This window comes from Hydractinia symbiolongicarpus, chromosome 9, assembly GCF_029227915.1.
Source record: "Hydractinia symbiolongicarpus strain clone_291-10 chromosome 9, HSymV2.1, whole genome shotgun sequence".
Classification (NCBI taxonomy): domain Eukaryota; kingdom Metazoa; phylum Cnidaria; class Hydrozoa; order Anthoathecata; family Hydractiniidae; genus Hydractinia; species Hydractinia symbiolongicarpus.
Window position 1 is genome coordinate 19,502,429 of NC_079883.1, and position 144,179 is coordinate 19,646,607.

The 144,179-nt window shown below is 36.0% G+C and overlaps 5 protein-coding genes across 7 annotated transcripts; 1 reads left to right on the forward strand and 4 right to left on the reverse strand.

Moving 5' to 3' along the window:
- Window positions 1-11,675: 11,675 nt before the first annotated feature.
- On the reverse strand, window positions 11,676-12,914 carry LOC130657812 (uncharacterized). The gene has a single exon (XM_057460808.1). The coding sequence runs from the start codon at window positions 12,912-12,914 to the stop codon at window positions 11,676-11,678; it is 1,239 nt and encodes a 412-aa protein (XP_057316791.1).
- An 8,060-nt stretch (window positions 12,915-20,974) lies between these two features.
- Window positions 20,975-23,604, reverse strand: LOC130656833 (neutral and basic amino acid transport protein rBAT-like). The gene is made up of 3 exons (XM_057459771.1): window positions 22,732-23,604; window positions 22,080-22,526; window positions 20,975-21,450 (listed from the first exon to the last, which is right to left on the reverse strand). The coding sequence occupies exons 1-3, from the start codon at window positions 23,558-23,560 to the stop codon at window positions 21,140-21,142; spliced, it is 1,587 nt and encodes a 528-aa protein (XP_057315754.1). The 5' UTR covers window positions 23,561-23,604; the 3' UTR covers window positions 20,975-21,139.
- Window positions 23,605-25,202: 1,598 nt separating this feature from the next.
- Window positions 25,203-60,317, reverse strand: LOC130656832 (transcription factor IIIB 90 kDa subunit-like). Of its 2 annotated transcripts, none has more exons than XM_057459769.1 (15): window positions 60,134-60,317; window positions 50,634-50,821; window positions 50,417-50,491; window positions 33,819-33,992; window positions 31,556-31,587; window positions 31,280-31,352; window positions 30,536-30,685; window positions 29,850-30,428; window positions 28,078-28,145; window positions 27,921-28,002; window positions 27,529-27,587; window positions 26,842-27,155; window positions 26,712-26,766; window positions 26,262-26,463; window positions 25,203-25,392 (listed from the first exon to the last, which is right to left on the reverse strand). In XM_057459769.1, the coding sequence occupies exons 2-15, from the start codon at window positions 50,818-50,820 to the stop codon at window positions 25,349-25,351; spliced, it is 2,094 nt and encodes a 697-aa protein (XP_057315752.1). In that variant the 5' UTR covers window position 50,821; window positions 60,134-60,317; the 3' UTR covers window positions 25,203-25,348. The 2 variants fall into 2 exon arrangements, with proteins under 2 accessions (XP_057315752.1, XP_057315753.1); XM_057459770.1 differs by having other exon boundaries at window positions 26,866-27,155; window positions 60,134-60,316.
- Window positions 60,318-60,465: 148 nt separating this feature from the next.
- Window positions 60,466-86,694, forward strand: LOC130656831 (serine/threonine-protein phosphatase 4 regulatory subunit 3-B-like). The gene is made up of 16 exons (XM_057459768.1): window positions 60,466-60,771; window positions 71,972-72,027; window positions 72,155-72,250; window positions 77,882-78,499; window positions 78,610-78,687; window positions 80,033-80,104; window positions 80,199-80,243; window positions 82,054-82,170; window positions 82,456-82,510; window positions 82,629-82,699; window positions 82,783-82,888; window positions 82,970-83,128; window positions 83,396-83,565; window positions 83,839-83,981; window positions 84,875-85,463; window positions 85,843-86,694. The coding sequence occupies exons 1-16, from the start codon at window positions 60,621-60,623 to the stop codon at window positions 85,945-85,947; spliced, it is 2,631 nt and encodes an 876-aa protein (XP_057315751.1). The 5' UTR covers window positions 60,466-60,620; the 3' UTR covers window positions 85,948-86,694.
- Window positions 86,695-120,018: 33,324 nt separating this feature from the next.
- Window positions 120,019-123,127, reverse strand: LOC130656526 (glycoprotein 3-alpha-L-fucosyltransferase A-like). 2 transcript variants are annotated; one of them, XM_057459402.1, is made up of 3 exons: window positions 123,044-123,127; window positions 121,746-122,908; window positions 120,019-121,018 (listed from the first exon to the last, which is right to left on the reverse strand). In XM_057459402.1, exons 2-3 carry the CDS (start codon window positions 122,876-122,878, stop codon window positions 120,622-120,624), a joined length of 1,530 nt encoding a protein of 509 aa, XP_057315385.1. In that variant the 5' UTR covers window positions 122,879-122,908; window positions 123,044-123,127; the 3' UTR covers window positions 120,019-120,621. The 2 variants fall into 2 exon arrangements, with proteins under 2 accessions (XP_057315385.1, XP_057315386.1); XM_057459403.1 differs by having other exon boundaries at window positions 123,070-123,093.
- Window positions 123,128-144,179: the final 21,052 nt, after the last annotated feature.

Below are 144,179 nucleotides of genomic sequence, written 5' to 3' on the forward strand. Positions count from 1 at the left end.
TCCGCGCAAAAATGAAGATGTTAGAAAAACAATGATGGCAGAATGTGTTCCACATGTAACACAACTAAGTGGTTTAGAAAGAAACAGGTTTTTGCCATTGAATGAAATCGGGCAGAAAATTTACAACATTCAGTTTGACGAAATTGTATGAAATTTAGCATCAATATAATTAGAGTACTTCAAAGTGCCTGATATAAGTGATCGTATACCAGAAGTTATTAGGTCACTACAAAATTCTTATGAAGAACTACTAAAACATCGTTGTCGAGGTGGTCATAAAAGCAATGATTACATTAGTCCTAAAGCTGTGACTGGTGAGGTTGGATTAAAGTGGTTTTTAAATATGTATCTGACCTGTTGATTGAAATTTTTTGTTTGTTCGCTGTTGCTGCATGAATTGTACAAATATCAACCAATTTCTTCATCACAAATTCTGTACTGCAACCAAGCTTTTTTTCTGATTGTTTAAGATCCTTTGATGAACTTTGATCTGATGACTCAATTTTGCCTGATGTCGAAGTATCGTTATTAACATCTTTAATTAATCCAAACACTGGCTTTATTAGTAATACACCGTCACTGTCAGATTCATCATCATAACAATTGATGAATACACCGAAATAACTTTAAGTTATGTCAATTAAAGACCTGATATATATGCACCCGTTTATACCAGGAGAAGACAAATTCTTTAAAACTTTTCCATTTGTTATTTATGCCTGAAGAACTCATTATTTTTTTATGTGCAGGTTTCATAAATGAAAATTGATTTTTGCTAAGTTTATCTTGGAACTTTTTTAAAAATCATTTCTCTGATTTTCTCCTCCTGAGCTTCAAGTAAAACTTAGAAGGCATTAACAATAAATCCTGATAATTGTAAATGTTCCTTCAATTCACCTTTCGGTATAACTTTAATTTTTGGTGAAGGAATTAAGACAAGATCTTTCATGAATGTTGCAGATTTCCTTCGCTTAGAAGTATTACTATTAGTATTAGTAAAAGGTCTCTTGGTGGAAGATGATAATCGTCGGAGAGTGTTCCGATTAGTCTGTTCTAAAATAATTCAAAAATGACATTAAAATGGTCACAAAAATAGCTGTTGTCCATACCTACCTCTTTGAGGTAGTCATTGTAACTTGTTTTTAGCTAGATTGCTAGCTAGCTAGCTAGCTATATGCCACAAAACCAAAAAAGTGAAAGTGATTTGTGAAACAAAATAACGTAGCATTTTACCATTTTTCTCTTGTCTATTCGGACGGAAGAGTAAATGTACAGCTTCTTCAACATTGTTTGATTCGCTGTTCTGCTCGGGCTTCTTTTTGTGCTGTTCTAAAGCACAAACTATGTTGCTGAGGCCTCCAAGTGCATAGCTCATGTTGTTTTCTGTCTGGGCCATTCTGGGAGTGCCGCAGGAGAGCGAATAAAGTAATAATTTGTAGAACAGGTTACGCTGTCGAACAAAAATGATTGATTGACAGGAGCCAAAAAAACTTGTTTTTTTTACTTAAATAACAAAATATTTTTTTAATTTGATCCCCTCAGGCGCGCCATACTACAAAACTTTACAATACAATACAAAACCACAATATCATTGTTTCTCTCACAAAACTGTTAAAGCGCACTAAAAAATTATAATACATTCGTAAAAATACCCTTAACATAATTTTTGCCTGCACAGTGGCATAATAAACTTTCTCCTTAACTTTAGGGTGGGTGGGAGGGTGCTTAAATACTTGAAAGCTAATCGACGTCTGATTGAATTTTCTGAAAATCCGCCCTTCTGCTTAAAATCACGTGACAACGTGATACCGAGGTTATTACTGTAAGGCCTGCTCTACACCGAAAATAAATTCTATTAATTTCTAATTCGCTTTGCTTAAAGGAAATTAACCTTCTTTATTTTCCCGTAGCCAGACTTGACAGAATAAAAACAAGTTGTTTGAGAAGAGGAGTCGTCTTAGCTTGTACTTAAAAGTAGGGGTTATTGGTCGTATTACTCATCGTATTAATACCTTCTAACTTAGAAACTAAGAATTTCATATCATATTAAAAACCTAATGCTTTTAAGACTGAAAGTAACGAGTTAAGATCATCTTCCGATTTCCAACGCCCATGTCGTTTGAATTACCTGTCTGCGACTCCGCCATTTTCAGCCGCTGTTGCACCACCGGATCTAAGGCTATGTAGGCCAAACTTCGATTTTTCTAAACCGATACTGTCCAGCTCTTCTAGGAGTATTTCTCTCATTCTTGTGCATGATAAGCTCTTTCCTTTTCTCAGAGTTCCAATCGGATTAGATTTTGTCACAGTAACTGCTCTAAAAATAAATTCCTCTGAACTCTCGTCCGTTAACTTTGTAAGTTCTAAGTACACTAATAACTAACACATAATAATATATGACGTCATGCGCAATAGCATATATAGTATATATTATTATTATTATTATTATTATTATTATTATTATTATTATTATTATTATTATTATTATTATTATTATTATTATTATTATTATTATTATTATTATTATTATTATTATTATTATTATTATTATTATTATTATTATTATTATTATTATTATTATTATTATTATTATTATTATTATTATTATTATTATTATTATTATTATTATTATTATTATTATTATTATTATTATTATTATTATTATTATTATTATTATTATTATTATTATTATTATTATTATTATTATTATTATTATTATTATTATTATTATTATTATTATTATTATTATTATTATTATTATTATTATTATTATTATTATTATTATTATTATTATTATTATTATTATTATTATTATTATTATTATTATTATTATTATTATTATTATTATTATTATTATTAATCGACATATATTTCAAGCATCCATAACTTACAATGGCTCTTAATGCTGAAATGTGTAAATACTAAATGTATGTGCAAACGTAAATATAAATTCAATCAGTAATAAAAACAAAATGAACATGAGCAAAAAGAGCATAGACGAAGCAGTCAAATAATCATACGAAAGTCTTGAACTGTGAAAACGTATTGAACGGCATTAGAATAAATAAACCATTATAATTGATCAAAGCTAAAGGAGGCTTGGTAGGTAAAGGACGACCGATAATTAAACTAAAAATTAGGTATAGTAAAAGTTAACGTAGTCAATTGAGTGAGAAAAAAATATATATATATACTGACAAATCTGTATCAAGAAAAGGCTAAGATAAAACAGATAAATAAATTAAAAATCAGAACAACTTAAAAGTCTGGCTGTTGCCCTATCAAAAAAATATTTTTTCGCTAAATTTGTAAATTTGTTATAGTTTTCCACTTGCCGAAGTTGAAATGGAAGGTCGTTGAAGTGGAGGGCAGCAGTGTGGGCAAAAGTACCCTAAATATTGTTTGTCTCCATTAAATTTGTTCTTATAGTATTCGTTCGTAACGATCGTTCGGTTACAGGGAAAAAAGATAGTTTCAGGTAACTTGGCCAACTTTCTTTGTTGAACAGAGCTTTGTGTGCAAGTTTTACAAAAGAAAGATATATTCTTTCTTCCACTGGAAGCCATTGTAATGTTAGCACGTCATGATCACTGCAACGACGACGGAAAACGAAACTTGCTGAAGATCTTTGCAGCTTTTGTAATCGTTTCGAAAGATATTTTGGTAAATTACTGAAGATGGTATTACAGTAATATATCTTTGTCAAGATTAAGCTCTGTGCTAGTGATTTTCGAAGATTAAAATCGGCTGCACGTTTAAATTGCTGTAAAGATCGTAAAACAGCATAACCACTTTTAATAATTGCGCTCACATGTAAATTCCATGTCAAATGTTCGCTAAAATGCACTCCAAGTATTTTAAATGCATTAACACGACCAATAGATTTATCATCATTTACCAAGGTGACATTATAATCAAACAAATTATGCTTTCGCGACATTTGACTCGTTGAAAACAGCATAAGTTTTGTTTTACTCACATTAAGACGTAAATTGAAGCGTGAGGACCAATCATAAATACGTTCCATTTCGTGTTGCATTGATAATATGCCATCTTTTATCTTGTCTACTTCAACATGCCGTTGTAGTGTTATATCGTCGGCATATTGAAGATAAGTACTTGGTCCATTGTTGCTTAGCAAAGTAACATAAGGATTAAAAAGAACAGGACCGAGTATGCTACCTTGAGCTACTCCAAATTTCACCAACAATTTCTGCGATACTTTATCGTCAACCTGCACAAACTGGTATCTGTTACTGAGATAATCATCAATTAGTCTAATAAAATGTTTCGAGAAACCTAATTGGTGAAGATGACCGATCAAGGTAGGATAGTCAACAGTGTCAAATGCTTTAGAAAAGTCTGCAAATATAGAAAGCGTGATTTCACCCTTCTTCATGGCATGTAAAATATCATCTTTTAGTTTTAACAAAATGGTAGTCGTAGAGTGTCCTTTTCTATATCCAGATTGTGTTGAACAGTAGACTGAGCTTTTTTCGATGAAGGTCGTGTTTTGCATCAATATAATCATCTCGAATACTTTGGACAGAACTGGTAGGACAATTATTAGATTAGAAGGATTTGTTAGTTTAGGGATCGGACAAATACGACTAATTTTCCATTGCTCTGGAAAGGTGGAATTATCAATACAGCAGTTAATAATATGCTATTATACAGAATATGAGTAAGGGAAAATCCCTAATTGTCAATTACCAGAGTTCTATCAAATAAATGACTGAGTATTGCGATGAATGTCATATTGATCTTGATCAATATGATAGATGCAAGTGTGGACGGAGGTTAATTATGTGTGGAAAAATGCTGTGTTGGCAACATCACATGATGTACATCACCTACAACGGTGGGTGGTGTATTTGTAAAATTCCTTAGTTGGACTCCAATTTCCATAAATAAAGGGATGTTTAAATTTTGTGGAAATGATATTGAAACAACGGCTTTTTATAGCAACCTAGCTGATTTGAGATCTTTGATATAAAGATCGAAAACGTTGTACTTAGCGATCCAATACAAGCCAATAAAGGCAAGGATGCTAGATTTGTGATAGGTTACAAAAATGATAATAGAATTACCGCCCTACTAATCAGAACACCAGGGGGGGGGGGGGGGCTATATAGCAATGGATCATCGAGATATGATGAGAGTTCCCCACTTAAGACGTCATTTAACCTACGTCAACATCCAGAATGGCTTGAAAAATGCCAAAGTATATTGACATGGATTGAGAAAATATATGGTAGTGAATTCACTACCCCACCAGTTAAAAAAGGATATGTTAGTACCAAAGTAAAGGAATAGAATAGGGAGATTATTACTGATTTTCATGATCAACCAGTACCACTGAAGCAGCCCTGCGACTGCATCTACATTTTAAAGCTATCAAGTATCTATCGGCAAGGGAATAGGAACCATCTCCAGGTTATGATAGAAGAGTGTAAGTATAAACCGGTTCAACAATCCAGGACACGACACCTTGATTCAGATGACGAAGAACCATTTGTTGTGGTATAAATAAATGAACGATTTAAAAAAGAAGCCAGAGAGCTGGGAATACGTGGCTACTCCACTATGAAGAAGGCTGATCTTATATCTGTGATTCAAAAGCTCAAATACAAGGACGTTTCAGCACAGACGGACGGTCCTTATTGTAAACCATGCTTGGAAATCACAGCTATGAAAATACTCGAGGAATATATCAGAAATTTAGAGACAAAACAAAAACGAACTGTAATATACGATGGAGATTTCATGGTTGATTCTATTACCGGTGAAGTACTTGGTACCATCTAATGTATTGTTAATATACATTAGATTATGTAGCATATGCCGGCGGCTCCTCTAAATACCGCTGACATACCGCGCAGATTGAAGTTTTTTAAGCAGTTCATCTTTCGCCTCCTCACGCCCTTTCGCTAAAAGCTGCTGTCTCTCCCGTTCATTGATAGAGTCCACGATTTTGCGTGTTCGTTGTCGGGCTTGCTCCTTCAGCAGTACTTCTGTTTCTCCTGCATGATTAAGCTGAACTCATGGTCGCTAATAACACCATTTTCCACAGCTTTAGAGATCAAGTCAACGATAGAGTTCAACTTAGTTTCCGCTAGTAGTCTGATGCTTTCATGCTTCTTACTCTTGCCACCTAGCCTCTTCCCGGCGTTCCGTAGAACCGCTTGCCACAACCCTATGGCAATCGTAATTCCACCCATGCCCACGGCTAGTGGTACACCGATCCCACTGAGCATGCTCCTTATCCCAACGCCTGAAGTTATCACACTTACCGCTGGCAGGCCATGATCACAGAACCTAACCCACGTACAATACATTTTGAACTTTTTGGCGATTTTGTCACGCTCTTTAATCTCAGCCCGCAGGTATTGTTCCACTTCTTCGATTTTCTTCAGTCTATAGACTTGTGAACTGTCCTCCTCCGTACCCTCCAGAGGTGCAGAAGGTAGGCTCGGATAAAGCTTTGCTATATTATTACTCATTTATTCTATAAGCAATTTCATGGTAATTCCCACGAACGAAACATTCTTATCGTGGTGATGTTCATCCGTCAACATGAACTCAAGGCGATCCGTCGAACCTTTCAAAGGAAGGTATACAGGGTTATCAAAAATCCATGTTAACATATCTCCCCAAGCACCTACCTCCTTGGTAGGTAGGATGGCTATTATCTTGGATTTTTTACCATGCAGCAAGTAATCATCCTCATCTAACTGAGGGCAAACAAGCCTCAGTCGTTGGTATACATCAGTTTTGTAGGATGAATCGTAGTCACCCTTCATATAATATTTTTTACTGGGATCGTAAGGTAGACCAAAGAGCTCTTGCAGTTGTCGATGAATCACCACCGTGTACCCGTCATTAACACGGAGCCTACAGAGTCCATTTTTCAGGACAAACAGCTTAATCTTATCCCCTGCCTGACTGTTGACGATACTCGCTAAATCCTCAATCCTATACAACCCTTTTATTATTTCAATTCCAGTAACCGTCTGATCAGGCCCTACATTACGGATAGTAAACTCGTTGTCGCTGTAGAGGTTCAGCCATGTAGGTCGAATGCTGATCGACTTCAATGCGATCCTCGTATCCTGCTCTAGGTAGTCCTCAAATATTATAGGTTTCTCTATATCTGTAACATATAGTTGCTTCATGTTTGTTTAAAGAAACAATGAATATTTACTCGTACAACCCACGGGCAAAGTATGCCCCTAATCATGGCAGGTATTTGGAACAGCTTGGAGGCACTGATCTAATAGTGCAGGATATCGCAATTGTCGCGAAGGGGTCCTCATTCAAAGTAAAATTCTCTGATATTTTCGTATTCTACGTGTTCCATAGTAACCCTCCGGTTGATGAATGGAAACATCACCCCTTCAGCCTCTGGTCAACGCAATTGAACTTCGCGGTATTTTCAGCAAGCTCTGGCTGTGGTATATCCGTCCAACACAGCAAGAATGGAAAAATGAGAGTATATTTCAGTGTGACAACGGCAGTGAGTTCAAGTCGGACGTGACAAAGCTGCTTGAAAGCAAAAATGTCGAAATAAAGCGAGCGACTACCAAATACCATCACACTTTTACGCCGTTCGTCGAGAGCTACAACAAGGTACTCGCGGAAAGATTGTTCAAACCCCAAGATGCGCAAGAATTGGATTCTGATGAAACTAGTTTTACATGTGTCAAACACCTATACAATATCGTGAAAAACATGAACAACACCAAGACGGCTATGATAAAAATGAAACCTTTAAAAGCAATTAAACTCGATGAAGTCCCGCTCCTGGAGGACCTCCTGCAGCCTGGGGAAGAACATGGGGATGCAAGGAGACGTGCGACGGATGCCTATTGGAGCAAGAAAACGTACAGGTTGGATCGTATCGTAACCGGTACGAGGTTGTTATATTATCTTGATGGAGGGCCTGATCGATCTTTCGTATCAGAGGAATTGATGCTAGTACCCGAAGGTGTTGAACTACCCCCTGATCATGTGAAAGAATGGTAATATTTCTCGATGTTTTGTGGCTCATATGAGCTACAAAAAACATATGCACCTTATGACATATCGATATCATACAACCCTTCGAATAACTCGCGCGTGGCGTCATTTGGTAAACTAAAATGATTTCGCCATGAATTCTCTATCCCAAGATTATCATCCCTGAACCTATTCCATGTGTGTACGGCGTTTGGATCATCGCATATTGGATTTTTTTCTATCATATTAGGATACATATCCCTTAGTGTACGGAGTTGATCATTTAAAGATCTGCGTTGGCAACGAATAATATAGTGAGGATGTTGGCCTTGTTTCCCACATTCATTAGGATCATTTTTATCAATAACACAGAGTACATTATCGTATGGATAACCATTAGGAACATACCGATCACGGAGTCCTGCAATTTCCATTGTTCGGAGATCGAGTTGATTTTCTCGCTCTTGAAGGTCATCGTTAAGCATCGCCATAGCTTGACAATATTCTTCTATTTCATTTTGTAATTTTTTGATACCCTTCGCCGCAAGATATTTTATAATCTCAAGAGCCCTTGGTTTTCTAGATCTATGTACAATCTCCAATGCATCATCCAGGGTCACGAAAGCATCGTCTACGGTTACTTCCTTGGACCATGCGTTAGACGCATGGTCTATATGGTCTCATTACGAGGCGTGGTTTTTACGTCTCTGTAAGTTGCTCTTATATCAGCAATTCCCAAAAACCTTCCCAGATCAACACGCTTAAACATGGGTTGACCCTTATTGTTTAATAATATCTCAATGGTAGGCAATAAGGTAAGTGACATTTTATTTTAAATAATGGTTCCAACCAGAGTCCATATAATTAGGACAGATATGAAAAAATACTTAGTATTCTTTTCCCTTTCTAATACATCACGATGCTCCTCATGGAGGGCTTCCAGTTGACTTTCGAGATAATGAATGCGATCGAGCTCTTCGTGACAGGCTTTCAGCTGTTGTTTTAATGTTCTGATATATGACATTTATTCTAGAACAGTCCAAGCCCTGGGGTGCTCGAGTCTAATATACAAACACGCGTGTTTGGATTTTTTCAACTGGGTTTTGATTGGATTCCAGTCGTCTATCAGGTTGGTCTCTTGATCCAGCAAAATAAGATCACTTTTCTCATGCAGGTACCAGAGAAATAACTGCTTCTTTTGTCTCCTCAGATTTTTAGGCAAAGCTGTGTAGGATTTTGTGAGAAGCCAAAGGCTATGTTTTCTGTGCCGCCCGCTTATGGCGAGCTCAAGTAAGGGTTGCCTGCGTTTATCCAGACTCTCGTCAGCGATCATGTCATCGATAATAAATATTGTTTCTTCACCTGCCAGGAGGTTTGAAAATCGCTCGAGGTATTCAAAAAGCTGGTCCTTTGGATCGATGAGAAACACATAAGAATGGAGCCACAGCGAGGATCTCTCCAAGTAAGTCCTATTCCATCGGATTGTTGAACATAAGATCACGATATTATGGAAATGTCCTCGATACTCGTTCTCCAGAAGGTCGAGAACACGCTGCGTCTTGCCACAAGAAGTGGGCCCTGTGAATATGCTTGTACACGGATTTTTTAACTTGTGTATACTCTCGGGTATACACAAACATTTCCGGTGCTTACTTAGGTGGCATCATGGAACGCTTATACCAGCCTTGTTTTATTGCGTAATTGTCAAATAAGATCGCACCAGTCATATATCCAGCGAGCTTAAGCCCATCCTCCAGATCCATTTTCGCGCCTGGTCGAGAAACACCTAATGCTTTTTTGGCATCCAGTGCCAAGACTCTTGTATATGAAACTAGTCTGACAGACTCCCACAGGCTATCAACAACTTCCTTCTGATATTCTTTGCTGCTCATTTATATTATACTCTATCGCATGTGAAAAATATCAATCTCTGGCTTTGAAGGTTTTTGCTGAGCCGCTGGTGTACGTGTTTCGGGAATCTGTTGAGTACTCGCAGATTTTTTACGGATATAATATATGACACCACCAATACAGGCGAGGATAATAAAGCCTCCCGCACCATATATATATATACTTCCCATGGATTTGGAGGTACCTGTGGAAGGTTCCTGAATCTCTTGGGAAGTACCTCCCTCCATGTTCTTTTTCAAGGCGGCCTTGTTCTTGCGGTTCCATTCCGCAAGTCTCTTACCAGCAGCAACACGGCCCTCGTTTTTCTTGGTGATAACTTGGTTAGTATTGTCTTCACTCATTTGTTATAGGCAATAAGACCTGTAACAAATCACTTTCTTTTTACATTAAGAACAAGGGATAGCCCCTGTTCCTCAAGGATCTCCATAGTCTCTTTTATCCCCGTGATTATAGCTTCAGGAGTATTTATATCTCTCTCAAAATATCTCATGAACTCCCTAAACGTCATTGGTTCTTTCTTGGGTGGAGCTTTCCCAAGCCTTCTCTCCATCATCAGTGCAGCTAGTCTGTTACCTTGCGCAACCCTTCCCGGGTGTTTTTTGTTTACTTCAACAATTTTTTCAACGGTCTCGGTTTGTTGTATTTGCTGGTTTATAATAATACTACACGCGCTACTCATCTTTTTGTTAATCCTCATCAATCTCTCTCTTCTCTTCAATAGACTTTGAGAGCTGGGTATGATTTATGGTGTGCGCCGCAACGAGCAAAGGCGCGAGGAATCAACCAAAGGCTGTGTAAACGATAATACCAAGATCAGCCATGTTCTCCCTAATAACGGGGTCGTTTTCTAAATCATGACGAAGAGCCTCGGGACTATCAAGCGGTACAATATTGCCTATGACCTTCGTATACATACTTATTGCATGGGTACTGAGAGCCAGTCTTCTGCCCCTTTTCCTGGAGGTCGCATTCAACCACCTTGGCGTGTATTTTCTCGATTACATCTCCCGTGGCTTTGTCGATGAAGCTATCGCTACATTTTTTAGGCAGTAAATGTGGCTTGGTCTTTCGTATATCTTTGAGAGCTTGGCGCTTATCTATAGGTTGATCAACAACCTCTGCCGGCGTATCAACATCGAATATTTCTGCTAAGTCGTGAGCCATGTTTATTAAACGTCGATATTTCAAATAACCGATAATAATCAAGACATAAGGTAGTAGCACTGCGATCAATAGCAATACCTCCATTGTTTTATTTCTTCAACCGGTAATGTCCCCTCGCCGGTGTGGTGATCTGATCTGTCTGAACGATCCTCTTATCGTCGGCCCTATCCTTGTGACTTCCTGGGTGTATAAATTATGGCCTTTGTTATTAATACAACGCCAAATTTTGTTAATATCGATGCCTTCCTTCAGACATTGCTCATAGTCCTCGAAAGTGATACATTTTTAGTCACAGCTCTCTTGACACCTTTGGCTTTGCGATCTCCGCCCTCTTTCGTTAATGCTTTATAGGCGTAGGCCCTCGGCCTCAATGTGATGAAATGTGTTATAATTTTGCCGCCTAGCTCATCCTTCATTAAGCGTACTACCTTCTTGTTTTTACCAATGGGGAGAGGCCTACCATTATCTTTGCTATAAGCACTCGTGTCGAAATGTGCTTCTACATCATCAGCAATATCGCGATAAAAATCTTCTGTTCGTATGTGGTACACGAAGGAACCAGTATCCATATAACAAATCCGCAACTTGCTACCTTACTTTGGTTACATGTAGTTGTAGTGGAACTCGTACATGATGGTCTTTGACTGGTCTAAAATAGCTTGACCAATATACAGGGGCTTGTTCATTTTCATTCCCATTCTGCCCATTTCAATACCCATCAAATTTTTACTGAAACAAGTGCCGCTTTTAAAGTTTGGTTGCATAGTGAGTTTTGCGTAAGCGGCTTCATTCGTGACCAGCTTGATGTTCTGATGATTCCGTACATTCTCCATCGTCTTTCCAAAGACCGATAAATTCATAAGCTTGTAAAAGTCCTTCTCGAACTCGTTTTTGGCGGCAGTTCTCAGCTTCGTGTTGTGATCTATATATGGCTTAAGCCAGGCACTATGTTTGAATTGGATAGCGCGGTGCACCTTTTTAAGCTCGAGGCCGTGTTTCAGGGCTTGATGTAGAGTCCCAATGTGTGCCACGTATTTCCGCTTATGTTCGAGATTTGGTATTAGTTTCTCGACCCTGTGAACCACCTTTCGCTCCGGCAGGAAAGGGAGCTCGTTGTACTTGTCATGTAGGCTCTTTGGGTAATCAATGTCAACCTCCAAGATGTGTCCATGCTTGTTGTCAGCGACGAGCTTATCGATCTTCTTTTCATTGATTACCTCTACATTTGATATCAATTTAAAGCCATGAGTTGGGAGGGGTTGTTGCATTGCCCACCCGTACAGGTTGTTGGCGTCTAGGTACTGCAGGTACGATGATTCCTGAGAATGATCATATTGATCCCCCATATATTTGTTGTTGGCTACTGCATACCTATATACAGACTGGGTGATCCCACCCCTTATTCCTTTTTCAAACATCAGGAGCATATCAGGATCCGTTAGGAGCTCCAGCTTGATTTCTGTGTATTTGAGTGCTGCTTTCCATGCTAAGCCGGGTGCGCTGTAGAAATGGGCAGGATCGAGCTTGTAGTTCTCCTGGCACACGTTTCGAAAGCTCTGGAAGATGTCAGTCAATAGCAGGACATCCGTCACTAAATACGCATCGTGGTAGTCACCCATGGTGGTCTCTGAGCCCTTTGGAATAATAGCATTCCATACCTTCTGGGCATGAGCATAATCATGATCGCTTATACAATTCATTTTTAAATTGCTATAGAAGGCCTCTCCAGGTTGAAGCTTAGTCTCTTTGAATCGTCGCCAACTATTCATATATTCGTATGGGTAAACTCCCTTTCGAAGCATGAGCCGGAATAACTCATCATTGCTAAAGTAGTAGCCCATGGCTGGTGTATTGGCCTTCAATCGCTCCTTGTCTTACTGCTTCGAGGTATTAGATGAGCAACTGCTGCACCAAAAGCTTGCCATATACTCATTGTTGATATCTAAAAATTCCAGCTTTGTCTCATCGCACTTCTGACATTTGATTCCATCTTGGTTAGTACCAATAAGATTACCTGCCAATTTTTCCAATGAAGAGGACATGAAGCGACAACTATCGATGAACCTGATTTCTATTTTCTTGTAATATTCGCCGTCGCCATACCCCATGCCTGCAATAGGTACTTTGATTTTTACATTGAAGCTGATGTACTTCTCGGTATTCTCGGCAATACAACCTATATCCTGTGTGTCATATTTTTCACCAAGTTCACGTATGAAAAGATGGGCATCATACCCTGATAGGTTGTGGAATATCACAAGTATATGATTAGGTATCTTATACTTGAGGTTACATGTGTTGTGAGCCGCTCCCCGATATAAGCCCGTGTAGTGACAATGGTCCCTCACTCTGCGATTTTCATCGTTGAATGGCTTCATGCATATATGGCAGATATCTGCAGCATCATATTCATTCTTCTCCTCCTCCGTTAATGGTAGCATAGGTTTCTGGGGAAATAGAGAGTATAGCCGCTTCACTTCGTCCTCTATATGTTGAACGAAGAGCTTTACACATCCCTCACCCCTGCACTTGTATAGCGGATCAGGGACCTCTCCATATGCAAAGGTACTGTATGTTGCCCAGCCGCATGGTTCATGTTTGTTCAGCGTCTTAGTCTTCGTATCCCGAGCATTCTCTTTCATCGGGATCAACAAACTCTCGAAATCAGCGAATATTAGAAACGGAACCTTAAACTGTTGGTGACCATCTTGATAATATAGCCACTTTTCCTTTTCACTGGGCATCGTGATTTTTACCGCTTCATTATCTTTGCAGTATCCATAATGGTTATCGCGGGATTCTATTGTATGAAATTCCTGTAAGCAACTCATGCAAAAGTGCTTTTTGCCGTGGTTTTTTGATATTTCACGTCCTAGTAGTCTTGATAGATTTTTGATGGATACGTAATGGTTCCTCTTCTCATCGGTAAGTAGTAGCAGATTAACCTGAGTATCCCTTTCGTTAAATGCCGATCGCCGTAAGATATTAAAATTTTTACCTGTTACATACAGAACGTTCACGGCAATGTCGGGATTGTTACGCTCAAATTTTGTGATTTCCTTGATATTAGTAGGAAATTCTATACCATCCCAATTATATCGCTCCTCATATGGTCGAAGCTTGCTTATTCTCTGATGGTTTGTACCTATCTCTTCGTGATGTATGGCAGCTATAATTGCCCATTTAAAACACTCATCATCATCATTGATAGGGTTGATGATGACTTTTTTCATCGCGATCCATTTTGGTGTAGAGATATATGATGAGCCCTTTGTCAATTTAAGTTTATGAAAATCAACATCTAAATGTTGAATGCGACCAATCGTAAAGCCGCTCTTGGGTAACGCGGGATTCTCCACATGCATCTGCGTGAACATCATATCCATCGATTCATCAACGATGGTACCTTGAAATACTGCTGTCATGTTGCTATGAAACACCTTGTGTACTTCTATGAACTTATTGGTACCATCGATGGGCTTCCGCCATGGGATCCATAGAGAGCACTGAATTTTTGTAGATCCCATTTCTTCCACTTGGTTTTTAATGAGTGCTTTTACATTTGATCGAACCATGCCCAAGTAGCCATTGATATCTGTTCCAGCAATGCCAGCTATACGATAACTTCTAAAAGTCTTATGAATCGCATGCTTATGCTCCTGTGGCGTAAAATCTTGGTTCGGTTGCTCTGAAGCATGATCTTCCTTAGCTTCTTCCTCGATCTCACCAACAAGGGTCTTCTTGACATCATCATATAGGGAGAGTATTCGAGTTTTTATCAATTTAAATGTTTCCCTTACTGGTTTCTTGATACTCCCCAGTACATGTGATAGTAGGCACTCTGACCACTCCCGCAGCTTACTATTGACTACTGGACGAGTTCTCTTCAACTCTTGGCGTTCAAACTCATTCATTTCCTCAAACGTGGGTACATATGGCTCGGTGTTCCTCTTAATTACTCGGGTTTTTGCCATTTCATGACTCTCAAAAATGTCCATAACTTGTGGTGAGAATGGGTTAGGCTGGGTCTCTAATAAAACAACGAGGTCTGCTTTGCGTAATTTTGAATAACCCGTAAGCCCACGGGTTTTCGCGATTGCGTGTAATTGTTTTACGGTATTTGAATTCAAATCCATCTCCTTTATTATATGTATTTTTTGATTCCAACCAAAAAATTTCTAGCACGGTCATGATAATTCTTACTCATATTCTGTATAATAGCATATATACTATATATGCTATTGCGCATGCGTTGATGATGTCATATAAAATATATGCAGCACCAAGAAAACATTAAGCATGGAAGATAAGAAATTCATTAAAGCAACAAAAGGTTAGCATTGCAATTTAGGTTGACCGCATAGTCCAGTTAAACCATTTCGCACAACCAGTGTGGAGTGCTTCCAGTAAAACACTTACGGAGGTCTGCTTTAGCAAAAACTATCAGACGACATATTTTATTTCACTTAATCTGTTTCCCTATAAAGGTTGAAAAACTAATGTTAAACAATGACCGGTCAAGCAGTCAATACAATAAACCACATTGATCATCAGGATACAGGTATATGTGTTACACATCCAATGAGAAGCCCTTTAAGAAATGCTGTTTCAAAAAAAAAAACACCAATGTAACTTCAGATCAAATAAAATAATAAACATACTACAGTCTGTCGTATACCATGCAAATTAATTACCTCTCACAGACAAGATTGAATATATATACTGTCCACCCTGTTTTTTTTATAAGAAACCAGTTTTGGCTACTGAGGCTCAAGTTTCTCATTTTTTTCTGATTTTGAGGCTAAAAGTTTCTTAACAGTTCTTAATTTTGACAACATGGAAGTAGATGAGCTTTACCAGCGATGAAAACATTTTTGACCTATTTCTTTACAGTTCAAATGATTTTGTTTGTACATAAGTGATATATACTAGTGCTGTGTTAGTAGTATGAGTATTGCTTTCTGATAATTCATATCGCTTTTGGAAATGAAGGGTTGTTTCTTTCTTAATATATAGTTCTAGTTTTGTCTGCTATTTGAACAATTAAAAAAGTGCTAAGAGCTCACTGTAATATTTTGTGTAATAGTTTATGGTCTGGAGGAGCTTGAGGTACTGAGCCAAACTAAGTTTCTTAATATTTTCAAATTTTGAGCCTCGGGTTTCTTGTAAGCGTGTTCTTATATAAAAAAAGTGTGTATCACAAAAAACAGGCTGTATTTGAGCTTACATTGAAAATACTTTAATCATAGCATAACTAATAAAAATGAGCTTTTGGTGCTTGTTTTACAGAGGAAAAATTAAACAGGCAGGCAAAATTGTAGAACCCCTCCTGATTAGTCACTGAGCAGCAAGCTCAATAAATACGTATTTTATTCAAACTGGTATAGCCGAATTGTCATTTTGTACTGAGGAAAAGACTTGCCATCCCGAAAAAGGGATGGCAAGTCTAAAAATATCTGAGCCAACCCTTGTTTCATGGGTTGAAGGCTAGTCCAATAGAACGCCCTTTCAGACATGGTCTGCAGAAAATTTCTACATATCTGAGCAATTTCAGAGTAGTTTCATATATTCCCAAGATCTTTTGTGCAAATCTACAGGCAAAATAAACATGCAATAATCCGTAGACCAACCAGCCTATTACAAACTTTGATTTTGAGTGCAGGCATTTTTTGATGTTGAAATTAAAATCTAGTTTTTGCATGCAGATTAATTTACAACATACATAAGTGAAAAAATGCTACTAGCCTAACAATTTTTTTTATCATAACTTAAATAGTCGGGAAGAACTGATAATTAGCCTTTAAAGGACAGCTAGCCAATACAAGAAATTATACGATACACAGTAAAATTAGCTGCTTCTATGGCTAATTATACTGTAGAGATCTTATTTCTTCAATTTCTACACTTTTCTTCGATATCGATCTTCCAATAGTCATCTACCTAGTTTCATAGCATGTTATGCTCCAATAAAAAAGAAAATAAGAACAAGAAACGACTGCCCATGAAAGATATGTATTCATTTTCAAACTAATACTGGCTAATTAACCTTATAAATACGGACTTTCCTGGTACTGCATGGCCTCACTTCCATATTTATAGTGTATATTATATAATTAGCTGATTCAATTTATGAATGCTCTTGATACGACAACGCTGAGTTTATGGAAAAACATTGAAAAGACGTAGTCAGGCGTGAAAAATATGGGGAAGGCATACCCTACAATCGACATATTGAAGAAAATTGTGGAAATTTAGGCAAAAAAGATCTCCACCGTATTATAGCCGTATAAGCATCGACTAACTATCTTGTCACAAGCTAATTATCAGTTCTCCCGACTGTTAATTTTCTTCTTCTATATATTTTGTATTTTATTATCCCGTCAAAACGTAAACATTGAAACTCTATTGAAACTTTATACCACTGGGATAAAATATTTTATTCTGTTGCTGTGAAGCTAACACTATAAACTATGATGTATGGAAAGATACTTTGTTAAGCAGAGTATTTCAGCTAAAATTTGCAGGGTATTATTACAAGATTTATAGCTGACCTGAGCTGAAGCTAGCCACAAAACCTGAAGCTAGCCACAAAAGTAAGGAGGCATTCCTTACTTTTGTGGCTAGCTTCAAGTTGGTAAAAGATAACACAAGAAGTAATAACACGTTGGATAGCACAAAATGCACTTATAGCTACCAAACTAAATGACTTTGGAGAAAAGCACAAAATGGCTGGCCTGCTATATAATGCGTGTACCCTTAGGGCCATTTGATTTTCAATTTAATTGAAAATTGAAAATCAGAAATAATGGCTAATTTTGATTTTTAATTTAATTTAAAAATCAAAAATCAAAATTATTTAATGATTTTTGAATTTCAATTTAATTTGAAAATTAAAAAATTTAAAATTTAAAGTTTAAAACTAAAGAAAGATCAAAAAACAATAATTGAAAACTCAAATTTAAATTTTGCTTTTCAATTTTAAGTTTCATTACGCACGCGACACATCGGTTAAACGTCAAACCAGTCTCCTCCCCAGGGGTTCTTATCTAGGGACATGGTCAAAGTAAAGGGCGAGATTCATATCAAACCTATCCTTCTAGATCAGACTTTATTACATCCGAATGTTAATCGGAAATTTAAAATATTATAACAATAATAGACCGTCATATATTGTGTTCAATAAGAGGCTGTCAATGAATGTCAACAATTGTTTAAACAAAAAGAAGATTTAAAAAGAATAAATATTAATATTGCTTCTGATTGGTGTAGTTACAATTTTTAAATTTCTCCTATAAACGAAGGGACTCTGTAAATATTTGATCTCAAACACTTTTTAGATTAGCATAAACTTTTATTTCCAGATCTTTTTTAACAAAAGAAATCCAAGAGAATAGACGCATATCAAACAAAAGTCAATTGAAACGATATTGGTAATAGAAAGAATATATCTGCCTGGCAGTCTCAGGACTTCCTGAAAACTTTGAGCACCAATTTCAGCTCCTTATGAAACGCTCCTAATAAAAAAACTATATGCAGGAGTGCAGTGGGTTGGTTAAAAAGAAGCTGTTGGTTCATTGCATCATATTTGATCGCGAAAAAAAAAAAAAGATTTTTAATTTTTGATTTTTAATTTTTGATTTTCAATTTTCAAATATTCAAATATTTTAAAATATTTGAATTTTAGTTTATAAATTTTGAATTTCAAAATATAAAAGTTTAAAAAACATTTAAAAAAAGAATTAGTACCAAAATTTTGATTTCTGATTTTCAATTAAATTGAAAATCAAATGGCCGTAAGGCTACACGCATTCTATATATATACGCCAGTTATAGCCAAGATAATAAAAATGATTTTACTAAGATTTACATGGATGTGATGGTATCTTTATTAGCATATAGAAGCATAGAAAACATAGACAAAAAGAGATCTTTTCCAAAGCTGAGCTATGCAACTTTCAAAATCGCAGATTAAACGTCAATTTTAACTAACCGCGTCCGAGTACGCATATCTTCACTTAAATCTCAGAAGATCAGGATTTTGTTCGAGCTTTCAGCCGAAACTAGAAGCTGTGTGTTCCACAACTAATAATATACCTTGCCCATCACATGGCATTGATTTGTATCCTTTTAATAAATTCCCTCTTCCAATCAAAAAGTCAAAGAGAGGTTAAAGAGGGAATATTTAAACAACCTGGTTTTAATGCAGTTTATGGTAAAATTGTGTTCTTGTTTCTTATTTTTAAAACGTACTTTCTTTTACAGATCAGCTGTTATCAAACCATGCACCATCAGCATTTAAAAAAGATTTTCAACAAAAGAGTAGAAGGCCTAAATACTGAAATATTCAAATCCTATTATATATTTATGGCTGAATTATAATTAACAATCAACTACTTCACCCTTCAAATTGACCTCGTTCAGAAGTTTTTACATTCGAATCGTCAAGTTTATACATAACAAGATATGTATTCTGAAATTTTTAGAATTTTCCTGATCAGTTTTAAAAATATCCAGTTAAAGTTTTAACTGTTATTTTAGAATACTTCACATAGCTATGTAAAATTTTTATTTTTTATTTATTCAGTTGTTTTTAGTTAAAATAATAATTGAGAATACTCAATGATTTGTTTACCCCACAATTCTCCGTTTTCAAGGTCTACTTCAAATTTTAAAATGTTTCAGGCTAATGGCGGAACTTTTTTAAGATTAGCATCAACTACTCTGTCTTGAGTGATAATATGCAGAAGTTCGACTCTCCATTTTATACGAAATTCGTTTTTGGCGGACGAAAGGTTGAATATACTGACTATCTTATGGTTTCTACATGTTCCACAACCATAAGGTCAAAATACGATAGCCGTGCGCGCGTCTTCTATTAGTACTCTTTTTTTTAAAAAAGTTAACTGGAAGGATAGTAGGTCTCCACAATTGCACGAAAGACGTTGCTAAAGGTGGAAATAAAGCTCAAGAAACTGGACTTATTAATGGGAGCTAAGAATATTATCCATGCACCAAACAACACTCAATCCGGCTTATACGTTGTCAGCTTCACTGATGACCGCTGTTTCAAAAAATTGGAAGAAAAACATAGGAAGATTTGCAATATATTTATTTCAATATTCCTAATCTAATACAATAAAAACACACTCATCGTTTTGTTTTAATAAAAATTTGTAAATCGCTTTCATATAATTTCATATAATAAATCATCTTTTTAACATAAATGTTGTGCAGTATAGTAATTTTACGTTAGTTCTAAAGCAGAAATGTTTTACATAAAAATGACAAAGCTCACTCGATGCACATATTTTTTAAATAAAAATATAGAAAGAAACAAAAAGAGAAAAGGTGTATATAAAGCACTTACTAGGGCGAAAAATTTTAAAATGCAGAATGCAGGACAAAATGCAACAAAATATTCTGGAAGATCATCGCAAAACAATTTTAGGATTGTCAGTCAGTGTAACACCCTACATGATATTTGATCTCGAAATATATTAATTCGTCATAATTTATTCATTTATTTACTACATTTACAGAGTAAAAGTTTCTACACACATATTTCGTTGCCGTAAACAATGCTACTGTAATCGAATTTAATTGAAACATAATGAAACGCCTGTCAAAAAACTCCTTTTCTTGAGCTAGATGTTGTTTCGTCCAAGGGATGTTGCATGCAACAGAAGTTTGGGGAAAGGGGAAGAGCGACGCGATATCAATTATTTTTGGGACGGTACCAGTAACTTTAAAGGCCTTTCATTTTATGTCGTACACGATTGTAGTGAAATATCATCAGGAAAAAAACCTGGAATATAGGTTGGCTAAATGAAATTAAATAAAAAATACGTTTTCTAAATAAATAAAGTCCTGAAAAAAATTGTAATAATACTCTAAAAACACATTTTCCTCATCAAATTTTACAAAAAAACAACAAATACGAACTGGCTCGAGCCGACAGAATAAAACTTTTTTTAATGACAAAATTCATACACGTCACGTAATAAATTTAATTTTCTCAATGCTGTCGAATATCTAACAAGTATTGTCACAATTTCAGTTTCATTAATCATTCTATAACTTCCATGAGAAACAACTGATTAGCAGGGACTTCCAAAGGTGTTTTCAAGTCAACTTTTTTTCCAGTTTTCGTATCGTCCGTGTGAAATATAAACTTTCCTTTTACTGCTTCAGTAACATTCGCTGCTTGGGCAGCAGCGCTTCCAAAATTAGCGCCCACAATTAGTTCAGTAGAACCTTTATACCACATAACCAACGCCTTTTCTTTCGCATACACAATTTTCGGAGAATACTTGAACACATCCATGGAACTTCGAATGTGCGTGAGATTTGAAAAGGCAACAGTTATAGCCCTGGATGCTAAAAAAAATATTTCTGCCCGTTTTAAATAGGTTGACATACAGTTTGTTTATTTCATGAGAAGTGTTCTGCAAAACTTTCCATCTTATAAATAACCCTAGGGCTTTGAAGGTATTGGGTGCCCGTGGTCCGTATAACGTCTGACAGAGTTATAGTTATGACAAAACTCGGCACAATTGTAGTATGAAACAAAAGGAATTTGATTTTGCAGACGTCAGCATTGTTGTCAGGTCAGAATTTATAGCATTTTCAAAGTTTGCTGTAGTGGTCATGTCTGATAATTTGTGACATCATCAGATGGTGTAGTTAAATAAAAGGTGAAAAAATAAATAGTGATAGTCACAAGTTTCATAACAATTAGGCATTTTCCACAGGCGCTTTATGTCTCCACTTCCAAATATCAAATAGAGTTAAGAAGTGCTTCTCCTTAGTTTTCAATATTCGTTAAACCTTAACTTTGTTTTTTTATTTGTTGCAAATATTAAAACTAAATTAAATTTTAATGTTGTCGACGTACGGCAATTTTCGCAAGATCTACATAAAGGATACGGAGAAAGAAAAACAGCTGTATGTACAAGATCATGGTATTCAATAAAAATCCAAATGCAGTATTAACAGTGACAATATACCTTCTTTTGTATCATTGCTCCACTTCATCATCGCAAAGCTTTTCCCATCCTTTGTATCTTGCAGGAGCAACTCATCTCCATAATAATTCAAAACAACATGAGGAAGAGTTAGAAGAAAGAGCGACATCAGCTTTGATTGGGCGCTACTGAATCGACTGGCTAACCTTGTATAACTGGTGCCACCCATCATCCAACCGATCTCTCCAAAGCTTGGTTGGTCTTTCAAGTAAGTGCTTAAACTCTCGTTCAACCTTTTCGCAGTAAGAGAAGAGGATTTAAGTAGTGCAAAGTCATCGTTCAAAACCACGTCTGCTTCTTGATTGTCTTTGTTGCCAAAGTATTTAACGCTCTCCTTCACATTGGTTCGTGGTACCACCCAAACCACTCCACCTCGTTGATGTATTGTTTGGAAAAGGTTAGCAAGAATCTTGTGTGAGTAAGGAAGATCTAAAATCATATTTTATTATTATAAAATATATTTTATTATTATTTTACTGTTAAGGTATTAAACGGACTTATTGATACTTATTGATCAATTTTCGCGCAATATTTTATATAGTTAAAACCCCAGTGAAATTTCTTATAACGCAAGCCAGCATTAACGCAGAAATTCATAAATAAACTCTAAAATGGTAAAACTTTATCAACCAACCTTTATCGTAGCTACAGTTGCCATTATTGGAACGAAATTTTTTGTCCACAACCAATCGAGAGATACTTGTCAGTACAAAACCATCAACACCTAGATCAAGCCACCAATTTAAAATCTTCGTAACTTCGCCAACAACCTCTGAACTGTAATAATTCAATGTAGGTAAAGACGCTCCAAAATGTGAATAAAAAGATTGATTTCTATATCCACCTGCCCCATGCCACGCTGAGCCGCTGCTGACCGATTTCCAATTGTTGGTGAAATTTGCATCCCGCCAGATAAACCAATCATGTTTCGAGTTTTTCTGTTTACTTTCTATGAACCATTCATTGTCGTCAGCCACGACAACAGGGTTCATTTGAATCAGAACTTTCATTCCTTGTTCTTTTGAAGAGCTCACTAGTTTTTTAAAACCTTTTATGTCTCCCATGTTTAAATCTAATTTCAAGTCCTTTTTTCCAACCGCATCGTTCAAAACAATCACCTTTGTACCCATGTTTTTAATATACGACAACTTAGCTTTCAACCCATTAACATCACCTTCTCCGTCATTGTCTGAGTCTTGGAATGATTTCACATAAACTTGATACGCAAAAATATTTGACTTTTTTACCCGTTCTGTCGTTTTGCATTTATCAGTGATTGCAATTAGAACAATTGACGCAACTAACAAACCAATCAGAAACAAAAGAAATGTTCCTACTAAACACAGGCGACAGGGCTTGCACGCAGCAACTTCTTTGCCGGACGGTCTGCGGAATTCACTTTTAGTTTTCAGCTCCACATTATAGTCTTCTTTTTTTTTTTTCTCATAAGTTGCTGACGTCATAATTATTTATAGATGTCTAAAATTAACAACATTTGTAAAAACAAATTATTAGGAAATATTTTGAATTCTTCTTTCAAACATTTTTAGGGAGGATGAAGTAACAAACAGAAACAGGGAGGATGAAGTAACAAACAGAAACTACACAGGTTGAACTGCTAAAGTTGTTTCTGGCTGTTCGTGAAATGCAAAGTTTCCGATGAATATGCTAAATTACAGAGCACTAGTTTGAAGACTAAAAATTAACCACTTAGGCTGTTTTCACAATCAATTTTTTAGGGATTCCATGTTGTTTTAACAAACAAAATCAAGTATAGTTATCTTCCAAAATTCCCCCTTTTTTCAGGGAGTAGTAGAAAGTGGGGAGTAGTAGAAAGTGGGGAGTAGTAGAAAGTGGGGAGTAGTAGAAAGTAGAGAGTAGTAGAAAGTAGAGAGTAGTAGAAAGTGGGGAGTAGTAGAAAGTAGAGAGTAGTAGAAAGTGGGGAGTAGTAGAAAGTGGAGAGTAGTAGAAAGTAGAGAGTAGTAGAAAGTAGAGAGTAGTAGAAAGTGGGGAGTAGTAGAAAGTAGAGAGTAGTAGAAAGTGGGGAGTAGTAGAAAGTAGAGAGTAGTAGAAAGTGGGGAGTAGTAGAAAGTAGAGAGTAGTAGAAAGTGGAGAGTAGTAGAAAGTAGAGAGTAGTAGAAAGTAGAGAGTAGTAGAAAGTAGAGAGTAGTAGAAAGTGGGGAGTAGTAGAAAGTAGAGAGTAGTAGAAAGTGGGGAGTAGTAGAAAGTAGAGAGTAGTAGAAAGTGGGGAGTAGTAGAAAGTAGAGAGTAGTAGAAAGTAGAGAGTAGTAGAAAGTGGGGAGTAGTAGAAAGTGGGGAGTAGTAGAAAGTGGGGAGTAGTAGAAAGTGGGAAGTAGTAGAAAGTGGGAAGTAGTAGAAAGTAGAGAGTAGTAGAAAGTAGAGAGTAGTAGAAAGTGGGGAGTAGTAGAAAGTGGGGAGTAGTAGAAAGTAGAGAGTAGTAGAAAGTGGGGAGTAGTAGAAAGTGGGGAGTAGTAGAAAGTAGAGAGTAGTAGAAAGTAGTAGAAAGTAGAGAGTAGTAGAAAGTAGAGAGTAGTAGAAAGTGGGGAGTAGTAGAAAGTGGGGAGTAGTAGAAAGTAGTAGAAAGTAGAGAGTAGTAGAAAGTAGAGAGTAGTAGAAAGTGGGGAGTAGTAGAAAGTAGTAGAAAGTGGAGAGTAGTAGAAAGTAGAGAGTAGTAGAAAGTAGTAGAAAGTAGAGAGTAGTAGAAAGTAGAGAGTAGTAGAAAGTGTTTTTGTGTTTACAGGGTCGCCACCGTGAATACCCAGACAAGCTATGTGTTGAAATTTGTGTTTAGTGGTTTATTTTTCATTCAAAAGTTAGTATTTAGTAAGTAGAAAGGTAAAACAATATAATATACAATATACACAAAAAATCAAAATTAAATATTAAAAAATACAAAAATTCCCTAAATCTCACTGATTTTCCATTAAATCATTCTTTTTCCCTGATCGAATTCAAAATTTTCTTATTTTCCTGACTGTGTGTTTGTTGCTTTTTTTGGATGGCTGCGTTTTCTTTCAACTATCTTAGTACAGTAGATGCAATTTTTGATGAAAACTTTTAGGGGTAACAAATACGCTGATCATCTAACGGTTGGTAGATAATATATTTATTTCAGCAAAAGGTATCTCTATTATCATGACAATATGTTTGACAGTAGTATAGAGTAAATCTCCACAATCAAAACAATATTTGTCAATATAGTGTATCTCCATCGTAACTATATATTTGTATCAGTAGAATGTATCTCCATCATCATAACCGTAGGTGTCGTAATCTAAATAAAAAAATATACGTATTTTTCATAAGCAACAGTTTATAAGCAACTGTAGTAATATCTAAAAGATTAGCAATTTTAGCCTAAGTATTACTGGATATAAGCAACAGAGATGTTTGATTTACATTTCGAGCTTAACTTCTGGGAGGGATGACCATATGCAATATACTGAAAAAATAAATCTGTTACTGTTGTTTGTTGCATTTTGTGCAAGGTTTCGTGGGGCAGAACTGAATGCGATTTGACAGTTGACATTTTGTGCAAGGTTTCGTGGGGCAGGACTGAATGCGATTTGACAATTGACATTTTGTGCAAGGTTTCGTGGGGCAGGACTGAATGCGATTTGACAATTAACATTTTGTGCAAGGTTTCGCGGGGCAGAACTGAATGCGATTTGACAGTTGAAATTTTGTGCAAGGTTTCGTGGGGCAGAACTGAATGCGATTTGACAGTTGACATTTTGTGCAAGGTTTCGTGGGGCAGGACTGAATGCGATTTGACAGTTGACAATTTGTGCAAGACTTTAAGAACCTTTTTGATAAGTGAGGAATTACTCCTTGCAAACGTTCTTTTTATACATTTCAGATTCAATATTCTGAAATAATGGAAATTAGTAAATTCTTATTTTCTTTTGTGTAAAAAATGTTTTTTTTAGTTACGTCAGATTATCAAAGTTCAAATAGCGGGTCTTTTCCGGGGCTTTACCGACTAGTTAATAATGAATAATTGAGGCAATATATAGACAATGTGATTCTTTTCCTGTTTCCTGTGTTTCGTTTATTTCTAATTCTTATTAAATTTAGATTGTAAATAAAAAGTAACAACCAAAACTTACAAAATGAGATCAAAATTCATTAGGCCTAGCTTACCATCAACTTCTTTAGCAAACAATGCTGATGCTGTTATAACCTCCCCCTCCTCCTCATCTTCTACATAGTCATCATCGTCCACATTCGTACTCACAGGACCTGATTCTACAATTGGTTGCATTTCTTCCACTTTAGGTTTCTGCTTTTCAATCACTGGTATTGTTTCTAAACTTTGAGTAAGATTTCTTTGTTCCTGTTCAACCTAAATGAAATTTGACTGCACTTCGCAGAAACCAAAGATTGATATACAATATTAAATGCAAAACAGCCCGTTACACATTAAAACAAATAAGATATAGAACACTGACGTTAAAATAACGAGCCACCTGAATATTTCTTTTGATAAGAAGAAACTGCTAACAAATTTACATAACAACTAAGAAAACAAAGGACACTATGATCATTTTTTTTTCTCTTTTATAACATTAGACGTTAAAAATATTCTCTAACCTTCACCCTTTTAGTATCTGGAGAACCAAGCGAGATAAAAGTTGTCTTTGCGTTTCTAGAATTATGCAAACAAACATTTCATGTATTGAATTCTTGAGGTAATGCATGTGTAAGATAAAAAAAGATAAACCTTTCAGTTGGTGGAAAGTCTGACCTCTTATTGGTTCGTTTCATAGGGCCCGATTCATACATAATACTTTCCAGCAGCTGCGGTTTATCCTCTACTTTAATGTTTGTATCAACAACGTCTGCTTCACTGTCGGTATTACGTTCGTTTTTCATCACTTTAAAATCCTGATTTTTATCTTCAGACCTCAGACCTCGCAGAACATCATAGTTGATTTTACTCGATAACTTTCTCTCTGCGAGCATTGTTTTTATAGCTTCATCGGCTGTGTCGCAAATTGGACGATCTTTTTGCTTTCTTTTGTATGTTTTCTTTTTCTAAATGAAAAAAGTATACATCACCACCTGCAGTCTGTGAGAGATTCCCAGCAAATTTACTTTCTTTATACTTGACAGTAAGAAACATGGTGCTCAGATGATTAATGCTATAGTTCACTACAGAACTGAGAAAAATCAGGGCTGAAACAAAAAATCCATGTTGCCTGCACGTATATCGCATAAAATTTGAATACCTCGTTTACTAGCTACTAAGAATAAAAACATAGCATGTAAGAGACACTTCGACTATGCTATGCTGTGAAATAGCAGATCTAATAATAGATCAAATAATGAACCACACTTCTTTTCCACTTATCCTTACATATAACAGCTATAATATTTTTTTCCGACATTACAAGTGGAACTGTATTACCCTTTTTATTCCGCCTTTACTTTCTTCCTCTTCTTTTCTTTTTTGTTCCTCTTCTTTTTCTTTATATAAAACAAAAATTAAATATTTACAATTAAAAGCTTTAAATGTAGATTCTTAAATTCTCACTAAACTAACCAATCAAAGCAAATGAAAATATCTTGGTACTTTTTAATAGTGTTTTTTACAAAAAAATTTTTTAAACAAACAGTATTTGGTGATGTTCTATTTACCGCAAAAAACTATTTAAATTGAATGTTTTAAAAAAAGGTGGTCAGAATAATTTTTCACCTAAATAATTTTTGTATAAACTGTGAAAAGCAACAGAGCGCAAGTAAGTTAATAACACATCAGCCTATGCTACAGCAGTGAAGATTTAAACAACAGTAGCTAACCTTTCATTTTTAATAAATACTCTTTATTTTCTTCCAGCCATATTTCAGTTTTTATTTTTATTTCATCCTCTGTTAACAGTAGCTGACAAAGAAAAATAGTGTAGTTGCATCACAATTACATCAATCCACAACATACACATACAAAAAAATCATTTACTTTATCAATTTCTTTATCATCGATGTCATCCAACTCAATTTCGTCATTTTCTTCTTCACCCTTCAATACTATTTCGAAGAAAAATGTTTTACATGTGTGGCACACAAATTCTTAAGTATGTCCCTAGCCTTGGCCTCCTATTTCTCCACTCAGATCGGTGTCACATGATATACAAATGTTCTTGACTTATTACAAGCTCGTGAGCTTGTATTAAAACGCAAATGTGTTCTACAAGAATTTACAAGCTCGTGAGCTTGTATTAAAACGCAAATGTGTTCTACAAGAATGGAAATTTTTGCCTCTCTGAGCACCGACACGGGAGTCGTCGTGTGTTCGAATCTCATCTTGGTAACTATTTTTACTTTTTTTTTCTTTTTTCTTTTTTAAAAAGATAAGACAAGTGTTCAAAACACTTGTTTAACTAACTAGTAAATAAAGGTGTTTCCACCAAACTTTTTAAAAGTGAATGTAGGCAGAATTAACTGAATTAATGAATTTCGCAAATTTTGGGGTTTGTGGGTTTGTGGTCTTTCTTCTTCCTGTCAGTCGGTTCACCCAAGACGGACCCATCGAAAATTAAAAGTTCGAGGAATTTTCCGTTCAGGAAGGTCTCACAAATCAATTTTGAAAAATAAGTGTGTAACAAATTTTATTGCGTATCTGAATAGTAAAATATGTCGTGTCTAACTTCGTAACAAAAATCCCAATTTGATAGACAGCTTTTTGTAAACTTTATTCGCGAGGTTGTTTGCGTATATCATACGTCTTGTTGACTTTTGACAACAAGGTAGTTAAGCCTCGGGAACACAAGCAGTTTATTTAGACTCATGCAATACAATTTGTTGCAAGGTCATGGCATATCTCCCATGTAACCATCACATTCCAAATGTATTGTAATGTTTTTTGAACTTTGCGTATAATAAAAGAAAGCGAAGTGTTTGGTTGGACTAACTTTACTTTAATCATTGAATTTAGCTTTTGTGGGATGGACTTCAAATATTGTTTTTCTATTTAAATTCTATTTAAAACATTTATTCCATGTGACAACCTTATTCGAAAGGGATTAAATTTTGCAGATTTTGTGTTTTTTACTTTTTCCGTAGAATTTCGTAAAATAATATACTTGTGTTCGTTCCCTTAAAATAGTTTTTTATCATCTTGGATAAAATATTGCTTGTGTGATACCACCCTGATCCAAAACCAAAATGTTGCAAATAAGTTGTTGTAGTACGTGTCTACAATGTACGCTTCAAAAAATCTTATATCATAAACAAAAAAAGTTTGTTTATATTTTGCATTGTAAATTTGAGCACATTTTTTAAAAAAGTTTTTATTATTTAATTTGCAAGTGAGTTTATCAGCTCTTCAATCTAGCTATCCGTCACTGCTCTCGCTGTTTTAAAAGTTACCAAAAGAACACGAACTAGACGTTTTGTTTAATTATTTCTACATTATTTGTAAAGTTAATCTTTATTATTTTGACTTTAGAAAAATATGAAATTTTTAGTGCAGCAAAATTATAACAAGTCTGACATAAAGAGCTTGCATATTCACAAGAATAATGCTATTTCAGTCTCACAATGCTTGTGCGTAAAACACATTCTCCTTGAAAAATAAAAATGATTCCTTTTCCATCAAGTAAACAAGTAAACAAGAAACTTTTAACCTATTCTTGTAACCATATGTATTTTGAAAATGAAATGCCATGAGAGGCAGCAACGGAGTATGTCAGTGGTATCAAGGAATAAATTAATTTAAAGGAAGAATCTTACTTTTTTCTTCTTTAAACACATCCACTGGTTCTGATTTTGTTTTAGAATCTAATAACAAAGTACTGCTGGCATGACTTTTGCCGCTCTCCTCAAGTTTTTCTGAATTCATATCATTTTCATTATGAATGACAAACAAAGGATTCTTTAAACCTCCATTTTCGTCTAACTCATAAGTATATAACGAGTAGTCAGAAGGTAATTCTTTTCTATAATCAAACGATTCTGCTTCCGATTTTGTAATTTCCAAATCTTTGTGTATAGTTTTTCGTTTTTCTAATAGAACTTCCAGCTTTTCTTGTGTTTTGACTACTTGTGATAAAATATCACTAGACACAAATCTATAATTATCTCCAAGTTCTTGTGCAAACTTCACACGATTTCTTCCAGCAGTGTAGGAAGGGGGATCTGCTTCCTCTTCGAGATCTACTGTTTTAAACTCGTCTGTGGTCAGTTTACCAGTTGCGGTTTTACTAAAATCCATTAGTCTTTTAAACACTGTGGTCTTGCTCATTCGAACTAATTTAACGATATCAGTCATGGTAACATTGTAGCTAAAGAGTTTACCAGCAATAATTAAAGCTGAAAAGTAACATGCGATAGTTATCCAAGATCATTACAAATATAATATGAAGTCATATATTGTTAATATTGGAATGATGAAAAATATCTGAATAAAAATGTCATACCAGCTCCACATAATGCAGATGGTCTCCGCCCGAAATGTATCCAGTCTTTTTTCATACGTGCCATAATACGAAGCGCTGTCATTGATATTTCATTCTCTTTCTCACCAAAATCAAGTTGGTGTGCAAATCGATGAATGTACAAACTGGGGTCTATACAAAGAAAAAAACTGATTGATTTGATAATTAACCTTGAACCAAGTTATGATACCTCTCATTGGGTTGCATAACAGTTCTACGCACCCAACTAACACACTACACAGACCTCGTGCTGCCAGACCTGTGCACTAACAGATCATCTAAACTTGAAAAAGCAAGTCAATGATGTTTGAGCAAGCTCAACACAATGATGATAAACTATGAACCAATAAACCGAAAATCCAATTTCTCCAGATTCTCGGGAAAAAACCAAAAATAAAATTGTAAGGATAGTCCTTATGAAAGTTATTATACTTCCCTAATTTTGAGTAATAGTCAATATCTAAGGCTATGATAGGTATGAAACTGAAAAATTTTGCACTAGGTATCATAATCATGCAGCATTGCAAAAAAAAGTTATTAAAAAAACTAATCCCCCCCACCCTACCCGGCGAAAAGGGTTAACATGAAGTGGTGAAATTTACTTAAACGGGGTTATTACTATGATTATAGGTGCAAATATAATATGGCGTTCTCTATTATAAAATCCCTGGATTATAAATTTGCTCAAAGACAAACAATGAGTATTATAATAATAAATATTCATACCAACTATGGGACAATCAATACACAGTTCTCGAGCAAGTTGTAGAAATACTCTACCCAAAGTTACAACGTCACACTTAAAAAAAGAAATAGAGGATTGTTCAAAATCAATCTTGAAAAACTTTTTCACCAGATAAAAATGTTATAGCAAAAACATTTTTGAAAGGATATGGTGTGCAGAAGTATGAAAACACCTTATATACTGCAGATACAATGCTTCTGAAGTTTTTTAAATCAACTCTTTGCTATCTTTTATTTTAGACACATTTTGAAACATACCTGAACTACGTCGCAAACATCAAGCAACATATCTGTTACACTCAAGTTAAAGAAAAATATGTACAATAAAAACAAAATTATTACTTAACAGTTAACTTGAACTTTAACTTGCACTATCTTTCTTTGTCAGTACTACATCAATCATGTTTAAAAACTTTGATAAACATAAATTGGAAAATTTCTGCTTGCCTTTAGTTGAAAATTTATGTTTAAATTTGGTGATATATGAAACTTTCAATACAAAAATATAAATACCACTATTATATAATACAAAGAAATTAAGAAAAACTTCTTTAACACATTTTGTTCATAAATAATTCACACATACAAGTGTTATATGTTGGCTTAAGTTTTTTATTTTCACTGCTGGCATTAGGATATTTACACTGGATTTAATTTGAAAGCAAATAATTTTAATAAAGCGACCACATTTTGTGCCAAGTGAAATAAAACAAAACAAGTGAAGTCTTAACTCTAAAATCTCCTAATTGTCGCTGACATCAGCATAAGAATTTGGCATGAATTTTGGGGTCCTCAATGACCGGAAGTGGATTATTTTGTAGTGTGGCCATGCTAGAGAATGCAAATAGCACATTTTAAACAGTGTCTTCATGTCCTATGCACGTCTTTGCAGCCCTAATTTTGAAAGTGAAACTTTTGTCCATATATCAAAAATAAAAAATCAATATTTTTGTCTAGAATTGCAGTTCCCTGTTTAAACTGCTGGTTTAAACAGGGCCTAATTAACTTGAAAACGGGTGAAAATAACTGACCTTACTCCTGCGTGGGTAACTAGGGACTACATGGGACGAAATTAGGACCAATTTCCTAAAGCTGGGTCAACTGACCCGTTTCGGAACAGATGGGCTAATGACGTCATTAAAAAACCTTAGAAACCCTTATCTCTTCAACTGTTCGTAAAAAGCAATCATCCTACACATTTTCTTGATCAGCAGATTATATCTCCTTAACTGCTGACAAAAACCGCGCAATCAACGTTTCAAGTTCCACAAAACACAGGTGACAGCTAAAAAAAATCGTGAAAAAAAATCTTTGAGCATCGACAGGTCATTGTTGACGTCAATAAAATTCTTTGTTATTTCTTTTTTTGCCTAAGTGGATTTTTCCACGGGCCTTACTAGTCTATATAATAATACCTTAAAAAAAAGTGAAAAAAATTATTGTTTATTGACAGGTCATTGTTGATATCATTAAAATTCTTTGTTATTTCTGTTCTTTCTACAGAGAGTGTGTCTGTCTGTCTGTAACAAGCAAAGTGGATGTGTTTATTTTCCTTTAATGAAGCCGAAAAAGTTACGTCTTAAATGGTAAATTTTCACTACTTCAACGTCAATATCTTAATTTAAATTAATGAAGTCAATACAGTGCACTTAAAACTTTCAGGTCAAATAACATGGAAACAAGGTGGTGACGTCAGTCATTTTTAACTGCGTAGGTAACTAGGGACCACCTGGGACCAATTTGGGCAAGTTTCCCAAGCCTGGTCCCAAATCCATTTCGGATTGAACAGGTTGATGACATCATCAAAACACCTTTAAGCCCCAATATCTCTGATACTGTGTGTCAAAGATACATGATCAATACATTTTCTTGATCAGCGTTTAAGATCTATACGATGAAGGCAATGGGTACACAAATTTCCAAAAAAAATTGTGTTTAGGCGTGTCTTTGCTGACATCAACAGAATTTTTAAACCCTTATATCTCCTAAGGCGTTAGTAGAAAACCTATAAATTATCATATACATTATTTTCATCAGTGTTTCAACCTCTGTACATTACAGGCAACAACAAAAACTAAATTTCACCAATTTTTTGTTGCTTATGCACTGCTGACACCAGCAAAACATCTAAAACAACCTATTTTTCCATTGTACTTTTCCTAAGTGGATTTTTCCATGGGCCTTATCGACTAGTATAATATAAAACTAAGTGACAAAAAACGAGACAACATTTTAGTGTCTGCATGAAATAGATTTTGTGATTTCTATGTCATGAATTTTTACTGCATGTATGATTAAGGCTCAGTAAAACATTATCAATAATTCTTGTGTTGCCAATCTTCCTCAAAGTATTATTGAATATATATATGTAGATTTTTACTACAAAAAACAGGTGATTGTGTAGTTGTAACATAAACTATGAACAAGAGTGACATACATGTCAAAACAATGTAAACTACAAGCTTTTGGTTGCAATGAGGGATAAACAAAATATAGACACAGAAAAAAATGAAAATGATACGTGGCGTCTTTTCTGTTCTTGAAACAAGATACAAACATGCACCAATTACATGAATAGTTTTCCGACCAGATGTAAACCTTTTGCTGACAGCCATTTTGTAAAACATAAATGCGGAATCTAAGCAATGATGACTCATTTTTAATTGACTTCCCATTTGATTGATCAGTTGCTTACCTGAAAAAATAAAATATAGAAAGAAAAAATTGGCTTTATTATGTAATAGCCTATGCCAGATAACTAGGAAACCCTCCCCATGAGCTTCAAACGCAAATGTCAAGTTAGACCCAATTTAAAGGGATAAATGTATGTAACATTTAAAGAAAATTTCCATGGTAAACACGTCAAATTATATGTATAATTTTCTATATAAAAATGGTGTAACACCGAAATTAAAACAATTTTTAGGAAAGAGCAGCCAGAAAGATCGATTGTATTTTATTTCCATGGCTACCTAGAAATATTATAATACTTCTTTAACTTTTTTGTGATTTAAGAAAGTTAACCTGGAAATAACCTGTTAAAATGTCATTTTTTTAATATTAGGTTAGATGATCTCGTACACTAGCACATAAGTATTTGTGCCTTTTTTTTTATTGTTTTCTCAACATCCTACACATTCATTGAAAGAGTTATTTACATCCCTTTATTTTCCTTAACTGTCACAATAAAATCAAAGCACAGACAACTCTCACTCATCAATATAGGAAGTGTGTTCATGAAAAATGTTTTAGCTTGCAATAAGAAATACACACAAAGCGTATATAGCAAAATCATAATATTTTAAAACCAGGTTTTCACGTAAAGAAGTTGTGATAAATCTTCAATTCAACATCACATCTGCATTTTACCTTTGTTGTAAAATTATTCTTAGGCTTAGGGATGTTTGTGGTATTTAATTTAATAAATACAACTAGCACCACTGTATTGTTTTCAGGAGGATGAAAGAGGTGTGTGGTTATAACTTTTTTTGTGAAGTTGCAGAACTATGATACTATATCTATCTAGACACCTGTCTGTAAACGTTTTAGGTCCCTACCACCTACTCCTTTAAATTTTTTTGAAATATTTATAATTATAAAATATAATAACTTCCCAAGGATTATGCTTTAAACTTGAAACTTCCAACATTTATTTTATCAAGAGGAACTATTCTAGAAATTTTTGACACACGACTCACCTGGTTTTTCGATTTTAGGCATTTTGCTTTGCAGAATATTTAAAACCCAGGAGATATGTTAAATAACTTTTAGTCAGCTACCGAAACTTTAAACATTGTTAAAATTTGCCACAAGTTACTTAGTTACCTAAGGATTTTTTTCTGGGAAATTCCACGTGAAAAAATACATGCATGCTGCAAACCACGCATGTAAATACTTTTTTTAAAAATTTAAGCATGAAAGGGCTATACAAATCTTACCAAGCTTGAAATTCATCGTAATTTTTATTTCAATTATTTTACCCTGTAAAATTGAAAGTATCTCAAATTTACTCTGTAAAAATAATTTTTGCATATATTTTTGTTTACCCTTTATAACGTTTAAATTTCTTTGAGAATTGAGGGTTTTTTATGTTTTAGCTACTAAAAACAGCGAACTAACAGTTTTTAAAGTTAGTTTAATAAGATATTAACTTACTATTAACTGTGAATAACTCCCTCTTTATCCAAAAAAAAATCATTATTAAGAAATAAATAGAAAATAATATGCAATAGGTTAAATGCCATATAAACAACAACTTATTGAGGTTCAAAATTTCCTAGGCCTACGTTGTTTGTAAGCCTTCATTTCTGGTACTTCCAAACTTTGGGGAATTTGTCCATGTGGGCATGCTTTTGACTTTAGTGAAACTTTTAGGTTACATGTTAGGTTATCTGTAAAAAAATCATTATGTATATACCTGGTAGTCACACATATTTTATTTTTGATATAAGCAAAGTTCAGTGTCGCGTATGCCTTGCACTTTTCAACCAAGATTACATTTTGGGCAAAAATATTGGGTTTACAGTATAAAACATACCACTACAGTCTATATATATATTGGTGTCTATATTAGTGAAAGTAGTAAATCAATTTTTCCAGTAAAAAAAAATAATTGTTTCATTTATTTGTATCCTTGAAAAACAACATAAGGATTGTTGAGCTAGAGAGTTATTAAGTGAATTTTATAATAGTTCAATTAAATCTTTTGTCAAGAAGAAATGTATTGAAACAGTTTTTTTGTTCATGTGTGTTTATGTGTGTAAATGTTTCCTTTGTTTCTTTACTATATTTAGTTGTGTACCTTTGGGGTTCTTATACATTGAGGCATGATGTCAGTATCTTTGTTCTCTTACGTAGTCTTGGTGAATTTGAAGTTTGGTTTCGAAGACTTGGTATTTTAAATCTTTTTGTTTTCAATAAGTTTAAACTTATATCAATTGATACCTTACTTATTTCTTATACATGATGTGGTCGGCCAAGGTAGCAGAAAATCAAAACATTGCTTAAAACGAGAAGTTGTTACTTGCTTATTAAAAAATGTTGGTTTTATAATTTTCGATCTAGCACATTGGAAGAATCACAGTGGATTCAAGTATAGAGGCTATTTGTAGTCGTAGTGTAACAAGAATTATGAATATTAAACAGATATTCAGCAAGGTAAAATCGGATATCCGTAATTATTCAGTCAAGCTTGTGATATTCGATGAGTCGAATATAAACAAAGCGAGACTTAATAATTACGATATCCGATTCTAACGTGCTGAATATATCTGTTTTATCATGCACCATTGGAAAGGAATCATTATCTAAAGTGGCGAACCTCTCCATATTTTATTTTATTTTTATTTGGGTGAAGGGTCTCCTTAAGAGACAAGAGAGGAGTTGAACGTCCTCCACCATACCTTAGTTTAAAGGGGCGATTGTGGAAGTCCCATGAAATGCCACATAGTGATGGTGTCACTTTAAAAAACACCCAGTCCGGTCTGTGAACGGTTGGTGCTAGGAAGGGCATCCAGCTGTAAAACAATGCCAAAACTCTTTATTAATGGCCGTAAGAATAGTTGATCAGACAAACTGCGTAAACGGGGCTGGAACTCTTAGGAGTGAAGGAGTCGCGCACGGTAGGGCAGATGTCAGATGTGAGCATCTTCAGACCGTTGTTACCCAGCTATCACATCACAAGGTAGATAACACTAGGTTGAGGATGGCTAGTGTAAATGTTGGTACTCTGAGAGGTAGAGCAGGTGAAGTAGTTGAAATGTTAGAACGTAGATCTGTTGATATGTGTTGTGTTCAGGAAGTTAGGTGGAGAGGAGGTTCAGTGAGATTTGTGGAAGGTAGGAGGGCAAGGTATAAGCTTTTTTGGATTGGTAATAGTGATGGATATGGAGGAGTTGGCATATTCGTTGCAGAGAAGTGGGTAGAAAAAGTAATAGATGTTATGCGTGTTAATAGTCGTATTATAGTGATAAAGTTTTTGATAGGTAATAGGATTGTCACTTTTCTGTCAGTTTATGCTCCACAGTGTGGACTCAGTGAGGAAGATAAAGATAAGTTTTATTATGAGTTAATAGCAGTCACATCAAAGTTTGGAGACACTGAACTTGTCATGGTGGGCGGCGACTTTAATGGTCATGTTGGGAAGTCATCTGAAGGTTATAGAGGTGTGCATGGAGGCTATGGATTTGGGAGCAGAAATAAGGAAGGGGAGAGATTGCTTGAGTTTGGAATGGCAACGGACATGGTGGTTTGCAACACATCATTCAGTAAGAGACAGAGTAGGCTGATAACATATGAGTCAGGTGGTTGTAAGACACAGATAGATTACTTTTTGGTTAGAAAGTCAGACAAGAAAGTGGTGAAGGACGTGAAAGTTATATCGGGGGAAGAGTGTGTTTCCCAGCATAGGTTGCTGGTTTGTGATATTATCTTGAAGAGTGTCAAAGAAGCCAAGGGAAAGTACAGGCCCCGTCGAAAAGTCTGGAAGCTGAAGGAAGAGATTGTAGCAAGACAATTTAGTGCAAAAGTTCAGCAGTTAGCCTACAATAGTCAATGTGATAGTGACAATGTTGAAAGTACTTGGACTACTTTGAAGAATTGTCTTCTAGAAGCTTCTGATGATACCTGTGGGTGGACGAAAGGACCAGCTAGACATAGACAGACCTGGTGGTGGAATAATGAGGTTGACCAGTGTATAAAGGAAAAGAGGAAACTTTGGAAAGAGTGGAAGTCAGGTGGTAGTAAAAATATTTACTTAGAAGCTAAGCGTCGCGCTCATACAGCAGAGTATAAGGCAAAATCAGAAGCAGAGAGAAACAGATTTGCAGATGTGTTAAGAAGGGAAGACCAGCGCAATGAGGTATTCAAGATAGCAAAGCAAATGAAGAAGACTAATCAAGATATTGTAGGTGAGAAGTGTATACGTAATGATGAAGGTGTTTTGGCTAGCACAGAGGAGGAGAACAGGGTAGCTTGGAAGAATCATTATCAATGGTTGCTCAACACTGAGTTTGATTGGGACGAGGATAACTTGTCTGATGATGATGTCGTAGAAGGGCCAGCTATGCAGATCAAGACAGAATGGGTAGTGGAGGCTATTAGGAAATTGAAGATTGGCAAGGCTGCAGGAGTATCAGGTATTGTTGCAGAGATGGTAAAAGCATCTGGATATATTGGAGTTCAGCTTATAACAAGTCTTGCTAACCAGATTATAAAGGATGGTGCTATTCCGAGTGAGTGGGAGTCGAGTGTAATAGTGAATTGTTTCAAGGGCAAGGGTGATGCATTAGAAAGGGGTAACTATAGAGGTTTGAAGTTGGTTGATCAAGTAATGAAAGTTATTGAAAGAGTGATTGATAAGTTACTTAGAGAAAGAATTGATATAGATAAGATGCAATTTGGTTTTGTTCCAGGGCGTGGCACTACAGATGCAATATTTTTACTCAGACAGCTTCAAGAAAAGTATTTAGGAAAGAGAAAGAATCTCTTTTTTGCCTTTGTAGATTTAGAGAAAGCTTTTGATAGAGTGCCACGTAAAGTTATTTGGTGGGCTATGAGAAAATTAGGTGTGGATGAGTGGCTAGTTACGATGGTTCAGTCTATGTGCAGCAATGCTAGAAGTCGTGTCAGGATTAACGATTCACTTAGTGATGAATTTAGTGTAAATGTTGGTGTACATCAGGGTTCTGTACTTAGTCCTTTGTTGTTTATTCTAGTCTTAGAAGCGCTGTCGATGGAGTTCAGAACAGGTTGTCCATGGGAGTTATTGTATGCAGATGATTTGGTTCTCATAGCAGAGTCGATGGAAGAATTAGTTGAAAAGTTTGAGAAGTGGAAGAAAGGACTAGAAGAGAAAGGGCTGAAGGTAAACACAGCAAAGTCTAAAGTCATGATAAGTAGCATTGCAGCCAAGTGTGACCTTGTAGTTGGAAAGTAGCCTTGTGGAGTTTGCAGGAAAGGGGTTGGTAGTAACTCAATTTTTTGTCAGACTTGCAAGCATTGGGTACATAAGAAGTGCAGTAGTATTAGTGGAAGGTTAAGAGCTGACATACAGTTTGTATGCAAGCGTTGCAAAGGTGAGATTATAGAGAATGAAGTATTTCCAGCTTTAATGATGTACAACAGTGGCTCGTTAGAGATAGTTAAGAACTTCTGTTACTTAGGTGATATGTTGGGCAGTGAAGGGGGTGTTGGAAGAAGTGTTACTTGCAGGATAGGTTCTGCTTGGAAAAAGTTTAGAGAGTTACTTCCTTTATTGACTAGCAGAGTCCTGTCAATTGAGGTAAAAGGTAGGTTGTATGAGGCCTGTGTAAGAAGTGTTATGTTGTACGGTAGTGAGACATGGGCAGTGAAGCAGGAAGATCTTGACCGTTTAGAAAGGAATGATATGAGAATGGTTAGGTGGATGTGTAATGCCAGTCTGAGAGACAGAAAGAGTTCAGATGAGCTAAAAGCAGGCTAAGTCTCCGTAGAATAAAGATGTTATCCAGATAAGAAGATTGAATTGGCTGGGGCACTTGGAAAGAATGGAGGAGGATAATTGGGTAAGAAAGTGTAGAGACTTGATAGTTCCTGGGGCAAAGCCCAGAGGCAGACCGAGAAAGACTTGGCAGGAGGTTATAAGGACAGACTTGATAGAGAGGAAGTTGAGTTTAGATCTAACACAGTCTAGATCAGATTGGAAGAGGGTCATTAATATACCCCGTCCAACCCATGCTAGCATGGAAAACGGACGTTAAGCCGAGAATGATGATGATGATGATGATTTAGTTTGTTTTGTTTTTGACTTTTTCGTTGTTCTTGTTGTTTAAAACATTCGCGCTTCATGTTATTTTCAGCTCCCCATCTGATTGCTTATCCTTTGTGTACTACTATCAAGAACAATAAAAGATGGAGTGTGATATAATACATTCTTTGTTTGATAACTTTTTTATCTTTAAGTAGTTTTAACTCTCCATCTGATTGACTTGCATGTAATTTTTTAAAGGAATTATATATATAAAAGAAATATAAGTGCCAGAGAGACTATGGAATATCTCAAGCAGATATTCGATATCGGACATCTGATAAGATATTCGACTCTCGGCTAACAACTGGACAAATATCCAAAAATATTCTGTCAGACGCTCCTGCCTGAGGTGCATGATAATTATTGACATTAAGTGTGTATTTCATCATCATCATCATCATTCATCATCATTCTCGGCTTAACGTCCGTTTTCCATGCTAGCATGGGTTTGACGGGGTATATTAATGACCCTCTTCCAATCTGATCTAGACTGTGTTAGATCTAAACTCAACTTCCTCTCTATCAAGTCTGTCCTTATAACCTCCTGCCAAGTCTTTCTCGGTCTGCCTCTGGGCTTTGCCCCAGGAACTATCAAGTCTCTACACTTTCTTATCCAATTATCCTCTTCCATTCTTTCCAAGTGCCCCAGCCAGTTCAATCTTCTTATCTGGATAACATCTTTAATTCTACGGAGACTAAGCCTGCTTCTTAGCTCATCTGAACTCTTTCTGTCTCTCAGACTGGCGTTACACATCCACCTAGCCATTCTCATATCATTCCTTTCTGAACGGTCAAGATCTTCCTGCTTCACTGCCCATGTCTCACTACCGTACAACATAACACTTCTTACACAGGCCTCATACAACCTACCTTTTACCTCAATTGACAGGACTCTGCTAGTCAACAAAGGAAGTAACTCTCTGAACATTTTACAAGCAGAACCTATCCTGCAAGTAACACTTTTTCCAACACCCCCTTCACTGCCCAACATATCACCTAAGTAACAGAAGTTCTCAACTATCTCTAACGAGCCACTGTTGTACATCATTAAAGCTGGAAATACTTCATTCTCTATAATCTCACCTTTGCAACGCTTGCATACAAACTGTATGTCAGCTCTTAACCTTCCTCTAATACTACTGCACTTCTTATGTTCCCAATGCTTGCAAGTCTGACAAAAAATTGAGTTACTACCAACCCCTTTCCTGCAAACTCCACCAGGCCACTTTCCAACTACAAGGTCACACTTGGCTGCAATGCTACTAATCATGACTTTAGACTTTGCTGTGTTTACCTTTAGCCCTTTCTCTTCTAGTCCTTTCTTCCACTTCTCAAACTTTTTAACTAATTCTTCCATCGACTCTGCTATGAGAACCAAATCATCTGCATACAATAACTCCCATGTATTTATGTCAGCTTTAATGTTGGTTAGTTAGCCAATGCAGATATCTTTTCCTGTTCCTTCAAAAATTTACATTTTTTACTGTAAAATGTAATATGTATACCTAGTTTACAGAATCTTGTGGCTCATACAAGTTTAGTTATAATTTTTTCTTAAAGAGTTGGTCTGTTTTTCATTCTAGCTAGATATCCTAGCTCTGCATACAGAAATGATGATGTGCTGCTCCACTATGTATCATCATTATTGTCACACTCTCCTGCTATGCCTTTATCTTTTTGTTTAGTATACATTTATAATAAGCATATTTTTTTTTGGCTTGACCCAGTATGCTTAGTAATCATAAATCGTTTTGTGGTATTTATTCTGGCAAAATACAAAAACGTTATTTGTGACAGGTTGTTATGTCAAACTGTAAATATACTTAATACGTGTGTCTTAAGGCCATCTATGGTTTATCTGTATTAATGCTAGTTGAATTATTGTGGTAAATCGATCGAGTATCAAACATATACCATGTTAGAGAGTGATTCCCAGAGCTTAACTGACCCAAATCTTTTTGCATTAAAATAAATCATGACTGGTTAAATTATCTACAATTCTCCAACTTTTCAAAGAATCAGTTTTCCAGAAAGATGCCTATTTATTGTTATTATTTTAATAAAATAAAATTGAATTATTAAATTAAATTAATTAAAAATTAAATTAATTAATTACTAGTCGATAAAGCCCGTGGAAAAATCCACTGAGGCAGGATAAAAATGAAAAAGAACCGTCATATGAATTTTGATAACGTCAGCAACCCACCCACAAAAAAAATTAGAACCTTGTTATCACGTTGGCTCTATTGTGTAAGCTTACAGTGCTGATTAAGAAAATGGCCCGTTAAAACCCCAATTTTGTTTAGAAATTTGTATCCCTCTTACCTTCATCGTATAGATCTTGAAACACTGATCAAGAAAATGTATAGGATTATGTACTTTTGACAAACAGTTGCAGAGATATTATGGTTTGAAGGTTTTTTGATGACGTCATCAAACTGTCTGTTCCGAAACGGATTCGGGGACCCAGGTTTGGGAAACTTACCCAAATTGGTCCCAGATTGTCCGTAGTTACCCATGCGGTGAAAAAACATTGACGTCACTACGTCAAGTTTCGTCACCACTAAGTTTAAAGTCTACGTCACCACTAAGTTTTAAGTGCACTGTAACGGCTTCATTAATTTAACATACTTTCCTTTGACGTTAATATTATTTTAACGTTAAAGTTTGGTAAATTACATAACAATTTTATAGGCGATGTTTTACAGACCTTATTAAAGAAAATAGTGAAGAATATAATCCACTTTCCAAAAGTGACAGACAGACATACGAAACTGGCGTATTATTATATAGATTAATTGATTAAAATCACCCTTAATAAAAATGCCCAAATTCTGAAATTAAGAAACAAAAGTTATAACAAATTTTTTTGTTAGCTAATTCCATAGATTCATCTAAGAACATCCTGTATTTATTTTTACAAAATTTATCAAACTTTGTTTTCTGGGAAAATAAATGCCTAGAGTTATACTTGTCGTGGGACTACAATTTACATGGCAATACTTTCAGAATTAATATTATCTAGCTAGCTACAATCCGTGTCAAAATATATTGGCAGTAAGCTACAAAAAGTGCAGTATAATCCTTTCCTACCCCCTCTCCCCCATTATCAATGTTTGGAAACGTGTTAGCACAACTTCTGAACATTGATACTGGGGGAAAGGGGGCTTTGTACTTATCTTGCTCTTGCTACACGTGTAAAAAGGGTTTATTGCCATTATTTTTGACCGGGATTGTAGCTAGCTTTTTTTTGTAATTTCACACACACACACACAAAAAAAAACAAAAAAAAAACAGTTATTATAACTGAACATCTAATAACAACAAATGAAGTATAACAACTCTGTTAAAGCTCCAATTAGGTAGGTTATTGTGTAAAATATAATATCATAATGATCAACCTAGCAAGCTGAACACCAGGAAAGAATATAAACCAGAACTTTAAAAAAACAAACCAAAAATGATATTTTCCATTTCTTTTACCAAACATTCATAATTATTTGACAAGTTAATTTGAGAAATAATGAAGGTAAACAAATTAATGTGTGCATTATTTCGCTAGAAAATCAAAAATTGTCTCTGAACTAACCGCCTTTTCAGGTTACTATTATATTCCGTCTGTGTATTCTGTGAAATGGAATGGTTAGTAAAATGGGCTTATTGTCTCAAAGCTATGAAGCCAATAGAGTTGATCCCTAGTATAAAGGGTGGACAATAAGCTATAAAGACTAAGCTTGGTTAGTCTGTTGTTTGATCGACACAATGGAACGTAAATGCCAGAAGCATAAATTGTCATAACATTCCTATCAGTAACGCTGATAATGTAACCTCCTCAGTAACTAGCTTAGTAACGAAAGTATTAACGACTAAAGGTTTTGCAGAAATGCTGCATCAAATGTTTTTTTTTTTTTTTTCTCAGCTTAACGTCCGTTTTTCATGCTAGCATGGGTTGGACGGGGTATATTAATGACCCTCTTCCAATCTGATCTAGACTGTGTTAGATCTAAACTCAACTTCCTCTGTATCAAGTCTGTTTTTATAACCTCCTGCCAAGTCTCTTCATAATTTTAGAGAAAAATAACTTCAGACGAAGTTTCACTTTAAGATTGCAAATTCATGCAATTAATGAAGAAAGGGACCATTGAAATTATCCTACCAAACAACTGCACACAAGCAGAAAGAAGGTTGGAACAACTAAAAGAGCGATTTAAAAAGAAATGAGCAGTTTTTCATGGACTACAAGAAATTGATGGAAAACATGATATCTTGCGGTTTTACTCTGATAACCCCCTTCCAGAGAGGAAAAACATATTATATACCACATCAATGTGTAAATAATGAAAACAACCATGGCAAGATTAGAATTATGTTTGGTTGTGGAGTCAAGTGTCAATCAACAATTGCTTAATGTTTGAACCTGATCTAACCAATTAACTTGTAGGGGTTGTGATAAGATTTAGAGAAGAATCAATCGCATTCATGCCAGACATAGAAAAATGTTTACCTAGTGTGAGTTTCTGAGAAGTATAGAAGTATGTAATGTTATTTGTGATGGCAGCAAAATGATAATAACCAAGATCCAGTAGACCATGAAATGTGTGTTCAGTGTTTGGAGCAGCATCATCCCCTTGTTACAGCAATTATGCTGTCAAACAAACTGCAGTCAACTTTGTGGATCAGTTTGGAATTGAAGCAGCTGAAATACTAGAGAAGATCTTCTATGTTGATGATTTACTAAAGTCTGTAAGAGAACAACAACTGGCAATTGAAGTGATAAATAAGAGTCGAGCAGGAGGAGTTAACATTGTGAAATTTGTATTTAACGAATTCCACTACTTTAAGAAAATCTTTGGATGACAAAAGTTAGATTTTAACACCACCACTGGATATTAACACTTGTGGAATCAAGAAAACGGTTGTTTCAAGTTTAAGATTAAGGTTGTTTGGGATGACAGGTTACCAGTAGGCATGTTGAAAAATTGGGATAGGTGGATTCGTAATGTTGAAACTTGGAAAACGTCAATGCCAATCACTATTTTCATCCAAAGAATTTTGGAGAAAAAGTACTGCAGTGGTAGTGACCATAACCAGTACTTCATGCATCATTTTTATGATGCATGTAGTACTGGTTATGGTAAGTGTCTTACTTAAGAATAAAAGATGAAATGGGAAGGATTCATTGTGCCTTTATATCTTAGATTGTGTGTTTCTGCTTTAATTTGAAATGCCATGATATTTTTACCTGTGTGGAGTCCCGCACAGGTAAAAATTTCATAAGCAAGCGATTTTTGTTGTTTTCATAACGATTCATAATGATTCTTAAACTTTGTATAGCCGTGTATTTACCACCATTTTAAAACCAATAATGGAGAATTAAAAGGTCTCGTAGAGCTGAGTTCTCAGAATTTCATAAGTTTGCTGTGTCATTTTTTGAACAATACAACGTTTCAAGCTTAAGACGTCGAGTTTTTGTAATATTATAACAAGATACCTTCATACCCTTAATGTTTTTGTCACATTAAACACTGAGATTTTAAAAACTTTATCAATGCTTAAAATAAATATATTAACTCTAATAAAAGAATTTAAAATGGTTGGTCAATTCAATTATTTTGGCGGTCAAAAAGCGGGAGTATTTGTAACTACTTATGAGACAAATGTATTAAACGTATGAAATTCCATTCGAAAAAAACGGGACATTTTTTGCTTATTATATAACATAGATACCTTATTGAAAAATTTGCATCTGAAATCAAAGGTGTAAAATATGTAGCTACAAGTGTTAATTTCCCATGATTTTTATTTGTGTCAAAATTTATTATTTATTTCTTTTCTATTAAACTTAGAAAGTAATATTTACAGACATTTTTGTTAGCACTATTTAAAGTTTAATTTTCTTCAAGAAATGCGATATTTTATGGTGATCACTTTATCATGATCTTTAATATAAAAACAATTCTTTTTAAAAAAGAAGACCCAAGCTTTCTTTAGCAACCAAGGTGTGTATGGAATCAATCTGGAGTTGTAGTACAATAATCAGAAAATGACCTAGAAGTCAAGAAGAAGGTTACTATGAACACAATGCAGGATAATAATAAGTTGTCAATAATTGAAAATTACTTATCGAGCTGGCAAAAAGCAAAAGGAGTAGTAGCGTATGTTCTTAAATATATCTTGATATTGCAATATCATGACCAGCAGAGAAAGCAAGAACAGTCGACATTAACATTAATTATCTTTATCTTAGCATTGACATGATAGAATATGCTGGATCAAAAATTACCAATCTACTATAAAGGAAACATTTTGCATCAGTACTTGATTCCCTAATATGGAAATTAAACTTAAGCTCATCCAGCACCACTTATAAATTGAATTCATTTGTTCATTCTCATGTAACATTATGAAAATGAACATGATGAAAACATAATCCATCCTATCTTGTTGCCAAAAAAACTTACAGAATTAATTGTTTGTTGTGTCATAATAAGGTAGCTCATAGTGAAGGAGGAACTTAGAAATAGATTTTCTAAATAGGAGCCAGAAAGATAATACATTCTCTTACCAACAAATGTCTTACATGTTGTAGCTTGACAGGGAAAGTTGCTAATCAGTTAATGGGCAATTTGCCAAATGAGAGATTACAACCAAAGCCGTCATTACCTACTGTGGTGTTGACATGTTAAAGCCTGGAGGAATGAGTTAAAGGTATGGAGCGAAGCTTACATGTTTAAGCAGTCGTGCTATTCACATGGAAATAACTTCGTCGTTAGAAAATGATGCCTTCATGCTTGCGTTAAAATGTTTTATAAACAGAAGAGGAAATATTAGAAGCATAATTTCTGATAATGGATCAAGTTTCGTTGGAGCCCAGTCAGAACTATGCAAAGCATTCAAAGAGATGGATCAAATGACTGTCAAAGAGATCTAACCACAGAGTGGATAATTTGGGAGAAAAAATTCCCCTAGCAGTATGGAAAAGACAAATATGTCAGTAAGATCCATATTGACTGCACTGCTAAAGACTCATGCCGGTTTTCTCAATAAAAAATGACTGAGGGGGAAGAAATTGTAAATCCAAGAGCTGTGACTGTTAAAACCCCCAACGATGTCAACAGGATATAACTATTTTGCCCAAGTCGACTTTCTACAATTAAAAGCAAAATGATTATGCCACAACATGACTCATATCCTCAATATGTTCTATCTAGTTGCATGGAATTTTAATGTTGGCAATATTGTTCTGTTAAAGATTGAACAGATCATTGTGATTGACTGATGGCAAGGTTAGTGAAAACATAGGCAGACAAGATGGGTATGATTTAGCCTTTCTTCGTCTTGGAATAAATAATGAACACATTGGTGAATATTTTACACAGAGCCAATTCATGTGCGAGATTATATGAAAAACTAGCTGAGGCAGTAAAAATTTTATTTATAAAGCGGGTTGACATTGATTTTTAAAAGAATGTCTTAAGATCTAGTGCTCATAATGCTGTATTTATTATAGTGTAGTTAAGTCTAGCTTAAGATAAACGCATTTCATATTCCTGTACAAGTTACTGACTCACACCTTAGGTGGCTAGTGTTTGGAAACGAAACATCAGGAATGAAAAGTTGTTTAATGGCGCGCCGTTTATTCATTTTTGTGCAAAAGGCACTTATTTCGCTTTCTGTATAAACGTTTGACTGATTTTTTCTGCCATTATGAGTCTTATCCCACATGTGTTGGATGTTGGATGGTTACTGATTACTTGTCATGGATTTTAAGTATGTTTAATCTTAGTCTTTCAACTATGGTTTTACATTGATTTAATATCATTTTGGAGCTTAAAACATATTGATTGCATCAATTATAAGGAACTTATAGCTAGCTATAGCTAAATTAGGTGCATTTTGGAAATTCATTCTGCAGACTTTGATTCTATTTTTTATTCCATTTTATTCTATTTCTAAAGTTTATATCAGTGTTGCTAATGATTTTGTATCTCCATTATGATAATCCGATTATCTTGAAATTTGTCATTTTAGATGATCCTGCACCCCAAAAGTCTTGACATGAATCAAATTTAATTGTAAATATAAGGTTCCACTTAATTATAGACAAGAACATCATTGGTTACATCACAAATTTATCGCCAATGAAGTCCAGAATTTGAATTTGTTATGTTGTTAAGATTTTTTAAATCGAAGAGAAATAAGCTGCATAGGAGCTTTTATATTATTTAGTATGCATATGTAGAGCCTAGCATATCTCACATTGGAAAAAAACACATCACAGAATTAAGATGCAAATCACAAAATTAGGACGTTTAAGCTAATTCATCTTTTGTTCAACCAGGAAAAATTTCCACTTTGTTTACCTGCATTTTTGCAAAGTTATTTTATGGAATACAAACCACGAGAGTGCTGATAAGCCGCATACACCATGAAAAGTGCAGGCGTTTTCTAGCGAGTTCAGCATTTTGAAAAAAATTCAGGTTTTAGCCTAAAAAAACCCATATAGAACCGAATAATGCCGGAACAAAAAAAAAGGTTTACCACAAAAACACTCAATGATTCACCACAAATTATTTAAAAAAGTATAAAAATTAAAATGAACTAACTATGTGGTAGCGAAGTGCTTAAAAGAACTGTTTTTTATGGTTTTTAATAAGATTTACTTGATAAATAACTTATACATAAACTTTATTAACTCCTTTCTCTTCAAGCGCATGCTTTCAACTGTCCTCCGCCATGTTTATGTTACAAGGTGTTGCATTTCGGGGCTCCGGGCGAGTTCAGGAAATTGCGGGCGGTTTTGGCGGACAACTATCAATTTAATTCGAAGAGGCCAACTCGCCCTTATATATGCTGGCATTTGCGGCTTATTGGCACCCTCGTTAAAAACCATGAAGTTGTGTGGCGAGATGAGTCACCAGAATATTACTGGAGTAATAAAAGGATGGTAGAGGACATATATTTTTTTCACTTTCAAAAAATGCAATAAATATAAGAAAGAAAAACAATTACATAATATTGTTATAGAGATTTACAAGAATAGCTGTCAGGTGCACTTTCTCAGTGTTAACGTTTATTGTTGTATAACACAATTTTTCAGGATTGAAGTCCGAAGTACCTGTACTTTTTTTCCTGATGTTACTTCTATTCCAATATGTTTGTGAAGATTTTTGAGAATCACATTCAAGCTGCTACTGTTTATAAATTCCTTGTCTTTCATAAGTGATATTTTTTTCTCATTTGCAAATTTGCTACTTAAAATTGCAGTAATATGATGTGCTGATGGTACAAACAGGACTTGTCTATTGGGTTTTACAGGAATCAATTATTCGCATACCCAGTGTTGTATCTTTGTTTTTTATATATATACTTACATATATAGTTAATTGTGCATTCTTTTGCTTTTGTTATTATTTTATAGTAAAAATTCTTTATATACAGTGTTTTTTTAATCCACATCACCCTCAAGTACTGCTGCTACCCCTTATAATAGAACATTTCCACAAAAGCGTAGATAGTTGAAAACCTTCTTGTTTCAACTGACAGAAGGTCAGAATAGCCTTCTGGCAGTTGTGAGTGTTTAAGCCGTCCCACTTTCTTGCATAGGCAGATTTTAACCATGTTCTAATTGATTTATTAGGATTGGATTGTGTGTTCAAACCAACAGGTTTTCTTGTTACTATATGGCACTGTAGCTTAGTGGTTATTACTCTCGCACTTTTTGCGATTAAATATGAGAGATTGAATGTTACTATAGCCTCAGGTTAACCTAAGCCATGTTAGGCAAATTAGGGAGATGGCACACTGTGTGGGCTGTTGGATGCTGCATAGAGTTGTCTAGTGACTGGGATCTGTGTAGCTCAAAATGAGCATTAAATTCTTTAGGACTCCCCATCTAAGCTATAGGCCCTTCTGGAAAATTAAAAACAGCTTTATCCCTCAATATTTGTGAGGCTAGATATGTAAAATATGCACATCTATCTATCTATTTATCCATCTATCGTTAGTGATGTCCCTTTAGGACTATTATACATTGAGGCATGCTTGATGTTATTACAGGTAATGACTGTAGGCATGTCACAAGGGAATTGTAAATAAGTTGTGTTTTTTGAGTTTTTTACTTTGCTCGAAACAAGTTTAGTGAATTTAGAGTTTGGTTATAAAGACATGGTGCTGACTAAGTTTTTTCTCTTTGAATATCATAAGTCTAAACTTATACCAATTGATACTTTACTTACTTCTTTTACATGGTTAGCAATTTTGTATTTGTTTTTCCATGTATATCTAAAAAGTCTAATTTATTAATATTAAAATTAAGAACCAAAACTCACCATTATCCAAAATCACTTGTCTGTGATCTCTTCCAGTGCCATATTTTAAGTTTGAGCCCATGCTGTGATGTTGTCCTTGCACAAAAGCAATAATATATATTCAAATAAATAAATACATACATATGAGATAATCTTTGCAATTGAGGTACAGGTCCATTAAACAAAAATTTCATTCTTTACAAATTTGAAGGCAAGTCATTATATATAATATTTATACCTTCAGCAGACACAAACTGGCCAATCACTGAAGCATTGCCAGCGCTGTTTTCTTGGAACTCAATTTCACTGACAATGCAAAGACTTTCAACCACTGAACCACAGCCAATACAAACAGCATCACCTCGTGCTTGATCATGATCAATTTCAGTCCCTCCACAATTTTTACAAGACACTCCCATCTTCATTCTAAAGTAATAATAGGTGCCATAGCTAAGTGGTTGTAACTCTCGTACTTTGTGTGGGAGAATGGAGTTTGTTTCCCATTAACAGTGATTTAATATGGGCAAGTGAATCTTACCATAGCCCTGGATTAACGCAAGCCATGCGAGGAAAATTGGGAAGATGGCACACTGTGAAGCTGTTGGATGTTGCAGAAATTTGTCTAGCAGAGCGCAGACCCTAATTGGTTCTGTGTAGCTAGAAATGAGCATAAAATACTCTAGCACTCCTGCTCTAAGCCATGGCTTCTCCTGGGAATAATAAACAGGGTATATCCCTCGATATTTGCGAAACTAGCCATTATAAAATATGCACATCTGTGATGCTCTCTAGGAAAATCGACCACTTCTCTTTTCGTATTAAAAAATACGAAATACGGATTTCGTATACAAATTTTCGTATTTTTAAAAATACGCAATTCTATTTTTAAAAATAGAATTTCGTATTTTTAAAAATGTTATAGTATCAAGCAAGTAATTAAATAAACTAAATAGAAAAATTACTCAATTTTACAAGTTTGTTTTTAATAGGTATTTAATTGGCCTAATGATTTCACAGGGACGTTTTTTCATCATTTTAAAATAAAATACAGCAACTTTAAAGCTTCGCAGAGACGTTTTCTCGTTATTTTAGAATGAAATACGGTAACGTTAGAGCTTCGCAGGGACGTTTTCTCGTAATTTTAGAATGAAATACAGTAACGCTAGAGCTTCGCAGAAACGTTTTCTCATCATTTTAGAATGAAATATGGTAACGTTAGAGCTTCGCAGGGACGTTTTCTTGTCATTTTAAAATGAAATACGGAAACTTTATAGCTTCGCAGAGACGTTTTCTCGTAATTTTAGAATGAAATATGGTAACGCTAGAGCTTCGCAGAAACGTTTTCTCGTCATTTTAGAATGAAATATGGTAACGTTAGAGCTTCGCAGGGACGTTTTCTTGTCATTTTAAAATGAAATACGGCAAACACCACTTTTCAAAATCATTTCAGAATAGTTTCAAAATTGTTTTAAAATCGTTTCAGAATAGTTTCAATTTGTATCAAAAATGAAACGATCTTGAAGATGATCCCTAACCAGACATTACTTTTTTATGTCATTGTATTTTAAAACTACCTCGTTTTTTAGAAATACGCATATTTTTAGAAATACGCATATTTTTAAAAATACGAAATACGGAATTCTATTGTTTTAAAAATACAAATTGAAAATAGAAGCGGTCGATTTTCCTAGAGAGCATCACAATTTAACTCTATAAAATATTATTAACATGTATGCAGTCAAATTTAGAGGGTTAAAATAAACACTTTAAACTCAATCTACTTTTTGTGAAAGTAGATTGAAGTTTTAACATAACGACACAACATATTTAACATATGACAACATTTTGTTGAAAACTTAGTTTCCATGGCTTTATTTCAAACTTAAATGGCAAAAGCATGATGGGTGGATTGCTTATGAGACTTGAAGACAACTGAAAAACCTATGTGGGAAGCTATACTCTTGCTACGCTATCCATTCTTATCCAACACTTAAAATAACAGGCAGTCAACAGTCACTAAATGCCAAAATTTGACTTTTGACCGATAGGGTACAAAAATGACTGTTGACTACCATGCAACTACCCCAAGTGAAAAGACGTCTCTGAAGGTTAATCAATGAGAAAAATTATTTATCAAGAGCGTAGCTGTACAGCAAAGCTTAAAAGCGTATATCACTACCAAAAACTCTAAGCGAATAAACAATCAATGTTTGCATTGGGATTTAACTGGATCATTTAAAACAGTTTTATATCACTTGTGAGTAAATTAAATTGTGAAACAAATGCTAATTTTTACCCTTTTTCTCGCTAGTGGTTTAATTAATGTTTCTTCTTTTTTATTTATTTTAGAAGAAATGTTTTTATAATGTAATGCTACTTTTTATATATTACAGAAACCTGACAAAAAGTTGACATTATTAAACAAATTCTAAAAAACGCAGTTTCACTTTCTTGATTTCATTTGAATTTACGGGGTAGCCAAAGCTTAAAACATCACATTTCACAAAAAAAATTAAACTTTAGATTTGTTAAAAAATGTCCTCAAACATTCCTTCTTGAATTTACTTAAAAAAAATATTTAATTTTGACACTTTCTATCAAAATCATGGCAAACTAGCTTGTAACTATAGATAATGTCACACCTTACAAATCATAGATGCAAATTTATCAACGTAATATTTTTTCGCATGGATATTTACATGTTATAATACATTTGTCCCATAAGTAATTAAAAAGTTTAAATAGAGAGTCCAGCTTTTAATGTGCATTTATAGTGTTTAAAATCCTGATCAATTTTTTTTGTCTGCCCAAAAAAACGACTTGACTGCCCAATTTATAGATTCACAGTAGTCATCTTGACCACCAGGGACAAAACATTTTTTTTTAAGTGATGCTAATCTAACGAAAAAGTATGTCATTTTTTAAACCATTAAAGTTTTTCATAGCCTAATCAGAATACACATTGCCTAGCTAGTTTACAGTGTGTTGCCTAACTTGGTTAAACATAAAAATTATTTTTTGATATATTGTTACTACTACCATAAGAAAACAAATTCAAGTAGTCTTACTGTTTCATGACACAAACATGGTTTGTGATATTGCAAAGTGCAGAAAAGTTCAATTTTATGTAGCCACTGGTTTGTTTGAGCTAAAAAAATTTGTAATTGTTGATAATTTTGATAAAATATACCTTATATATTAGCAATTCAATTTTATTTCATGATAAATACGCCAAGTTGTTCAACCAAGTTGTTCAGCTTTGTACAAGTCACTCCTCATGAGACAAAGAGCTCAGTTTTAATAAGATCGAACAAGTATTCCGTAAACAATGGTTGCAAGCAATGGAAAAAAACAGACATTATACCAAAAGATTCTTGGTTTTACATCTGCTCGTAACACCTTACTGACATTTCTTTCCAGAGGAGTATGGAAAAGTTTGTCTGGATTTCTTGAATGTAAAAAATAAAGTTTTCTCAATATTTGCATTTTATTATGTCAACAAATCCATGCCATTGTATAATTTATGTCATTTGTTTCCCTTTTTCATTTTTAAATTTATTGATTTTCATCCCTTACTCCTCTTATGATTATCATCCTTCAAAACTCACAGAACATAGTTTTGGATCCTCTAGATTCCTCTGGAATTTTGTTGGTATTGCGACAGCAGTGTGAAATTGCTGGTAAATATTTGCTTTTGCATGACAAACAATTTGAATCGTACTTATTTGGGATTGTGTTTATAGAATATAAGTAAAAAAGAATCCTATTGGTTAGGTTTCTTACCAAACTTGCTTAATGTCTTTTCTAGGACTTATACTTCTCGCTGCGGTTAGTTGAGTGCTGCACTTGCAACTTCATTTTTGTTACTAGATTCAGTCTTCTTGTTTTTACGCAGCCTGCTGAAAAAGGCATATTGCTGGCAAAGAAATTGTTGTTATTTAGTTAAAAGAGACATACTTAGTGCACTTCTTCATTTTTCAAAATATACCACCTAATTTTGACAATATATCAATAAATAATTTTTGTGTTTAGTTCCCGTTTTAAGTCACCATAGCCTAAAACTAGCTCATTCTGACTGCCTGGCTAAAGCAAGTGTGCACATGCTACTTTACATCTATTTTTAAAGGGGAACTTCAGTCAAAATCACTTTTTTTCTCTTTCTTTTATTGTAGTCAGAAAAGCATAAGAAATCAAAAACAACTTACTTGTTTTCCTTTTTTTGAAATTATTGTACTGCCCTTCGCATATTCAATTTTTTTCTCATTAAAAAACAGGTAGACACGATTTCATTTAGGACCGGACCCGATTATAAATAATGACGTCACATTGTGCAAAAAGTTTGAACAAGCACAGAAAACATTCATGTTGAACTTATAGTTTAAATTCAATCGCTTTTTGTATGTAGTTTACCTTTCTGCGTTTGTGCCAATTGATCAGAGAAGTGTAAAGAAGTTAGTTTTCACTGAATCCTGTCTTTGAAAAAGATAGAACTAAAACAAAAATGGCTAAAATAAATATGTCGTACCAAGCGATCAATGTTTTTTATATTTGTTCGTCGCACTTCGCAGATAGTTCTTTTAAAAGAGAACTCCAGGAAATAAAGTTCCAAAAACATTGCAAATTCGTAAAAATGCCTTTTGCGGTCAAAGATTCTCATTTTTTCTTATTTCATTATTTGTACTTATATCCACACAACACAACCAAATAATTTTTTTACATTTTTATATTAATTGGTATAATGTTCTGCTATTTCATATTATAGCAGAACATTATACAAATTTCCAATGGAAACACCAATAAAAAAGTTATCCAGACAGACATTTTTTTTTCGTAGCGCTCGTCAGTTTCTATTCTTTGTTTTTCAAAAAACAAGCTTTTTTCATGAAAGGACCTGCCAGATTTTTCCAAGTAAATATGCATATTTTCTTAACATCAATTTATTGGCGCTACTTCCAATCTTTGTTACTGTTTAGGCTGCATGCAATGCAGATAACGCAGTTTCCAAAACTGCTTTGTCAAAACAACCACTTAAAAATCAGTAGCTTCTGTAACGCATTTATGACCTACGATAATGATAAGAGTGAATTTTTATTTATACAATAATAATACGCCCGTTTTACCAACTTATCACGACACGAACATTATTTGATCTTTCGATTACACATTTCAATGGTTCTCCATTACAGAGAATATTTTAACATTACATAAAATTTGTTTGCATTTGTGTGCAAAAAAGTGCATGCAGAGGAAAGACATTGCTGAACTGTGAAATTAAAATAAATTGGCTTGTAGAGTAAGAAAGATTTTTTACTGAAGCAAATGATAAAGTTTTTCGAGGAAAAAATGTAAAAAAAGCAATCAAATATTTTTTTTAAAAAGAAAAAAGTTCACTAAGAACGCTTTGCGTCAGTAACGTTATTAATTTCTCCCTTGTGAGACACAAGAGGTTCGAAGTCGTATGGCTGTAGCTTTGCAAAGTCTTTTTCATAAAGAGAATTATCCAATTCTAACCTTTCTTAGTTATAATTTTTGTCATTATTACAAGACATCTATCAACGAACAATGCAAACAGTAAGTAAACAAAAATTTTAGAAGGCGAACTGTCGAGCTTACGAACTTTATGCACAACGTAACATATGCTCATTTATTGGGACCTAGTCCTCTCGGCTTTACACAACCTTGAAAATTATTTGAAATTAAAGATTCTTTGTGAATGTGCGAGGACAAAATTTTAACTTCTTAATCTAAGTTTGGTGTAATTTCAGCTTTAAAAAATAAACTAAGGACAAGCACATTTAAGCTCAATTTACTAATGGTATAAACGGAAAAAAGTAAGTGAAACTTTAGGAATAGTGCAGAAACAGTATTTTGATGCAATCAAAACAAATAGCTGCTGTACATAAGTAAAATAAAATTTAAAAAACAAATTCTGATGCTACTTTTACGCATTCGAAGAATACAGCAACAGAAAAGCGATGGAAATCACCGTAAGATTTTTGCCAAACGAAAACAAAACAGAGAGTCTCATCATCATGTTCAAGGTATAAGATTGTTTAACTCGGAATACTTTTTCACATATTATAGAATGAATGCAATATTTGAGTCTTATGATAATGAAATTGTGCAAAAGAAGGGTTGCTAATTTCTCACAGACACCTTAAGGTACCTAATCACTGGTAATTCTCACATATCAGGCAGTACTTTCAGAATGCATCCAACAACAAATAGTTAGCCACTTGCATTTAGTAAAGAGTATTTTTTACATCCAAAAAGTAAGAGTGAATGAAAAATGATAGGAAATATGCAGGCATGACCAAGGTCATCTGGTTCCAGTTATTTTACGTAAAAAAAAACATTAAGTGCATCTTTCCGGCCAGATTTGGTTCTGTAAAATACATGATCTGAATCTATGAATATGACTAGGCGAGACTTGGTGTTTCCCTTTCCAAATCTGATCAATCGAGTGATGTGGTTTACAGTTTCTGTTTCAATTTCTCAACTTTTCAGGCAGCAGGATCTCAGGGTTTTGTTTCCTAGCTTATATGTAATTCTGTCATTGTTTTGTCAAATGGTGGCGTTGCCATCCAATTAAAACAGGAAAAAGCTTGTGGGTGTTGTATGCTGCAGAAAAAAGGGATTATTGCAGAGCACGTGGGTTTTGATTTGTAAAAATAACAACAAATAAAGATTCGTGATAATGAATGAAATATCGATCAAATATGGTGGAAGGACTTCTATCCTTCCACTGGAATCCTGTTGCTAATTTAATTGGTATGTTCAATATAAAGCCAGGTGGGATACATCTGAAGAGTAATTTCCATGGAGGTTGGAAAAATTTTTGGCCAGAGAGTGATGGTTGTTTCACCAGCCTACCAAACACTTTCAAAACTGCATTTTTGGTAAGTGCTTCATTATCACATAATTCTACACATAATTCCTGTTTTATAAATACTTTTCATGGACCATGCGTCTTTTCTTAGAGCCAGCAGAATATTGTTTATGTCGTCTTGCTTTTTTTTTTTATCGCAGCGCAATAATACTTGCCATGCACTTCTAATAAATACATAGGAATCATGTGTGTTGAACATTAAATATGACACTTACGGTAATCGTTAATGATGACAGCTATATGTTTAATTGTCACACTTGTGGTTGGACTGGTATACTTCTCAACACAACTTGAATATACAGAAAACACAATATCAAAGCACAACGAGCAATGCCGTGAGGCAATGTATATATCGTATACATGCAACGCTAAACACCACGATTAACACAACGTAGTATTTGGAACATAACATGTAACACAACACGTTTTTTTGTAACTCTAAAGCCGGAACGGCAAACACAATTTTTCTGGAACGCAACTGCAACACAGCGACAGTTTCTACTTTTAAACACAGTTCATTGAATCACATATCACAATAAACACCAACACCGGACGTCCACATTTTATTTGTCCTTCACTAAAATGAGAGATTAACAATCTCCTATTTTTCTTTTATCGTTGGGATGATGGTGTGCGATTCTTTGTATATATTCTCGTGTTTGTCAATTGTGTGCTAAAGGTGTTCCTTTTGCTTTATATACATTGTTTATTTACATTTATTTACACATTTTCAATTTGTTGCTTTGTTTACAAGGACAGGTGATCCTTGCCTTGTAGCGCTTAAATCAATTTTGAGTTCGATGCCCTGGATTTCGTAAAACAGTTGGCTAGCTGAGCTTTTGTCTCAACCCATCATAACGAGTGCACTTCTCCTTTGGCACGCATTTCCCTTACAAGGCAGACGTCCACTTTTAACCTCTTACGAACAAAACATTTTAGGAAATTTGGCAGAAAGGCCCCAGACCGCGAAACGTTCTTCCAGCGAAAGTTTCTTCCTTTAAAGTATTTAAAGTTAATGCAACGCCATTGTGATAACATAAAACGATGTTATACATTTTTCCGATCTTGTGTAATCGCCATGTACTGTATCTGACAAAAATTCTTTTGGGTCATCAGAATTCGAATTGAATAGAGATAGTCGAGACTCACATACAAATCAGGACAATTTATGAAAGGATCAATTCCAAACTCATTACTTTGAAATAACTGACCACCATTTTCTTCATACATTCTGACCGCTTCAGTTGTTGTAGGTATCAGATGTTGTGCAACAATAGTTGTATTTTCAGTTTGTTGCATGTTTTCTTTGGGAACGCACCCTTGTGGCCCAGGCATTCGATGGTGATTCCAAGAGGAAAGTAGAGGTTGGACTGCGACATATGATACATGTAACATAATTCACAATATGCAATACTTTAGAAAAAGGATCACCTACATCAAAATTGTCGTTTGAATTACTATGATAGAATTCATTGTCATTTGCGACAATTAACCCCTGGCCAGAACCGCTCTGCAACGTTGTTATGGGTGGACGTGGTTTGCTTGAAACATTAGAATTTTTACGTAATCTGGAAAGTACTTTTTGAACGAAAATGACCAAGCAAAATTCATGTCCATGGTCCATTCGAACTTGTTCCCATACTGTAAGCCATACTTAAGTAGAGCAGGTCTGAATACAAATTCATATGTCACAATAATAAATTTCTATGGCATAGGAGCGTAGCCAGAAACCAAGCATGAGCAACCATCAACCATGACAACGTGGGTACAACCATAGTCTTGAGCTATTTTTTCCTTTTGGTCCAAATGACAATTGTATCTGAAAATAAGGTGCATAATATGGGATAGGATTTGTTCTATCAATCAAGTCTCGTGCACAAACTTCGTATACTTCAGTGTGGAGGGCCGAGGCCATACAGCGCCAACTCATAGCATTAGATGTTACACCCAACCTCGTTATGATACTTCCTTGCATTAGTTTACACCCATAACAGTGACCATAGTGGTGAACGTATTCGCCAACCATGTCATTCAAAGCTTCTTGTGAGATGCGAGTGATATTTCGTTCAGCACAATATCTTTTAACACTTCTTGCACTAAGTCCATTTCTTCCTGGATGTTCTTGCTGAAATATTGAAGCTATTTGAGCACAAGTCACTCCCCTTTTAATTATATTTCTAACACGGTCTCCATCAGCAAGGTCAAGGTCCATGTTGTCAATCAATTATTGTTGTTATTAAAATGTCAACACTTTTCAAAGAATAAGCAAAAATCGTAGAAAAATGCATGTTTGGCACAATAATCAGGTACAATTTATAAACTGCCTATATACTCATAGTCTCGTGTATTGGTAATACAACTTTGAGTTTTTCAATATTAGTGAATTGATCTGTATTGAATATTACTATATGTAATCTGTAAGTAGCGTAATGAAGAGAATCCGAAAAGTTCATCTCCAAGAAGTGAAAAAGCAAATAGTCAATCCAGCCTAATCAGGGACATACGATTCGAGAAACGGAAAAGTTGATCAAGCAGAAAAGCTTATTTGAGAAGCAGAGAAGCTAATCTGAGAAGCAAAGAAGACAAATGGCCGGGAAGATACACTGATAGAAAATGCATGCCATATTATTAGCAGTTTGTGATTCTGATTGCAATTTCTTCTTGTCAACATTGGAGACTCAAGACAAAAAGGTGATGTTTTCCTCTCCAATAACTTCGGCTATGAAATTGACCGAAATTTCCTAAATTACCCTGAACTTAAAAATTTAGCAGGCACTAAAAAAATTATTTCCTAACGTATTTGTTGGGAACGAGGCTTTTATAACTTTGAAAACACGATGAAGCCATACCCACGGGAAGAACTTGGTCTAAATGAGCGTATTTCCAACTGTCGCCTTGCAAGAGCACGTCGTACCAGGCTTCGGGTGACTTTTCCATTTATCACGAACCTCCACTTACGTAAACGAAACGAAATGTATAGTAAACAAAGTCAACCAGGTCCTTTTTAAACGCACGGATGGCCGAGATTTTTCTTCAAGATGTTTTCGCTAGTAGCACACTGGTAGCAGACACGGCCGGTTAAGGTCTTTTTACAACAAACACAAACTCAGCTGGGTTGGCTCAATAACACAAAATTATCACTTAACAAGTATCCTTCTTGATAATATGTTTTCAGAATTATGTCATATATGACACGAACGAAATATTAACTTAAATCTGATCTCTCGCGCGAAGTGATGGAATACCACTTTTTTAAAAAATGATTTTCTTTTTAATAAGGAAATGACATGATATTAAAGAAAATTTGAAAATATTATATTCCTTAAGTGGAAAAACATGTCTAATACGCGGAGAAGGGTAAAGTTGTATGTTTTAAATGAACGGAGACAGTGGGATGATCATGGAACTGGATACGTTTCCACATTGTTCATGGATCATGATTCCCAAAACAAGGGAATTGTTTTATTGGTTAGATCTGACGAAGATGGTTAGTTTTTATACTTTAAATAGAAATAATTTTTACTGTGACAAAATAAACTCTACTTTGTCATGCTTTGCAATTTTTTTCTAAGTGGAGCTGGCAGTCGGGGAAAACTGCTAACTAAGAGTGTACTGCTAATTTGACGAACCACTTCTAATTTAGAGAATGCACCAGCCTAATTTAGTTAAAGGGCGTCTAATTAAGCCAAAAACGCATGTCTTTCCAAAAGGTTACATGCTCTTAAAAATTGTAAATGAGACATCTGTTACGAAAAAAAAATTTTTTTTGGCAGATATCAATAAATAATTGTTTTGTGATTTAATCCAAAGATAACAGATATAATCCCAATTTGGTGGATACACTCAGCAGTTTTCCCTGACTGTCAGTTATTTTGAATTTATTTACACTAGGCCCTCACAAAATTAATTTATCCTAAATAGGCGCTGTGGTGCTTAGTTTTCCGCCTTACACCTAATTTTGAGATTCTCCTAATAAGCAGTACACTTTTAGTTAGAAGTTTTTTTCTGACTGGCTGGAGGTCAGCACTTGTAAAACTTGTAAGTGCTTGTTTGTTGACATTGTTTTTAAGATGAAATAGATTTCAGTCACAAAAGTATTCTTTAAAAAACTGTTGACATCTTTAATAACATTGCCCCTGTTCGATAGATAGATAGATGTACATATTTTACATGGCTAACGTCACAAATATCAAGGGATATACCCTGTCTATTATTTCCAGGTGAACCGCCATGGCTTAATTGGGAGTTCTGGAGTATTTAATTATTCCGGTCAGAATGTCACGTCTAGCTGGCGTAAATAGAGGCCGGTAAGCAGCCACTTCCCAATCGAAAGTAACTTACTTTTTCCCAATGGAAGATTTTGGAAAAGCTACAATGTTCTTGAAGAGCATCTATAATTTGAAAATTTTGATGTTGATAAATACCAGGAAACACCAAAACTACTATTAACTACTATTAAGATTTCTATCAATATTTTTTGAAATTTTTAGTTTATCGAAGCTTGCGAAATTTTCAGGCTTGTCGCTGTCTGCTTTCTTTGCCGTGTCTTGATTATCAAAAAAGTTTTAGCGATCCTTACCACTTTGGGGGTAACCGAAAAAGTTCAGCTCAGATTCAAGCTATTCAAAATCAACAAGCTAGGGGCCCTGTCATTATTAAGTAACTTATATTATTACGCAACTTTAAAATCATCAATTCCAATGTTCTTTGTTCTAATTTGAAAGAACATGTTCTATTTAAAATGTGAAATGTACAAGTGGAGTTTGTTGATGTAGCGAAAATGTTTTAGAAAAAAATGCGCTGTTTCCAGGAAACACGAAATTTCAAAATTTTTCCTGCAGATGCCACTATGGGGCGTCCTTTAGGATACCATCATTGAAATTTCCAATTAAGGTCTACTGGCCTCAATTCAGAATTTTCAGCTAATACACGTACGTGGGACCACTTTTGGTTGAGGGAAAACACAGATATTTCACAGTCAAACTCAAATTTTGGCCACCCATCTGCTACAGGACGCGTTTCTGTGAGAGAACGGGAGTTGAGGTGTACCACCTTTTATTTTATTCTCTAGTCATCCAAATCAAATAATAATAATAATAATAATAATAATAAATATTTAAAGTGGCTAGCCCAGAAAATCACAAAAACCTATAGTTAGTGGATTGTTTCCACTGGGGGCCACTAGAACAAAAAAGAAACAAAAAATGATAAACCTTAGACTGCCTCAGCTCAATCAAACATAGTAACATTTATAATCTGTGAAAATTGAAAAGAAAAAGAATAAAAAACAAAAATTAAAAAATTCAAAAGTGATCTCCATTAGAATTTGCCAAATACATTAGAGATGGAAGTCTTAAACGAAAGCAGACTTCCATCAAGTATAAAGAACATACTACTAGTTCTCCCTGTGGCTGGGCTGCGTGTGTGAATTGTTTCTATGTTAGCTTCAATAAGTCACATAACGTATGCAAGAATTTTCAGCACACCGGCTAGCTGGCTAGCCTAAATTTTATTTTTAAATAGTCATCACAAATTGTTTTTATTGCATATAGCTGCATATTGATTTTGATTTTTAATATAATATCTTATTCTTGAGTCATTGACATGTTCTTTTTACATGTGTTGCTTGCTTGTCTCTCTCTGTTAAATTTACCGCTCATTATCAAAATTTAATAACCTGAAATCGAAGTTGTTAATTTTATGTCTTGACCTGTTGTGTAATGTCTTGTGTTGTTATGGTTATTGTATGGTTCGTTTATTATTATCAAATGCTTGTTTATATTTGTGTCATTAGGGTTTAATTTTTTTTATGTGTATCTGTTTTATGTTCGAAATAGTTAGGTTTTTAATTACTGTGTAACTCGAATGCGTCCATAGAAAAAGTTTACAAAAAAGGGTAACATATTCAAATGCAAGTGCAATTCATTTATTTATTCAAATTAATACTTATATTTATCATGCAAACTGAGGCAACTGTTGCAACATTATTTGCATTCACAATTACTGCATTACGAACAAGCCTTTTGATTTGTTTTATCAATCCAGCTGTGTAGCTGATACATTCAAACAGACCGAGCTATGCGAGAACATTCACAAGTTTGAATTTTATTCAGCTTATGAAAAAGTCAAAAAGAGACTACAAAAGCTTCAATTCCACTGCCGAAAAGGTGCCGAAATCAAGTCCGACTTTCAATCAAACGGCTGAACAACCCGTCTTACAGTTGTCAAGTCTATTTAACAATATCACACTATCAAACGGAAGACATGTCTGAATCTAAAGATGTTGCGCAACAGCTATCAATCAAGTTGTTAGTTTTTAGAGGAGATAGATGACTTTATAAATGAAAACCCGCTAGAGGATAGTCAATCGATCGTCGATTTGGACGCTACAATAAATAAAATCGACCAAATGAATTCATCTTTCAGATTGAAAACCATGGAACTCAAAAGCAGCTACAGTGATCAAAAGGCCGGCATTAATTAAGACGCTAAGCTGATCAGTGTGAAAGAGTATATAAAAAAGGCAAAGTTTATTAAAAATAAAATGTACCAAAGCCAAGAAATAAAGGTCAGGAAAGAAAAAGAATTAGTTTTCGTGATTAGAGACGTCACCTATTAGATAGATTGATTGGAAATTGAATTTTAGAAAGACTTTTTCTCTGCAAAAGATAATAAAATAACCAAAGCAAACGAGGATTTACCAGGAACAACCAGATCCATGGAAGCTATATCGAAAAAGGTCAAAAATTTGCTGCTAGAAATAACTGGAGATAAAAGCCTTGAGATACACAATATACAGTACCGCTTTAATGTAACTTTACATGTGCACAATCAATATCACCTTCACACGGACCTTCGGTAGCGTCAGAACTTTCGTTTTTATTGTTAACCTATTGTTAAATACATAAGCTATTTATGCATGTTGAAAACAATAGAGTTTATGTCTCACATGCAAACTTTAATTAGCTCATTGTAAACTTAGCAACTCATTGTTGTATTTAATTACTATAGTCGTCAAGGGATCAGGCCTCGTCAGGAAGAAAAATGCTGGCATGCGAGCTTCGCACGTCATGATACTTTTCAATCATTTTGAGGCGTGCGATGTTCACACGGCAAACTAAAATGTGCATTATTCATTATTAGTTAAAAAATATATATCATTAAACATTAAACTGTTTTTTTTTTAAAAAAAAATTCCCCGCGTTATTATTGTTGCTTCAAAACATCCCCCAAAAAACAATTTTTTTTTTTAATTTAAAAAGAGCAACTAAATCAAAAAAAATCAAATGGGGAATTTGTTTTTTGAATATAACAAGGGCGGCGCCATTACGGGGCTGGGGGGCTTCCCCCCACTTTTTTGCTAAGTAATAATTTTTATTTTCTGCCAATAAGTGTCTCAATCACTGTATGGGAATTGATGTTATCCAACCAGATAACCTGCAGGCTATCTCACTAAATATATAGCCGTTTTACGTATTTTAGGACTCTAAAAATGCATTGACTTCCAGGGGCTTTAACCCTACCAGGGGGCTTGCAGTGCCCATTGGACCCCAGTTATTTCGGCAACTCGCTTCACTCTAATTTATTTGTACTTGTACTCTCAAAGATTTGTGGCTTTACTCGCGATCGGCACTGTATATTATTCTCCTACTCCTTTATTGAACAGAATATTATTTATTTTGCATCATCATCATTCATCATCATTCTCGGCTTAACGTCCGTTTTCCATGCTAGCATGGGTTGGATGGGGTATATTAATGACCCTCTTCCAATCTGATCTAGACTGTGTTAGATCTAAACTCAACTTCCTCTGTATCAAGTCTGTCCTTATAACCTCCTGCCAAGTCTTTCTCGGTCTGCCTCTGGGCTTTGCCCCAGGAACTATCAAGTCTCTACACTTTCTTACCCAATTATCCTCCTCCATTCTTTCCAAGTGTCCCAGCCAGTTCAATCTTCTTATCTGGATAACATCTTTAATTCTACAGAGACTTAGCCTGCTTCTTAGCTCATCTGAACTCTTTCTGTCTCTCAGACTGGCGTTACGCATCCACCTAGCCATTCTCATATCATTCCTTTCTAAACGGTCAAGATCTTCCTGCTTCACTGCCCATGTCTCACTACCGTACAACATAACACTTCTTACACAGGCCTCATACAACCTACCTTTTACCTCAATTGACAGGACTCTGCTAGTCAACAAAGGAAGTAACTCTCTGAACTTTTTCCAAGCAGAATCTATCCTGCAAGTAACACTTCTTCCAACACCCCCTTCACTGCCCAACATATCAACTAAGTAATAGAAGTTCTCAACTATCTCTAACGAGCCACTGTTGTACATCATTAAAGCTGGAAATACTTCATTCTCTATAATCTCACCTTTGCAACGCTTGCATACAAACTGTATGTCAGCTCTTAACCTTCCTCTAATACTACTGCACTTCTTATGTACCCAATGCTTGCAAGTCTGACAAAAAATTGAGTTACTACCAACCCCTTTCCTGCAAACTCCACAAGGCCACTTTCCAACTACAAGGTCACACTTGGCTGCAATGCTACTAATCATGACTTTAGACTTTGCTGTGTTTACCTTTAGCCCTTTCTCTTCTAGTCCTTTCTTCCACTTCTCAAACTTTTTAACTAATTCTTTTATCGACTCTGCTATGAGAACCAAATCATCTGCATACAATAACTCCCATGGACAACCTGTTCTGAACTCCATCGACAGCGCTTCTAAGACTAGAATAAACAACAAAGGACTAAGTACAGAACCCTGATGTACACCAACATTTACACTAAATTCATCACTAAGTGAATCGTTAATCCTGACACATGCCTGAGGTATTTAGTTTTTTTTTGGCATACGAAGATCACACAGGAACATTCAAACATGGCGTGTGTGCGTGCGATCGCACGCCATTCCTAACGAGGCCTGAGGGATGAACAAAAGAAAAAGTATAAAACGTAACAAAACTTTAAGTTTTTATTGTTTCTACTCATGAACGGCAACGTATTATCTTCTGTTTTTGCATGTGATTTATTATGATACTCGTGTGATAAATCTCGTGTTTTGCGCGCAATTTTATTGTTTTTACACAAACCTAAATGTTGTATTTTATTAAGAGACGGTCTCCACCATCGTTTTGCATTTTATACGAATTAAAACGATCATTTCTACGATCCCGTTTTCATGATTTTCAAATGATCTATGGCAATGTTTTTGCTTTCTACAATCCCATATTCATGATTTTTAAATGATCTACTGCAATCTTTTTGGTTGTTACGATTCTGTTTTCAGGATTTTCAAGCTATCTACGGCGATCTTTTTGCTTTCTACAGTCTGGTCAGGAAACGCTTCCGCACACGCCTGAATTAATAATGGCGTGCTATCTTCTGCTCGCCTCAGCTGTGTCATTGTGTGTTATAGAAAGTGCTAATGCAGCCCTCGAAATGATTTTTGGAGACTCGTCAGACAAAATGTTCGCTAAATATCCAGTTTGATCGGACATGTCCGTAGCTCGTTTCGAACTTTCGTCGGACAAAACGTCCAATAGATTTCCGTCTTGGTCGGACACTTTTAGATCTCACAATTATTGAATAGTCCTATTAATCCACAAGCAAGCCTATTCATAGCCAACCTGACCATCCTAGCTAGTTCACTGACTCCTGACTTAGTTAAAAGAACTACGTAGACATGAATCGCTATTGCCTGGCCCCTTCGTCGTTGGTAACCAGGTCTTACACAAGAAATCCAGCCATGCGGTTCTTAACTAATGCGGAGGTAAACGCCAACGGGGCATGGATGAAGCAAGTCTGCAAAACTGCACTTACAGGCGGAACAGACATTGGATTTAATTTTAGTTAATTTCTTCATTTGACAAACATTTCGAAACCATAGCAGGTCCCATTTAATTTTTTTTTCTTTAAGTCACCAGTGGTATTTTTATTCAAACAATTTTAAAAGCGAAACCCACGTGCGGTATAATTTTTATTCTGTATAAATAATGTTAAAAATATATAGCAAAACTTTCTGAATGAAGTTTTTTTTGAGCCATGTGTTTAAAGATTTTTTTAATGTGAAAACAAAGCATATTTTTTAGTATTTGCTTGTGATGAGCCTGCAAGCCTATTTTCTTGATTTTTAAACAATCTACAACGATCATTTTGCTTTCTACGATGCTGTTTCAGTCATTTTTAAACAATCTACGGTGATGTTTTTGCGGGCTAGGATTGTGTTTTCATGATTTTTAAACGATCCACGGCGAACTTTTTGCTTTCTATGATCCTGTTTTCATGATTTTTTTAACAATCTGCGGCGATATTTATATTTTAAAAAGACTATTGATATAGTCCAATCATAGCTAATAAACTTGGTATAAGCAAATTTTTATACAGTACAGTCTGAATGTAATCTAACGCGGACGCGAAACTCGCATGAATAGTTACACAGAACAATGATATTGCGAGAGCTTTTGTTTTTATAAGAAAATAATGACCCCACACGATTGATTGTTTAATCACAATATGTTGCAAGATGCAAACTCTTTTGAAATTTTTAATTGCAGTAATTAAGCGTTTTTTTAAATCACATTTTAAAAGTTTAAAATCGAAAAAGTGGCAATAAAAATGTTTTTTTAAATGCATTTTAGAAGTTTGAAAACAAATAGCGGCGATAGAATGTTTTTTTAGATCGCATTTTAGAAGTTTAAATTCGAAAAGCGGCGATAGAAATGTTTTTTTAGATCGCATTTTAAAAATTTAAAATTGCATTGTAAAGAGATTTAATTATAACAAAAGACAAATGACTGCCGTCCTCCACGCAAAGGTGTGACATTAGCGTGTACGCTGTAGATTACATTTAGACTGCACTGTACGAACTTCTTTGAATTGATCCAAACTACATACAAACTTTATTTTAAATGATACTTTATACGAACTTGTAATTTTGATAATACGAAAAAGTTTGTATTAAAAATAAAATGATCCAAAAGATTTATGAATCAATACGAAGCTTTTGATACGAACTACGTATGAACATTGTGACACGATCCCTAAATCAAATAATAACTGTAAAGTAAATTCTATCTCAAAAATGGCTTTTTTCTCTGTATCAGTAGGAATATATGCAGTTCCGTTCTTATTGCAGTTTCAAAATTCAGCTCTGAGTGGTAGCCAGGCATAATGTGTCAATCTATTATTTTGTCACTAATAAAAATGCTTAAATTCTTGCTGGTTCAATATATTAGTACCCCTAAAAGTATACAACGAAACAGTTTGTTAGATATTGTCTCCACGGTTGTTTCAAAAATAATCGTTTCAACTTGTATAATATTTTATTTGAAACCCTCTGTATCTGATTTTGAAACAAATTTTAAAAGAGCAGTTTCAAATGGTTTCCTTGAATTGAAAATTGTTTCATAATCGTGTCCAAATAGTTTTGTATTCATTTGCCAATCGTTTATAAAAAAAATTAATTTGTTTCTACACTTTGTTAAGTTTGTTCCTGTTCAAATAGTTTGTTGATTTTTAAAAAAAAAAAAAAAAAAATTGCTTTTAGATAAACACATTCGCTTCAGCACAGTAGCACTTTCCCGTGGAGATCTTCTGTAGTTTTGTAAAAAAGATTTAAAATGTAATAGATGGTATACGAAAAAAACAACACTACGAAAAAGTGTTTTAAAGATTTTTTAAAATATCACACTCGCACTTCCGAGGTAATGAATATTCAAAAGGTTGTCCTTTTAATTTTTATTATTCACAAAGGTGACTGAGTATACCATAGAAATAGAACTTTTCTAAGTCGTTTAACATTGTTCTGTGACTTGCAGAAACAGAAAAGGATGGCATACATTTTTAGAACTGAAAGATTTGAGGTTTTTTTTCAGATGGTCTGGTTTTTTAGAAGTTATACTTAACTCTTATTCAATTTGAGGTGTGAAAGACCGATCAGGAAAAAAATTAGTTATTTAGATAAAGTCAATATTCCCCTTCGAAAAATAAATAGTTTGACCATTGGAAAGATGATTGTTTCTTTAGTAGAAATGGCTAATAAAAAAAAAATCGATTTTTTGATACAATAAAGGTATACTGTCACCCTAAAAGTCATGAAACGGCGGGATTGGAAAAAGATTGCTGGAAATTGTTTAAAAACAATCTAAATGGGATTGTAGAAAGAAAAAAGATTGACGTTTAAAAATCATGTAAATGGGATCGTAGAAAGTAAAAAGATCACTTTGAAACGTTTAAAAAGTCCTGAAAATGGGATCATGGAAATCGAAGCGATCGCGTTAGATCGTGTAGATCGAAACTATGAACATGCAATTTTGCTAGTCCTTTCAAAGAAAATAACCTTGTGGAAATTTTTGTGACATCTGTTGAAATGAGAAAGGAATGTTTAAAAAAGTTTCAGAATAAGTTTATCATGTTTTCAATTGTTTATTAATTGCTTTAGGGAAAGAGTTCGTTTCAGAATTCGTTTCCCAATCTATTCCACTTTGTATCATATCTGAGCTTGAAACCAAATAAATTACAATTGTTTCCAAATCATTTTAATTTGTTTCGCAAATTTGAAAAATGATGCTCATGATCGTTTCAATTTGTATAAAATGTGAAAGATGGGTATATACGTTATGTCATTGGCAAAATATGTGCGTGTTTTTTTTTTAATTGATTTTCTGTGATTAAATAATTTGTCCCATAAGTAGTTACAAAGACTCCTTCTTTATCACACTGATTTCTTTTTTTCTTTTTTTCTTTTTTGACCACTAAAATAATTAACTTCACCAGCCATTTGAAACTATTGGCAGTGACGGTAACCAGCAGGGTTAAAATATTTATTTCGAGTGTTGATAAAGCTTTTAAAACCCAAGTGGTTCCTCCTTAATCCTTACACTGCCAAGGACCTATTTGACAAATCGTTCCCACAAACCAGCCACTTTTTCCCAAATATAGAAAATTTTACACACCACTACATACATAGATATCTGGAGTTCTACAAAGAGTTGGAGGTTCAGTAAGCTCATTTTCGAAAGGTTATGAAAAGATGTAACTTATTAATTAATAAAATATGAGAGATTCTGCTGTGCTATACAAAAAATTTTATCATAAATATAGTATTTATTTATTTTTTCATTTACATTTAAAAAATGCAGTCAGAACGGTTTAAAAAAACAATGAACATGCCTTTTTGAAAAACATCCAGATAAATTATTTAACTAAACCTTTAAGTATAAAATATAGCCATAAAAAACTGTATATAAACATGTTATTTAACTCTGAAACAACAATATTTATTTTGTAAAGATAAAGTAAAAAAAGTAAAAAAAAAGTTTAAAAAGTTCTTATGAAGTTTTTGTCCATGCTTTATAAACCTCCTCATATTGTTTTTGAGTGTGATATAAACTAAAGCATGGTGCTACACATAATGCCACCTCACATTGGGCACATTCATAGGAAGTCTCGAGACCAGGTCGTTTACGTTTTCATCCAGCAGCAACATCCATCAATCTCTTAGCAGGGACGCAAACTTTACACGATCGGCTAATTCGGTTTTTAGTTTCTCCTTCTATTTTTCTCGCAAAGTGACGTCCAGATTGTCGCTGAAGTTCTAAACCAGGCATCCAAAAATCAGTAAAATTCTTTGCCAATACTGCATAAGTCAAGCCAAGTTTTTTTTTAGGATTGTATATGGGTTGTCCCTTTGTTGCATATTTATTGTTGTCACAGCAATGAAGGAAAGAAAAATATTTTCAAATTCATTTCTGGGCATAACTGTTCTAGGAAATGGAGTTGATAATGTACTATCGACACTCCAATATGAAGTAATTAAATCTTTTTTTACAATACCCATAAAGTACGTAAGTGCGATGAAAGCTATTTTCAGGCCATCCTGAAATCCTGGAATGTTCTCCAAAATTCTCTGCATTTGCCTGAAGGTAGTTAAAAGCATACATATTTGTTTCCAAAGTCATGGAATCAATTATCTCATCCAATAAAAAAAGTTGTAAACAAAAAGTTCACTAACGTCTTCTGGTATTTGGATTTTAAACCCAGGTGTGCCAGTAAATGGTACCTCTATTAATTGATATGTGTCTCCTTGATTCCACTTGTCCATTTTAAATCCCTCTATAACAGACTTGTTGGTGGACCGAGCACGTGGGAGGTTGGTATGTATACTTCGCTAGCATTTTGTCATTTACCTGACAAAAAATCATTTTATAGTTATAATTTTCCACATGCTTTTTTTAACCAGGCTAAGTTTTGTCAGTGTCATCATGACACTTTTTGTTCACAAATTTTATTAAATCAAGAAAATTTAATTTTTGGACTAGTTTTGGCTTATTCAGTATGTAGGTAATAAAAGCATTTTGAATTTTAATTTAAACATAACCACCATTTCTGTTTCAGTGTCAAATTTGGTTGAAAAAATAAACAAACCCCTATCAGCAAGTCAAAGCCCATGCATGCTGCAAAAATGTGTCACTTCATACAAACAAGATATATTAAAAAGCAAGATTAAAAAAATGATCTTACCATAATAGCAGGAACTTGTTTTTCCTACTTTAAGGTGTGATTAGAATAAAAAGCATCTAAAACTTAACATTTAACACTTCTTTGATTTTTAATGTATCTCCACATAAAGAATTTAACTAAAGTATTACAAATTATTTTACTATATATCTCTTTCTTAGGTAAAGTGATGTTAGAATCGCGAATTCAAACTGATACCGTATATCAGAGACAACAGGTAAAATATACATTAGTTTGCTGAAAAATAAGGAAGTTAAAGTTATGCTCTGTCCCTACAATAAAATATATTGTCTGCTGTATTTGAAACTGGTTAGATTTTAAAACTGAATTATGAATTTTATCAGGATACTCTTGTTGTATGGACAGAAGCAGACAACGATCTAGCATTAAGCTTTCAAGAAAAGGAGGGATGTGGTGAAATATGGGAAAAAATTTGTCAGGTATGTATATGCAAACACAGTCAAAGCTAAATAAAAACAACAGCATGCTGTCGGTCCTTGAAAGTAACCTTCTGCAATAAGAAATTTATTTGGTTATTGATAGTATGCAACAAATCATTATTCAAGGGAAGAGCAAAATTGCTATGCCAAGGGTTTTATAGCTTCACAAGATTTACTAATGTTTGTGTGTATTTAGGTGTATATAGTGTAATTTCTCATTCCGTTTGCTACCCTAATAAAGTGACAGGTAAATTGGACACAAATTAATTACTTTCTATGAAATTTGTAGCAAGGGAGGTCTTTAGAGCTTCCTCAAAAAGTAGATGTTAGGGGAGTTATCAAACTCGTATTTAGGAAATGACTACTGTTCTCAACTAGAGATATTGTATTGCTTTGAAAATAAATGTTTTTTTTAACTTTCTTTCTCAGATCCTTTTCTTTCCAAACATATAAGCCATAGGCATGCAAGAAACAATCACTATGTTCAATACGTCCTTCAAAATTGTTTGAAATGTACTATTTTTATTAGAACACTGAAACCATCATTAGTTTATATATATTTTCATTAGAAAAATAAAAAACATCGAAATTGGTGTGGGTTTGTGCTTACTGTGTTTGGTTTGCAACTCATTTTTTTGTTTATATTCAGAATTTTCAGTTCAACAGTTTTGGATCTTGTTCTTCAAAAATGGCCCTTTAAAGCTTGAAACTCTGTGTTTTGATCTAAAATGACAAGAACAAAATAATATGAAACTTTAAATCGCCGTATTTCGTTTTAAAATATCGTGAAAATGATCCTGCGAAACTTGAAAATTGCCATATTTTGTTTCAAAATGACAAAACCTGCTGTTCAAGCTTAAAAATTGCACTATTCCTGTCTTAAATGACTAGAATGACAATTTTTGTTTTAAAATGACAAGGAAATGATACTATGAAACTCAAAAATGACTGTTTTTCGTTCTAAAATGACGAAAAACTGATTCTACGAAACCTAAAAATCTGTGTATTTCATTTCAAAATAATGAGAAAACGTGCTGTTGAATCTTAAAAATTGCTGTATTTCATTTAAAAAAAGAGCAAACAGCCTAATTAGTTAAAAATGCTGTATTTGGTTTAAAAATGACAAAAACCAGCCCTACTGAAAATCACTGTACAGTCAAACCTGTCTATAACGAAAAATACTGGTCGTTTAAGACAGGTTGCTGTTATAAAGAAACCTGTCTATAACGGCGATCTCTAGCTTCGGCAGTCTAGGTCAGGTTTTTAATATTACAGTTGTTGAGATGTTCGCAAACAAAGGTAATGGGTTTGAGTTGAAATACAGGTCTAAGATGCAATGAATTGCAATTGTTTTTTTTTCACTGGCACCCTTAGAAAACATTGGACGTGTTCTAGCTGTTCTTTTTGTTCTATTTATCACCTTCACCACCATTATCTTCATCGTATGTCTATAGTAACAAGGGCTCAAAGCAAATTACAACTTGCTGCTACCATCATGACAGAATCCACGTTAAGCTCAGCAGTAACAATGGCAAGTCTTCTAGCAGAAATGAGAGCTGTTAAATCTACTGTTAAAGCATTTGAAGCTAAGGTTGAGAAAAACAAAATTCATCTCTTGAACGAAATCTCCAAAACCAAGGATACCATTATAACACAAAAGAGAATAAGGAACTCAAAAAAATTGTTAAAAAACTTGAAAAAGCTTTTGAAGAAAAGAATGAAGAGATAGTTGACATGGGATGTTACTGAACTACAACAATAAGTGAGACGAAATAATATTGAAATCTATCCCTGATGGTATAAAACAGGAGAAAAAGTTATTGAAATCACTACAGCCCTTCACATCAACATGAAATCATCAGACATTGTGGCATGTCATTGACTGCCAAACAATAGAAAAAACACCTGAAGAGAACGATTGTACCTTTCGTTAATAGAAAACATGCAGAGCAACTTCTAAGACTGAGGAAAGATCTCACAGCCACTATCCATGAAAGTATTGGATTAAGTGACTACAAGATTTATAGTAACAATAATTTATGTCCCTAATACTGGATGCTTGGGGTCGCTGCAAGTTGTTATATGAGAAAATAAAATTGTGCGGTTTTGGACTTATAATGGAAATGTTATGGTGAAGGAAACAGAAAATTCTGAACTGATGAAAATCACCTACATTAAGGACATTGAAAACTTCCTAGGTATAACGAAGTAGCTGAATATTTCAATATCTGTTTAATGGCCAACCTTGTTAATAGTTGGGGGTTTTTTTCATAATGGCAGCTTAACTATGGTCTGTCGCGTTTTTATCAATTCTTATGCATCATGCTGTGCTCTTTTTGTGTTGATTTATATCTTATAAAGAAATCTTTAGCAAAAAATAAGTGGTAAGCTTTAGTTATTACTTCCTTTCTGTTTGTCCTACCTCATTGATGCCTAATCAAACATTTTTTGTGCAATATGTAGTAAATTAGTACATGAAGGTGCTGATGCTATTTGTTGTGATTTTTGTGATATTTGGGTCCATCGTAATGTAATCTCTTGGACACCCAGGATTTTAAAAAATTTTAATACAGTGGCTTAATGCCAACAAAATTGCTCTAAATGTGACCAAAACATCAGGAAGAAAACTAACTATAATATTAAACTAAAACTAGGTGGCCAACATCTTACTCTCTCATCATCAGTCAAATACATGGAGGTATTCTTAGATTAAAATTTATCATGATCCTATCACTATAACGCCCTTGCTCTTAAACTTAGTAAAACTAATGGTATACCCCCAAAACTACGTTATTATCTATCATGAAACATCCTTCGCACTATCTATTTTTCTCTTTTTCATTCTCACCTTTCATATGCAACACAAAATTAGGGCCAAAATCTTCCACTTAATTCTCAGATATTCAGACTTCAAAAATCTGCAGTTTGCCTAATAACATTTTCTGATTATTATGCCCACTCACAACCATTATTCAACATATTACACATACCCACCTTTGCTGATCTTGTTTTCACCTAAATGTTTCCTGAATTTATAAAACTCTAATAAATTATCACCTCTACAAATTCAAAACTCTTTTAATCTGACTTATCTACCAAATAGTCATGCAACCAGAGGATGTTCCAACAAACTCCTTTCAAAACCTTCTATTAGAACTTTAACTTATGGCACTGATTCCATTCACTATCAATCACTAACAAACTCAAAATCTCTCCAAAATAATTTCAATGCTATTGACGTCACCTCACTCAGTCTATCTACACTGAAATTATTTGCCTACACATTTCTCAAAAAAAACTCTTAAATATTATATATCGCACAAAAAAAACACAAAAAACGCAACAACAATCCAATTTTCATTTTATAATATATGTAATAATATTTTCATTGTAATATATTGCTAATATATAGTGACCGTTATATACAGGTTGTAATGCAACTAGGGAGCCAAATTTTGTGGCCGTTGGCTTTGTTAGGAGGGTGGTTGCTGTAGGCAGGTTTAACTACTACTAAAATTGGAGGGGTCACTTTGATGTGGTCGTTATAAGCAGGTGGTTGTTATAGAGAGGTGGCCGTTAACACTGGTTTGACTGTATTAATGAGAAAATAACCCTGTGAAGCTTATAACTTGCTGTATTTTTTTCTAGAATGAAGAAAAAACGTTCCTTTAAAGCTCAAAAATTCCTTTATACTGTCATAAAAAATAGAGCAATCCAAAATGCTATTTTAAACTCGATAGCAGTTCTTGCCACAGGAAGATTTTGATACCAGAACACAACCATCTTACTTTGTTTGAGATTTTGAAAGAAATTCCAAAATTTAGTAAAAACAAAAAAAAAACTTAATATTAATGAACCAAACAGAGTAAAAATGAAACCACTCTAATGTGATCATTGTTTTTTTTTAAAAAATTATTATTATTTTTTTTTGTCATATTTCGATTTTTTCTATTTTTCTAATGGAAAAATTGACATGGTTTCGAAAACAGTTAACAAACTAATGACGTTCTCGATTTGCTAATACAAATCATACATTTCTAACGATTTTTAAAGATGTAGATAAATGCATAATCATTTCTTTAGGCACAAGTACTTAGAGTGAAAACAATGCAGTAAAAAATTAAAACAAAAGCAAGGAAACAAAGAATATATTTGTATAAGTAACCCTGCACATTATCTTCCATGACAAACAAAGAATATTATATAACAAACAAAGACTATTATATAAATTAGTTATTAGTTATAGCTTGCTATTATTAGACAAAAATGAAAAAAATACATATATAGCATTAAGGCACCACCTTTGTAGACATGTAAGTCGGGTTGATTCTTACCTACACACATTACAAAACAATCCATGTTGTGGGCTGTGACATTCTTGAATGTTAGAAATAGGTGTCATGCTGATGCAAGCAAAAATTAAATGGATCCGGAGATATTTCACAAGTTGGACTTGCCTGAAAGGTTTGCATAAGAAATTCCCAATCACATATCCACTTTTGTTAAAAGTTATTAGTTTTTAAATATTTTTTTTTTTTGTAACTTGAATTAGCTCCAGACTTTCTTTTGTGTCTTACGGCTTTACTTGAATTGATGACTCTTATCCACTAGAATTAATGACTTTCATAACCAAAAAAAATTAATCAACAAAAAAAATTCTATGAATTTCCAACATCGATTTCTGTACAAATAATGTTTGTTTAAAAAATTTTAAGGGATAAAACAAACAAAAATTAATATATTAGCAACTGGTGTTTGCATTTTTTTGTTTCTAATAAAAAAAAAAGATTTTATTTAAAGGTTCAAAGATTTTACAGGTTGTGATTTACTGATTTATAACCTGCTGTACTGGGCTGAGTATGATTGATCAAATGAGTATGATATAATAAGTATATCCTCATCAAACTCTTTACCAGGGGTTGTTATATGTTTAAAAAAAATCAGCAATCATTGGTGATGAGGTCTCCTAAGTTACCCAGCGTGAAAACGTAGCTGATATATATTCGGATTAAAAAGAACTGCTAAAGCAAGTTTGAAGCATCTTGAAGAACACTGCTTCAATGGACCCCACAATACAGTAACAGACAAAATATATTTTGTGATTAAAGTTTCTTTTATGATATTTTTCAAATATGTATTTGTGAGAAGAGCTTTTAAAAGCATGTATGGAGCATTAATATCAACGAACCTTAATAATGCTGCCACTTATGCTTGACTGGTGTAATACACAGATACTCAATCAGAAGACGGAAGACGGTTTTAAACCATGCCACAAGTCAGTGAAGAGCTACTTTAAAAAATTTTAACAAAGAACAAGTTTCTAATGGTAGTCGAGTCCAAAAAAAACAAGTTATTTAAAAAGCTATATCTGGAGTCACACAATTTTTTTTAAAAAAGTGGATATATCATTGGGAATTTCTCATGCACATCTTTTGGGTAAAACTTACTTGTAAAAGTACCATGTTAAGTCAATTTACACATTCTAAAATCATTTGCGTTATAATTAAAACATTCATTAACTGATTCTGTGGATAATCATTTAAATTTGCTGCTCCACAAATATTTTGACAAAAGATCTTATTAAAAGTGGTCCAGGCATTGTGATAAATCTTATATGTTTTGCTATACTAGGTTCAAGGTACAAACCCAGAAAACGCTATTACACAAGATGTTATTGAAGAGGATGCTAACTCATACGAAGATGTTCAGGATCTTTCTGTACCTATTGAACTCCCACCCTGTGATCTAAGTAAATTAGATGAAATTTCAGAACTTTTTTATAACGCACTTGCATCTCCAGTTGGTCGCGAAAAATTAGCAATGGCTATTGAACATGATGGTTATGTGAAGAAGTTAATCGATTTGTTCCACATGTGTGAAGACTTAGAAAATACTGAAGGGTTGCATACCTTATTTGAAATATTCAAATCTTTATTTATGCTAGAAAAAAACTCTCTCTTTGAAGTTATGTTTTTACCTGAGAATATAATGGATATTGTTGGAATACTGGAATATGACCCTAGTAAAAAAGAGACTACACCACATCGGCAATTCTTAAATGACACCGCCAAATTTAAGGAGGTTATTCCAATTTCTAATACTGAACTTTTAAACAAAATACATCAAACGTACAGAGTTCAATACATCAAAGATATATTAGTTCCAATACCATCATTCTTCGATGAGAATATGTCAACGTTGGGCTCGTTTTTATTTTTTAATAAAATTGAAATTGTACGAATGATTCAGGTATGTTTCTTTTATGCTTTCTATTTTTGACAGTTGACAGTTCTTTTTATCAGGTGTGCAACATTTATTTTTTAAAACTTCTTATAACTTATATTTTTTACTTTTTTCAGGAAGACCCAAACTTTTTAGAAGAATTATTTGCAAAACTTACCGATGATGAAATTTCTGACGAGAAAAGAAAAGAGACGGTGAGTGCCATCATATTTGTGTTATAGGGTTAACTATTGCTGCTAGTGATTATTGATCAAATTAAACTTTTACACGTTTTTTTCAGAAAATAGTAATATTTGATAACATTTGAGTTTGTCAATGCTTTCTTGGAAAACTGTGTACACAGGCCTGGTCAGGAATGGCGTGCGATCGCACTCGCACGCCTCCGCACACGCCTGAATTAAGTGTCATAGAAAGTGCTAATGCAGCTCTCGAAATAATTTTTGAAGACTCGTCAGACAAAATGTCTGCCAATTCTCCAATTTGCTTGGACATGTCTGTACCTCGTTTCAAATTTTCGTCGGACAAAACGTCCAATAGATTTCCGTCTTAGTCAGACATTTTTAGATCTCACAATTATTGAATAGTCCTATTAATCCACAAGCAAACCTATTCACAGCCAACCTGACCATCCTAGCTAATTCACCGACTCCTGACTTAGTTAAAAGAACTACGTAGACATGAATCTCTATTGCCTGGCCCCTTCGTCATTGGTAACCAGGTCTTACACAAGAAATCCAGCCATCTGGTTCTTAACTAAATCGGAGGTGAACGTCGACGCAGCACAGATGAAGCAAGTCTGCAAAACTGCACTTACAGGCGGAACAGACATTGAATTTAATTTTAATTAATTTCTTTTTTTGACAAAACAATTCAAAACCATAGCAGGTCCTATTTAATTTATTTTTTTTCTTTAAGTCGCAAGTGTTATTTTTATTCCAAAACGAAACCGGTATATATTTTTTCCTATTCGCTTGTGATGATTTTTTTGCGATTTATTTGGCTTATTAAAATGCGCAGCCTTACTTTGTTTTTTAATGGCGCCTAACACATTTTTTTATTTGTGGTATGTGTGATCAAGATTAAGAAACTTCCATGATGGCACATGGCAGATGAAAACAAAGCGAAAGACATGCTCAACGAAGATTAATTAAAAGATACAAAATTATATTCGAATTATCTTGTTATTTTTGCATGTTTTATTTTTTAATTTTTGGAGTTATAATAGCGAAGATGTAGATACAGAAACACCATGGCCTTTCTTTCCGAAAAGGATTGCAGCAATAGTTGTGTCCTCCAAGCCCTTTTCTTTTATTTTTCCAATTATTGTTCTGCTGTTTTGCATGCTTTAACATAACATAGGCATGCGATTATCACCGCACGCCATCACTAATTTGGGAGAGTGATGTACGGCACGTGGGTGATTTTACTCCTGACCAAGCCTGTGTACCACTGCACTGGTCTAATTCCTGTGCCTATTGGCTAAGTGTAGTAATGCAGACATTTAATCTTGTTGATTTTCTGCAAGCATTGTTTTTATAGCTGTTTCTTTTGAAAGAACTGTGTTTATTTTCACACTCACTGCAACAACCAAACCGAGACACCTTCATAAAGGTAATTATGAATAATATTTTGTGAGTTACTGTTGTTTTTATATACTCGTTGACTTTCTGGAAAATCAATCGTTCCTTCTATTGCTGTTTTTTAGAATATTGCTGACCATGGATTGTTGCAGTCTTTGGAACAGCTAATGGTAAATAGTATTGATATTTTTGCTTGTAAAATTGTTGCACACTTTCCATTTAGTTCATGGAAAAATGTACAGGGATTTTTAGCCATTGTGCGTATTTTGTACATCCTTAGCATAGAGTAGTGGTTTGGCAGCCATTTTGCATAAAGTTGGGCTACTACTATAAACTAAACTAGCTGGAACGCTGAGTTAAGCCACAAGTAACTCTGTTACCCGTCGTGGAACGCCTGGTGGAGCGCTTAATAAGAAACGTAAACTATGCCACATCCTCTAGTGCAGGTATGCAGTATGTTGTAAATCAAGTCAAGTGCACGCAACATGTTGTTTCGGGTGTAACATATTTTTCCAGCACATTTAGCTAAAATAAAAATACAGTTTACAACCCATTGTTACTGCATCATAGCAAAAACAGTTGGCCAAGCTTTTTTCAGAAAATATTTCAAGTGAAAGTTTACAAATGAATGTTATTTAGGGCTGAGTGCTTGTACGGGTAAAAATGTCATGCATCCATACAGGTTAAACCAATTTCCAAACAACGTGATGATATTTTCATCTTAACATGATAAAAACATACAGAAAATAAACATTCCTATAGGTACAAAAGAGAAAAAGGTCAAAAAGGAGACCTTCAAACCTGACATCATCACTTCCAAACCAGACACCATTACTTCCAAATCAAAATGGTCTTTGTGAGCTTTTTTCCTTGGGTTCTGCCGTGATTCTGAAATTAAGCTACATGGAACCAAAACAAAGTCCATCAAAATCTGGTTCTGCCCGGATTTTCTGAAAAAAGCTGCGTGCACCCATTGTAACAAAATACGGCTATTATTAAAGAGATAGTAATGCAGAGTTAAACGCCAGATTGAGTGTTAAAGTACAACTAACCTGTTCCACATACCTAGATGAATGGCTTAATGCAGGTATACTGTATGTTGCATGATAGTGGTTTAAATAAAAAATACAGGATAAAGCTTATTGAAACCCTTTCTACCTACTAATTTTTCATGAAGAACCTTAATTTTAACTTCGGTAAAATCACATGGCTTGTCCAAAATCCAGTGGAGCTCTTACAATGATAAAGCATTTTAGTCATTGTCTTTTTTCAAAAATCACTTCTCTGCAATTTCAGCTGAAATAAAAACACATGCTACCACCTGTTGTTACCCAATCATAGCAAAAACAATTTTACTTATTACTTTCTATTTTACAAAATAAGTCCCTGGGATGAGCGCTTAGTGTATAAACCATGTTACATATATATCTGGGTGAATAATTACAGTCGGTGCACCCTTTTAGCCCTGATGTCCTTTTCAAAAAGCCTTGCAACGTCTAGCTAAAACAATGACCATGCAATTTTAATTCAAAAAATATATAAGGTTTTGGAAAATTTGAAAAATAGTTGTATAATATAACTTCTGAAGTTAGAGTAAAAACACATGCTACAGTTTGTCATGGTTGTCATTCCGGCTTTGATAAAACGGTCACACAGCACTTTTATTTTGCGGAATATGTTTAATGAAAGTTTAAAAATTAATTGTCAGTTAAATTATAGCACATGCTACAGCCTGTCATCACAAAATTAATTGGAGCAGAAAATAAGCCCTATCTATCACATGTTAATCGAAGCCATGACTGATTGAATCAATACACAGTAAAATTGTAGCTACCTAACTGCATTTAACATAAATAAAAAATATCATATTAAAAATTTTATTGCAGACGACTGTATTTGGCTACTCTCACTCGCCAGAGGTAGCTGCACTGACATACTTTCTTGATCGTTGCTTTAAATAACTGTTTTTCTAAACGTTAGAATTTGGATGAAGTGGAAATTCGAAGTGCTATTGTTGATATTATATGCTCGGTTGTTGAGTTTAATCCATCACTGGTGAGGGAATATCTGAGTAAGGAAGCTGATTTTACTGACGAGGTTGGATTTTTGTTGTTGTTTTATTGAAATATTCTAGCTAATTAAATTAGGATTTAGGGTGGTAGTAACCATTTTCAAAATCGAATATTTTTTTCACAAAATTAATTACTAAATATTGTTTTCAGACTGTATATCTATATATCCATATAAACTTTAAAATAAATCCTTTTCAGTGGAGCATTCTGTATTTATATTAAAACATTTTTTGATTTAGTCACAACCTAAATTTCCTTGTGATATTTGGTCCAACCTTCGTAAACGCCTATTGACAGTTTTTTTCCTTAGGACTCTATGTTACTCAACACATTAATTGACATGCTTTTAATGGGTGCAGAAGATGGTATGTTTCCTGGCGTATATTTTTTGCAAAATTTAAACTTTATTTAATTCTCACGTAATAAACATGCTCCCGAAGTATATTATCTTATCATATAACTTGTTGTGTTCATCTATTTCAGGTACAGGCGTCATCATACTGCAACTAATAAGGAACTTACTAGATCCTGAAAATATGGGTTTAGGAAATAATGTAGGATATGTAGCGTTTTTCTTTCATAAACGTTAGTTGTGTTATACGACCTGCAAGCTGATAATATCTTTCGTTTACTTTAGAAAATGGAAAAATCCGACTTTCTTGCATATTTTTATCACCATTGCGTTCATGTACTGACTGCACCCATCTTTGCTGTTACTGCCACGAAAGAATTGTCTGGGAAAGGTAATTTTTTAAAACACAGAATTGTTTCAAGAAAAACTTTTTAATGTAGAAGGTGTGATCTACTTATCCTTCTATTTCTAGATGATTTCAAGCGTGCAACGATTTTAGGTCACATCGTTGAAATCCTTACGTTTTGTGTCGAGCATCATTCTCATCATATCAGAACTCACATCATCACGAAAGATTTACTTCGCAGAGTTCTTATTCTAATGCAATCAAAACATAAATTCTTAGCTCTAGGTATGTAAACACTGACTAATAATTTTGTAACTTTCCATTTTCTGCTTAGTCTTGTCTGTGCTCAACCAAACTGCAATCTCAGAATAAATATTTGTGATTGAGGGAAAAGTTTTGTTCTTAGAAAAGGTCATACAAGCCCGACACATGTACCAAATTCAAAATAACGCTCTTTGTCCGTATATTATTGTTCAAGATTGTAGACTACTACTTCTGTTGCACTAATTAGAGCCAGTTTTATGTTGAATTGTTGCTATTTTACTGATTTAGCTGCGCTGAGGTTCTGCCGAAGGGTGATTGGTATGAAAGATGAATTACTAAACCGTTACATCGTCGTTAATAAGCTGTTACAGCCTGTTGTTAATGCATTTTTATCAAACGGGAAGAGATACAACTTGTTGAATTCAGCTATAATTGAATTATTTGAATTTATTCGACTGGTATGTTAAATGTTGGCTCAATAATTGCGTTTGTTTATTAATTCTTTAATTGCTTCAAAAATTGCGCGTTACGCAAATCTATTTATTTTTTTTATTGTATATGAACGGTACTCCAATCGACGTGTGTGCTAGCCTATAAGACAAGGAAAATTAAAAAAAATAAAACTTAACATGACATATTGAGACCACCTTGAACGCTGGCCTATAACCTTTATCAACCTATGTGTCTTACTACTTTTGTAAATACTCTTAAAAATTTTTTTGCCTTTACAGGAAGATATCAAATCTCTATGTGCGTACGTTGTGGAGAATCATATCAGCGCATTTGAAAACACTACTTACGTTGACACGTTTAGTGGTCTAAAAACAAGATACGAACAAGAAAAAGATCGTTTGAAAAAAAACGACTGTGAGAGGTAGTTTAAAGAAATTTTTTTCTTTAGCTTTGGTTTCTTGATTGTATACTCTTAAATGTATACTCTTAAATGTATACTCTTAAATGTATACTCTTGATTGTGTACTTTTGATTGTATACTCTTGGTTGTATACTCTTGATTGTATAGTCTTTGTGTACTCTTGATTGTATACTCTTGATGTGTACTCTTGATTGTATACTCTTGATTGTGTACTCTTGAATGTATACTCTTGATTGTATAGTCTTTGTGTACTCTTGATTGAATGTAAACGCTTAAATGTATACTCTTGATTGTGTACTTTTGATTGTATACTCTTGATTGTATAGTCTTTGTGTACTCTTGATTGTATAGTCTTTGTGTACTCTTGATTGTATACTCTTGATTGTATACTCTTGATGTGTACTCTTGATTTTATACTCTTGATTGTGTACTCTTGATTGTGTACTCTTGATTTTGTACTCTTGATTGTATACTCTTGATTGTATAGTTTTTGTGTACTCTTGATTTTGTACACTTGATTGCATGCTCTTAAATGTATACTCGTGATCGTGTACTCTTAATTGTATGCTATTAAATGTATACTCTTGATTGTGTACTCTTGATTGTATGATATTAAATGTATACTCTTGATTGTGTACTCTTGATTGCATACTCTCAAATGTATACTCTTGATTGTGTACTCTTAATTGTATGCTCTTAAATGTATACTCTTGATTGTGCCCTCTTAAATGTATACTCTTGATTGTGTACTCTTGAGTATAAACTCTTGATAGTGTACTCTTGATTGCATCTATCTACCTTTTAATAATTGATTCGACTCAATGGTCTGATAGCTTATTATTGATAAAGTCAATTTTTTTAACCAATCGTGACACACCTGTTTGTTTATACAGTAAAGAAGAGCAAAGTGTCGGAATAATATACGTCAACAACACGACTCGAAAACGTCGTGACGACCGAGTTTTAGACGAGTATGAGGAGAATTGGTTTGATACAGAAGACGATGAAGTTGTGAACTCGACAAATGAACTCGAATCAACATCCACAAAACCTTTAAGTGCCAAATTAAAAGATGTTGATCTTATTGATAATCTGGACTCGCCACCGACTTCGCAAAATTCTAGAAGGCCTGATAGTCCAGAAAGTGTTTTCCATTTGCAAAATTCCGAACGCCCGAATAGTCCGAACAGTGTAGCGACACAAAATACCACCACGAAAGTGGATAGCTCATATATAAATAACGCGTTTCAGAACAATGTACGGCGGTTGACTTGCGCAAAACCTTTAAATAACACAAAACCCACTATGAATATCAAAATAAATTCGAACTTTAACCTTAAATCGAAAGGGGGAACACATTCTAACAACCTGGCGAATCATACGAACAACGGAATTTCGAATGCATCGAACGTTAACGCATCTCAAAAAACAATTATAACAACAACGAAGGAAACACCGAATATCGCTGTGAAGACAAAATCGGTAAGTGGATTGACGTATTGATGTTGTTTTTCACAACTTTTTGAATGACCATTTTGTTCCCTAGATATCTTAGAATTTTTTTTACGAGAATATATCCCATAGTACTCCCGCTTCTTCGTTCTAGTGCGCAATTTCATTTGATTTGATTAAAGATAATCTTGGGGTTTTTTCTTCTTTATTTATAATGAATTTGCGTAAAAAAATTATATCAATTTTGCCTTACATCTCCTAAATCTTGTATTTACATCAAATTTCACTTAACGAAATTGTTTGCAAGCCTGCAAGTTCAATGTCTTTTTTTTAATAAAATTACAGATATTAGGTACTTACGATTTTGTTGTTTGTTTGACTTGAAGTTAAACCATACAATATATTTCAGCTTTTAACAAGTTTGGTCGACTATCCCGATGACGATGACGACAGTGCAGATGATGACGAAGTCCCTTCGTCCCCAGCCAAAAAGCAAAGAATCGGGTCTAGTTGATAACCAATCCACGGCTGTGTTTGTTGCGACATGGGTCATACTGACCCGAATTTGACTTGCAGAGAACCTTCTCCCGTAAGGGTGGGAAAGATAGATTCAGATACAGAAATTGCAGCTGTACGCCCCAACGCGCTTACTCCAACTCAAGATGATGTTTGCGGCGGCGAAAATCGAATAAAAAAAGACCGTTAAGGTCTACCAGACAGCGGCGAAATGAAGGGTTGATACCACGTTGACAATGTTTAGTAAAACTAGCTTACTAGCAGTTACTGTTTCCTTTGTAGGACATGAATTGCCATACTTGCTAATCTTACTTTTTTTATTTTTTGAACTGGAACAATGTGAATTCTCGTACATGTTAATAGTAAAAAATCGTGCGGTGAGAATAAAACAAAACGTTTCTTTACTCCGTTTACCAATACCTTCTTCAAAATAAAACAAAAATCCTCTTTATGTGATGTTTTACCAGTGTACTTTTCAGAATCGAAATACTTTTTGGCTGTCGTTTTTTTATTCAAATCAATTATAATGTTTTTTTATAAGCGACCAGTTTAGTGATTTGATCTTCCAACCATAAATCACAATATAACACGCGACATGACCAATATTACTTACGAAACGACTTATTGTAATATTGGATATTAACAAGGTGTAAATAATAGTTTTTTATCTTTTTTTTTTGTTTCCCTATGGACTATTTTAGTGAAATGTATTATGACATAGCCATAACATTGCCGACGTGATTTTTTTGTTTGTTTTTTTTGTTTTTCACGAAAGTTTTTACGCAATGGCAATTTTCTTAAACAAAATTTGCCAAACTTTACTTTTAGTTATTTCTTTAATTTTGATTTTCTACTAAGACCCTCTTAAAGTTTTTACCTTGCATCCGATGCATTTCTAATAGTATTTTCAACTGCTAACTCACCAAGTATTGCCAGAAATTTAACGTATAAAATAGGAGTCGGGATGCACAGGTTGAACTTGCCAATAAACAAGGTTGTTAATATGCTTAGCACGTAGTCAGGTGATTAAAAACCTATTTCAGACGTGCTAATAACATTTATCTTTATGTATTTTAGCTTGGTACTTTGTTTACGTCAACTTTTTTAATGTTTGCAATTTACGATAGGATTGAAGACTTTATTCGTCCGTAAAATGCCATAGAAACATATTTGTTTGAAATCAGACGCACAAGAAATCCTACAAATATGTATATTCCTAGGGACCCAATTTGCAAAACTTTATATTTACTTAAATTAATAAATTTATTCAAGAAAATAAATATAATAAAACTTGAAAAAGGGGAAATCTAGTGTCTCTGAGAAAGCTATGAATTTCAATAAAACCTAAACCGTATCCAGGCTGAGGCATGCAAAATCCACCCACAAGCTTAAAAAGACGCTGTATGTTAAAAAGTTAACCCATTTTAACTGAAGTTTTCACGAGTTTTATATTGACAGAGTAGCTTTCTGTGATACAAGAAAATAGGAAACTGCGTTGCACCAATCAAGCATGGCACATATTTAGACCCTATCTGACAATTTCAATCATGAGAGTTGTTTTTAATGTTTTCTGCACATGTATCTTTGTCAAAATCATATGCTGTCAAAAACAGTTTATCGGCGTTTTCGAAAGTGGCTAAATTCAGGAGCTATGATAACAGTGAAAATATTTTTTGACTTAAATTTATCAAACCAATCTAAAAACATGTTATAGCAAGACTCAGGACTATTTGAATTTTATTTTTAGCAAAAAGTATAGTTTTGAACAAAAAGTATTTTGAAAGTTTTCCATGGAACGAAATGGACAGGAACAGAACAGAAAATTTCCTACTTGTAATTTCTGTTTCATAGTATTGCAATTTTTTTTACAGACACACTTTGCGAAATTCTCACAAAATGAAATAACCTGATTGGCTAAATAATTGTCTACTTGTCGTTTTCATACACAACGCAAAGAAAAAGTTGAACTCGATTTTAATTTGCTCAGAACAAAATAAACAAAAACATTTTCTGTTCATATGATGTAAACATTTTAAGTATGCATACTCAGAAATTTTTCTGTTTCTTTCCATTCTATTCCACAGAAAATTTTCTTGAAGTGAAAGATAGCCTTTAGCTATATGTATATCCCTTTCAGTACATGTGCTCATACTAGTATTCAGATTAAGGAGGTATTTTAAACAAGAGTATAATTTGCTAACTTTGCAAAAAAAATAGTTCTCGTAAAAATGCAAAAGTATTTCAAAAAATTAGTTCTTGCAAAAAATATTCTCCAAAATATCCCTAATGGTTCTGCTGTTTTACGTAACAGAATGTGTAAGGCAAGCTTTTATTATATCTGAGGCTGTCTACATATATCCAGAAATTAGTCTGCCCTTCTCTTCATTTCCTTGTTTTTCATAGAATTTAAAATCCCACAAAATAAAAAACTTTTTCCATAAACTGGATTTGAAATCTAACAAGACGTATGATATACGCAAACAACCTCGCGAATAAAGTTTACAAAAAGCTGTCTATCAAATTGGGATTTTTGTTACGAAGTTAGACACGACATATTTTACTATTCAGATACGCAATAATATTTGTTACACACTTATTTTTCAAAATTGATTTGTGAGACCTTCCTGACCGGAAAATTCCTCGAACTTTTAATTTTCGATGGGTCCGTCTTTGGTGAACCGACTGACAGGAAGAAGAAAGACCACAAACCCACAAACCCCAAAATTTGCGAAATTCATTAATTCAGTTAATTCTGCCTACATTCACTTTTAAAAAGTTTGGTGGAAACACCTTTATTTACTAGTTAGTTAAACAAGTGTTTTGAACACTTGTCTTATCTTTTTAAAAAAGAAAAAAAAGTAAAAATAGTTACCAAGATGAGATTCGAACACACGACGACTCCCGTGTCGGTGCTCAGAGAGGCAAAAATTTGCATTCTTGTAGGACACATTTGCGTTTTAATACAAGCTCACGAGCTTGTAACAAGAAGCCCTGCGGCTTAAAGATTTCCGCCATTAGCAATAATCTAAAAAAAGTACTGAACTTTGAAGAGGACTGAGTAATATGGGGAAACAAAATCATTGAATATTCTAAAATTTTAAAATTCAATTTTTGATTACTATTGTAACTGTAAATCATAGCTAACTTAACTTACATAAACTTCATTTCTCAATAAGAACAATTTCAAAAGAAAAATAAAAAGCCCTTGCAGGCTGAAAGATTTCGGATTTTCAACCTCATCCATGCATGCACGACTTCTCCGAATTTTTACCCTTTCAGAGGCGGAATTAATTTAAAATTTCAAATTTTTTGACAGAAAATTCTCATTTTCAATCGCAAATATCTCCGCAACTAGCAACACCTATGAGCTGATTTTAGGCCCATTCAATGGGTAACTTGATGCTCTTTAAAACGCTGTCTAGTTTGGCCGTTCTCCTCCACACCGGGGCAGTGCAAGTCGCTGCGTGCTTTACACAGTAGATTTATTCCTATGGAGCTACAGAGAAAGGGTTAATGGGTGCAGTCGAAATATAGAGAATTCATCTTCTTAAGTATTTTGGCTCGGAGTTGGGTAGACATCCATGAAGAATGTCCAAATTCGAAAAAAAATTCCTCTCATTAAAGAGTAAGGTAAAAAACATCCTCACCAGGGAAGAAATGAAGCCACATGTGAACGAGGTTGATATGAACTTTCATTTTTTTTTATTCGAGAAAAATATGCTTTAATACTTGTTTTCTCATTTGAAGGTACATCATGATGATTAATGAAGGCTACCGGATGGTTTTCTGGTCATAACAACGAATACACTTCTATTCAAAAAGGCGTTGTGAAGTCATTTTATATTTCACGTTTCGGAAGACTGCCGATACCTACGTTCTAGGATAAGCTAAAAATAGTTTGTCACAATGTTGTGCGTTGCAAGCCGGGATGACAATACAATCAATCCGTGTGTCACGCTTCTGGGATGTGTTTACAAATTTTTAGCATCAGGACCCTTTTTATGACAGAATGTATATATTACTGATTGACATATCCTGTATGCAATCCCGTTCCCAGAGCTGTTTGGGTTGTGATTCATGAAAACGTCAACAGAATACACCACACATATTTTATTTGCTGTCTCTTCCCCTTTTCGCGTAGAGCGCGTAATAGAGTGCGCAATAGGCAAGAATGAAATTAAAACGCACACTTTTTTTCCAAACCTCAATTCTATCTATCCCGAAATTCCTATAATACCCAGAAATCTGTTCCAGATCCCAATTTACTGCGTTCCTCTAGGTATATTACGTCTTAATAAATTTTTCACGCTTTATATCACTGAGTGTTCTGATGTAAATATACGAATTTGCTGTCAGCGATAATCATGTTGCTGTCATCCCCAGTCTCTATTTGAAGCGAGGTTCGTACGGTTCCCACCAGAGTTGATACTAGAATTACCGACCGCGTTCCTCTGGTCTTTACACTCTCGTTATTTTTCAGCGCTGCTTCGTCAAATCATGCGCATCAGAAAACTTTAAACTGAATAATGCTGCAAGATTGTTGTCGTTTTTAACGCCCGGTATCAACCCTCGTGCACTACACTACAAGTACGCAGAGAAACAGTGGATGGATAAGCTAGGTAGGCCATGCGAGCATAGAGAAACGATTTACGGATACGCTATCCTAAATTAAGAGAGACAACGTACCCAAATTCATCGACCCCGAAGTTAGTGCGTTTCTTTGATCTAATGAGCATGCGCATCAGCAAGCCTCGAACTGAATAATACTGCGCGACTGTTCCCAGCTCCCCTGTTTCAAGCCAGCGCGCAACGCTTTACCACGAAAGTTGATAGCCATTACATAAAAACGCATAGAAATGGTTTATGGACATGTACGTAATACGTGGTAATTGTTTTCACAGCAGAAAAACAACCTGGTTTCCAGGGCATTGCTGCTTGGAAAAAAAACATATCGGTGAAAACGGCGCGGCGGGTTCACGAGTCGGGGGAAGTGTCAAGCGTGATTCGAATTGCCCTTAGATAATAGCTTCAAATTTCATTTTCATGGTTGGGTGTAATAAAATCGAATGAGAAAGCAGTTTGAAAACAGAAAAAACACATGGGAACTGAAGGTAAGTAGTAGTACTGATTGTGTCAACTTTTGTTGAGAAGTAGCAAAAAATCTAATAAAACATGTACAATAATACATCAAGAGCTCATAAAAAAGTTATAAGTCAAAATACTCTTATCGTTTATTGGAAATCACCAAAAAGTTTATAAGTCAAGAATGATGTTTCGATGGTTCATCATCAGTGTTGTCAGTTCATCCATGAGAAGAATTCGACAAATCTTGTCCTCATCATCAAAACACGTTTCACCTTTGCTTTTTAGATATTGATACAGCTGTGGCATATACATAACCACTTCCTGACCTTCCTAAGTTATGATCTTGATAATGAAATTAATTGGAAGAGCACTTGCTACACTGAAAAAAATCATTTCCTGATGTTTTCTCATCAACTGATGCAAAGCACAGAGGGCACTTCAAATTCTTGTGGCTGATGACAACAGACTTTATAGGAAATTTGACTTTTGTTTTGAGATCAAATGGAGGCGGCATCTTTTTCACAGTGTGTTTTGACGGAGTCAAGGATGTTTCATTGGTGGTTGTTAGGAAAAAACCAGTGGAAGTATTCGACAGCTCACGCACAACTGCATTTTGGATTTCATAGACGCCACTCTTTAAGTTGTTGCCCTTCTCGTTCCACAACGAAAGCAAAATGATACCAGAGTCATCATTAATAAAGACATCTGTTCTTTTGGTGTCACCATTTACATCCATTGCTGATGTCGCCATGGAATCGATGTTGATAAATCCTACCACACTTACTGCCTGTCTATCATAGCTGTTATCCAAGATACTTTCAATCTTCAGCTGTTTTGCAATATCCCTTTAATTTTTTTATGAGGGAAACCAGCTTGACTATCTTCAATTTTCTTGTTTCGATTGATCTCTATATCTTGTTGCGAGTTATCTTTCCAATTGGCCTTGCGCTTGAAGTTTTTCAGCTTCACTGTGCTTTTTTCCTCCGTAGCCTTTTCCAGTTTGTCTCGCAAATCCATTCGGAACGACATGCCTTGATGAACATTTTGTTTGGTCTGAACTGTGAAACTGTAGTATTCGGTGTTCCCAGATCTGGATTTTTTACAGGGCTAAGGTCGTGAATGTAACATGTTAAAGAATCTTCTTCACCTCGAAGAAGATTCAAATTCTAGAAGGCTCTGGCCGTGACAAATATGAAGTTCTTGCATTTTATCCATGAAATAATTGGTTCCACAAGTTGCAAATTTTACATGTTATGGACAATCAACGTTTTTTATAAAAAATTTTGGGAATGGAAGATGCCATATATTTAAAAACAGAAATCTTAGCAGATCGAAAAATAACAAACAGTGAAAACGCATCGAAAAAACTAGAAGCTTTTTAACAAATAAATTTCCGAAAACTCTGTGACTTTCCTAGAAATTGAAGTATTTCCCTCGACCAACCAAGGTGAATTTCCCGACTATGTGTCAGAGCCTTCTTGACTTCAATATTTCCCCTCTTTTTGCAATCCTCAATAAGAGCAAAACTACAAAAAGAAAATGAACATTCATTAGTGTTCATCGAAAACTGAGCTTCAGGTGAAGTTAGTTATTTGAAATTGAAGGTGATTGAGTGGGATTCAGTTTTGAATAAAAATGGCTGGGCAGAATGAAGCTGTTCCACAAAAATGTTCACATAGAACTTACCAGTCACAAAAACGTTTTTTCTTGATTACTGAACAAATTAAACTAATTATTAATTCTAAAAACATTTTCATACAAAATTATAAATAATTCAAATATTGAGAAATGCATAGGTACTAAGCGAAGTGTTTCATAGAAACTTTTGAAATTCAACTAGATGTGGCAATATTTTCGCTTCAGTACCTATTGTTCTCGACATTACAATCACATTATGTATTTAAAACATATAATGTAACACAAAATTAAATACTACAGCCAAACATGTTAAAATGACTTATTGTCTATAAAGAAGACTATGTGCTTGTATTTTCCACAGGTTTAGCTAGTAGGAAACTAAAAAAAATACCCAATACTGGTACTGTCACTTGCTATAAGATTCACCAAATTTTCTCTCTGTTTTCATGTTAATTTTCATTACTCTTGCCATCTTTCACTCATTATCCAAACTCATATTATCCTGATCATCCTCATGTTTACATGTCAACCTGACTTTCACGGCATCATGATCTGAAAAATAAACACATAAATAAATACATTATTATGAACATAAACACGATCAAGAAGAGACCCGTCAATATGACTCGGTTCCTGTACAATCATAGTATAGTTGCTTAAAACTTCTGTTAGTCTATGTGAACTTGGCTTGAAATAATCAATGTTGAAATCTTCTAGTAAAATATGAACATCCTCTGTGCTCAAACGCTTATAGAGTTAATTACAAAAAGATGACAAATATGAGGAATTTGACCTGTACAAAACTCCAATTCTGACAGTTTCATATGCAAATGATCTTTTCTCAACTCTAACCGTAGAGAAACCAGGAACAATAACATTTTGACTAGTATATTCAAAACAATCCCTGTAACATACTGCGATACTTTTGAACTTATCTACATCGGAATTAGGACAAATATCAAACATAGGGAGTCGACTGGATACTTCTGTAATGTCATGATCAGGTAACAATTGTGTTTCAGTTAGACACAATATATCCGGTTCTTTCAGTTCCTTGTCGTGTTGAATATCAATAGCATGTTTTGACAGTGATCAGCCCTGATTGCCTTCTGTTTGAATTCACCAGTAAAATATAATACCTTTAAAGAAGTGACACAACTGATAGCTACATACATTTGGCCCGGGTTGAATTGAGTCTGCTTGATTAAATTGAAACTAATAACCGCTTTGGACAAACTCAAACCTTGACCTTTATGGACGGTGCAAGCCCAAGAAAGCATCAGTGGGAATTGCGCTCTTTTTATTACCGGTGATGAGAGCTTTCTCTTTATGACATGAATATCTGTGTCAGTTCTTCTAACTGGTACAACATGGTGCAATCTAGCAAAATGATCTTTTGATATTTTTATAGCATAGATTTATCGAACACAATTGTCAGAATATAAAATATGGAAAACTGTTCCAATACAGCCGTTGATTAATCCATCCTCAATATCCAAGTTTGTTGTTAGCATGACCCTAGCTCCTATCTTCAAAATCAAACTGTCTAGCTAGACCACCTGTGTCTGTTTGTTTCCTGTTCAATGCTTCATCAATAACATGTGATTGTACATCATTTGGTATTTCATCGATCGCATTTATTTTACACAATGAACCATCTACACGTTGCAACATATCTTCATTATGTTTTTAACCGGTTGATTTTCTGCAAACAAATGTAGGGCATCAGCAGGATAATTGGAATCATTATCGTCAATGAACCTTGATTTCAAAAGACTTTCATCCTCACTGGTCAGGTTTGCAGTCCTTACATTGTTCAACAGATCAATAAAAATATTATCACCTTTCTGGCGCATAACTTTTGTGAGCTCTGCCAACTTGAAATATTGCCATAACTTCAATAAGCTTACAAGAAACCCATCGTTAGAATAGACACGCTTTCCTATAACAGAAGGGAGTTGATATAGATCACCACACACTATAATGCTTTTTCCCGCAAAAGGAATCCGGCTCGGACCTCCAAATATTTCAATTAGTCTTTGATGGATATTTACAAGTAGAGTATTTGAAACCATTGAAATCTCATCAATGATAATGACACACACTTCAGATAACTTATTTCGTAAACGAGTTCTCATTTTGTCACTAAGAGGAGCATAACTATTGCCGTGAATTCCAAAACAGGAATGAACTGTTATATCTCCAATAATAACAGCTGCTACGCCAGTGGAAGCTAGAAGACATACCCGCTGCTTTTCTGCATGGTCACCTTTGTAAATTAACAACTTGTGGAGATTTGTATATAGTTTTGATCAGATAAGATATTCCACACCCACTTTCACCAGTTAAAAATATAGACAAAGGTTCGAAACATTTGTCGAAATACAGTTTTGGTTTTTTATAAATTTTCTTGCCCAAGAAAATACTGTATCAAATACTTCCTTTTGCTTGTCATTGAGAGATCTAATATCTTTGTTTATTTTGTCATCAGACGCCACAACAAAACTGTTTCTTGGCAGAGCAGATGAATTAAAAGGAGTTGATTCTGTTTCATTTTCTGAATCATTTTCTTCTCTTAATACTAAGAGATCAACTTCTTCATTTTCCTGTTACGCAAATGCATCTTGATTAGTGTCCATGTCAACTCTAAAGCTAGCAAAAGCTTTTGTTTGTTCATGTTGACAATATTTAAAACCCCTGGTTGATTAAGTTTTCCCATGTAAGTACCTTCAAGTAACTCGATTTCAAAACGAAAAGGATAGTATAAAAACAGTAAATGATGAGCATATTTTTCTGGTTGAGTGTGTCAGTTTGGAGTATAGGATCGAATACAAGCACAGACCTTACGACACTTGAGTTTTTGTTTAGAATTCATTAGAGGTATTGGTGATGGATATGCAGAAAGAGAGTGATTCATTTCCATTGACTCGTCATTTAAAATGACGGGCTGGTTATCATTGTCACTTGAGTCTGTTTTTGAAGAGTAAATAGTAAAATGCTTAGAACTCTACATAACACATTCTATCTAAAACAGCATATTTTCCATTTTTGAAAGTTGAATCAGGTCTAATCAAATAACGATCAAGCATGTTTGGTTTGAATATATCAATACTATCATCAGGCAATTCTTCAAGTTCAGTCTTACTTTTGTACATTCTGAACCGATCTTCCGGCAAATTGCTATTTGCGAAAATTACTTTTGGAAATGTTTTACGCAACCATAATTCTAACATTAAATGATACACAGCTCTATGATTTGAAAACGCATTTGCAATTTTATTCAATTGTTCATATTTGCTATCCCCATTTTCTTGTGCCTCCAACAATGCCTGCTTTATTGCACGTGAGCATTCATCTTCTGCTTTAGAAAGGTATTTACACATGTAAGTTACTGCTTTGTAATGGTTGAAAACTGGTTGAAGGTCAATATTTGCTTGCATGAGTTAGGGGGACGTTTCAAATGAATTTCAAAATCAGAGTCAGGTGATATAGAAAGAGCATTATAATACTCGCTTTCTGAAATTCCTAAACCTTCCAATATATCAGGAATACTTTTCGGAGCTTCATAGTTATCTCTTGTGGATCAATGATGTTCCTCTTTTTCGGGAACAGGTTTTGATTTATATAATCTTTCACTTTATCCAAGATTTCTTTTCTTTTTGATAATACATTTTCTCTTTGTGCAGAAGCCATGTCTGATGGGAGTGGTTCTGCTACCATTGTTCTATCAGTGAAGAAATGTCCAAAATTAAACCGACATGTGCTATTCTTATACTTTCAGAAGTTTTAGAATGGGAATGTATCTGAAACATTTTCACAACTTTAAACGATTCTGGTTCTGTATCAGGGTCTGGAAGATCTGCTCTTATAACACTATCAACAAAGCTTATGTACTCTTCCTTGTTTTCTTTTGTTAATACTGGTGCATCAATGATCCACAAAAACACATGAACATGGGGACTACCTCTAACTTAAAATTCAACACGAATTACATGATATTTAACCTTGCCAAGGGGTCCATCAAGAACAATCTCTTTGAAAAAAACCTCTCCTCGGTATTGAAAATTACGTGCTACTAAAACAGGGTTCATGTTTAAAATTCTACATCGCTCCATGTAGTCCATAGCCTCAAAATCATCTTCTGCAATATTATAACCATTGAGTTTAGATATTATAGAGACCAATTCATTCCATCGCAAGTCAGCACAGGACAGTGTCAAAAAAATGTAGGTGTTCCAAACTGTTTTACCATAGCTAATACTTCATGAAGAAATTTTTTTTAATAAGCGGGCGTGCCTTTGATAGTATTCTTAAAGCTGAAAGCTTCATCATTAGCTCCGAAAGATTTAACAGTTTCCTTAAAAATCGAAGAGAACATGCTGGCAGTTAAATTATTACCACACATTTTTTCATGGCTATGTTTATTCTGCTTTTCAAATTAATTTCTTGAATCACGTGATCAGCATAAAATATATAGTCGGCATCAGATGCAAATTTTTGTGAATAGTGGAGAAGACGTTGGTTGAAATATTTAACAGGACTCAACTTCACAAAATGTTCAACGTTGTAACCAAATTTACCGGTAGGAAACAAGTGGGGATGTTCCTCGCAATTTTCATCATTGATAATAGATAATGGCATTTTCCCTTCACCTGGGGCAACGACTAAGATATCATCATCTACGGCATGTGGAATTTTAGAGGTCATGACAGTTTCATTCGCAGCTACTCTATACTGACCTAATTAATTTTCATCATCCTCCTCATCACCTTCCTGCATACTTTCTGATCCATTATCTAAAATTATTTCTAGCTGTGTATTTTCATCAAAACTTAATAACTCGGGTGGTATTCCATTCATATCAATTGTAGTATGTTGATACAGAGGGTTGTTCGATTTAAGGTATTCCACTGGTTCAAAATATACATGACCGTTGGATGAGTGGCTAGTTACGATGATACAGTCTATGTACAGCAATGCTAGAAGTCGTGTCAGGATTAACGATTCACTTAGTGATTAATTTAGTGTAAATTGTTTGTTCTAGTCTTAGAAGCGCTGTCGATGGAGTTCAAAACAGGTTGTCCATGGGAGTTATTGTATGCAGATGATTTGGTTCTCATAACAGAGTCGATGGAAGAGTTAGTTGAAAAGTTTGAGAAGTGGAAGAAAGGACTAGAAGAGAAAGAGCTAAGGGTGAACACAGCAAAGTCTAAAGTCATGATTAGTAGCATTGCAGCCAAGTGTGACCTTGTAGTTGGCAGTGGCCTTGTGGAGTTTGCAGGAAAGGGGTTGGTAGTAACTCAATTTTTTGTCAGACTTGCAAGCATTGGGTACATAAGAAGTGCAGTAGTATTGGTGGAAGGTTAAGAGCTGACATTCAGTTTGTATGCAAGCGTTGCAAAGGTGAGATTATAGAGAATGAAGTATTTCCAGCTTTAATGATGTACAACAGTGGCTCGTTAGAGATATTTGAGAACTTCTGTTACTTAGGTGATATGTTGGGCAGCGAAGGGGGTGTTGGAAGGAGTGTTACTTGCAGGATAGGTTCTGCTTGGAAAAAGTTCAGAGAGTTACTTCCTTTGTTGACTAGCAGAGTCTTGTCAATTGAGTTAAAAGGTAGGTTGTATCAGGCCTGTGTAAGAAGTGTTATGTTGTACGGTAGTGAGACATGGGCAGTGAAGCAGGAAGATCTTGACCGTTTAGAAAGGAATGATATGAGAATGGTTAGGTGGATGTGTAACGCCAGTCTGAGAGACAGAAAGAGATCAGATGAGCTAAGAAGCAGGCTAAGTATCCGTAGAATTAAAGATGTTATCCAGATAAGAAGATTGAATTGGCTGGGGCACTTGGAAAGAATGGAGGGGGATAATTGGGTAAGAAAGTGTAGAGACTTGATAGTTCCTTGGGCAAAGCCCAGAGGCAGACCGAGAAAGACTTGGCAGGAGGTTATAAGGACAGATTTGATATAGAGGAAGTTGAGTTTAGATATAACACAGTCTAGATCAGATTGGAAGAGGGTCATTAATATACCCCGTCCAACCCATGCTAGCATGGAAAACTAACGTTAAGCCGAGAATGACGAACTGCATAGTATTCTTCATTCCACTTTCCCTTTTTACATTTCATATTCTTGTGATCATGAGCATACTGCTCCCTCAATTTCAAAGTGATTTGCTCCTTTGAGTTTTGGTATTTCTCCCTTTTTTTTCTTTTCCGAATTGAAGAAGCGATGAGTGTCGATTGAGATTCACTTACTGCAACTTTGACAGTCTGAATTTCGTAGTGATATATCCCCATTATCCAATATATAGTCTAAATCCCAATTGGTCCATAAAGAAACCTTGTGTAATGTAGACCAAACAATAGAATACAATGCATTTGCAACACACTGGTTACCAGCGCTTTCACCATATTTTGAATTGTCTTGATGGAAATTTCCTAGGACTTACTTAACAATGCTGAATGTAGGGCCTGGATTGCTCTCTATGTTACCAGCACAAAGCAACAACATGAGTTTTAAAAATAACATATTGAGGTTTAATTCCATGATGATAATGACTGCAACCACAAAAAATGGGGGTGGGGTGGGGTATAGTTGATTTTTGGCCGAAGATGGAGAAAATTCCGTGCGTTGCGTTTGAATAAGAATTCGGATATGATCCGAAATCTTAATAATAAACCTGAAAACAAAATGACGGCAAGGCTGAAAATTTATCTATTTTCTCTTTTTCTCTGAAAAACAACTTGGAAAATATCTTTAAAGGTGGCAACAAAATGTTTTTTACACTTTTTACATAATCAGTTACGAAAGGTTATTATTTTTTCTTTTATAACACACTTATCACGATTTTATAGCTGTAATACATTATCTTTCACCAAAAATATTCAGCCTCAACAATTCCTCTTTAAATTAAAATTCTTGAATAATTAATTAGTTTTGCTGAATACAGCTTTAGTCTCCGTGCTTGTAAAATTGTACAGAAGGAAATGACGTAATCATTAAAGGGAAACGTTAATAACATCAAAGATGACGCATTATAAGACGATCTTCATTATGCTACACTGCACGAGCTTTAACTTTCGATTGCAAATAAACTTAAAATAAAGTATTGTTCATTGGATAATAAAACAATTTGTTGCACTGTTAGGATTCCTTGTCGCGAGTTATTCGTTGATCACGTGATCTGCTGTGTGAGCTCGGCTGCTGTGCAGTTGTCACGAGCTAATGGTGACGTTAACAGATCGAGGCCGCCTTCTAACAGGAAGAAGTGATTTTACGTGCGTTGTAAAAAGTGAGCTTTATTAAGTTGTATATATAAGAAAAAGAGTACATAGAACAATTTGTGAGTAATTATTGTCGTGTCTCGACGCAAGATCCCGACATCTTATTGGCTTAAAACTCATTTTAGCCTCGTTCTCAGAAAAGAATCTGTCAAAATGAGGATTTAGGCTTTAGCCTGGATAAGTTTCGAGCGTCCAGCCTAGCTGTGCTGTCTCTATCTGTCTGTCTATCTGTCTCTATCTTTCTATCTATCTATCTATCTCCTCAGGCGATTGTAAAGATTCCGCCTTAGCTGGAGATATAGAGAATTGTTCCTTCTAGCACAGTCGCGCACACGCGCACGCGCACGTCACAGCCAACCACAACAAATCCAGTATCCATGGAGTGCTTAGCCATGGAATTCAAGGGTAAGTCCCTAATAAGCGATGCTTAGTCATGGAGTTCAAGGGTAAGTCCCTATCATACAGCAAATGAATAAATAAATTCTGGCACACCTAGAGGGGAACTCTCCCTGCACATCCGCTAATAATCATCAAAAATCAACGCATGCACAGTAAAGACGTGAACAATATGTAGATGAAATCCTCAGATGTTGTTGGAATGTATATATAAAATGCTACTCTGTTACTGGTGCTCTGTAGAACTATGAGACAAAATAGGCGTCGGGTGTCCCATGAGATACAACCCTCCACAGGTGAGTACAAAACATACCACGAAATCGGCTTTTTTCATGTCAAAGAAATCATGGCTGCCCATATAGGCGATGGTGGTGAGTACGTGTAGGTACTTTTGTGGAGATACGTGCTGCTTGGCTTACGTGGAAGAGCGAAAGAAACCAAGGTTATCTTACAACCTTGTTGTAAGATAAAAATACTACTAATAAATGTGCATCAACTGTCAAAGAAAATTTGATATATTTGGAAGTGCAGTAGTCATGACCTTTATACCCGGTATCGGTCTCTCCCTGCCGCTAATGGCGTTGGCCCTGGTACAAGAATCAGAGATGGAGAAGTATAATGAGCGGAGGATTCAAAGCTATGGGATCGTCTTAAATCCTTAGAGTAAATGGAACAATCTAAGGACTGTGAAAGGGTACTTGACGAGTATGACAGATGTACCTGTGGGCGGAGGTTTGTGGTAGATGGCAAATTGTAAGGTAGATGGTAAAAGGTAAGGATAATCGGTACATTAAAGGCTATCATACACGAGACCTTGTAGTAGCCCTCAGGGTAATAACACCTAAAATCTGGTCCCCACATGGGGTTACCCGGTGTAACACCAATGCGGTACCAGCGATGAATCTTAATTTCGAAGAGTACCCTGATTGGGTTGCTAAGTATCACCAGATCTGGTCCAAGATCGAGGAGTTGATATCTGAGCAATTGACGACAGAGCCTGCGAAAAAGGACCGTTATGTGAACGCCAGGATGCAATTACAACTAAATTCCACGGTATGCAAGTACCCTACAATGAACCCTGCCAAGTCAGTGCCATCCTGGCTATTTCATCGGTGTATGTGCAAGGTAAAAACTACTACCCCCAGGTACATGTTGTGGAAGGTCGGTATAAGGACTTCAAGAAAGAATGGTTGCTGAGAGAGGATTAAAAAAACCATATATTTCATAGGTCTTCATAGGCCTATGAAATATACCAAATTAAGGGCTGGAAGGAGGAGAATCTACGTAACGCTTACATACTGCGCAGATCGAACGTTTTTTTAAATCTCATTCTGTACCTCTTGCCTCCCATCCTCCCGTCCTTTCGCAACTAGCTGGGCACGCTCCTGTTCATTGATACTATTCACAATCCTATTAAAACGTTGTCGCATCTGTTCCTTTAATAGCATATACTTTTGCTTCTCACAGCTAATCAGGCTGTACTCATAGTCACTAATAGCCCCATTTTCTACTGATTTTGAGATGAGATCAACAAAAGAGTTCAATTTTGATTCGGCCAATAGCCTTATAACTTCATGTTTCTTGGATTTGACACTGAGCCTTTTTGAGTCATTGCGTAGCCCTGCCTGCCCTATCCCAACTGCAATGGTAATCCCCCCATAGCTATGGCCAAAGGGACTCCTACGCCGGAGGCCATAGCTCCTATACAAATTCCCGACGTAATTACAAGCAGCCCATGGTCGCAGAAGCGTACCCACGTGCTATGCATTTCAAACTTCTTAGCGAGCCTGTCCCGCTCCTTAATCTCATTTCACAGATACTGTTCCGTTCTCAATCTTTTTGAGTCTGTAGACCTGGCTTTGGTTTATAATATCATCCTCCGTAGGTGCACTCGGTAGGTTCGGATACAATTTGGTTATTTCGCTCATTTATTCTATCAATAATTGCATCGTGAGGCCGGTGAAGGATACATTTTTCTCATGGTGAAATTCTGTTAACATGAACTCGAGGCGATCCGTCAAGCCCTTCAAGGGAAGGTATGTTGGGGTATCAAAACTCCAAGTAAGCATGTCTCCCCAAGCGTTTAGCTCCTTGGTGGGAAGCAAGGCCAGAATTTTTTCCTGTCAAGTAGGCAGTCGTCTTCATCCAACTCTGGCAAACGAGTCTCAATCTTTGGTAAATGTCGGTCCTGTAGTATGCATCGTAGTCACCCTTCATATAGTATTATTTCGCTGGATCGTAGGGCAGGCCCAGGAGCTCCTGGAGTTGTCGAATTATCACCACCGAGTACCCGTCACTGACACGTAGCCTGCAGAGTCCATTTTTCAGGACAAACAGTTTCATTTTGTCCTCTGCCAGACTGTTGACGATAGCCGCTAAATCCTCGATCTTGTACAAATCATTCAGGATCTCATTTCGAGTAACCCTCTGATCAGGCCCTATTTTACGTATAGTAAACTGATTGTTACTGTACAGGTTCAGCCATACAGGCCTGATACTGATCAATTTCAAGGCTATCCTACTATCCTGCCCCAGGTAGTCCTCAAATATCGTAGGCTTTTCGATATCAGTGATATACAGTTGCTTCATCTTTGTTTTAAAACAAAGATGAAGATGTATTCGTACAATCCGAGAGCTAGGTACAAGTGAAACAGGGGAGAATGACCGCTTGGTATAACAAACCTGGAGCATCAGGGCCTGTACGTGTCTACAGACTCGCACATTGAGTTGGCATTCTCTTTTACCAAATACCAGTTTACCACCAGAGTTTACCAAATATGCTATCAAAATCCTCACCAATTTACTGAACGACCCTATTAGGGTGGGTTGGACAGGGCAGGCGCTGGACTACTGGAACATTCAGGTTAACTTCGCCACCCATTGCGCAAGTACTGCCTTAGGCATCTCTTCCAAGCACATGACAGGTTCCGTACCCCTTGTCAACTCGATTTTTTGAATTTTACGTCTATTACCACATGCGTCGTACCCTAGCAAGAATGAAAGTCCCCATGCCTAACGATGGGTTTTCTCAGTACAAAAACCCCTGCTCAACCTCCGGATATGCGCAGGTATGTAGGGAATACTGTGCAGATGCCAATAGCCTGTACAAATTCAAGGCTGTCATGTCCTTATTGACAAATGGTAGATGGTGGCCTCAGGTCGATGGGAATTGGGCAAAGTTCATCATCCCCACAAGTCAGGGTTTGACATCGGAGGGTCTGACCAAGCTGAGCGAGAGTATTCGCGTCTACGTGGTCCTGTTGCTAGGATCGCAGGCAGAAGGCATCCTTAATCGGATTTGGTGCTGACAACTACACAGCAAGGCAGATCCTGTTGCAAAAATTTGAGGCCATGGTACAGCGTCAAGAGAATGTAGGACATGATATCGACGAATTTCAGAAGGTGCTTTAGTATGCCCGAACTCCGGTGAATTTTGCCGTCATGCCCAGCGTATACATGCTGCACTCTGATATGAACCTGCGCATAGGCAAGATTGTGGGTTATAATAACAACATTCTCATAGCACCTGCCAATGTAAATGTGGGGGTACGGGTTGATGTGAATAACAAGCCTATTGTCAAGCATACCATCAGACATGTCGCAGCTATCAAATCACCACCCAAGCATACTATCAAACCATATCAACCATATCTAAAATCCTGCAGATTGTACGTAGGATTTTCTAAAGGTTCTATTGTTTCCATCTGGATGATCTCGCCCTAGGCCTCCTCTTCAATATTATTCACAAGGACATCAACCCTATTCACGAAGTTCTGGGCCGTTGCTTTACCACCTTTGTTGGGTGTTTGATAGTCATCAATTCCAATGGCCTTCATACGCGTACTACCTAAAAAGATGCGGGGACGGCGACCTCGGGGTCTACCGCAGCCAAGGCGGCCGATGCTGCGTACAAGATCACGAACATCAAGTTAAAGTTTGACAAAGTGAGCCATGAAGGCCTAGCAAGTGCCATGATGTGAAGGTATAGCCACCTTGCACTACCCTACGAAAGGATCCTAAGAAGTAAGGCAGTGACCATGAAAAAAGCCGACACTTCAAACAACCTTCAAATCGATACCCCTGCAAAGAGCCTAAAAGGCGTCTTGCTACTCTTCATAGACCCTGGGAAAGTGAAGCCCTACGCTGGTGTTAACGAGGTCTTTTACAACCCCAAAATTGAGAAGATAAGCGTCACGGTGGAAGGGGAGCCTAATGAACTGTATAGCCATGCCATGCTCCCCAAAGACCACCTCGAACAAGTCGTGAGCCTTTTCGGTAGCCATGACGCCTCGGTAACGATTGGCCGATTCTTCAACGAGAGATATGCGTTGTTTATCGATTTCCGGGTCTCTCCCGACGATACACTACATGGCGCCGGAAGACCCCTGCAAAGGCTTAGTGACGGAATTACCCTCCATATGACTAAGAAGGCCGACGGAACTGGGGATTTCAGATGTTATGTGTACTTGCTCCAAGATGCTCAGCTAAATATCTTAGATGGTAGGTTTCATAGCGTGGAGTACTAATAAATGGCGACAATAGCTGTTCTCGTTGCAGGCGCTGCTGTTAATGCATTGGCATTCAGTGGCACGAACTTTCTATTTAGTAAGCTCTCGGGGCATGGCAAGGCCGAGAGGAGAAGACATGATAGGGCCATGGAAAAGCTCAATGATACACAGTGGATACAAGACCGACAGGCTAAATTAGACTGGTTTGCCAAGCAACTGGAACTATAACTAAAGGCAAGGAAGATTCTGAGAGAATTGGATGACGACCTCTATAAATACTATATTGCTTCAAACAAGAAAGCCCCGATATTGTCCGATTTTTACACACCCTCAAAAGAGCAACAAGATGGGAAATTGACCTTCATCGTTGACTCATTGTCCCTGCTAGGGTTCGTGGCGTATAAGTATCTCTATGAACGGTTTTTGACATATAATACAACATGTCAAAAACGCACGTTGTTACGGAAGAAGAGTCTGGAAAATTAACCCAAATTTACTACATGCCAGATCATCTCTGGACGGGGCGCAAGGCTGTCAAATTGCTCGCGAAAGAGAGCGGTCTATCCAAAAAGCTAGTCAACCATTGGCTGTCCCGTCAATTGCTCTAGCTCCGGCATATCAGGGGCCCAAAACGTATTGATTACCCTAATTTCATCATCACAACACCCAACGAAATGCACCAGCTAAATCTACTATACATGCCCCATGATTTAGACTCGAGATAAAAACCGCCCGCCATTGCGCTCCAAAAATTCCAGCGAGATTGCGGACATGATCAAGCGGGACCTTTACGATACCCCAAAACATTCCAGTGTGATAATGGTTCTGAATTTAAGTCAGATGTAACGATGTTACTGGAGGACAAGGGTGTGGAGATTAAACGGGCTACCACAAAATACCACCATGCATTCACGGCCTTTGTAGAGTTGTAGCACAGGATGCGCAGGAGCTTGTTTCTAACGAGAATAGCAGTATATGGGTCAAGCACCTATACGTTATCGTCAAAAGTCTCAATAATACCAAGACTGCCATGATTGAGATGAAGCCCAACAATGCAATCAAGCTTGATGAGGTACCGCACGCGAAAAGCGAAGAATATCCAGAGGAAAAGCCTCTACCTGAGGATGGTTTGTACCTCTATTTGCTACAACCAGGAGAAGAGCATAGTGACTCGAAAAGACGTGCTACAGATTCTTTCTGGAGTAGGAAAATGTATAAGTTGGACCGTATTGTATGGAGTAGTCGTGTTTTGTACTATTTGAAAGATGGACCCGAAAGAAGCTTCGTGTCAGAAGAACTCATGCTTATTCGGGAGGATGTTGAAGTACCTTCAGAGGAGGTTAAGGCTTGGTAAAGAGTATTTTCAGGAGTACCTCTAAAGGTTCATCTTCCATCCTCCAAAGCAAAGGAGCCTCAATACCTTATTTCTCGAATCCAAACTGGTCAATAGGGGAGGGACTTTAAGCCCCTGCCTTTAATATGGTAATTTTGCTACCCACAAGAGTAGTAGAATTAGCGCCCGCTTATGACATATCAATGTCAAACATTGCCTCAAATAACTCACGCATATCATCGTCAGGTAACGTGAAATGGTTGAGATAAAATTTCTCAATGCCTAGGGTATCATCCCTGAATCGGCACCAGGCATGCACTGTATTATGATCGTCGCATTCCGGTTTCCTAGCGGTCATGATCAGGGTACATTGCTTTTAACGTGTTTATTCTTGCACCGAGTTGACTGCGCTGGCATCGGATCATGTAGTGCTTATGTATACCTTTTTTTCTACGTTCATGAGGATCGTTTTTATCAACCACGCATAGCACGGTATTATATTGATATCGGTGTTGAACATGTCATTCCTTAAGCCTCGCATTTTTCTGGGTCTGTACCTCAAGCTCGTCCTCAAGTACCATGAGCTGACTATCTCAATCCCCCAGATCATCCTCGAGTATAGAGACGGCAATATCTCTGTCCTCGAGGGCTTGGCGCTGCTTCTCAAGTTCGTCTTGTAGTTTTTTCACATCTCCCGAGCAAGCCATTTGATTATCCCCACAGCCTTTGGTTTTCGGGAACGACGGATGATCTCCAACGCGCCGTCCAACGTGACAAATACATCATGCGGATTTTTCCCTCTTCCAAAGGGGAGGGTGGCAATTTCTTGCCTTGTTATAGTTCCCTCAACATATTGAAAATTGCTCTTTATATCAGCAATACCCAAAAAACGGCCAATATCGGCACGTTTGAACATAGGTTGATTTTGATTGCCAGACAGTGTCGATGGTCTCTGCGTTGAACTTAACTTGCGACAACATCTTTCTAATATATTAACATAAGTCAAGGGATTTCACCGTGGTCACTCGAGAATCTTCCAAGTCCTAGGATGTTCCAGCCTCACGTATAGGCATGCATTTTTGGACTTTTTAAGCTCAGCCTTAATATCAAAATAAGGTTGGTCTCCTCGTCTACCATTTTCATGGCTGAGCGTTCATTAGGGTACCACAAGAACAGGGCCTTCTTCTGTCTCCTCAGATTCTTGGGAAGAGCAGTATAGCTCTACGTGAGTAGCCAAAGACTATGTTTGCGATGCCTAACACTGATAGCCAATTCAAGCAGGAACTGTCGACGCTTATCGAGACTCTCGTCGGGTATCATATCGTCCACGACAAACAACGTCCCTTCACCTGCCAACAACGAGAACAACTTCGCTATCCATCCAAACAGCTCATTTCCAGGGTCTATAAGGAACACGTAGTCGTCCTTCCAGAGTGAGGCCCTTTCCAAATAGGTCGTATTCCACCGTATAGTAGGGCACAGCATCACAATATTGTGATAGTGTCCCCTATACTCATTTGCGAAGAGGTCCAGGACACGTTGTGTTTTTCCACAGCTTGTCGGTCCTGTCAATATCGCCGTGTGAGGCTCTTTATCAACGTTCAACATTTTTTTAATAGTTAGACCATTTCCTATCGTGAATTTTAGGGCATATCGCTGCGCATGTAGAACATATCAAAACACTGCCGTGATTGTTCACCAAAGACCCCGACAGGCAGGGCAGAGCGTGGTATTTTGTGTATGGTATTCGAGGGGTAGTGGAGGATATGTTAATTTTCCCTGTAGATATTGTAGTACTTTGCGATACTTTTTGACGAGCAGTGCCTTCTCCGGGCCGACATGCTCAGGGGGTGCTCCGATGAGTTCGGCGTAGCGGGGTATAATATCGTATGTCAACAAGGTATAGAGAAGTAGGTAATTCCTATCCTGTTGAAACCCCTGAATCTCCTTGTATATTCCGATGGGGTCTACTTCGTGTTCGATAACATGGTCCTTGCATTTGGTACACCGCTTCCCCTTAGCTTTGTGCATGCAACCTATGCAACTCTTTGTCCAACTATTCCCCCTAATCTTGAACTTGTCCAGGGTTAGGACATGCTTGCACTTCGAACAACATTTGGCCTCCATTTACTATGAAGAGTCTCGCCTTGTTTAATGCCCTGGCAACATCAGCAAGCATAGGTTACCTCCCTGTTTCTATATACTTAAACGGAATCTTGTGATGGATATGAAAAAACTCGTAATGTTCCCAGGCCATCCCCTCAAAAAACTGAGCCTCAATATGAGCCCTACATATAGCCACGAGCTCATGTAGAGGCTGGTTGCTGGGGCGTGTTGTACGCTCCTTTGACACCTTCTTTTTATCGAGACATTTGATGCATGTCCTCGTTAGTTGACCATTACGCTTCATCTTGAAATTGTCCATAGATAAAAAGTGTTTGCATCTCTAACAACTCTTGGTTCCTTCCATATTTCTTTTTGTCCTTAGGGACAAATAGAAATTTTACTAGACGCTCATTTTGGAGGTATCAGTGATTTCTTAAACCATCCCTGCTTGATCGCGTATTCGGCGAACAGGATCGCTGCCGTCATATAGCCGGCGAGCTTCAGGCCGTCCTCCAGGTCCATCTTTGCCCCGGGTCTCGAAACCCCAAGGACCCCTTTTTTTGCACCCATAACTATTAGGATTGTATATGATACTAGCCTGACTGACTCCCATAAGGAGTCAATAATCATCGTCTCCTTCGGGCTAATGTTGCTATCCATGTGAGCCTTTGTAGTCATTTATATTATAGCATTTTGAACATTTCGACCTCGAGAGACTGAGTTTTGCCCTGTTACCTTTGCTGAGACTCAGGTGCGTGGTTTTGAGATCCATTTTCGCCTCTACCAAATTTGTACCAGGCGCCTACTCCTATGGCAAGCACGGCCAGCGTGACTGCACAGAACTTGCCCCAGAAGAGGTTTTGACTGTAAGCTCTACAGTACCCTCTTGTTGCTTCATTTCTTCCTTTCTTTTCTTCATCAGTGCCGCCAACTTGTGTCCCTGCGCAACCCTTCCGGGATGCTTTACCGGCTCTGTAATGACTCTTTCTTCTTTCTGTTTTTCACTCATTTATTATAAGCCCTGCTTTTCAATGATCTTCCTTGGTTTCCTTCTCCTCCTCTTTTTTGCCCATATGTCTCGCTTTATGACCAGCTACCACGATGGGTGCCAGACACCTCCCAATGGTGCAGTACACAAGGATCCCGAGATCTGTCATACTATCCCGGATGATAGGATCCTCTTTAATGTCCCTACGTAAGTCATCACACTGTCAATATCCACGATATTTCCGATCATGCTAGCATAGAGGCTGATCACGTGAGTAGACAGTGCCCTAGCGTTTTTTTCACACTTTTCGTGGAGTTCTCGCTATACGTACTCGGCATGTACCTTTTCTACCGCCTCGTCAGGGGCTTTGTCGACAAACCCTTCTGTGCATTTTATCGATAAAAGGTGTCCTTTGCCTTTCCTAAGAGCTTCTTTCAGGACCTGGCGTTTATCGATGGGTTTCTCTATCTGCTCATATTCTGCAGAGGCTGTATCGAATACTCGTTTAGTGCTAACTTATTCACCTTTTGGGTGAACACCTGATGGTTCTTGTTCTGAATCAACACTTGAGTTTTGTATATATCAACGCCCTCTTCCAGGCATCGCCTATAGTCGTCGAAGGTGATGGAGTTCTTGGTTACGCATTTCTTCAAGCCCTTCGTTTTCCTGTCGCCGCCCTCTTTTGTGAGGCTCTCGTAGGCATAGAGTTTTGCCCTTAGGGTGATGATGATTTTCCCACCTAGCTCGTCTTTCACGAGGCCTACTACCTTCTTGTTTTTCCCTATGGGGAGAGGCCTGTTATCATCCTTGCTATACGCACTCGTGTCAAAGCGTGACTCGACATCGTTGGCAATATCCTTGTAAAAGTCCTCCATTCGAATGTGGTACAGCTATGCTACATGGTCCGTGTCCATGTAGCATAGCTGTAGCTTGCTACCATAATTAGGCTGCATGAAGCCGTAGTGTAGCTCGTATATGATCAGCTTTGACGTGTCGAGTATTGCCTGGCCTATATACACCGACTTGTTCATTTTGACCTCTGTTTTGCCCATTTCAAGTCCTCGTTGGTGACCAGCTGAATGTTGCGATGGTTCCGGATATTCTCCATCGTCTTGCCGAATACGCTTAAATTCATGAGCTTGTAGAAGTTCTTCTCGAACTCGTTGCTGGCAGCCGTCCTCAGCCTCGTGTTGTGATCAATATACCCTTTTAGCCATGCCTTCTAGTTAAACTGGATGACCCTATGCACCCCCTTCAGTTCAAGACCGTGTTTTATAGCCTCGTGAAGGGCTCTGATATGTCCCACATATCCACGCTTGTTTTTCAAATTCGGTACCAGTTTTTCGACTTTCTGGACCGTCCTGCGTTCCGGTAGAAACGGTAGATCATTATGTGTGTCGTGCAGCCTCTCCAGGTAGTCGATATCAACCTCTAAAGTTTACCCGTGTTTATTGTCCATAACAAGCTTCGCAATTCGCTTTTCTGTAAATGCCTCAACATTTGACACCCATTTTGAAACCATCTATTGGTAGGTGTTGACGCATCGCCCAGCCGTACAGGTTGTTAGCATCCAAATATTGTAGGTAGGAGGATTCAACCTCTGGACCGTACTGGTCTCCCATGTACTTGTTGTTAGTCCTCGCATAGCGGTGTACAGTCTGGGTTATACATCCTTTTATACCCTTCTCGAACATCAATAGCATGTTGGGATCTGTGAGGAGCTCTAGCTTGATTCCAGTAAACTTGAGTGCTGCTTTCCAGGCCAGGCCAGGTGCACTGTAAAAGTGCACAGGATCAAGCTTGTAGTTTGTCAAGCACACATCTCGAAACGTTTCAAATACGTCGGCTAATAGCAGGACGTCTGTTGTCAAATAGATGTCGTGATAGTCGCCCATAGTAACGTTATCACCCTCTGTATGGACATAATCATATTCGCTGATACTCTTCATGTTTAGCCTGCTGTGGAATGCCTCCTTGGGAGGTAGCCCCACCCCCTCAAATCCTTGCCAACCGTCCATATACTCGTACGGCTATACGCCTTTTCTCAGCATTAGCCAGAAAACATCATCCTTGTCGATAAACTTTACCATGGATGGTACGTTTGCCTTTAGCTTCTCCTGTTTTAATTGCTTCGTGGTATTCGAGTTGCAATTTTTACAGTAGAATTTTGCCACATACTCGGCGTCTATGTCCTGGAATTCCAGACAGCTATCCGCACACTGATGACATTTCATACCGGTAGCGTTTTTCCCAATGAGATTGCTTGCCAATTTGTCCAGGCTGGAAGGCATGAATTGACAGCTATCGATGAACCTAATCTCTATGGTCTTGTACGCCCCACCGTCGCCGTACCCCATGCCTGCAAGTGGTACCTTGATTTTCACGTTGAAACTGATATATTTTTCATTATTCTCTGCTATGCAACCTATGTCCTGGGTTTCGCATTGTTCACCCTGTTCCCGGATGAAGAGATGCGCGTCATAGCCTGAGAGATTGTGGAATATTACGGGTATATGGCTAGATATCTTGTATTTGAGGTTACAGCTGTTATGCGCCGCGCCTCTATACAGCCCCGTATAATGACAATGGTCCCTGACTTTACGGTTATTTTCGCAGTCGTCAAACGGCTTCATGCAGATGTGGCAGTGCGTGGCCTCGGAATGTTTCCTTTTTAGAATCTCTGTCAGTTCAGCCACGGGTTGTTGTGGGTAGGTATAATATAGCCGCTTCATCTCGTCCTCCAGGTTATTTACAAAGCGGGTTACATAGTCCTTACCGCGGTACACTGTTAGTGGGTCCAGTACATCCCCATAGGCAAAGGTACTATAGGTGCACCAACCAGATGGTACATGCCTACTCCGTCTTTTGGTTTTCGTCTCCCTCGCATCTTCTACCGGGATTAGCAGGCTCTCAAAATCTGCATAGATAGCAAAAGGTACCTTGAATTGCTGTTGGCCATCTCTATATTGTAACCATTTTTCACCTTCTGTTGGCATCGTAATTTTAACAGCCTCGTAATCCTTACAGTATCCATAATGCTTGTTCCTTGATTCAATCGTAGAAAAGGCCTGTAAGCAGTTCAGGCAGAAGTGCATCGCATTCCTATTCTTCGAGGTCCCCTTGCCTAAGAGCCTGGATAGACTTTTGACGCCGTGTAGTGGGTCTTTTTGTCATCGGTGATAAGCAGCAGGTTCACCTGCCTGTTACGCCTAATGTTATATTCTGATCGCCTTAGGATATTGATCTTCTTCCCCGTTATGTATAGGACGTTTACCACAATGTCCTTATTGTTCTTCTCAAACTGTGATATGTCCTTGATAGTTGTCGGAAACTCTATATCCTGCCAATTATACAGTGGAATATACCACTGCATGTGTGATATTCGATTAGGGTTCCTTCCGATCTCTGTATGGTGTAGTGATGCTATGACACTCCACTTGAAACACTCCTCATCTTCATTCACTGGGTTAATAACGGTCTTTTTCGAGGCTATCCACTTAGGTAGTTCTATGTATGATGAACCCCTTGTTAGCCCGCTTTGGGGTAGTACCGGATGTTCCACGTGTGTCTTGATATTGGCAAACATCCTATCCAGCATATCGTCTACATCGCTATCCTGGAAGATTGACGTCATATTACTATTGAAGGCCTTCTTCACCTCAATGTACTCGGCCTCCTTCATGTTTGTTTTCTTCTTCCACATGATTCACAGGGACAGCTGTACCTTCGCCGATCCCATTTCAACTACCTGCTCCCCAACCAAGGTTTTCACGTTGGGTCTTATCATTCCTATATACCCGTCTACATCTGTTGGTATCGTAATTTTAACAGCCTCTTGATCTTTACAGTATCCATAATGCTTGTTCCTTGATTCAATCGTAGGAAAGGCCTGTAAGCAGTTCAGGCAGAAGTGCATCGCATTCCTATTCTTCGCGGTCCCCTTGCCTAAGAGCCTGGATAGACTTTTGACGCCGTGTAGTGGGTCTTTTTGTCATCGGTGACAAGCAGCAGGTTCACCTGCCTGTTACGCCTAATGTTATATTCTGATCGCCTCAGGATATTGATCTTCTTCCCCGTTATGTATAGGACGTTTACCGCAATGTCCTTATTGTTCTTCTCAAACTGGGATATGTCCTTGATAGTTGTCGGAAACTATCCCCTCTCTTGATCAAAACACCTAAAAAGCTCAATTCCAATGGTGCCTCGCGTTACGATGAGGGCTGCTCTCTTACCATGTCATTCGACATCTAAAACCACCCCGAGTGGTTAGAGAAGTATGAGAGTATCCTGGCCAAGGTAGAGTCCTTGGAGGGTCATTGCTTCACCACTCACCCTGTGAAAAAGGTAAATACATCACCACCAAGGTGAAGGAGTGGGAGGGCAAAGTCAGAACCGACTTCCATTCTAAAAAAGTACCACTAAAACAAAGCTGCGAGTACAAGGCTATCATCAAGCTATATGGCATCTATAGGCAAGGTTCAAATTAATACATGCAATCGTACTTGGAGGAGTGTAAGTATAAGGTTGTCGAGTTTCATGGCTCCCGCTACCTTAGCGATTCTGACGACCATGAAGGCACTGAAAAAGGAAGCGAAAGCATTAAAGACACGTAACTACTCAACTATGAAAAAAGCCGAACTCCTCGAAGCGATCCGCAAGGTCAAGTTCAAGGACGCTTCGACACAGACAGACGGCCCTTATTGCGAACCTTGTTGTACTATCGCTTAGCAGAAGAATCTCGAAGAATATTCGAGACAGCTCTCCGAAAAGCAGCGACGTGTCGTACATGATGTCGACCTCATCATCAATCGAGACACCGGAGAAGTACTCGAGATCGAGTAAGCGGACATCTAGTATGTTGTTCAACACACTAGATTACGAATAAGCTGGCGGCTCCTCTAAGTACCGCTGACATACTGTACAGACTGCAAGTTTTTTATCAGCTTCTGTTTACCCTCTTCACGCCCTTGCTGCTGTCGCTCCCGTTCATTAATAGAATCCACGTTTTTGCGTGTTCGTTGACGGCTTGCTCCTTCAGCGGCATGTAATTTTGCTTCTCTTGTATAATTAATCTGAACTCGTGGTCGCTAATCACACCATTCTCCACGGCTTTCGAGATCCAGTCAACGATAGAGTTTAACTTGGTCTCCGCTAGTAGTCTGATACTCTCATGCTTCTTACTCTTGACATCTAGCCTCTTCCCAGCGTTCCACAGAGCCGCTTGTCCAAACCCTACAGCATTCGTAATTCCATCCATAGCCACGGCTAATGGTACACCGATCCCAGATAGCATGCTACCAATACCAACGCCGGAAGTTATCACACTTACCGATAGCAACCCGTGATCCGTATATCGAACCCATGTACCATGCATCTTGAATTTTTTAGCGAGCTTGTCAAGCTCTTTAATCTCACCTCGCAAGTATTGTTCCACTTCTTCGATCTTCCTCAGTCTGTAGACTTGTGAACTGTCCTCCTCCATACCCTCCGGAGGTGCTGAAGGTAAGCTCGGGTAAAGCTTAGCAATGTAGGCATTGAACGGTTATCCCAAAGCGTAAGATTTTACGCTTACCACATACTTCAGAGCCAAGCTAACGCGAGGTCCAACATCATTGGCAATCAAGGTAGTGCGATCAATGCGCAGCGCCTCCACTTGACGACTTTTGAGAATTTGATCCTCCGGCCTAGTGACATGGGTGAGGAAATAAGGCGATTCCAAAATGTGCTCAAGTATGCACGGTTCAAGGTCGACTTCTCGGTTGCTCATGGAGTCTACATGATTCCTAGCAATATGAACCTTCATATCAGGAGTCTCATGAATTTCACGAACAAGATGTTAACCTGCAAGGTGTTAACCCGCAAATTAACGCGGAAAATGGATTAGTTAGTAACCAACCACTTGGCGGGATCTCGCAGTCGACGAAACATCAAGCACCAAGTCATGAAACGGGTGGGGTGGCAGGCCCGATCAGGTCTGCGGATGTCCATAAGAATACCAAGGCCACTGTGATAACGTTGGGAGTAGGGCTGATCCTCGCCTTCATCTGGATGAAGAAATAGATCTAGTGTGTTGAACAACATACTAGACTCTCATCGATTCTTTTCACCCTTACTCCTCCTGTTACCAACATACGCAACAACAATATGGCCATATACAAGTGCTTTGCCGCGAACTCGACAACTCTTCCTGCTACTCTGAAAAAGAACGCGACCACCCTGCCAATGATCCCTGGTAACGCAGCACCTGCTTTGCCTGCTAGGTACTTCAGAAATTATCCGAGTCTTTCAAGCTGTTTCCGCACAAACCCCTTGTCCAGCACCTCCAGCACTACCTCCTTCACCTGTTGCGGAACCTCCACCTGTAACTGCGAGTACGATGGTGGATATGAGCAAGCCTACAGCGGAGACTATGCTAGCTATGGTCAAGCCTTGCTCTTTGAACAGGATCTTCAGTTTTTCGGCCAAGGTTTTATCATCCCCCGCGATCTTGATCAGGGTGTCTTTGATGCTCCTGAGCTGGCTATGGATACTGGAGGATAGTAAACCGTGTGCTTTTTGCGTGACCTTTTGATCCTGGAGTCGTTCCAGGTCTTCTTTTGCTTGTTTTATGTCTTCATAGCTAGCTGTTCCTCAGATGCTCCAGGTGTGGCCTTCTTGCTCTCGAGCCTATTCACCTTGGCTTCTGCTTTGTCGATCTCACTGTCGTAGAAGACCGTCTTACCTTTCAAGTGCTTGATGTTATCCCTTAGCGTTTGAAGCTCGCGGTTTAACCTCTTCTTTCGCGCCCTGTGATATCCCCGCCAAAGGAATTATCTTCGATAAAGCTCTCCGTCTTGTCGAGCACGTTCTCTAATTTGTTAAGGAGCCTCTGGGCCATAGTCTTACTATCCTTGTGTGGTGTAGTATAGTCGGTGAACCCTATGGCTCGCAATCGCCTAGCACCCAACACCCTCCGTATCACGTCAACGGCTTTAAATGTGCCATCCTTATTTGTAAGCGTTATGTCCTTGTCTATATCTTTGTAGATGAGCTGATTACCTTGTAATTCGAACCTGTCGTAATGTCTCGCGTTAGGCTGCTGCTCCACCCCCTCACTTAGGTGTTTGTAAAACGAGTCGACCTTTCCTTTGACCACCTGCCACCTCTGATCCTCTAGGCTATCGCCTGTAACTGCGCTACTAGCCTCAGGGGGCTCTTCTGTCATGGAGCTGGGGAGATTGTCAGGCCTACTAAACTCATCGGGCTTGTCTTGAATATCTTCTTCTTGTATAAAGCCTTCGATATCGTATCCTGGATTTTCATCCATTTATTCAACCCTCTACAACCTACTAATAAATATACGGAACGAAGTTAGATCCTAAAAAGGAATTAAAGACTATGCTGGCCATGAAAGGCAAGAAACAGCGTGTCAAAGTCTTCCACAACCCCAGCACGATTAATCAGAACGAAGACCTGTACGTCGACGTACCCAATTTGGGTAAAGATGATGTAATGTTCCCAGGCTCTCTTAAACTCCTATTCCACCTGGAGCTCACTGGCACTAACACCAAACGCACCATCGTTAGCAACATCGGGAAGGCCCTGGTTCAAAATCTTCGCATAAGTCTGAACGGCCACGAAGTGCAAAATATCAGCGATTTCAATGTCCTTGCAGTCTACCGGGACTTATGACTCCCCAAGTTTGAACGCGAGAACAATCTAATTCTAGAAGGCATCAACCCCAATGATGGGAAGATCAGGGCTCTGCAAGTAAAAGCTAGTGAAAACGCAGACAATGATGAACAAAGGGCGATCGTGGAGGAAACACCTTTTGCATTCCTATCGGCAAAATGTTCGAGTTTACGAAGGATCTACCATTCTATCAAGCAGGCTTATATGACAGGTTACAGTTCGTACTGAACTTCGCACCATATGACTAAGTCATAAAAGATGAAGGCACGGCAGCTTCGGGAAGCACGGCAGCTAAGCCCGCTGATGGCACTTATAAAATTACCAACATCTGCTTCCAATTCGATAAAGTGACAAACGAAGATCTCGCGCGTGCTATGATGTCTCGATACTTGAGGCTCGCCCTGCCCTATGAAGGTGTACTCCGCAGCAAGGTTATAACGATGAAGAAAGCTGATACCTCCTACAACCTCCAGATCGATACTCTGGCGAAGTCTCTGAAAGGCGTCTTACTACTATTTGTAGATCCCAGCAAAGTGAAAGCATATGCAGGCGCTAACGAGGTTTTCTACAACCCCAAGATCGAGAAAATCGCAATCATGGTGGAAGGTGAGCCTAATAAACTCTACTCGCATGCTATGCTCCCCAAAGATCATCTCCAGCAAGTCGTTGAACTCTTTAGTAGCCACGACTCGGGGGTAACCATCGCTCAGTTCCTGACTAAGCGCTATGCGCTGTTCATCGGCTTCCGTGCAACACCCGATCACAGCTTGCACGGTTCTGGAAGGCCTCTACAGAGGTTGTCAGACGGTATCACTCTCCATATCACCAAGAAAGCTGTCGGAACTGAGGATATCCGCTGCTACGTCTATCTATTGCAAGATGCGCAGTTGAACATCTTGGATGAGCGCTTTCACTCTGTGGAATATTAGAAATAAACAATGACTACCTTGGCAGTAATGGCAGGAGGAGCGTTAATTAACGCGTTGGCGTTTAGTGACTCTATTTTTTTGTTCAGCAAACTCAGTGGGCATGGTGAAAAGGAGCGCAAAAGGCATGATAAAGCGATTGAACAATTCTAGGCTGCCCAGGCAGCTTGGGTACGTGACATACAGGCAAAGATCGACTGGTACAACCAGCAGCGAGAGCTTAAACGCCAAGCTGGCGAAAGCTTGGTGAAGCTCTACGAGGGTATGAGAGAGTACTATGTCGCGACGATCGAGAAGGCCCCTAAGCTCTCCGACTTCTACACACCAAGCAAACAGCACAAAGACAGTGAGCTGACGTTCACCTTGGCTCTGCTGGGTTTCGCGGTGTACAAGTGTATGTAAGGAACATTTTTTCGACATGTAATAAACATGTCGAAAGCACATATCATTACCGAGGCAGAAGCTGAAAAGCTAGGTCAAATTTATTACCAACCCGAACATTTTTGGACTGGACGCAAGGCGATCAAATTACTCGCTGAACACTCTGGCCTTTCTAAAATAAGAGTTATTCGCTGGTTGACTCGTCAACTCCTATGGCTAAGACATATCAAAGGCCCCAAGTGCATCAATTACCCGCATTTCACCATCACAAAGCCAAACGAAATGCACCAATTTGACTTTCTGTACATGACCCACGATAAAGTCCATGGAAACACGTACAAGTATATACTCACAGGCATCGACGTCGACGAAAAAGGCTAGCGAAGTCGCTGACATGATCAAGGACATATACAAAGCGGGACCTTTGCGCTATCCGAAGACCTTTCAGTGTGACAACGGTAGCGAGTTCAAGTCTGCCGTGAGTAAGATGCTAGAAAGCCAAGGAGTCGAGATAAAGCGCGCAACTACCAAATACCACCACACTTTCACGGCGTTTGTCTAATCGTATAACAAGATGCTTGCGGAGAGGCTCTTCAAACCTCAAGATGCGCAACAGTTGGTCACTGTGGTCAGTGTTCGCAACATTTCGCATTCTTTTCTCCCGTTTACAATTTCTTCTCTTCGGTATTTTTAAAAATAATCGTAAGAAATCAAGTCATAAATAAAATAAGGGAATAATTTTGGTTTGCAAGTTAATTTCAAATAGGTCTCCCGAACAAGATATTTGATTAATTTTTGTGCAGCTCCGTATTTTGATTTAAATTGGTCAGGGAATTTTGTTGATTGGTCAGGAACAAACCAGAGAATGGTTTCAAATACAAGAAAGAATCAAAAGCTGAACAAGCGGCAAAAGTGACGAAAACTATATGACATCATGAAGAAAATATGTGCCTGGAACATGCGCATGCCTCTCAAGAAAATGAGATGTGGGGGTGGAGATATATTAAACCAAATTCTTCAAGGCTATTTTCTTTCGACTTGTGCGTAGTTTTTTTCCTTCTTTTTTCTTCTTCACATTGACTTATTTATTTTAAAAAAATATTTTTTAAAAAATTACTATATTAAAAATTATTTAACTAAAAAGTATTATTATTTTTTTATTTAAAAAAAACATTTTTTTTCTTCACTTTTTGTTTTTTTAATTTTGCGTTTCATACTTATTTGAAGTTAGTGCGCCAATCTCGATTCTAGGACCTGTGCTGTAGTGTTTTTTTGTACGAGGATGCAACGCTACGGGCCATGTCATCACAACAGGTTGTTCTACTTCCCAATCACCTCTCGCAATTTTTAACATTTTCCAAACCTCTGATTTCTTCGGTACTCTAGAGCATAAACCCACCTGCGTACAAAGCCTATTGTTTTCTTCACATATATTTAAAACCCGTGGATAGGACCACCTGTGTGTAACTCCCCTTATTTTTTGGGAAACAATGGACATTAGTTAAAAAATTCTTTATGCTTTTTTTCGGTAACTGCAGACTCACAATACCACGTTTTCTTCGGTAAATTGTTTTTTAACTTAGGTGTGGCGACATATTTAGTTGTTTAAAAAAAAGAAGGTTAAGAAGTTTTCAGAAAGATTCTGCAACCGTTATTAGTTAATCATACTGACATGTAACGTGAAATTAATTTGACATTATTATCGGGGAGCTGTACATATCCTTAAAAACAAATCAAAATCACAAGACAAGAATTTACAATCTAAATCTATATTATCGACTTTTTAATGCGATTCCATACTTACTCCTAAAATGTAGAGTGCATTTTGCGGCCTCTGCAATAAATCCCTTCCAGTTAAAAACTTTCGGCTACAATTCTGCTCTACCTAATAAGAAACTGAAAACAATCGCTTTTAATTTAGGTTCACGCATGCTTCTTAACGAACAGAGAGTTTTAACTAACTTTTTAAAACATAGTCCAAAAAAGAATTCTAAAATAAAGAAGGCAATTCAAGATTTAAAAACACAAATAATTTCTGAAACTTTCTACAGGTATATAAATTGAAAAAGAAAATACGATATTCACACAGTCAAATAATGAATGGTAATTTGAATGACTGATTTCAACTAAGATACTACAGCCAAATCTTCTTTTGTTTTGCGAGGCTGGAAGTTCGTAAAACTTCAATAAAATTATGAAGTAAAAATATCATTTATAAAACGGACTTTGTTTCTAAAAATTTGTCCACGAACAATGAACGCATTTTTTTTTCATTTCTTAAACAAAAAACCGAGCTAACTGCTGAATGTCATGTAAAATAAAACAAATTCCTTATAAAAAAAGTTCTCAATACCCGCTAACTTTCTCTTTTGTATCCATATCTAACGTGATTCACGAATGATTTCCCTTCTTGCTTTCCTTTCCAAGTGGCGTAGTTAAAACCGTTATGCCTTCCTACACAAATATCATTTTCCTTCCACCACTTGTTCGCATTATCATACCACATTGGGAAGTGTGGAGCCAAATGTGTCATAGCGCATAGGCGACACATAAATTTTGTATTGATGAATTCACCAGTTCCCTTCCATAGAAAGTAAGAATTATAAAGATCGTCATGCTTGTCAAGAAATTTTAAATATTCAGCTAATTCTGCTGGCGATTTAAAGTAGTCGACATGAATGTAACTTTTTGGAGGAGCCAATTTCTTGTAATCGTTTGGATGTGCTCCCATCACAATCGGAACTATATTGTTTCTAAAACAAAAATAATTTGTTAGAAGTAAATTGTTAGATGTATTAAAATATATCATGTAAGCCTTGAAATGTTCAAATGAGCAAAGTACGTAACAGAAGTCAAGTTGTACGATTGGTACTTTACGAGACGCATGTTACATTAAGGGAATTAATTTTTACGAATTTCGGAAGTTATTGTTAATGTCGTGAAAATTGATTCCTGCGAAAATTATTGAGCAACTCACTAATCGCGAATTACAATTTTTTTCTAAAATGATTGATCTAATCTTTTCCGTTGTCGATATACATAGATATGTAAAATATGTTAGAAAAAAAAAATTGAATTCCTTTTTTCGCAAAATTCACGAATTTAATTCTCGCAAACTATTAGGACAGTTAACGTTATCAAAATTACTTGTCCCGAAAATTAATTCCTTCAAGATTAATAAGACTACTGTTATTTGCGTTAACTGCCATATATTTCGGACGTTTTTAATTTTAATTTATCGAAACATTCAATTTAAGAAGTTTCACGTTTGATTAATATCTTATTTTCTGAATTTCTCAAAATCTGCAATTTCATCGATCTCATCACCACCACAACCAGCACTCATCACAAAACGAAAAACGTAAAACGTAATTGCTGTTTTTCTGATGTTTTCTTAATTTTTGCTTCATTTACCCTACCCTTAGCTTCCGAGAGTTGATGGCTAGTCAAAGTAATCATCATTTATAAAAAGAATCTTACAAATATGCATTCCAATGCAACTTCTCTGTCACATAATCCTTACAATTTGAGTTTTCAAACGCCAAGTAAAATTTATAGTCTCTTTTCAGCATTTGAAAGCAACCCTTGTCGGTCCTGACACATGACAGTGAGCCACAACCACCGTACACATCCACTGTGATGTATTTCTTCAGCTCGTCCACGTAATTTTTTCTTTGGTTATGCCCTCCGCAATTAGAAACAAACCAAGCCACGAGTTTATTTTTACCTTGTGCGTAGTTTTTCAACGGTTTATCTGGTAGATTTGTAACATTTAGATACGGTACGAATTTTTCGTAAGGTGTATTCAAAACGCTATCGCGTCTGTAACTCGCTGTCCAATTGAGAGTCGATGTTGTCGACAGTGTTGGATAATTTTGCGCTGATTCGATTTGAAATGATACCCAGGTTTGATTCTTATTCTTATTGTTCCGTTTCAAGGCGGCACTGCCAGCAAAAAAGACTGTATCGGCATGGCTAAGAAGTCTTTTATCCCTAGTAACAGTGCATTCTTTAATGTTGCAATTGTCTTTCAACAGCTTTTCCCTGTTATTTGTTTGATCGCCAGACCAAATGAGAATGTTTTTTGGCTTTGTAATTTTTAGTTTCAATCGAAGTTGATCCGTTACACGGTCATTTTCTTCATTTGGACTTGGAAAAAGCGTGCTTAATAATTTCCAGTCTTTGTCAATGTCCAATACATTTCTAAACTTTTCTTCAGAGATTCTCTCTTTGCTATAGAAATCGATTAATTCGTCTTTGGAGAAAATATTATGCGCAGACTGATGTAAATTATGCATCCGTTCTAAATATTTGTCTATTTTTGATTTCTTCGTGGTAATGACAACTTTGTCCTTTCTACTGTTTCTTTTATAAACAGCAGGGCTTTTTATAGTTGGTTGTTCGATTTTTTTAATAAATAACTCTCCAAAATGCTTTCCTGCCACCATATCTGTGGAGATGCTAATTTTTATACGAGATTTAGCTGGATGATTATCATGAATGTGCAACGTATCTCTGCGAAACATTTCACCTCCACTTGTAAAGTATATTGCAGAACAGAGCAAAGAGGATAATACTAAAACAAATGCAATACGTTTTGGATGAATTCTCATTCTTCTAATGCTGCTTAAGTTTCTTAATATCTAAAGAAATTTAAAATCACATGTAAACAAACGTTGTTGCGAAAAATATGTACAAATAAAAAAGCGAAAACATTTTGAATTTTTGTCTGATGCAGTGTAAAAAACCTTTTGAAACTTTTTCTTCTTTATATTCACCTGCAACAAAAAAAGTTACCACATACTTCTGCTCGACACGTTTGTCAATAAACATACGGTTACTAATTTTATTTTTATCAACTTAAACATAAGAAGCTCCTCTTTTAAAGCATCTATTGTTAACAACAATTAAAATGCCTATTGAGTAACGAATCGATAATTACCATGGCTTTAATGACAATTTTACGAGCCACGTTTCAAAAGGGAAGCTAATCTACATTGCAGACATAGTTATTAAGTTATAATGTGTTTACCCCTCGCGTTTCTAGAAATCTACTTTTTCGTTTGGAATTAAAAACTTTTTAAAATTTAAGAAACTTGCCATGTTTGGAGTCACTTTAAAAGATCGTTATAGTGTTTGAATTTAGTCGTTATCATTATATATCGTTATAATTTAGTATCGTCCAAAGCGACGATAGCTACTAGCTTTTATTTGCTGGTCATGGATGTGCAAAATTTCCGCAAGTTGAAAACAATCACTAGTCTATGAACTATTGAATTTTCACCTCATAATTTTGAAACACAATTGATTTTCATGACAAACTGCAAAATAGTGCCTTTGACAAGCAGGGTAACTACTCAGTACAAATTTAAACCTAGGACGATTTCTGTAATCCTAGGTTAGATTAAATTTGAGCTTCCAGCAGGCGATGAAATTAGCCTTACTTGCCGTAATTCTCCAATAAACGCCTCTCTCTCTATTAAAAGCCGCCCCCTCTTCCCACCCACCTAGTGTGACAAAATGGGGACGTTTATTAGAAAACCCCTTTGAGCCAACTGATCTGGACGTTGAAGATACCAATATTAAAGAGAATTTAATTGAATTTGATGAAGAAGAAGTTGACCTTGTAAATATTGAGGATGTATAAAAAATATCTCACATATCGAAAAAACATTTTTTGTGAATAAACTCCCCTCTCTTATTAACGAACCCCTAAAAATCCTAAAAATCTTATGAATGCGCCCAGGGCGTTTATTGGAGAAAATACATATTTCAAATAGTTCATAGAGTAAAAATTTTTTTTTTTTTTTTTTTTTAGTTGCGAAAATGTAAAAATTAACACGTGGAGTGTAAGCTAATTGCGGCCTGACGAAACACAAATTTGACCATAGAAGGCAGAAGAATATATTTTCTTAGGATAAGGTGGTAGTATATCTATAAACAATAAAATAGAAAGTTTTTTACGTACGACTAGGCCAATTTTCGGAACGGATTGGTGACTGAAGTTTTGAGGTGACTAAAACAAAAAAGTTAAAAAAAGTTAAAAATGTATTTTTACCTTTAATTTCTGGTCTGTGAAATACACAAAATTAGTTTTTTTTTAGAAAGAGATATACTCTGCAAATAAAATTAATTTGTTAAGACTGGTTAAAAAAAGTTGAACACACCGTTTTGTTTTAAACCTACTTAGAGCAGGTTGATTAGTCTGAAAGCACAGCCCGAATTATGCTGCATAGGTGAAAGTGCCAAATACTTGAGATCATCCAAAATTATAAGGTGGTATTAAATTTTAGTATTTGAAAGCTTAACCCTTTACTTTAGTATCTTATAAAAGGAAGATATTAGAATATTTAGAAACAAAAATTTTTTTTTGCTAAGAACAAATTAATAAACAAGTAAAGTTACAATAACAACTTAGGTTAAATATTGAATTAAAAAATGTCGAAAAATCTCTTGAACACTAGATGATTCTGAGAGAATAAAAAAGAAACTCCTCTCACATAGAATAAATCAATTATTACAAATAATAACATCACAAAGTTTCAAAGAAAAATCCTTATTACACGAGAACAATTATTTTTGTCGGAAATAATTTTCGTCATTTGCATGACAAATATCTTCTCACATTCCCGGCAGATTCTTTCTTAATAAGGTGTACATGTTTTTGTAAACATATTCGAGCTGGATGGTGTTGTAAGTGTAACAGACGCGTGTTTTCTACTTGTCTTTTAAAGTTACCTTGGTAACTTGAAAGATACTATTTCTTTTTATTTACTTTTTATCATACCTTCTTCTTTTAAACCTTTTTGTTGTTTTAAATGAGAAGATAGTTTTATTTTTTATAGGAATTGTTTATTTGGGGGAAAGATCCCCCAGGATCCAAGAAAATCTCCATTTGTGAACAAATCACTACATGTGTACATAAAAATATTTCTTCTCCTAAAGAGGTTTCAAAGGGAATTTAGAGAGGGGTAAATTTTACAAAGTGCTTAGCAATCTTGATTGTAGTGCCAACGGTTTCTTGTGTAAGTTCAAAGAAGTGATTTTGTTTTCAACCTCGTCCCAAGGATATCTTGTATATTTTCTGATATCTCAGACGGCGAATATGACCCTGATATAGGCCTGTTCACGTGACCATTTTACAACCCAGAATCTGAGTTGTAATAATTATTAAGATTTCTCTTGATAACCCAGGTTTTTCTTCAAGTTAGGCAGTGCTAAGTAAGCAAATACCACGTGACGTCAAGATTAAACTATGATTTCTGACAAGTAAAAATGTGATGGCGAAACCTAAAGAAGTTAAATGAACAGTATGCTATTGCTTCAGCTAAACAGAGTTGACCAAGATGATATTGATTCATTGGTTTAGTTATGTTACGGCGATAAAAGAAAATATGTGTTACAGAATAGAAACTTTTGGGGTACCTGAGAACAAGGACTGTGTTAATACTAGCCGAGTCTTAGTGTCGCAGGCCAGAATGAAGTCTTACGGAATTCCTTTCACTATGAAATAATTTATGTCGCACTCAAGTGAAGGGGTCATCATGTATATAAAAAACAGACAAAAAATTTAGTGATCGTATTATCATGACTGACCTTCCTGGGGCCATTTTTTGAATATCAAAATTGCAATAACTTGATTACAAACAGGATAGTTGACTTAAAAGTTGTTATGGGGTGTTTTTAGACCAATGCACATGAATTAGCTTTTGTGTTAGTTTCAAGATTTAGGTATTAAAAAAGAGGGCAATAACAATTTTTGAAAATAATAATTGACTTCGACGAAATTACAAAGAAATAGGTATACATAATTTATTTAACAAAATAATTTGTTCAAAGCCAGTGCACAATGCTAATAAAATTTCAGATCAACTTAGGCCAAATGGTAATTAAGCTCAACCCGGCACATTGTCATATTCCTCGACATAGTGTGAATATGGTTAATGCCTGATATTATACCACCTCATTGTGACTATTACTTTTCAGATATCACATGTCGTCCGTGAATACTACGATCAAAGAAGGCTATTGGCCAAATATTGGTTAAGATCACAGTCCGTGGAAAAAAATATGGCCTTAAAGTCTATTGTTATGGTTTCTTGTTTACACCAATCAAGGTCATGTGATCAATGTAAATGCATCGTAATCACAATGAAAACATGGCAACTGGCGACATTAGCACTAATGAAGCTACATTAAAATCATTTGTGTGAGAAAAAACATGTCAGGAATATATTAAGATGTACCCGACAAATTTCGATATCTCATAACCCGGGTTAAATAGAATTAATACATACCCTGCGTAGAACACAATTTATCAAGAATCTTGCTTTGAAAGGATATCAAAATAAAAGCCTCCTAAAATATGCTAAAAGTAATCTTGGGAAGATAATATTTCAACTTCATTGTAGCTAAAACTTTGATAACTAATTATATTCACCACTCAATATTTGTCTTCACAAGAATCTTTGATTTGAATGAAATACAGACTGGACATATACACTGTCGTTGATAGAGCCCATACTTCAGTTTTTAAGCGTCTTTTTAAATGAAATTTGTGCGGCGTATCCTAATGAACAGGTAACGAACAACTACAAGTTGCAGTAATTTAAAGTTTTCTTCAAAAACTGCAGGACAAAATGCGATATGCCTAATCTCAAGTGCCCCAAAATTTCTTATGAAATGAAGATAAAATTTTACGAACAAACAAACAAATAAACAAACAAAAAACAAAAACAAACAAAAACAAACAAACTAATAAGATTAAGGTAAATTTATTTGACGTTTATTTGAACATGCAAATAAAGCTCAAAATAAATAAATATACTAAGATTTCTGTTGAAGACTTTAACCAACACATATGTACATCTCGATGAAAACATTCGATTAAAAAAATCGATTTATAGTCATTCGAATCTTTATGCGGGATACTTTTTTAAAAACACAAAAACATTGACAACATGTCGGCAAACATACCAACATATTCATTCATTATCTTTTTTCAACATGGCGAAAAAGAAAGCTGCCGCATTTATACGTTGCTGGCCTTGGCTTTAGAGTTCCTACAAGAAAATGGGTTCAGTGGAGGGATAAAAAAGGACTTTATGCCATCCTCGTCCAGGAGCTATGATGGAAGATACTAGAACATACGAAGACAGTTCATTAAGTCCTACATCACGCCGCAAAACTCCGGCGTTCTTGGTCAGCATGTAGTAATCTCTGCAGGTAAGATAGTTTTGACAATTGAATTTCTTGCAACAGGTGAAACTTTCCACTTTTTAAGTTTTCAATTCCGTGCATCAGAAGGTGCTATATCATATATTGTTGTCACATTTTAAAAGCTAGTTACATTGGTAAAAAATACATAAAACCGCCATCATCTTCCCAATAATGGTTGAAACTACCTGAAGCATTCCTATCGTGATAAAATTAAAAAATCGGCTAACGATGAGCTAACGATGAGCTAACGATGAGCTAACGATGAGTTCAGCTGTGAGCTAAGCAGGTACTTTTACGTTCACACATGCGCACTATGGTTAGCTCATCGCCTATAGTAAGAACCAAGCTTTGTTTGGGAGCAATTGATGGTAAACACATCTAAAATTACCCATTATTCTGGTGCGATCTGAGCAAGTGAATCCAATTTGGGTTTCTTTTACGGCGATTCAATCACAGGTACCAAGGAAAGCACCCAAAAAGTTGTTCGGGAAACTTTAACTAACTATTTTATAAATGAAGAAAGAAATACCAATAATTTTGACCAACAATTTTTAAAAAAATAATAAATGTTGGCCAACATTATTGGCGTATTTTTTTCTTTGCCAATATGTTGCCAGCTACCGCAAATCGAGACAGCATGTTGACCAACAAATGTTGCCGGTTGGTCCAAATGTTGTTATTTTTGTAATTAAACTCTTTTGAAATTCCAACAAAACTATTCGAAAAGGGAGTTTAAAATCTAACAAAAAACCGCGGTCGTTTAAAATCACACTTAACGAAAAAACATTTCAGTCTACACATGTCTGCAAAGAAAATGTCGATATGATACCAATCTAGACATTAATAAAAAAATAATAAGCTTCACTTGCATGTTTGTAAATTTTGTAAACTAAAATTAGAACATGGTGTGTCAAAAGAGGAAGAAAAACTAGCCAAGAATAAACTCAGCGTTTGACGTGTAAGATTAAGATTTTTAAAAATGCCCTGTGTAGGAGGTCGTCAAATTTTCTGCATGATTTAAAATTTTATCAAACATTCTGATAACTCCGGACAAAAGCTTCTTTTCAAAAATGTTTTTTGTATGCAAGCTTTCCACTGCGCGTAAGAGTTTATTTCAAAAAAATATGCAGAAAGAAAGCAAAACCGAATATGAGCTTTGCTTTTGTGAGAGCGCGTGTGAAGTTAGAACTTTATGGGGGGTTCACACTAGAATAAAGCATGCTTAGTATAAAAATAAAGCATGCTTTGACTAAAGCAAGTTGCCGGTAACATCAAAGGGAGAGTTGTAAACAAAATTTAAAACAAAACGTTCATGTTGTTGTTTTTCTCATATACGAATGAACTTTCACTTTCATAACACCCGCTCAAAACCCTCACTTTTAATACTCAAATACTTGTGCATAATTTTTATTCTATTGTTTCATGCACTTATAGCAACTAAAGCAAAAATAAAGAGTGCCTCGAAGCACTCTTTATTTTTGCTTTATTTAAAGCATGTTTAAAGCAAGTAAACATAATTTGAAAGACATTTTAATAAAGCAAAAATGCGTTCACATTATTAAGCACGCTTTAAATCGTGCTTTAAATTTATAGCATGCTTTTAAAATTCTAGTGTGAACCCCCCTATATGTTAATGGGCTGTTCACATGGAGGCGGGCTGGCTCGGTTAGGGAGGCTGGCTCGGCTACCCGGGGTGATTTCCATCTCGTGTTCATATGAAGTTTTTTACATCTCGGCCATCTTTCGCAAAAGATTCATATACAATGAAGACAAAAGAATGTATTTCGAACTTTAAATAATTGATGAGAATTTTTTTAAATCTATTGTTAATTTCATCTCGCCTAGGCGGGCTGGCTCGGTTATCATATGAACACATTTTTATTATTTCATGTGTTTCTTAATAGCAGCAAGATCCCGCTCAGCCAGGCCAGCCCGATCAACCGAGCTAGCCCGCCTCCATATGAACAGCCCCTAATACAACATTGTCCAGGTAAAACACAATAAATTATACGACACAAAAATTCTTAGCTATGATTCTTTATATATTGGTTTGTTTTTTTGTTTGCTTTTTCGTTTGTTTCGCTGAAAATGAAAAAGAAAAATTTCCCTGCAAAAGTCTCTGGCTAGACTCTACAAACAGAAAGAAATAATTCCGTTCGATTTATAGTGAAACAATATTTTCTCTATAAAGATTAAATTTTATTGTTCAAATTTCGGCGCTCTGCGAAGAAATAATTTGGTTTCCACATTCCACATCTTAACGGCCCATCATTTTTTGCAAACCTAATAAATCACAGACCTATGATGATGCTAATATATATATTTTTCATTTTTGTGATAATTTATTTTGTTTGTACTTGAACAAGATTTTCATCATCCGATCAGATTTTTTATTCCGTTACATCTCTTATAGTAATATAGAGACTGTGTCTGTTTGTAACAGGCAAAGTGGATGTCTTCATTTCCCTTTGATGTTGGCGAAAAAATTATGTCTAACATGTTAAATTTTTTGACGTTAGGGCTCGCGCCGAAAATAACACTACTTTAACGTCAATATCCTATATTAAATTAATGAAGCCATTACAGTGCCCCTAAAATTTTGAGGCCAAATAACTTGGAAACGAGTTGGTGACGTCAATGTTTTTTCACTGCGTGGGTAACTAGGGACCACCTGGGACCAATTTCGGTAATTTTCCAAACCTGGGTCCCCAAATCCATTTCGGACTGCACGGATTGATGACGTCATCAAAAAACCTTTAAACCCCAATATCTATGCAACCGCTTATCAAAGCACATGATTATATACATTTTCTTGATCAGCGTTTCAAGATCTATACGATGAAGGCAAGGTGTATACAAATTTCTAAAAAATTTTTGGGGGTTTTAACGGGCCTTTGTCGACGTCGGCAAAATTTTTAAACCCTTACATTTCATTGATCCCTCATCAAAACCACACGATTATATACATTTTCTTGATCAGCAGTGTAAGCTCTACACAATGGAGGAAACATGAAAACAAGTTTCTCAATTTATTTATTGTGTATTTGCACTGTTGTCATCAGCAAATAATCTAAAACAACCTATTTTTCCATTGTCGTTCTGCCTAAGTGGATTACTCCACGGTCCTATCGACTAGTCTCTTATAATAATACAGAGACTGTGTCTGTTTGTAACAGGCAAAGTGGATGTCTTCATTTTCCTTTGATGTTGCCGAAAAAGTTATGTCTAACATGTTAAATTTTTTGACGTTAGGGCTCGCGCCGAAAATAACACTACTTTAACGTCAATATCCTATATTAAATTAATGAAGCCATTACAGTGCACCTAAAATTTTGAGGCCAAATAACTTGGAAACGAGTTGGTGACGTCAATGATTTTTCATCGCGTAGGAAACTAGAGAGCACCTAGGACCAATTTGAGTAATTTTCCAAAACCTGGCTCCCCAATCCGTCTCGGAATGGACGGGTAGATGACGTCATTAAAAAACCTTTAAACCCCAATATCTCTGCAACCGTTTGTCAAAAGTACATGGTCCTATACATTTTCTCGATCATCGTTTCAAGGTCTATACGATGAAGATAACAGGAATATAAATTTTTGAAAATTTTTTTTTTGCGTTTTAACTGGAAATTTTTAAACCCTTATATTTCCTTTGTCGTTCGTAGAAAAGATATGATCCTATATATTATTTTGATCAGCGTTTCAACCTCTACACGTTACATGCAACGAATAAACTAAATTTCGCCAATTTTTTTTTGGATTTGCAATGCTGACGTCAGCAACCAACTTTTTCAATGTCCTATTGGCTATGTGGATTTTTGCACGGGTCTTTATCGATTAGTTTTTGAAATAATTTTAAAATAAACTAGCTCTACACATATTCGATCCGGAGTTTTTGAACAATTTAACCGGGGAGGCTTGTCCAAATTGAATTATACTTGGCACAGTTATGTACTAAAAGAAACAAAATGGCAGCAATAAATTTTCTAACAGCCAGATAAATGTTATTTAACATACTTTCGGGTTTTTACATAATTCGCATAAAAAAAGGCAAAAAATTTACCACAAATCCGATTATTTTCGGGTAAAATACGAAAAGATCAGATAATTGGACTAATGTCGTTACCAAATAATTCCCCTTAACAAAAAGTTGTGTTGTAAGTTTTAAGTTCTAAGGAGGACGAAATGTATTACATTTTTCCGATCATAAGGATTTCACTGAGAGGGTACTAAGGCTTTAAGAACTATGGGACCTAAAAATTGGCATGCAGGTGCCTAATAGATAAATTTTGTAAACTCAGTAAGTATCATAACCATCCAACATAGCAAATAAGAGTTATTATAAAAAAGACTGGCAGGGGCGGCTAGACTAATAGGGCTAAAATCTTTATCTTTCATAAACAGTTGTTTGTTTCACCTATCAATACGCTTTTAGACGTAAATGATATTAGTGTCGCTACATATGATATTGTTGCTCCTAAGAAGACATTACGGACATACAGTGGACTCTTAATTAACCTTGAACCCAGGGCTATTTTTCTCTTTTTGATATAAGGCTCGTTCTGTTATAAAAAGAGACAAAGGCCTGGAGGTCGAGGTTAGACTCTCGATATAACAAACCCCCGATATAGTGAACATGTCAATATAACGAACCAAAGTACATTCCCCTTAGATTTAGCCTTAAGAAATTCTTATAAACCCTTTCTATATAACGAAACCCTGATATAGTGAACTTTCGCTTTAACGAACCAAACATTTCGTATCCCGAACCCAAAAAACCCTGATATAACGAACCTTAAGGCACTAAATGTAACAGACACTCGGCGAGGTTTTGTGCATCATCGGTATCAATATTATGTTTCACAAACAAAACAATGTAATATCATCCAAATCGGAAAGTTTGAATCATGAATTTGTGGACCAAATCGATCCATAAAACCATTCACTCGAGAATTTTTTAGCTTTAAGGGTGCTCTAACCTCACTTATAAGCATGCATGTTTTGACTTTTTCAGTCGATCCTTGATATCCTCTCAGCTACTGATCATATTGGTTTCTTCATCGATAAGCATCATATCTGACCGCTCGTGGCGGTACCAGGGGAACAGCTCCTTTTTTTTTTCTTCGAATATGTTTCAGTAAAGCGGTATACGATTGTGTAAAAAAACCAGAGACTATGCTTTCGATGTCTGCCTGAGATCGCTAATTCAAGAAGGGACTGTCTCTTTTTATCGAGATTCTCGTTTGATATACAGTTATCGATAATGAACAGTGATTCCTCACCAGCTAGCAGCGACGATAGTTTTTCAATCCATTCAAAAAGTTGATCCTTGGGATTAATCAGAAAAACGTATTCATCTCGCCAAAGCGAGGATCTCTCGAGGTAAGTGCTGTTCCATTGTATGGTTGAACACAGGATAATAATGTTGTTAAAATGCTTCTTGTATTCACCCTCGAGGAGATCAAGGACGAGCTGTGTTTTTCCAAAACTTGTTGTTCCTGTAACGATTGATGTGTGCGGTTCTAAAACAACATCTATCATTTATTCAATAATCAATGCTGTGGTATCTACCATCTACGATGTTCAATTGCGCATCGCTAAGCAAATAGACGTAGCATTTAATTTCCGGTTCCATCCGCTTTCGTAGTTATATGCAAAGTAATACCATCACTCAATCTCTGCCAAAATCTCCCACTACCATGTAAACTATGATCAGGAGATGATCTAAAATCAACAAAAAGTGCATATTTGTCAGTCGCGAATTTCCCTATCGCCACCGTGGAGTCATGTTCACCGAAGAGATTCACAATTTGCTCATATTGGTCTTTTGGAAGCATGGAATGGAAATACAATTGGTACATTTGGTGAACCCTCGACAGTGATTGCTATTTTTTCAATATTGGGGTTGTAGAAGACTTCATTCGCCCCAGAGTAATCTTTAACTTTTGATGGTTCTAGTAAAGTATCATCATCATCATCATCATCATCATCATCATCATCATCATCATCATCATCATCATCATCATCATCATCATCATCATCATCATCATCATCATCATCATCATCATCATCATCATCATCATCATCATCATCATCATCATCATCATCATCATCATCATCATCATCATCATCATCATCATCATCATCATCATCATCATCATCATCATCATCATCATCATCATCATCATCATCATCATCATCATCATCATCATCATCATCATCATCATCATCATCATCATCATCATCATCATTTTATTTAACGAAAAAACAACTAATAATAAAGCCTGCATGTTATTCTGACTCTATTATCCTGTGATTCTCATGCTTAGGGGGTGTTGCTGTCACAGTCCGTGACTCTGAAGTGTGACTCACCACATGTGTGGGATGCTTTGTTGGCACCGGAGTCTTATCAACCTTCTTCACATTAATTTTTTGATTGACACCAATAGAGAAATAATCCTTGCTGATGAGAATTTTATTTGTGAAATTCATAATATTACCAATGTGAAGGTTCATATCACTGGGGATCATATAGACGCCATCTCAATCATCAACCCCTCAAACGTTGTCAGGTACAAACGTTGAGCATTAATCGCACTGCCTTAATTCCCAATTATCCCAGACCTTGCATTTGCTTGACTCTCGAGGATTAAATAGGCGTAAAATCTAACGCTTTGCGATAATCGTTCGATACCAATGCGAGTAAGGCCCTGACTTTTTTCAATAATCCAGCGACTCCACGAGTCCTCATCGAAATAACTTGGACCTGAACCAGGATAGTCCTTGCGATAAAGTTGCAAACTATGATGAAGATGCTTTCATTCCTCCGATTTTGTTCAGCACCAGACGCACCAAATTTATTAACTAATTGCTGGAGTTTTTGCTAATTGAATGGGTTGTTTAAAACGTCGAAATCTTGCCGAACCCGATAGTGAAATTTCGAGTTGGGATAAAATTTTACGGATTTCAAATAGGTATGAAATCGATATACGGCACGAACCATTGGCAACTCAGCGTTTAGATGTTGCATGGAAGTACCGCATGTGGACGTTGCACAATAAGCAGGAAAATTAAGTTGGGTTGACCAGAGGTTAAAGGGCTGACTGCTCCATTCCTTCACTAGCGAACTCGTACCTGAATGAAATTCATAGTCGACAAATATATTTAGAAATTTTACAGTGAAAGAGAAACCTTTATTATGAATATAGATGTTCTGCGCCGTAAGGTCTTTCCCCTTAAGGCGTTCCAAATATCTCCCATGATTCGGTGCATATTTTGCGTTTGGATTATATGAGCAAATCATCGTTCTTTATTTTAAGAAACATGAAGCAATTGTATATCACTGATATCAACAACTCTACAATTTTTAACGATTACCTTGGTCAGGACACGAGGATCGCTTTGAAATCGATCAGTATTCGAGGCGGCTGTTTTAATCTTGGTAATGATAAAGCCTTTAATATATGGAAGGAGATATCGGGATCTAATCCAGATACCCGGATCTGGATTGTAAAAAGTTTGTACAAAATTGAGGATCTGGCAGCCATTATCAACAAACAGACTGATGGAAAAGTAAAGATATATATCTTGAATAATGGATATTGCGGGGTTCGTGTGAGTTATGGGTTCAAGGCTAATATTGATGCAGAACTTCGAGGACTCATTGGTTTATCTGATCCGCCCGGTGGAAAGTACTATACAGCGGGGGATTGTGATGTATACTACATGACCGATGTTTACCAGAGGCTAAGGTTAGTCTGCCCTCAATTAGATGAGGATGATTGCTTGCTTGATGGTAAAAAATCAAAAATTCTTGCTTTGCTGCCCACCAAAAAAAATTAGATAAGTGGGGAGATATGCTCACCTGGAATTTTGACACTCCGACCTATCTTCCGTTGAAAGACTCGACGGACAGGCTCGAGTTCCTGCTGACTGATCAATATCATCCTGAGAAAAATGTGGCTTTCACAGGACTCACGATGCAAATATTTATAAAATAAAAGAAGATGGATACTATGAAATTATATCCAACCTATTCGCCAAGTGCGCCTGAGGACGATGAAAGTCAAGTGTATAGATTAAAAAAGATTGAAGAGATCGAATAGTATCTAAGAATGGAAATCAAAGAGCGGGACGGACTCGCGAAAGGTTCAAGATGCATGGGACTTGGATTATTAGAATCGGGCAGGCTGGCCTGAGGAATGCTTCAAAAAAGTGAAGCGTCAAATCACAGAAACATGAGAGTATCCGATTACTAGCCGAATCAAAATTGAATTCTGTCGTTGATTTTTTATCAAAGGCAATCGAAAATGGTGTTATCAGTGACTATGAATTTAGCTAAATCATGCGAGAAAAACAGCGATATATGGTGTTGAAAGAGCAAATACGCCAACAAGTTAAGCGTATCGTCAATAATGTCAATGAGAGAGAGCGCGCCCAGTTAATTGCAAAAGGTCGACAGGAAGGTAAAAAAACTTCAATCTGTACAGCATGCCAGCGGTACTTAGTTTCCCCGCCCGCGTATTCGATATTGAGTATAAGTTTTATAGGAAATACTTTCCTATAAAAACTGCATGGTATATAAGCAATATCGCAACCGAATACAGCAGTATCAGCATCGATCAGTAGATCCCCATCATGTATTATACGTCGCGATTTTTTAGCGAGTTCTTGCAAATATTCTTCAAGTTTTTTTTCATATGCAATTTTAACGCAAGGTTTGCCATAAGTTGTGGAAGAACGAGGAACATGCAGTTTTTAGCTTCTTTTTGAAGTGTGTTCATTTATTTCATATAGTTGTTATTAACTATATAAAACCATACATACTACAACACACTAAAACTCTCGTCTTCATCATCATCATTAGATTCACTAAGATAATTAGCACCATACCTTTCAACCTCCTCATATTTACACTCTTCCAAATAAGTCTGTATGTATTAGTTGCACCCTTGCTTATAAGTACTTCCTATTTTAATGATTGCCGTACACTCACAAGATTCCTCGGGTATCTTTTCTTTATGAAAATTAGTTCTAGTTTTATCTTCAAATTCTTTCAATTTGGGGTTGATATAACGATCTTTCTTTACACCTAGGTTGGTGAAGTAAGCCCTACTTTCCAACTCCACTTTTTTTAAGATCTCGTCGTATTTACTCAACCACTCAGGATAGTCACCAAAATCAAACGAAATGGTGAACGCTGAATTCTTACTATATTGAGAGACACACTGAGAGCAGATTTTTTTAGGGGTTTTTATTAGTAACGAGGATATGTTGCCGTCTCACAAAGCGTTCATCTTTGCCTTAGTTTGCTGGTATGGAATCACTCACCACTAGGTTTTCAATTTTCAACATCTTCGATATTGTAATGTGTGACATTATCGTAAAATTCTTTTGATTTAATAATTTTGTCTCCAAATCTCAACATGCTATTTTATTAATTAGTCAAGCACTTACAAAAACCACCGTTATATAACGTATATTCCTGATAACAACGCCAACATAACATTTTCCCTTTCACCACAAGTTTTCTACCACATATGCACTTATCATACTCATCAAGTATACATTCACAATCATCGCACTGTTCTTTCATCGTTTTGTTTTATGTTTTCACAAGGAACCATAAAATCCTGCTCTATTCTAAATCACGAACCCGATCCTCCAAATCTTTAATTGATCTATCATTCTCCTTCTCCCTATCAGATTTCTGCACTAGAGCCATAGCCATAAGTGGTAGACAGATATCAACGCCAGATAAAATACCATGACTACTGCATTTTCGAACATTTCGAATGTTGATTGTTGTTGCCTCATTTATTATATATGTTTTTTTTACACAATTTTATCAATATTTTTTTTCAATGCACTATCCACAAATTGAGTTTCTGCAACGGCTCTTGTGCACATGTTCAGGTCCAGGAGATGACTTGAAACATTTGCGACCATGGAGGGATCCCCCCCAACGGCCTGGCTACACAATACCGTTGTCGATCCGGTACATTCAGGAGCGCCCAGGGGTTGGCCTCAATCGCCTTATTACACAGTTCCTGTGTTTTTAGATGATCCAGAACATACTCGAGCCGAAAGGGGCACATTTCCTGGGTCTTGAATCGATCTGGAACATGCTTGAGTCACCAGGGGTCCCTTTCAACTGCTTTATTACACATTTCCTGCGCCCTGAGATGTTCTGGGACAGCCTTGAGCCACCAGGGATCTCCTTCAACTGCCTTATTATACAGCTCCTGCGTTTTAAAATGTTCCGGAACATAGCGGAGCAGCCAGGGCGCACTCATAATAACAACATTACACATCTCTTAAGTTCTGAAACAATCTGGAATATTTTGAAACCAATTCATTTTCCTTTTATTATAAGATTTTTTTGTCAATAAATTTTTTTGTATAGGGGTATTACTCCCACAATTTTTCAAGATCATTTTTTTCATCCTCACAAAAACACCAATCTATTACCCTATCAGGATGCCATGTTAATGGAAGTAGTTAATTGTTTAATTTTAACCTTCTGTACTTTCCGCTGCCGATAAGCAGCCACTAATTCAGACTCAATGCCAACACTTCTACAAATATCGTCAGTAACAAACAAGTCCAGGACATATTTGAATATATCAGAGTTCTTTTCAAAAGCTCTGATGCACATGTGCTGAGTTTTGAGATGTTTGACGCACGGGGGAGCCAATTCAACAAATACGGCGCATATCTCCTGAGTAACAAGCCGATATGGGATATACCTTATCAACCGAAAATTCTCTTCAACAACTCTGTTGCACATGGCTTGAGTAATAAACCGATATAGGACATACTTTATCAATCGAAGATTCTCTTCAACAGCTTTTTTGTACATTTTATAAGGTGCTTTCAATAAGGCGATGAGATCAGCCTTGACTAGCCTAGAGTAACAAGTCAAACCGTAGCTCTTTGCAATTTCACCCAACTCTTTTGGGTGAAATTGCAAAGAGTTTATAAATTGTTTCAGAGTTACAAGTTTAGTCTTCCATCACCACGATTGAAACCATGAACTGGGTCTTAATTTTACACCTGTTTTAATTGGTACTCATTTGACAATTACCCTCTTAATGACGTTCTATTTGGAAAAACACGTTTTTGTAAAGACGTTTCCTAAAAAAAACATTCATAAACATGGGTGTTTCTTTTCGTTGTTTCTTAAGGCTCGTTTCCATTCAAATTTTCCGCTTCAGCGGAAAAGGTTTACAAGTTTCTTGCGCGTGCGCACTTTGACAAATTTTTTTTACAGTACGCACGGGCTAACAAGGAAACGAGCCTAAAGAATGAATGCATCGTCCAGAACTGGTTCAACCACAGAAAACAAAATAAATAATTAATCTCAAATGAAGAGGGTTTTGTGTAACAAAGGCGTGGCATTAAATGGTGAATCGACAAACGCTGCTTGAATAATGTCATTTTAATACGCTTGGCCCACTTACTTTGTTAGATTTATGTACTCAATAAGCGTATTAACTTTCATCACAATGAGAAATTTTGATACGCGTCCATTGAATTTCATTACAACTCACTCATTTGAAGACCCGTTTGTATTTTGAGGGGGATTTATTATTATTTTTCCATTTCATTACAAAAAACAGGATATGTGCGTGATACGTTAAGAAGGAACGATATATTTTTAAATATATTGTGGAAAAATTCAGCTAAAAAATATGCTTTTTTTTCTTTTCATAAGAATCACAGAATCTTGCGAATTAAGAATATTTAGTATCATGTGTAACAGACAACAACTTTTTCTGGCACCAAATAAAATTTGCCAGTAAAACGACTCTTAGTGAAGTGAACATAGTAACTCTTACCAACATAACTCTTTTTTAAACTAAATTAACATGCTTTTTTTTATAAGAGTAGTGTTTTTTGTTTCCACCCCACGTGAATATTCCTAACTAACAGTTTGATAGAACTTATCGTTATATTGCCATCATGACATTTGGATGAAACTTTGTAAATAGTTTTAATATATAAAAATTGTATAAAAAATAGCTAACTAGGGACAAGGTAGCCAAACCATAATGACACGATTGAAATGCAAAGATAACTTTGACGACGAATAGCATGGGCACGGGTGGCGATGTCAGTTGCTTTATCACCGAAGAGAATTTTTTTTTAAAAAAAGGTGAGGCCTATCAGGGTTCACATTCCTGGTCCAAATCATTGTACAAAGATCCTTCTTGACCTGATCCACGAGATTTGGATTGGAATTTCGAAAAAGAAGATAATTATGCAATTGAATGAACAGCTGTACCAGAAATATAAAAAAATGTACAATGAACTAAAATTTGTTATTGCTCCAATCCGGATAACGTCTATTGTGGGCGTTAAAAGTCAAAGTACTAAATGCGATGGAAATCGTGAACGATGACTTTCATGATTATTTTGTTCTGTCAATCTATATAGTTTTTTAGGGTCAAAATTTGTAAGGATTTCGTAAATCATTTAATTTCATTTTAGAATAAAGTACGAAAAATAACAAATTAGTACGATGTTACTACTGTTTGCTACTTTTTATAATCTAATTAGTAAGTATGTTTATATCAAGTCCGTTTTAAAGTCAACACATATATTAAGAATGTTTCTAAGTTTCAAAAGTACTTGTATTTGTGAGTTCACGTTTACTTTTTTCTTTATGTTTATATTTGCTAAGGCTTTTTATACGTTTCTACCCCTTGATAGAAACGTATAAAAAGCCTTCGCCTTGTAAAGCCTTGTAACTCTGTACCATTTTTACTATATGACATAATAGTATTTTTTACTCCTTTTTCGATGATCTTCTGAAAGGTATAAATATTTTTTTAAATCTTCAAAAACCTCTACAATAAAATTACCCGTGTTATCCCATGACTGTTTTATATAATGTTAGATTTAAAAAAAAATATTTTAGGAAAGTGGAGATTTTTAGTAACCTTCAAATTTGTCGTGTTACGACAATGTCAAAATTAAACGTGACTTACAACTACACATTTTTCTTTTCACAGGACCAAAAAATATCAGCCTCACTTTTCGTCAGTCTTTTCACCAAGTTGCTTTAAGACGAGAATTTAAATATTTTGTAATTAAGTTCTATGTTTAAAGAAATAATTCAACTTTAAAATCGTAGCAGATAAAAAGTTTTCTAAATCGCCATCAATATTTTCTTATAGCTTTTAAAGGAGCATGGTCTCAATTTTAAATTAATTTTAAGCTGATATGATTTTGTTTTAATTTTTTGTAAAGGCACAAGAAAAAAAAACATAACGATAACTCACCTCAAAATGCTCACTATTCATATCACGTGTATCTTTGACGAATAAAAAGTTATAAAATATTGTAGAGCATTTGTATGAATATTTTAACATATTTTAACTACGCCTATCTAACACCTAACCTTTCATGTTTCACTGATCCAAATTGACTTAACCCGCCCTACTTTCTTCGACTCTTTTTCCGAGAATGCATAAGTTAACTTAATTTAATTTGAAGTGCTATCAGAAAAAAATTCCACGAGATCTTTGTAGCATTCTAAGAGATTTGAGTAAAATTTGTTAGTCAAGTTTATTTTTAAATATCTTTGCACCAAAAATTCCAGATATAATCAGAGTCGATTCCATTTACGCGGGGTGTGAATGTTTTTAATGTTTTCATTATAACGCAAAAATATATGAATCAAACAAGTATTGTTTTTATTCATGTTCTTGTTTTATAGATATTGGTTTCAATTTTACATGAGCCGCTTAGTAACTGCAAGCTTACATGGCATAGTGGAAATAACATCCTAAAAGCTGATCTAACCTGCTAAACTGCTATCAACGGGTCCTTTGTTCTGAATGTGTACATTAGATACATCGCCATTTCCAAACTAATTCCTTCGCAATGCATAGATTGATTCGTAGCTCATTGAGTTAACAAGCTAGTATTGCTGAATACTTGCTTGTTAACTGAACGGTTAACTAACGGTTAATTGAACCACCACCTCGTGATTACAAAGCAAATCCCGTAACCACCCGAGCCCGCAGTCACTCGACCCCATACCTACTCGACTCCATAACCATTCCGTAATCACTCGACCTCATAACACACGGTCACGTAACAAAAACCACGACTTAGAGAAATTCAGTTACAAAAGTGAATCTTGGCCAGTGCTATCTTAAGAGATGAGTCTAAGAATAAAAAGACTTATGACTATGATCTAGCGAAACAATTTCATGCAAACGTCTTAGAGGTGACTGCATTCGATACATAAGAGTTTGAAAAAAGTACAAACAAAATCTCTTACCCCACCAATTCCGTAAAAAACTGGAGATTAAAAAAACTGGAGATCAAAAATGAAAGTTTAATATTCTTTATAACGTGTTTCAATATTTCTCACAAAAGAGTTAGGGAACAGGTGTGATGAAGAACGTCTCTTCTTCTCTTTTTCGACGTTCTTCTTCGCGGTGGTTTTCTAAATATTTTGCAAAACATTTTCCTATGTGCTTCTCATAATTTTAAAAATCAAAATTGTTATATGCATAATTTTATGGGCTAGCAATAGTTAATTTTTTTAAAAAAATTTAACTATTGCTAGCCCAGCCTGCTGAAATGGAAAATTAAAAAAAATATGATTATAAGAACAACAATAATTTTCAAGAAACATTTGGCGCAATAGCCAACTTGAGCAACCAAACACGCATTGGTCTTCCCAAATAGAAAGTGAACAAGTAACAAGTAAGCAACAGTTGAATCCGTAAAATAAGAAACTGAAGGAAGTTGCGCTAAACCAAAAAGCTCGCTTTGCTTGTAAAAAAGGAGCTGTTTGTAGAGTTGTAAAAAAAGCGCATTGACCATCCTTTCGATATTACATGAAACATCGGAACAAAATTACACGAGAATTCGCCAATGACCACAAAAGTTTACAACACAGGACCATATGGGGTAGAACGGCTATTATTAAAATTCAAATAATTTTGAACAAAATTTTTTTTTTTAAATGGAATTATTTGACTTCTATGGTCTGCCGTTTAAATTTTCTACCAGCAGTATTATGTGCACATCGTACGCAGAATCAAAAGAGTGGCCTATGTTTTACTTAAAAAATGTTAGTATTCTGCCATTTATTTCAGGTTGGTGAATTAAAATAGAAGATCTACTCTAGAAGTGCAAATTGAGCGGAAATTCCTGTTTGCTTTAGTAAGCAAATTTGCTCTACACAATGCGAATTTCCAGGACTATGATTTATCAGTAAATTTACAACTAAAGTAAATCCAGCAAACCAAGTGTCTGTTAAATGTCCTTATTTGGATGTGAGAGTCATTCTACTAATATGTAAAGTCTAAGAATTGCCAATCACATTGAAGAAAGCATCTGCACATTGCTCTACTTTGCCGACATTTTTTATATTGTAATGGGAGCAAGCAAGCTGTTCTTCTTCTGGCCAAGCATACTGAGTTACAACGGGTTGTGCTTACATCGTCATCAAGTGATCAAACATAAAATTTAAATTAGTAACGTTGTTATTGTTACCACACTCAATTTGTTTTAAAATATTGCTCCAGTCATACGTGCCATAAAGGAGTACGCAGAGTACGACACAGTATATATAAATAACAACTAAGTATTAAACATAACAGCTACAAGAACGTCTGTTCACTTTCGCTGCGCCTCGGGAACACTTTTCGCACGTGACTCCGTCAGGTAACAGGATCGCACGGGTGGGATTTTAGACCCCCACACTCTTCCCAACTTTATTGTTTCGACATAACTTAAGAGTTTTTTGTTTGTTTATTTGTTCTTTTGTAACAGACAAATCGTCCCCTAGTCATCGACGCATCGACAAATCAGATCGACAAATCCCTTCTGTCGTGGCCGTCGCAATTTTCTATCAGTTGTTGTTGTTGATGATATGCGGCCATGCGTGTATCGTTGTTATTGATAATCTCCTCTTCACTGTTGTCTTCTCTTTCATGTTGCTGGCTTCTCATAGTGTACATCTTCCTCTGTTTCACCCTGCTTCTTTACTGCTTTTCTTCATTCTGTTTTCCAGTTTCTCTCCATCTTGTCTTCTCTTCTGGTCTGTTATAGTTCGTGTAGCTTCTTGTTTTATTTGGTTGGTCATTTAGCATTTTTCTGTCTCTCCTCCTCCAGTCTGGAGGAGGAGAGACAGGAAATGTCTCGCTGCTCCATTCTGTTCTCTCTCTTCTCTCTTCTCTCTTTTCTGAAGTATGCTGTTTCGTTTCTCCGGTCTTTTTTTCTTTACACGCGGCATCTCCAGTTGCCATCCTTTCTGTAATCAACTTTAACGCTTTTCCCTCTTCGCCATCTTTCACTTTTTCCTCGTCACACTGTCTTCTTTTTGCACTTGTGATATTCGCTCTCTTTCCTGTGTCCTGTCTTTTCCTTGACTCTTTGTAGCGTGAACGTTCTACACGTAGGCTTATGTCCTGGTCATCGTCTTTGCTTTATTGCTTTTCATCAAATGTTTTTTCTCCGTCTGTTTGCTTCTTACATTTCTACTATTTCCCTTAAACTGTCCTTCTAGTTGCGTCTCCTAAATTTCCACCGACTAGTCCTCTTCACTTGCTTCACTTTCACCAAATTTCTTACAAGGACAGTAATACGTCGATTGATTCCCTGGCTTTTCTGCCAAACATTAACTCAAATGGTGAATAGCCGGTAGCAAAGGGTTGCGTACAATTGTAC

Coding starts and splice junctions, on each gene's coding strand:
- LOC130657812 (XM_057460808.1), bottom strand. CDS start 12,914: ATGGGCTACTACTTTAGCAATGATGAGTTATTCCGGCTCATGCTTCGA.
- LOC130656833 (XM_057459771.1), bottom strand. CDS start 23,560: ATGACGTCAGCAACTTATGAGAAAAAAAAAAAAGAAGACTATAATGTG. Junction 22,527..22,731: donor CAACTGTAGCTACGATAAAG/GTTGGTTGATAA, acceptor ATATGATTTTAG/ATCTTCCTTACTCACACAAG. Junction 21,451..22,079: donor GAGCAATGATACAAAAGAAG/GTATATTGTCAC, acceptor TATTTTTTTTAG/CATCCAGGGCTATAACTGTT.
- LOC130656832 (XM_057459769.1), bottom strand. CDS start 50,820: ATGAAGATGGGAGTGTCTTGTAAAAATTGTGGAGGGACTGAAATTGAT. Junction 31,353..31,555: donor ATGTTTGCGACGTAGTTCAG/GTATGTTTCAAA, acceptor TCTTTTTTTAAG/TGTGACGTTGTAACTTTGGG. Junction 26,767..26,841: donor GACTTTCCACCAACTGAAAG/GTTTATCTTTTT, acceptor GCATAATTCTAG/AAACGCAAAGACAACTTTTA.
- LOC130656831 (XM_057459768.1), top strand. CDS start 60,621: ATGTCTAATACGCGGAGAAGGGTAAAGTTGTATGTTTTAAATGAACGG. Junction 82,171..82,455: donor AAGCTGATTTTACTGACGAG/GTTGGATTTTTG, acceptor TTTTTTCCTTAG/GACTCTATGTTACTCAACAC. Junction 82,511..82,628: donor TTTAATGGGTGCAGAAGATG/GTATGTTTCCTG, acceptor CATCTATTTCAG/GTACAGGCGTCATCATACTG.
- LOC130656526 (XM_057459402.1), bottom strand. CDS start 122,878: ATGAGAATTCATCCAAAACGTATTGCATTTGTTTTAGTATTATCCTCT. Junction 121,019..121,745: donor TTGCATTGGAATGCATATTT/GTAAGATTCTTT, acceptor TTTTTGTTTTAG/AAACAATATAGTTCCGATTG.